This window comes from Sphaerodactylus townsendi, linkage group LG06 (genome assembly GCF_021028975.2).
Source record: "Sphaerodactylus townsendi isolate TG3544 linkage group LG06, MPM_Stown_v2.3, whole genome shotgun sequence".
In the NCBI taxonomy this organism is placed as follows: Eukaryota; Metazoa; Chordata; class Lepidosauria; order Squamata; family Sphaerodactylidae; genus Sphaerodactylus; species Sphaerodactylus townsendi.
In genome coordinates, this window is record NC_059430.1 from 116,336,943 (window position 1) to 116,456,097 (window position 119,155).

At 43.7% G+C, this 119,155-nt stretch overlaps 3 protein-coding genes across 3 annotated transcripts; all 3 read right to left on the minus strand.

Moving 5' to 3' along the window:
- Positions 1–41,394: 41,394 nt before the first annotated feature.
- On the minus strand, positions 41,395–61,993 carry LOC125434694 (IgGFc-binding protein-like). Its single transcript, XM_048500268.1, has 11 exons — positions 61,946–61,993; positions 57,455–57,632; positions 54,936–56,174; positions 52,432–53,045; positions 50,739–51,303; positions 49,536–50,131; positions 48,834–49,404; positions 46,791–46,990; positions 44,596–44,979; positions 43,524–43,810; positions 41,395–43,054 (listed from the first exon to the last, which is right to left on the minus strand). Coding segments are annotated over exons 2-11 (4,509 nt in total). The 5' UTR covers positions 57,507–57,632; positions 61,946–61,993; the 3' UTR covers positions 41,395–43,053.
- A 13,334-nt stretch (positions 61,994–75,327) lies between these two features.
- LOC125434695 (IgGFc-binding protein-like) lies at positions 75,328–81,730 on the minus strand. Its single transcript, XM_048500269.1, has 6 exons — positions 81,159–81,730; positions 80,455–81,025; positions 78,646–78,845; positions 77,670–78,038; positions 76,082–76,371; positions 75,328–75,585 (listed from the first exon to the last, which is right to left on the minus strand). Coding segments are annotated over exons 1-6 (1,491 nt in total). The 5' UTR covers positions 81,219–81,730; the 3' UTR covers positions 75,328–75,584.
- A 444-nt stretch (positions 81,731–82,174) lies between these two features.
- On the minus strand, positions 82,175–95,383 carry LOC125435449 (IgGFc-binding protein-like). Its single transcript, XM_048501649.1, has 6 exons — positions 95,344–95,383; positions 92,919–93,111; positions 88,457–89,695; positions 86,244–86,506; positions 82,620–83,184; positions 82,175–82,320 (listed from the first exon to the last, which is right to left on the minus strand). Exons 2-6 carry the CDS (start codon positions 92,968–92,970, stop codon positions 82,175–82,177), a joined length of 2,265 nt encoding a protein of 754 aa, XP_048357606.1. The 5' UTR covers positions 92,971–93,111; positions 95,344–95,383.
- Between the last annotated feature and the right edge of the window lie 23,772 nt (positions 95,384–119,155).

The following is a 119,155-nucleotide window of genomic DNA, read 5'->3' on the forward strand; positions in this document are numbered from 1 at the left end:
TTTAAGTGAGTTAACTTAGCTGAAGGAATGTCCTATAGTTACAGAAGGACCATGTATATATTTTAGTATTTAGTATTTTAGTACCAGTGTCTATAATTGTGAGCAATAATGGGCAAATTTTGTATGCTGATTTTGTATGTTTATTTTATGCCAATAAAGGCTTGTGACTGACAATAATTCTTAATTATTATTGCTAATCAGTTCCACACTTTTCTCTTGTTATTTTTTCCCCTTAATCTTATATTCCCCACTGACTTCTTCAGGACTCGTGGCCTTCAAGGCTAAGCAGAGTTTCATCCAAAACTCTGAAATTCAAAACAAGCAAAAGCCCTTGTTTTTGGCAACGGTCACAATTATAGAGAGGGCTGGATCTGAGGATGGGAAGAGTTATAATATCTTTCTAACAAATCATCCAACTTCTGTTGACAAAGTACAGCACGGGTTTGGAATTGTGATTTAGAACGGGTGGTGATGAAGCGTGTCATGAAGCCATAGACGTATGGCAACCTGTCAGGCAACAGATTTGCCACTGCTTATCTCTGCGTAGCAACCCTGGCTTTCTTTGGTGAGTGGGACTAACCCTATTTAGCCTTTGAGATCCGATGAGATAGGATTGAATTAGCATTGGGCTTCTGAATTCTCAAAAGGGAGATGAAGTCCTCGCTAATTTCCTGCCCTCCCGTATCATTGAACGCTCACTTGGTTCCCGAAGAAAGGAGAAAATTGCACTTACCTGCCTGAGATCACCTGCCTAGTTCAGTACCTAGAGTAGCTAGCTTTTATAATAGTTTACTCTGTCATTCCAGCGAGGGTGGCAGGAAAAAAGACAGCATTTTTGCACAATGCAATGATCAGGAACAGCTGATAACATGTAGCTGTTTCCATTTTAATAAAAGCCATATCTTTCGACAAACCCTACAAAATATATATGCACATCACAGCATGATTATGTGTAAATAGCTATAATATAAAGTTCTTGATGAGGATGTGGAAATGAGGGCAGAGGGCAGGGCGGCAAGCAGGAGCAGAGATAATTTTCAAACATGAGTCAGAGGATGGTTTTTATATTGGAGTCCTGTGTTCTGCAAAGCACTGCCTGGTTCCATTGCACAAGACCACTGCGGAATGCTTGTGTTTCCAGAGGAGCAGTGGCAAGTTATGCCAATCACGTCTCTGAAGACATGTTGCTGCTATTCATCCTCATGGTAACTAAAACAGGAGTGTAGATCTGAAGTGGGGCTTAAAAAGGACTTACCTTTTATGGGTTTACTGCATTTCAGAGGCTGCAAAGTGCTGATTAGAGCCAGTTTGGGGTAGTGGTTAAGAGGCGTGGACTGTAATCTATAGAACTGGATTTGTTTCCCTGCTTTTCCACATGAAGCGGGGACCTTGGAGTCAGTCTCTCAGAACACTCTCAGCTCATGAGGAGCCAGGCAATGAAAAAACCACCTTGGAATGTCTCTTGCCTTGAAAATCCTAAAGGGTCCCCATAAGTCAACTGTAACTTACTAACACTTTACACACACACACACACACACACAAAAGAGCTGATAGCAATGAACCCTTTTTGTGAGCCCCTTTGAGTTCATTCTTTTAGATGAAAAAACTTAATGGACATCTCAAACTTCACCATTTGAGTTTGGACCATTAGTCCTCTGGACATAATATCAAATGACTTGTAGAGTTGTTACCTTTCCTGTTGGGGTCTTCAGTTTTCTTGGAATTACAGTTTATCTCCAGATTTAACAGAGGTCAGTACCTCTGGAGGAAATGACAGCTTCAGATTGTGGACTTTATGCCATCACATTTTTGCTGACCTCACCCCCATACTCCCCAAACACCACTTTTCCTAATCTGTTCCTGAAATCTCCAGGAATTTCCCCACCCAGATTTGGCAACCCAAAGTGACTGGCTGGAGCAATCTGTAAGACAAAATGTCCAGCCTGCAAGCCAAAGAGAAGATGGCATCACTTTCCTCTCCCCATCTTGTATGAGGAAGTCCTTTTGCGACTCACTCACCACAGTTTAGGATTTTTAGCTTCTCAAATAACTGTAATCTGAAAATTCGGCTGTCATCTGAAAATTCGGCTGTTTCACCATTTGCCCTGGCTCCACACTACAATAACCCCCACATTATTAAAAATAGCACAGATTGAAACCACAGAAGACTCCACTGATAATGCCCTTGCATTGTGAAAACTGTCCGTTTGCTCCTGCCCTCCACTTTTTCATCCAGCTCTCAGCCTCTCACGTGTCTCTTGTTTTTGGACTATGGAAGGAGACATTTTAATTTTGTCAAACACCTTTTGAAAATTCAGCTGTATCATATATAGCAGGTAACGCAATCTCCATGATTTTTCATCCAAAATTTTAAAGAATGACTTATGAGGGGAGATTGCTTTTTAGAAGCTGTGCCCACCCTTCTTCACAGCTAGGCTTTTTCTACATTTTTTGATATTCTGGCCTTATTATTACACATGACACAGAATATAGTTTGAGATACCTGCAGTTTCCTAATTTTTTTTTAAAAAAATTACATTTTTCCAGTGAGCAAACTGAATTTTGTTTTTATTTCATTGTATGGTTTTATTAATACACCTTAAAAAGGAAGATTACAATTACAGTTCATCAATACCGTACAATTACAATTAATTAATAACTTATCAAACCTCAAAATATAACTTCATATCTATCTATCTATCTATCTATCTATCTATCTATCTATCTATCTATCTATCTATCTATCTATCTATCTATCTATCTATCTATCTATCTATCTATCTATCTATCTATCTATCTATCTATCTATCTATCTATCTATCTATCTATCGAGATAGAGAGATAGAGAGATATGAAGCAGTGGCATAGTGGTTAAGAGCAGGTGTACTCTAATCTGGAGGAACTGGGTTTGATTCCCTGCTCTGCCGCTTGAGCTGTGGAGGCTTATCTGGGGAATTCAGATTAGCCTGTACACTCCCAACACATGCTAGCTGGGTGACCTTAGGCTAGTCACAGCTTCTCGGAGCTCTCTCAGCCCCACCCAACTGTAACGACCCAAAGGACCCCCAGAATATTATTTATATATATTTCTGCTTTAAAATCATATTGGCAAAAGCCAGTTGCCAAAAGCACTCCTATGTGGGTGTAGGAGGTAGCAGCATGTCAACAGGTCAAAACTACTTTAACAAAAGCTAAGATAATGAGTTACCCCAGCATAACCTGGAGGTCTCATTTGAGTAACTAGAATGCTTGATTACCTCACCTTGCAAAGATACTGTTAAGACAAAGAATATGGAAAGCCAACTTGCTATCAGATTCTGCATTTCCCTATCTGTTCTGGGAAACCAAGTTAGCAACAAAGGGTTGCTTCTCTGCATTTCCTTCCCTTTGTCATGACTCTCCTAAATCACTCACCTTATCCTGATCTAATTGTCTCAGCTAAATCTGAATATCCTGGGCAGTAACTCTCAAGAGTTAACCTGCATGGAAGTCTTTCAGCATTTCCTCGTTTAGCTTAACAAAGCAATTTTGGCCCCGTTGTCACGGGCTTAGCAGTAGACAAGCTGACTAATTACCTCAGCACCCCCAAACACAGCATGGGAAGTTCCAGAGAAAACTCACTTGTTCCCGCCTCTTCCTGGGCAAAAGAGTATAAAAGGTCAGTTCACCCCAACACATGTGCTCTTACTAGCCTGTACCTCCCTTGGTTTGGTCAGTTTGAGACACGATATCATCCTTCGCCTGGATTCAGATGCTGGTCATTTGAAATCCTTGCCTTCTACAAGATCTTCTTCAGCTGAATTTAGGTAACGTATTACCCCCCAAAAAAACCCCTCCCTCTCTATCTCCAATCTATATTTTAACACCTTTCTATATCTCAGGAACTTGAATGTATGTGCCCTTGTGTCTTACTGTGTGTGTGTATTTTTAAACAAATTTATATAAAGCTTTTAAATTCAATTTGGACTCTTGCATTACTCTGTGGAATATCCATTGTCAGAATTCCTTCCCCGTATCATACAGTCTAAAAGATCTCCTCCTGGCCCCTCTCGCTGCCAACGTGAGAGCTCATTCCCCTTTCCTACTTATAAAATCCTATGTTTGCTGTTATACTTTTAGCAGCTGGTGGAGAATCCCTTTAATAAAACCCTTACTCCTGTTAAGGCCATAACACACCTCACAGGGTGTTTGTTGTGAGGGTGGAAGGGAAAGGAGTTTGTAAGCCCCTTTGAGTCTCCTACAGGAGAGAAAGGGGGGATATAAATCCAACTCTTCTTCTTCTTTATATACACAAAGTAATTCAGATTCATTTGTTACACACATAAATTTCCCACCAAACCGTCGAGAGATAACTTTCAAAATTTATCCCACTTACTCTTAAGTTTAATAACTGAAAAGAGATTACTTTGCCACATACAGATGTTTCTTATATAGTTCAATCATAACAATATTAATTTTTCTCCATCTTATCTGTAGTTTCTCTCTTCTCTCCTCCTTGAAGCTTATCACCATTAATTTATTCTTATATATATATTCAAGATAGCTTGTTAACTGTGTCTATTCATCCTTAAACTTGGATAACATTCTCCCATTAATAATTTTCGTTAATTTTGCCATTTGGGCAAACTCAGCTATTTTCATATGCCATTCCCTGATAGTTGATAATTCACATGATTTCCATTTTCATGCCCAAACAATTCTAGCAGCTGTTGATAAATACTAGAAGACTTTAACAACTGTTTTCTTCATTTTCTTGTCTATGAAACACCACAAATATAATTTAGGCTTAAATTATATTTTCAATTTAAACATTTTTTGAATTTCATTATGCACACTTTGCCAGAATGTTTTTGCTTATTTACACAACCACCACACATGATATACAGTTACCTTTTCTTTCTTACACTTCTAACATTTATTTGAAAGTCTCCTTATTTTTGACAATTTGTGTGGGGTCATGCACCATCTATAATACATTCTATAGATAATTTATCCAAGATTGTAATTAGCTGTGAACTTTACTTCTCTTTTCCCCATGTATTGCCAATGTTCTAATGCTATATTCTAACTTAAACTCACTGCCCATTTTATCACGAGCTCTTTAACTGTCTCCATTTCTGTATCTAAGTTCAACATCAACTCATAGTTTTTACTTGTTAGGCAATTTTTTTTGCATAATTGTTTTTCAAATGTTGTTGAATAAACTGAATTTTGTGATGCTAGATCGGTTTATATCTCTGTAGGTTTCTCTATGGCACAATCTTCACAGGTGTCTGTGAGGAGGGGGATTTGCACAGAACTTGCCCCCAAAATGCTGCTAACCCGCTTTAATGGTCAGAACCTGGGTTTGATGAAACTCACCAATTCTGTGAGTTTTTCATTAAACCCAGGTTGCAAACGCTTCCTGCTTGCCTGTGCCGACTACGGTAAGCAAGAGCATTCAATCCCCATCCCTCCACCATTATGGTGGATTCCCCAGGCAGCCACCATTAGAGGGGATACTCTAATAGGTGGATATCAAGCCATGCAGTTAGGTGGGGGTGGGATATTTGGGTGGGGGTGGAGTCTCAGGTGTGGTGGATTCTCTGGGAGTGGATTCTCTGGTGGGGGGGAATCTCAGCTGCATGGTTTTCACAGAAACACAGTGTTTCTGTGTGAACCATGCTGCCTTTTGCCTCTGGGATCCCAACGATCTTGGTGGGCTTCTGTAGCTGTCGTGCAAATGACGGCAGCACAGCAGAAACAGGTTTCATGAACCCGTTGCTGCCTGTGAGGAAGGGGCCTTTGGTCAACAATAGCTCAGTTAGGCTGCAATACTTTTCTGAGAAGTACTGCCATTGAATGAAATGGGATTTACCTCTGAGTAGACCCACTTAGGCATTCTTCCATAAATGTGTGCTACATTAACTAACCAGGAACGAGATTAAAGTGTAGGTTGAGACCCTAATGGTGATTTGAACCCTGTGGGCAGGGCAACTTTGTCCTTCGCTTCCAGCTTTGAGTCAAGCAAGCCATTTCAAATTGTTCTCTGTGTTCAGTTTCGCTAGAAACAATATAGGTACACCAGATCAAATTCTGTTCCCTGCCAAATTCAACAGTAAAACCATTTGCATTTATAAGTATCTTTCTCTTAGCACTGAATAAACACACATGGAAATTATCACTCCAGTTGTTTAGAAAAATACACACAGACTATTTGCAAAAGGTTTTCTTTTTGATTGCAAAGGGTGTCAGCAGCAATAAAAATCTCACATGGTGTATAGCATTGTTAGGTTGCACAAATGGTCAGGGTTTACCAAAGCATTAGATAAGAAAAGGTGAATGTCTCCCTTAGCATTATCAACGCAAGTGGATAGATCAGGGGTCTGCAACCTGCGGCTCTCCAGATGTTCATAGACTACAAATCCCATCAGCCCCTGCCGATTGACCATGCTGGCAGGGGCTGATGGGAATTGTAGTCCATGGACATCTGGAGAGCCGCAGGTTGCAGACCCCTGGGATAGATAAAGTGCTGATCTACGGCTCAGTAAAATGCCATTGATGGTCCTGGCTTGTTAAAGTGTCATGGCCGTTCTCTGTGCAAACACTGATATAGTTCCCAGTTGCATTCAAGAAAGAAACATCATGGACACGCTTTGACATTTGTGTGACCTGTTGCCAGACTGATCAGTGGTGGACCAAGGGACCTGGTTTTTAATAAACAACAGTGGCACCTCTATCACCTCAGCCAAACCTTGGGTGCTTGCCAGCACAGTGCCTCAAGATGGGGGAATCTATTTTGGACTTTGGCTCAATGTACCTACAAGGAAAAAGAACTTTATCTGGACTTGTCTCCCTCCTACAGCTTAACTTCTTGCATAATGTTCTCTGGCGACACTTCCTGACAAGATTAAGTCTACACAAAAGACTGTACTCAGGTGAAGGCAATACATGTATTAATATGCTTACCATGCCCTGTATTGTAGTAACTCAGTGGTTCTCAACCTTCCTAATGCCGCAGCCCTTTAGTACAGTTCCTCACGTTGTGGTGACCCCCAATCCTAACATTTATCCATTTTACAGATGGAGAACACTGATGCAGAGAGTCTTAGGTGACCCCTGTGAAAGGGTTGTTTGACCCCCAAAGAGGTCCCGACCCCCAGGTTGAAAACCACTGTGCTAACTACTGTTTCTTTCTCTGAGTAAAACCTTGCATGACCACATCACTTTGCAATGTCATTGTTTCACAGTTGTAAACTTTTCAGCTAACTTGCCTGGACACTTCAGGCTGATGTCTCAATCCATTAAACTAACGGTCTAGCCATTAAAGTTTATGTCTGTCTCTTGTCCTTCCCAGGAAGAGCAGGAAATCCCTTTGTCTAGGGCAGGGGTAGGGAACCTGCGGCTCTCCAGATGTTCAGGAACTACAATTCCCATCAGCCTCTGTCAGCAAGGCCAATTGGCCATGCTGGTAGGGGCTGATGGGAATTGTAGTTCCTGAACATCTGGAGAGCCGCAGGTTCCCTACCCCTGGTCTAGGGAGATTTAGGATCACTCTGCATAACCCTATGAAGAAGCCGACTTCTTCCCAATAGACAGTGTTCAGTCTCTCTGGACATCTCTCTATCTGTGACACTGTTCCACAGTACTGTTTCTTACAGAGCTAAGTGCGGGTTGCACAGTTCTGTTCCTTGGACCATTCCATTCCTAGATCAGGTGACTATAACCTTTATTGCCCCTCCCAATTTATTCCTTATCTATTCCACATCTATCCCCTCACAACTGTCTAATATCCTAGGACCGTGCATGTGTTCTGCTGTTCTATTGTGTGCCTGTGTGCCCCCATTTTTATCCCTTAATAAAAATTGTTAAATTGCGACCCACTCTCCTGTGTGTTTCTATATAAAAGCTCACTCTCGTATAAATAGGTGGTCAAGATGCCGTGTTGCCTGGCCTTTTGCATTGCCAAGAGTCTGCTCCAGCTAATTTCCCCACACGAAAAGGGAGAGGCTTCCCACCACTTCGAGTAACAGACCTTTTTCCTAGAGCATCCAGCATATAATTCAAGCTCTCTGTTTTCTCTTCTGTACAGGTGGACAATACACTTCTGAAGTATACAGATGTCCGGCTGACAAGAACTTAGAGAGACTGACGTAGGGGCAGTCATTTAGTCCAGAATGCAAATATGCATTTATGGGTGTGTGAGAGGTGGAGGAATTTTTATGAGACCTGCGGAATCGCGTAGTTAACCAGCTGTTCAGGAAAGTTGTCTTAATGAGCTGTGTATTGCTATGCCTGAAATAAATGCCCATCCATGGACTTCCTGATAAGGAAGGCTTTGTTCTCCTGTGGGAATTGCATGCAGACAGAAAATGTTTTTCTGAAGTCTGTAAGAGGCTGTAGCAGGGGCTCATTGGTAGATCATCTGGTGGGCATGTGTAACCCCTAACTGTGGGTTTTGTGGGGCAGAACTTGGAATGAGTTTGCAACAACAAATTTTAAAAAACAAAATGGTTTACTTTCTTAACATAGAACATCAACATTTAACATCACATTTCATGTGTCCTGTTCAGGTTGCATTTTCAAGTCCTTATATTTACAGTCTACTGATATTGCCAAGTCCAATTCTTCTTTGCCAGAGGGTTGGCTGCTGAAGACTCCAAGGGCTTGAGGAACAGGATTCAACACGATGAAGGTTTCCAGGAGAACTCTCACCCATTACAAACATAAAAAGAAACCCTGAAACAATAAACTCCAACATTTACAACATAGCAAAAATAAACAACTACCTTCCTAGTAGTTCCCAACAACATTGCAGTTACCTTAACAAGGTGTTAAGGGCTTATACAAATCAAGGTCCGAGTCTGGTAGCCTTGTCTCCTCCAAACTACATGAGCTCCGCAGTCTCTTGCTGCTTTGAGTCTCCACCCCTTACTGGGTCAACCCATTCTGAGCATGGGGGTTACACATGCAGAAGATCCTGGCTTCAATCTCTGGTCTTTCTAGTCAAAAGAATCAGGAAGGAGGTGATGCAAAGGATCTCTTTCTGAGACCACGGAGAGCTGTTGCAGTTGTAGTAGTAGCAGCCACAGAAGGCCATTGCTTTCACATGCTGCATGTGAGCTCCCAAAGGCACCTGGTGGGCCACTGCAAGTAGCAGAGTGCTGGACTAGATGGACTCTGGTCTGATCCAGCAGGTTCTTTCTTGTGTTCTTGTATGTTCTAGTATATTGGACTGATCTTGATAGACTAGTGAGGTCTATTTGGATATGAGATATGAGGTGGTTTCTTCAGCTAAAAAATGCGTAAATCTTTCAATAGTGTTAGAAAGAGAGGCTATCAGCCCAATGTGTTGGGAGGACCAGCTCTTGGGACCGGCCTGGTGACTACACTGGTGGATTCAACCTCCCTTGGGCACTTACCTTGGCAGTGGGCTGATCCCACAAGTGTGCTGCCATCGCTGCCACTCCCTGGCAATGGGAACACAGTGTAGAACACCGCGGCAGCATCCTGCATAGCAGGACTGGCCGGGGGCATGGCCAGAGAAGGGCTGGCTTTAGTTGGATCCCTCCAGACCATTCGCTGCCCTACACCAGCAGTGAACAATTCAGACTTAAGCCACTAGAAATGGTGGGTTAAGTCTGAAAAACTCCATAGAGGCTACTGGATGGCAGGGAGGCCTCTTTCCTTTACAGGGCTTCCCATGCCATCAGGAAGCTTATGTGGGAGTGATGGGGCACCCATGGCTGTGGGGCCATAGCTGTGCAGCCTCCTTGTGCATTGGGCTGCCTGAATGCTTCAGATAAAGAAATTTAACCCTTTCCATAGAAAACAACTTAGCACTGGCCATTCTTATATAGCAACTCAGATCCACCTTTCCATTGGGGAGCTCATGATGGAGAAATGTCAGTATTTTCTCCATCTTGGTGGATGCCCCCCCCCCCCCCCGCCAAATTAGTGAAAAGTTTGGTTTCATGGGCGGTCTTGTTTCTTGTTCTCAGGATGGCTGGTTTCTTGATTGGCTTTCTTCCTGCATGCTGACCCTTTAACCCGCCTTCTTCTTCTGGAGCAGCAGTGGCATAGTGGTTAAGACCAGGTGCATTCGAATCTGGAGGAACCGGGTTTGATTCTTCCGGGGGGAAGAATTAGAACTAATAAAAGGAAACACTTCTTCACGCAACGTGTGATTGGTGTTTGGAATATGCTGCCACACGAGGTGGTGATGGCCACTAACCTGGATAGCTTTAAAAGGGGCTTGGACAGATTTATGGAGGAGAAGTCAATTTATGGCTACCAATCTTGATCCTCTTTGATCTGAGATTGCAAATGCCTTAACAGTCCAGGTGCTCGGGAGCAACAGCCGCAGAAGGCCATTGCGTTCACATCCTACATGTGAACTCCCAAAGGCACCTGGTGGGCCACTGCGAGTAGCAGAGAGCTGGACTAGATGGACTCTGGTCTGATCCAGCTGGCTTGTTCTTATGTTCTTATGTTCTTATGATTCCCCGCTCTGCCGCTTTAGCTGTGGAGGCTTATCTGGGGAATTCAGATTAGCCTGTGCACTCCAACACATGCCAGCTGGGTGACCTAGGGCTAGTCACAGCTTTCCAGAGCTCTCTCAGCCCCACCCACCTCACAGGGTGTTTGTTATGAGGGGGGAAGGGAAGGAGATTGTAAGCCCTTTTGAGTCTCCTACAGGAGAGAAAGAGGGGATATACATCCAAACTCTTCTTCTTCTATGTCAAACAAAACTTATTTTATATTTGTTTGTTTTTATGAAACACTCACCGGTAATAAACATAGTGTAGTTTGTCGGTCAAAATGGAGAGGTACAACAATGCAGAAATTCCTAGTGTTTGGGCAGTCCCATCCAAATGGCTGGGTGCCCATATGTGCACTGCAGCCATGCTGCCCACCATTTCTTGGAGGACTTTCTGGTGGCATGGAGAGCCAAGGAGGCAAAACCACCCCTCTCCCGCTGTTGGAAAGCCTTTCATAGGATTCCCAAAAAGGCAACTCTGGATCTGGTACTGCCAGTTTGTAGTATAATGTGCTCTTGTGTATTCCCTCGGCACAGACCCGTCGCAAATCCTGGCTTACAAATGAATGTGCTTGTGTGAGACACATTTCCCTCATGCATAGAATGTAAAGTTGCTCTTAGCCTCAGTGAGTGTCTGGCTGTTTCCACCCGGCACAATCATACTGGGTTACAATCAGCATCTTACAATCTGGGTCTGTTTTATCCTGGTTTCTCGCTTCGCATGGCTGCCCATTTTGTGAAGTTATCCAGTGAAGACCAGGAGAAAATACTCCAATTTCTTTCACAGGAGCCCAGGTCTTTTGTATTTACATTGCAAGCATATCCATGCATGCCTGGTGTCCCGCGTTCTGATTGGCTGCTGTTTTTGAGTGACAGCTTGAATGAATGTCAAGCGGGAGATCAGGGGGGTAGGGGGCAGGGTGGGAAGATCAGGCGGCTGGGCAGGAAAAATAAACTGGTTCTGCTCCCATGGTGTTTGCATGGTAACAGGCTCACCCCGGGATTTTTGAAAAGAATCACCAGGCAAACCCACTTTAGGACCAGGAACTTCTGAGCCAGACTGGGATATTTCCCTTGCTCAATCCAGGATATTTGGACCGTACGAAATGGCCTCTGGCAGCCACTTCAAAAATCGTGTTTGTTCCCTTTGACCTCAAGGGCAGAGTACAACCCGAGCACATGTCTGTTCCTTGAAACAGTCTCGATTTAGGGCCTTCCCATTTCAACACTGCTGTGCCAGTAGGGATGGTAGACTCCAGGTGGGACTTAGGGATCCCCTGGAATTACAGCTCATCTAGAGATTAGATCAGTTCCCCTAGAGAAGGTAAACTCTACGGCATTGTACCATCCTGAGTCTGTCTTCCCCAGACTCTGTCACCAACTCTATCTCACCCGGTTCCCTGTGAGTGGGTAGGGGGCACCTGGCAGCCCCATCTGCTGGCCTCTTCACCTTCCCTCATCTCCTCCCTATCAGCAGAGTTTAAAGCGGAGTCACTCTGGTAAGATGAGAAGGTTTATAGTCTTCTTGCACTCACTGCAAACTTCTAGCACTATTGGAAAAGAATACTCTCCACACAAGATGTTCTTTCCATAGAAATGTTTTACTTTAGCAGTAGCAAGGTTACACAAGTCTATGCAATACGAGACTATAAAACTATACAGAACTCTTCAGTAAGAACAAAGTTCAACACACACTGAACTTAACTCTCAGTTTGAACTTAGCATATACAATACATTGTTTATACATCCAACTGGATACTCCCTCCCCCCCCCCCGCCCCAGCAACAGCCTCTCATTGGTCTAGAGAGTCACAGTTGAACTCACCAATCATGTTAAAGGTTAACTGTTGCTACTTCTTGCCCCTAGACCAGGGGTAGGGAACCTTTAACACTCAAAGAGCCATTTGGACCCGTTTTCCACGGGAAAAGAAAACACTTGGAGCCACAAATAATTTTTGACATTTAAAATAAAGATAACACTATATATATAGGGTTTTTTAACCTTTTACTCAGCTCATTCTGAGAAGCGTATGGATGCGCCTGCCCTGCTGCCTGCAGGGCAGGCAAGGATGTAGCCAGTGGCTCGGCCTTGCCGGCCTCCAGGAAAGCACCCACCCTGCTCCAATGGAGCGGGCGAGAGGGGAAGCCCGTGGCACGGCCCAGCCGACCATGGGCAGTTGGTGTGCCCGCCCTGCTTCCTGCAGGGCGGGCAAGGATGGGGCCGGCGGCTCGGCTTGTGGAGCCACAGTGCAAGGGCAGAAGAGCCGCATGCGGCTCTCGAGCCGCAGGTTCCCTACCCCTGCCCTAGACTGACTGTCTCCGGCCTTTGAGTTGGGCAAACTTCTGCTGGCTAGAAGATGATCCTTTGGTGAACCTTTACTCTCTTTTTTTATATCATGACACCCCCACTCTCATGGCAGGTACATGGAAGATGGATGAGAAAGACGGTTGAAGGGATTTTTGGAGTAAGTGGCCAGTCAGCTTTCAGCTCCCTGGTTATTGGGGCCCTCTGAACGGATAATCACGGACTCTCATCTGGGTCTCCAATAGCAAGGAGCAAATTTCAAAAGCCAGGATGTAATTTGAAAGCCAGTAGTTCCTGATTGTGTGTTTTCTGGTACTGATTAAAAGGAAACTCTAGTATTTTGTTCAGCTGGAATGTTATCAGGTTACATTGACATTTGGAGGCCTCGCCCCTCAACCCAACCCAATTATTGCTCAACTATCACACAAATACTTCTGCAAGTACATGAGTTCTGTATGGAAGGTACTTCTGTTTATGGCGCGTTCTTCATGGATATTGACAGAAGCCGTGCTGACGAGGGCACTTGGGTGAGGGAAGCTCTGCCCTTGTTCCTTCACCCAAGTGACCTTGCCAGATGGTTCGGGTGAGAGGCTGATCTCAGCTAAGAATTCTGCAGTCTGTGATTGTTTTAAGGGCAGAACGAGTTGTTATCTCAGCAAACACACACTTCCAAATCTGGGGGCCAGGCGGTGGTGGGATTCAGCAGGTCCGCACCACTTCGGCAGAACCGGTTGTTAAAATGGGGCTTGTCATCAACTGTCAAATTATTTGAATCCCAGCACCGGAACTGGTTGTTAAATTGTTTGAATCCCACCACTGGGGCCAGGATAGTTTTTGAAAGGGGAGGAGTAGGGACCAGCTGATACAGGGGCTTAAACTTTTCATGTCCACTGATTTTAACCTGAAGATTTCATACCCACCAATTTTAACCTGCATCGTCATCTCTGAGTGCTCCCTGAGTGCTTTATTTCTCATTTTAGAGTTCAGCAATTGGGGGGGAAAAACTTGAAATTATGGCCAAACTAGAAGAAGAAGAAGAAGAAGAGTTTGGATTTATATCCCCCCTTTCTCTCCTGTAGGAGACTCAAAGGGGCTTACAAACTCCTTGCCCTTCCCCACTCACAACAAACACCCTGTGAGGTGGGTGGGGCTGAGAGAGCTCCGAGAAGCTGTGACTAGCCCAAGGTCACCCAGAATGCATGTGTGGGAGTGCACAGGCTAATCTGAATTCCCCAGATAAGCCTCCACAACTCAAGCGGCAGAGCTGGGAATCAAACCCGGTTCCTCCAGATCACAGTGCACCTGCTCTTAGCCACTGCTCTTAGCCACTACGCCACTGCTGCTCCCCATCATATTTATCCTGGGTCCTCTCACAAGTTCAAGTCTACACATTTAGGCATGTTAGATACGTGCTGTTTCTGTCACACCTTTTGCAGACACCTTTTGCAAATGAGCATGGGTTGGCCTTTGATTCTGCTGAGTTTTCAACAAAATAATCTCCAGGGCATCTTATGGTTCCCTGAAGCCAAGGGTGGGTTAGGAGGGAAAAACAGCTCCAGTAAAGGCCCAGCTCAGATTCACCCTGGTGCCAATCTCCACCCATTTTATTTGAAGGAAATTTGGGATTACCGCTTGGGGAGAAATATGCAAGTTTTGAGAGGAAACAAAATTTTAGCGGGACCAACAAAAGTTCTCATGGATTTCAATACATCCCTACCCTAGGGTTGCCAACTTCCAGGGGGCACCTGCAGATCTTCCACTAATACAAATGGCCAAGGTCAAGTTCCCCAGGAGAAAATGGCTGCTTTGGAGGGTCGGCTGCTGAGGTCACTCCCCCTACCCCAGCCCCACCCACCCCAGGCTCCGCCCTCAAAATCTCCAGATATTTTCAAGCCCAGAGCTGGAAACTACCCTCCCCTCCCTTCCACTTTCCCCTATGATGTAGTACCAGATACCAATAGCTCCCCCCATGATGGGAGTACACTTTTTGAAGGTCAAACATATGCATACATCTTACCTGAATATTTAGGCATATCTATCCATTGCTGATATAAGCCCCCTACTTGGATAAACCGAACAGGTCAACTGTTCACGGAATCTACTTGGTGGGATTTTGTGTCTCCATGGGATATTTGGAACCCCACGTTGTGTCCCTTACAGTGTTCTTTCCTTGGAGCCTCTTCACCAGTAATGGTTTATTATCAGATTCCCATGTAATTCTCCTAGAATGTAACAAAGAATAACGTTCTGCATTTGTTTATTGCCACAATTCTCATAGCTCTTAAGAACAAGCCCCCTCCCATTCCAAACAATCATGTGCAGAAAGAGTTGACTTCAGGAAAGTGTGACTTCATCAAGGCAACTGAGCAGCCCAATCCACAAGCTCCCTTGCCACTGTGCCACTTCCAGAGGGCTTTCAGGTGGCATGGGCAAGAAGCAAAAACAACTCCGGCTTCCTGAAATACCTCCATAGGGATAAACGGAGTTAACCTTTTGGGTGGCATAAGTCAGAGGTCCTGGCTTGAAAGCCCGGGCAGAAGCCAATTACAGTTGGCTCCACTCCTGGGGAATACCCTGGCCCACCCCTCCATCCCCGGGGAATACCCTAGCCTACCCCTGGACTGGCATCCACTCAGGTGCTAGCATAGCTCTGTGGCAACGCCCACTTCTGAATTTCATCACTGTGGAGCTCTAGTGCACCTGGACACTGGCATCCTTTCCCTCTCTCCCTGCAGGGTGCCCCTTTCAAAAGTGCAGGAGGGCCAATGTGTGGCGCAGCCCCGCACCTCGTCCAAGAGGTGACCCCCCCTCCCTCTGGATTAAGCTGCAAATATCTTCTGCGGAAAATGGAACTGATACTTCTTTGAATTTGAACAGTTTCCTCACGGAATTATATTGTTTCTACTCATTATAGCCAGCAGAGTATGGCACATTTTTTTGTTTTTGGAAAGGGGCTCAATAAAGTATGAAATCAAGCCCAAAAAGTATGAAATCAAGCCAAAATGATGTCACTCTGGAAAAATTTTGTAAACAAGGTCTGGTGATTTTTCAGTGAAGGTGGGGGGAGTTCCATTGTTTTATTGGTAATCAAAGTATGTTTGATGGTTGACTGAACCTCATTGAACACAACACCAGAGAACACTTAACATTGTGGTTGAGAGTTTAATCGTGAACAGTTGTTGAGCAATACCGGGGGGGGGGGGGGGCATGATGTCTCAGTTTTTAGGTACCACTGGAAGAGAAACAGTGAAGAAACAATTATGGGGTGATATGTTCCCAAGCAAGACCCTTCCCGGAACCATCCCCACATCTTTGTAGAATTAGGTTTAAAGCCTAATTGCTTAGCTTATGGGTATTCAGATATGCTCTCTGAATCTGTTTATTCTTTCCAAAGAATTCTCATCAGTGTCCTGCTGTCTATCTAAAGCAATTCTACTGCCTACATTGTTCCATGTTCTCCCTATCACAATGGCTGTGTCAAAGAACAATTCACCTGCCAGAGAAATCTTTGGTCTAGCAAACACGAATGACCTCAGCTATGTTTTCTTCCAACTCAGGGGTAGGGAACCTTTAACACTCAAAGAGCCATTTGGACCCATTTTCCATGGGAAAAGAAAACACTTGGAGCCGTAAATAATTTTTGACATTTAAAATAAAGATAACACTGTATATATTGGGTTTTCTTACCTTTTACTCCGCTCATTCTGAGAAGCGCATGGATGCATCCGCCCTGCTGTGTGCAGGGTGAGCAAGGATGGGGCCAGCGGCTCGGCCTCACCGCTCCAACGGGGCGGGTGAGAGGGGAAGCCGGGCAATTGGTGCACCCACCCTGCTGCCTGCAGGGTGGGCAAGGATGAAGCCAGCGGCTCGGCCTTGCTAGCCACCGGGAAAGCACCCACCCTACTCGAACAGGGCGGGCGAGAGGGGAAGCCCACGGCGCGGCCCAGCTGGCCGCAGGCAATTGGTGCGCTTGCCCTGCTGCCTGCAGGGCGGGCAAGGATGGGGCTGGCGGCTCGGCTCGTGGAGCCGCAGTGCAAGGGCAGAAGAGCCGCATGCGGCTCTCAAGCCGCAGGTTCCCTACCCCTGTTCTAACTTCTCCGTCAGAGAGCCGCAGCTGGTCACTGAAATTCCTGCTGAAGTTTCCAGATGTGGAAAACTTAGCATTGCAGTGGCATCCTGTTTATTTTCAGATACCTCATGCTATCTTGGAAGTAGGGCTTCTACCTACCGGGTAGGATGTAGAGCTCTCTTGAACTTACAATTCACCTTCAGGCATCAGAGGCCTGTTTTCCTGAAGGACATGGTAACTACATAGAGCAGATTCTATGGTAGCAGTTCCCAATCTTTTTTGAGCCTATGAGCACATCTGTAATTCTGACATGGTATGGTGCCACAATTCTGACATGGCAGCTGCCACAAAATGGCTGCTGCAATAGTAGTCACAAGAGGTAGAGCCAGCCACAAAATTATGGTCATGCCTTCACTTTGGTAACACAGTGCAGATCCTTGTGGTGGCAGAGCAGTATTTTGAAAAAATCTGCACAGCCAATCAGAACTCAGGCTGTCAGTCAGAAATCTTGCTGGACAAAAGCCTTACATCGTCCCACCCACCTCCTAAAAACACTTGGCAGGCTTCAGAAAAGGGGACCCCTGTTTTATGGCATCACATCCTCTCTGTGCCTCCTTATCTCCACGAACTCTGCCTTCCCCAGGCACTGTCTCAAATCTCCAGGAATTTCCCAAACCAGAGGTGGCAATCCTATCTACCTCAGCAAGACCAAGGAGATGAGGAGGACAAAGTGAGTGTTATGCAAGTGTATAGGTCTAGAGGAGATAATGAAACAAATGCAGAGAATTTCCACAGATCGCAGAAGCGGTAGTGGAGAGACAGTTATGTGTGTCTTGGAGTCTGGATTAGGTTTGCGACTGCTGAAATTCTGTACAGAGTGGCATCTACTGGTTGGATTAGATACTGGCCCTTTCCTCACAAACCACGTTAAAATGTTCTGAGGCAGGAAATAAAACGTTTCCTCCATGGAGTTCCGCATTGTTTCCCCCTTATGTCCCAAAAACATTTTATTTCCAGCCCCAAAATGTTTTAAATGAAAGATTCTTTAGCCTGAAACATTTTCAAAATGTTTTGATTCGTGCAGTTCATTTACTACATTTTCCATGCCTCTGGGCCCTCCCTGAACTTCCCCCTCAGCACCATATTAACACATCACTGAGCTCACTCTGTTCCCCCTTGCCTGTTTATTTTAATCATTTCTCTGTTTTTTTTATGGGGGGGGGAGTAAAATCTTCAAAGAATTGATTACATGAGCTATATATGAGCTATAGAGAAGCATTGGGGCATCAATTCAACAAATAACTTAAACAAAAAGGGGGGAACCCTCATAGCAGCCCTAAATAGTTTTGAGGGGGTAAGTGTGGATAAAAATCTTGGTAAAGGGGGAGATTGAAAACATGTTAGAAACTTTCTAGGGCCGTTTCCGCACGAACGCTGGGACCGTCCGCATGGACGGTCCTAGAAAGAACCGGGCAGCTGGCGCCGTGGAGCACTGGCGCCCGGCCAACCCGGCGTGTCCCCGGCCCTCCGGCACATCGCCGAGGCCTGGGGACATGCCCCCTGGCCCTGCGCGCCTGCTCCAGCGGCACAGGGCGGGGGGGCGTGTCCCCAGACCTCGGCGACGCGCCGGAGGGCTGGGGACAAGGTAAGTACAGGGAGGGAGTGGGGGAGGGAAGCGCCGGGAAGCCGCTGCCATTCGCATGGCAGCGGCTTCCAGCCGGCATTTCCTCAATAAGTGCGCTTCGAAGCGCACTGGGAAAACGCCGGCGTCGGGACAGGCGGCCGGCGCGAGGGCGGCGCGGCTGCAACGCAGCTGCGCCCCCTGTGTGAACGGTGGCCTGGGGACGGCGTTTTTGCAGTCCCCAGGCCGCCGTTTAGGGCCCGTGCGGAAAGGGCCTAGGTGATTTATGTGGAAAGGGCCATTGACTAAGTTTGGCCTCTCTCTCTCTCTCTCTCTCTCTCTCTCTCTCTCTCTCTCTCTCTCTCTCTCTCTCTCTCTAAATAATATTGCTGTCACCTTTTTTCTGCCTCAAATAAATCCTGCCTCACAGAGGTGCAACTATACAGAACATAAACACCATATAAGTTGTAACCACTAATAAACTATTTAAAACCCAGTGAACCCACAACAACCACCTAACACATATTATGTCTTAAAGTTAGTTACCTGAAAGACTTCTCGGACTAGATGCAGACTGTACAAATTAATTAAAAAGGTCAACCCTTTAATAGAAAGGGTTGGGTACATAGAAATGTTTTAGGCTGGTGCCTAAAAAAATAGTAGGGTAGGTGCCAGTTGAGCCTCAAGGGAAAGGGCATTCCACAGTCAAGGTGCCACCACAGAAAAAGCTCTGTTTCTCGGAGCTGCCTGCCTTTCCTCTGAAGGGGCATGGAGAGTGGGTTATGTTAGGAAGATCTCATACCTTCCCAGCACAAAACGGATTGCACAGATTCTTCAACAGAGAGTTGATTGCTGTGTTCGGGTCCTTGCGGCAACTCTGGCCTTTGCCCTCTATGTGCCATATTAGCAATGGGATCATGACCTAGGTGGGAAAGAGAAACTTGGTTTAAAAGGGAGATGCATGTTGTGCCACAGGAATGGGGGGAAAAGTAAGTAAATATTGGCATTCCGGATTTATGGTGAGGTTAGAACTAAGATTGACTGGTTTTATTTTAGATTGGCATGAAAGCAAATCAAGGAAGAAGCTGGAGAGTTTTGTGTGAAGCATTGTTTAAATATTGACTTATACACTAGCAGCTGACATAGAGATAAAGCCAAATATTATTTTCTGAAGAAATGAAATAACAAACAAGCACGCTGAGGCAGCAGAGGCAAATGATTAAAAATTAACGAGATCCTCAAATATAAAAGTTTAGAAGGTTAGATTATTGTCATACTTCAGTCGTTAACAAATGTGCAGGTTAATAAATACTCCTTTATTTTTCTCACAACAATGGGAATAAGAACATACGAACAAGCCAGCTGGATCAGACCAGAGTCCATCTAGTCCAGCTCTCTGCTACTCGCAGTGGCCCACCAGGTGCCTTTGGGAGCTCACATGCAGGATGTGAAAGCAATGGCCTTCTGCGGCTGTTGCTCCCGAGCACCTGGACTGTTAAGGCATTTGCAATCTCAGATCAAAGAGGATCAAGATTGGTAGTCATAAATCGACTTCTCCACCATAAATCTGTCCAAGCCCTTTTTAAAGCTATCCAGGTGAGTGGCCATCACCACCTCCTGTGGCAGCATATTCCAAACACCAATCACACGTTGCGTGAAGAAGTGTTCCTTTTATTAGTCCTAATTCTAACCCCCAGCATTTTCAATGGATGCCCCCTGGTTTCAATGGATGCCCCCTGGAATGAAGGTGCACATCCCGTAAGATATTTGAATATACAAGATGCAGGTGGACAATTTAAAGAGGAAGCAGCTTACTAGTACTCTTTAAAAAATAGTTTATTGTTAACAGTCTTGCTGTGGCCTTGCAAATTAGGACCATAGCTTCTTTCATGGTCAGTCCATCTCATATTTGGTCTTCTTTTCCTGTCTTCAACATTTCCTAGCAGTACTATCGTTTCCAGTGAGTCTCGTCTTTTCCTAATGTGACCCGAGTACAATAGCCTCAGTGTAGTCATTTTAGCTTGTAGGGAAAGTTCAGGCTTGATTTGATCTAGAACTCACTTATTTGGGTTTGTTTGGGGGTGGTCCACAGTATCTGTAAATATCTCCTCCCTCAACACATTTCAAATGAATCAACTTCCTTCCTGTCAGTTATTTCCATGCACAAATTAAACCACACTGGTATTTTTTGAATCAAACAATATAATCCAGGATACTCTGACTTGGATTTAGGGGTGATGGGAAGTGCTGCCAAGTCACGGCTGAGTTATAGTGTCCCAAGGCAAGAGATATTCAGGGATTGCTTGCCGTTGCCTGCCTCTACGTGATAACCCTGGACTTCCTCGGTGAGCTCCCATCCAATTACTAACCAGGGCCAACTCTGCTTAGCAGCCGAAATCTGCCAAGATTGGCTTAGTTTGCATTTAAAAATATCCCAAACAGCCATAAGCACTGTATTTTGAAGATTTTAACTACCAAGCAGCTGTGTTGTGCTCTTTAAAGGATTTATAAGAACAATTGTGTCTCATATTTCAAGCACAGGAAGAATTAATTTGCCCTCACTGGGCCTCCCTAATATGTTTTTTATTGAAAATACAGGCAGAGTGGTATTAGATACAGTAAAAATATCAGAAACACACATCACAAACCTGATGTCATAATATTGACACAGACATCTATAAACGCAAATATCATTTCCAGTTTAACCTTCTCCTCTGGTTTTACTGTTTTCCAGTACACAATAAAAGTTCTCTGTCTTTGAATAAAGGCTGCCTGCATGAATTTTCTGTCTATACATTGCAATCTTGTCCTTCTAGATGATGAACTAATATTTCCCAATACAGCTTTCTACTGAGTCTTCTATTACCAAAATTTTGCCAAACACCCCCCTCCAAATCTAGACGCTCAGAATGTTGTTAATGATTTGGTCAGCTTTCAGTCCCGTTGCTTAAAGAGGCGGTGCCAACCCATTCGTTTCAGAGATAAGAATCCCTAAGAAGAAGTTGGAAGACATCTGCGCAGTCTCATGCTCGCCAGTTCTCCATGTGTTGAACTTTAACTGCCAAAGATGACAATCACTTTATCAGAGTTTATAACAAGCTGATCTTTCCCCCAGTCACTCACCAACAGCATTTTTCATAGTCCAGCGGCAGCATAACAGGGGATAGGCAAAGTTGTCATCCCTGATTTCTCAGATGTCATGTATGTAAAGCTGTGAAACTACTGTAATGCTTTATTCCATGGTAAACACTAGCCCGAACTCTCATTAGAAGCTGAAATGACTAAATGGAGGTTATGGCTTAGAGCAGTGGTGGGATTCAAATAATTTAACAACTGGTTCCGGTGCTGGGATTCAAATAATTTAACATTTGGTGGATTACAAGCACCATTTTAACAATTGGTTCTGCCGAAGTGGTGCGAACCTGCTGAATCCCACCACTGGTTCAGAGGTATTCTCAGGATCCCAGCTTGCTTAGGTGTTGCACTGAAGATATGATTTTTGGTACTTCCTTGGGGTCTCATTCACTGCTACCTGCGCCTTTTTTGCTACCTGGGACTGTGTGTCTTATTATGGGTCTACTTCAAGCAAGGTTGTCCACTTCTTGGCTGATATTTTGTGTTATACTATGTCTCCCAGACATATGGCAACTATTGACCTATAAGTTGTTACCTTGAGAAGGTTGAAATGACCCAATCACATGAGCTCAAATTGTGGGCCTTTCCAATGAAATCCCCAAAATCTCTAGGAATTTCCCAACCCAGAGAAGATGCTGATTCCATACAACAACATTGTGTGGCTGTCTGTGCCTCCTGCAACAGCCATTTTCTAGCAGCCATTTTGTGACTGTGCCCATAACATTGCCAATTTCCATGTGGTGGCTGGAGATCTCCAGAGATTACAACAGGATTCAATTCCCCTGAAGAAAATGGCTGCTTTGGAAGGTGGACTCTATGACATTTTACCCACTGAAGTCCCTCCCTTACTCAAACTTACACTTCCCACCTTCCATCCTGAAAATCTCTGGGAATTTCTCAACCCAGAGCTGGCAACCCTACCTATTATACTGTGTCAGAATTACAAAGGTGCCCATGGGCTCAAAAAGGCTGAGGCCTCCACAGGGATGGAGCGAGGGGGAACTGCGCCAGGGACACACATGCACCTTGCACCCCACCGCGGTGCCACCCGCCCTGCCCTGGAACACCCCCGGAATGCCCGGAATGCCCCAGCCACACCCCTGCCGTGACGTGCACCTGGAGCATCGGACCCCATGTCCCATTGGTGCTATGCTACTGGGATTCCTAGTCTGGCTAAACAGGAGCCCAGCACCAGGACACTGTCACAGAGTGACAACGTCATTAAGAAGAGATCTTTCGAATAGAAAGAGATTATTGCTTAAAATTTAAAAAGGTGGTCTCTGTCACCGATAGCCCCAGCATTACCAGCCTCAAGAATGTCTAAATGAGAGCAGCTAGCCTTGGCTGGCCAAAAGGCCGTAATAATAAATATCTATATCTAGAGCAGCTAGCCTTGTGCCCAGGGGGAAAGCTGCTGCCATTGTCACCACAGGCTTGGGGTACAGACCCAGAGGCAAATGAGCCAAGCCGACAAAAGAATAAAATTAAAGAAATAATTTTATTCAACCCAACAAGGGCTTCCGCTAGAATCAGGGAATCACACCCAGTTGAGCAAAACCAGGGGCTTATAATCGGTACAAGCCAGAGTATATATATAAAAAAGAAAAGACCAATTGGTTCAGATAGAACTCTGTCATAATTAAGTCATCAATAAGTCAATATGCCAAGAGGTGGGTCTTAATGTTCTCAAAACATGCCGAGACTTAGCTTCGTTGTTTGACCCGATTCAGCATATTTCACACCATTGACATCTTGTTCTTTGGATGTTTCTACTTTCTTATCTGAACGTGCCTTTATGGCCCTGACTTAAACTAAACAAAAGGAGCTAAATATTGGCATTTTTCTGGGGAATTTCAGAATCTTGGAACCAGGGGAAGGCTTGTTTCTAGGCAAAGACAGGAGTTTTTCTCTTTATCATTAAGATGCCTGCATTCCAAGGCATGATTTAGAACAAAAGGGGTCTCTTGATGACACTATGAATTTCATTAGGCCAAATGCTAATAGACTAGGTCAGAGTGCCTAAGTGGCCCCTCGCCCAGCAGCTTATGGCTGGGATGTCCAGACACCTGGGATGTCCGGACACCTGGGATGTCCAGACACCTGGGTTTGTCCGGACACCTGGGATGTCCAGACACCTGGGATGTCCGGACACCTGGGTTTGTCTGGACACCTGGGTTTGTCTGGACACCTATTTTTGTCTGGACACCTGGGATGTCCGGAAACCTGGATGGTTTGTCCGGACACCTGGGATGTCCGGACACCTGGGATGTCTGGACACCTGGGATGTCCGGACACCTGGGATGTCCAGACACCTGGAATGTCCGGACACCTGGAAGGTTTGTCCAGACACCTGGGATGTCCAGACACCTGGGTTTGTCCGGACACCTGGGATGTCCAGACACCTGGGATGTCCGGACACCTGGGTTTGTCTGGACACCTGGGTTTGTCTGGACACCTATTTTTGTCTGGACACCTGGGATGTCCGGAAACCTGGATGGTTTGTCCGGACACCTGGGATGTCCGGACACCTGGGATGTCTGGACACCTGGGATGTCCGGACACCTGGGATGTCCAGACACCTGGAATGTCCGGACACCTGGAAGGTTTGTCCGGACACCTGGGATGTCCAGACACCTGGGATGTCCAGACACCTGGAAGGTTTGTCCGGACACCTGGGATGGCTGGTCACCTGGGATGTCTGGACACCTGGGTTTGTCTGGACACCTGGGATGTCTGGACACCTGGGTTTGTCTGGACACCTGGTATGTCCGGACCCTGGGAAGGTTTGTCCAGACACCTGTGTTTGTCTGGACACCTGTGTTTGTCTGGACACCTGTGTTTGTCTGGACACCTTTGCATCAGGGAACTCCCCTTTAGAATGGAAAATCATGGGGAAACCCCACTGCAAAGCAAATGTCAGGTCTATGATTTATTTAATGACAGACTCTGGATTTTATTAATTAGAAACGTTCATTGGAATGAACATGGAAGTTATGGCTTTTGTAAAGCCAGTTTTAATCTATATATTTAAATACCTATTGGTTTATTATCTCTGCTGTCTACTCTCTCCCCTGCCCCCAACTACGTAAAGCAAAAACAGGAAAAGTGAAGGAAAGTGAAAGTCCATTCACAAGGTCTAGGGAAAGATATGGAGTCATTTGGCCACCCCTCCCAGTATGAAGACCAGAGATGCCGCTGTTATTTATAGTTGCAAGCAGTGGTGGGATCCAAAAATTTTAGTAACAGGTTCCCATGGTGGTGGGATTCAAACTGTGGCGTAGCACCAATGGGGCTGGGCGGGGCACGCCGGGGGCGTGGCAGGGCATTCCGGGGGCGGGGCATTTCTGGGCAGGGCTGTCGCAAGGACACAGCCACTGCGTCGGTCCTTGGGCAGGAAACGAATGCATGCAGGCACAGGCTGCCACGCACGCAGGTGCACCTCCTGCTAGACTGCTTCAAGTTCTGCGTGCTACTGCTGAGAGGAGGGGCGTAACTAAGGCAAAAATCACGTGGCAAAATCACCCATTAGTAACCCCCTCTCGGCACACACAAATAATTAGTAACCTACTCTCGGGAACCTGTGAGAACCTGCTGGATCCCACCTCTGGTTGCAAGTATAGAGATAAAGAAGTAATGAATGGCAAGATTCAGCCCCCCCAAAAGGCCCCAGACACTACGACATTAAATGCACACTGACATTTTTGGTTTTTTTAAGGGCCCCTCCCACCTGGTCTATGAGGGTATGTTTTATAGAATGTTTGGATCTGTTTAGGGGTATGGATGTTATTATAGTCTATTTATTAAAGTTGGGGGTCCAATTAGTCTAGGTAATTAGGTATTCAGCCGCTCTGAAAGCAGTGAGCACAGAATAGCCCGTTGTAGCTTAAAACTGTAGATTTCCAAGGTAAGAAAGAGGTGGGCTGGATGGTTGAGTGAAGTTTATTATTATTGGATAGTAACTGTACCCTGGGTGCAGAGTTGACTGATTTGTTCAGAGGGTTTGTGTGTGAAGGGAAGAGGGAAGAGGGGAAAGAGGATGAATGAGATTCTGTGAAAAGTGAAGAAATCTATGTTCTTTGTGTGGAAATGATTAGCTGAAGTGGCCAGAAGAAATTAAGCCATTGTGGCTAGGTCTGTTTAAGAAACTCTAGAGAAAGAAGAAGAGTTACCTTGACTTGAAACCACTATGCTTGAAACCGCTACACTGAATCCATTATCGGTTATTACTTTTAAATAAACTCTATTTATGTTTATATAAAAACTGATCTCTCCTTGTTTCTCCCATGTACTGACCATTCTTTTATTCTACTGAAAATAACATAACCTATCCTGTTTTTAGCTTCAGCTAAGATGTTTAAGGCAGGAGCCCTTTGTGACAGCAAAAAAAATAATTAAGAGATGCTAAGGAAGCCCAGGAGGTAACAGAACACACATCGTCTCAGAACACTAAAGAGAGATGCCATTATAGGTGTTACATAAAGGGGTCACAGAAAAGGATAGGACAGTGGTGGCGAACCTTTGGCACTCCAGATGTTGTGGACTACAATTCCCATCAGCCCCTGCCAGCATGGCCAATTGGCAGGGGCTGATGGGAATTGTAGTACATAACATCTGGAGTGCCAAAGGTTCGCCACCATGGGGATAGGATGTTACAGAAAGAGAAAAATAATTTATAAATAGTTGAGAAGAGAAACAAAAGAAAGAGAGAAAATGACAGCGTTTCTGGGAGTTACTGAAGACTCACTAATTGAAAAGTGTGCAGAGCTTGTGAATCCCCCATGAGGGAAAATCTGTAGAAATGCGGGGAGTGTCTCTAATTCAGCACCAGACATTGGGGATCAGTAAAGAAGGAGCTAACAAGTTCAGGAGTATTTTCTACATCCCCAGAGTACACAGAGGTTCTAAAGCAGCAGATAAAAAAAGAGGCAAGAGAAACTTAGACGTGAGGAAATAAGAATTAGAGCTGAAGAAAAGAAATCAGAGTTTGAGAAGGAGCTGCAGATACAAATAGAAATTAAGAGACTTCAGTAAATGGAAAATTAGAGCTGAGGCAGAGAAATTAAATTTTAAAAGAGATAAGCTGGCATATGAGGACAAATCAAAACAGAAGGTCTAAACCCCCGACTGATAATGCCTAAGGATTTTATGTCATGTGTGGGAGGGGAAGATTCCCCTTGCTCAGGTCTTGCAAACTGAGCCCATGGGTTCCTTCAATCCATCTCATGTTGGGTTTTCCTCTTTTCCTGATGCCTTCAGTCTTTCCAAACATTGCCTTTTCTAGTGAATCTTGTCTTCTCATGATATGACCAAAGTATGGCTGATTCTGCATGGGACAATTAAAACGGGTTGAGGCCCTTTTTAAAAGTGTTGGGCGGCGGCGGGGGGGGGGGGAGGGGTGTTCCCACAGAACTCACCCCCCAAATGCTGCTAACCTGCTTTAGTGGCCAGAACCCAGGTTTAATGAAAATCGCTAATTCTGCGACTTTTCACCTTACACCTGGGTTGCAAACGCTTCCTGCTTGCCTGTGCAAACTGCAGCAAACAGGAGCGTTCATTCCCCATCCCCTTCCATCCACCATTATGGTGGGTTCCCCAAGCAGCCGCCATTACAGGGGAGTCTCTAATAGGCCATGCAGTTAGGTGGGGGGGGATTCTCAGGTGGGGGTGCAGGTAGGTGGGGGGATTCTCATGGGGGTGGATTCATGGGTGGGATAGCAATCTCAGCTGTGTGGATCCCATGCAAACACAGTGTTTCTGTGTGAACGAGGCTGCCTTCTGTCTCCAGGATCACAGAGATTCCAGCTGGTCCCTGTGGCTGCCATGCAAACAGCAGCAGAGGCAGCAGAAATGGGTTCCATGAACCCGTTGCTGACCATGCAGAATCAGCCTATGATAGCTTGGGTTGATATGCAGTGGAGACAGTTACAAACCACTTTGGGGTCACCATAAATCTGTTGCAATTTGAAGGGACTGAATTATTATTGTCTTAAATGATCTTTTAAAATGCTGGGGTTTCAAAGAAGGCTTAATGTGATTAATAGGGATTTATGTGCCATTTAGTATTATATTAAACTCTGAGGCACTGTTTGATTAAACTTTTTGGGGGGAGGCAGGCCTGTTGCAACATCAGTGCTTGCACAACTCCACTTAAAATGGGAGCAATTTTAAGGAACTATATACTCATTTAGAGAAGTTTATGGTGTGATTGTGACATTCGTATGTGCAGTATACTTTGGGGAAATTTCAGTTTTCAGGTCAAGAAGTTGCAGCAATATTTGGATAGGGCAATTTATCATGAAGAGTCTAGAAAGCAAAACTTTGCATGGACTTACTTCAAATGCACAAAATTCAAATCTCAATATATGCACTCAGTACACGCACCCCAGTTTTTTAAATGCAGCTAAAACCTGCTGCCCAGCATTTATGTCCCTGTGGCGCCTTAGAAGTTGGAGTTCCTTCCTTGTGGTTTGTCCCATTATCTCTATCTGGATGCTAGATCTAGAGTCATTTGCTGTAGCCAGCATGATGTGGTGGGTAAGAGCAGTGGATTCTAATCTGGAGAACCGGGTTTGATTCCCCACTCTTTTACATGAAGTCTACTGGGTAACCTTGGGCTAGTCACAGTTCTCTCAGAACTCTCTCAGCCCCACCTAACTCACAGGGCATCTGCTGTGGGGAGAGGAAGGGAAGGAGTTTGTAAGCTGTTTTAAGACTCCTTACAGTTGAGAAAAGGAGGGTATAAATCCAAACTCTTCTTGCTTTTCTTATTGTGGTAGTCTGAGCTAGCCTTGACTTGGGTTCAGTGGCAGAAATTTTTTTTCCCTTTTAATGGAGATTAGACCTTCCCATCACCTGCATGTATTTATAAGCTATGGTAACTGAAATAGCAGAAGTCCCCAACATGGTACCTGGCAACATGTTTGGGACATGGCCAAGTGGAGTATTTGCTCAGTAGGGCTACCGCTTAACCGTGCCAGATCAGATTGTCAGAATGGCTGTGTGACATTCCTTCAGCAGTCATTGCAATCACAACATAAGGCTATTAATTAGCTTACCGAAGATAAACAGTGTGAATGCAAGAAATTATGGCATCATTTTCAACAGAACCTAGGCCTGAAATATTGACAAATTACTGTTACTGTTACACATAACTTCACTGCCTGACATTTTGTGGTTGTACTCACCAACCTGCGATAGAATTCCAAAGATACCTGTAGTCTCAGAAGGATTGGGGACTTCAGTGATATAGTATGTCTGATCGCCAGAGTGGTATTTGAATGACCATGACTCTATGGTTGAGCATCTGCTTTGCACAATGGAGGTTCCAGGTTCAATCCCTGGCATCTCCAGTAAAAAAGATCAGGCAGAAGGTGATGTGAAAGACATACACCTGATACTGCTGGTCCAAGGAGACAAAACTGTCCTTGATGGATCAATGTCCGGATGTAATATTAGCAGCTTCATTTGGTCAGGGTGTATGAGCCACCTTTGACTTTGCCACAATTAAGGATCTTCCAGTTCTTCTGGATTACTGTTTTGTACAGTATATGGGTCTGCTCTTGAAGGTATCTCAGAAACTTCAGTTGGTGCATAATATAGCAGCTGGCCTTTTGAAAGGGTTTTCATGTTTCAAACACATATTGCTAGTTTTAAAGCTGCTCCATTGACAGCCAGCAATGTCCTGGGTCCTTACCTTTCTTCTCTGTCTACCTACATTCTCGGATGTGATTGACCCTTATTTGTACCCACTCACCAACTTAGGTCATTTATGTTTCTCCTGATAATTCCATCTATGGACTATGACTGACTTCAATAAAGGCTTGGTCCTTTACTATGATGGCCCCTATAATATGGAAACAGCTTGCTGGAGTAGTCCAAACTGCTTCTTTCCTCTTGGTTATAAAGGCATCTGAAGAACATTTGCTTGAAAGTGCCAATCAAACCATTTCTAATTCTTGTCTGGTTGTTGTTGTTGTTTTATTTTTGGCTGTAATGTGACATTTTCATTTTATCATTGATCTACTGTAAGTGGGAAACGAACCACATATCCATAGGAATCCCTCCGAAGAATCGCATTTACCCAGATTGTAAATACAGCTAAGATGGCATGTTTGCATCTCCATCAGGTCTGGTAGCTGGTCCCTTACCTGCCTCATGCTGACCTGACCACAGTGATCCATGCAACAGTCGCCTCTGAGTTGGGCTACTGTAACTTTCTCTGTGCAGCGTTGCCCTTGAAGTTGCTCTGGAAATTGCAACTGGTCCAGAATGCGATGGTGTGGATCCTTGCAGGGATCCCATGGACAACAAATATACAACCTGTGATCTGTCAGCTGAACTGACTCCAGACTGAGTACAGGATCAAGTTCAAAGTTTTGGTACTGACCTTTAAAGCCCTAAACAGTCTGGGAGCTTTGTATCTGCAGGACTGCCTCTTCCTGTATACCCCCCAGAAAGCTTTATGCTCTTTGGGAAATAACTTGCTGGTGGTCCCTCATCACAGAACTATCTGGCTGTCTTCAACCAGGGCTAGGACCTTTTTGGCTTTGGCCCCTGCCTGGTGGAACTCTCTATCTAATGAGACTCATGTCCTGTGGGAGGTCACTGAGGTTATTACTAGTTATGAAATTTGAATGCCATCTGTTGAAGTGAAATTGTATTTTTAAATTTATATATCTTTTTATACTGTAATGTATGCAGTTGAAAGATGTCCTGAGCACAGCAAAGCTGGGGGAGGATGTGGTATAAACTGAACTTTAAAAAACCAAATAAATAGCTAAAATAAAATCTATCGGAGGGGTAAATGGGATGCTAGAATCACCATGAGGTGAAAGGAATGTCAGGCAAAGATTTGGATTCTTATGGGAGTTTTACAGAAAGTAAAATGAGAGAGGTGAACTGTGGCCAGGAATCCAAATGCAAATCATGCATGAATTTATGGTGGCATTATTAATCAACTTGTCAATTTGATAACAACTGCATAGTTTCATGTATTCAAATAAGGTCTCCTGTACTAACTCTTAATTGACCTCTTGCTGTGCATTTTGACATAGTTTAATTTTAAAAGGCAGTGGAGTGCTGAGAAAGGGTCAGAAAAAAAGATTATTTGCTTACTCAACAACACAGACTAGCATGGCTACTGCAGTATAAGCTACTTTTAGAGTCATTTGCTGCTAACCTGTGTGCAAATTCTAATATGATGTTGCTGGCCCTTTTGTTGAAGGTCATCCTGCAATTAATAGGAATCCCTAAAGCTGACTAAATTCAACAAATAGGTCACCCCCAGGTTGCTGATTGCAACATCAGCAATTTTGCAATTCAGTTTTTAAAAGTTCCGGCACAATATTTAGAGAATTCTTTCAGACATGATGATTCAACTGTTGGAACATCCTGCCAATGCCTTTTGTTCAGATGGGTTATGCAGCTTTGGGTGGTCTACAATATTTGTTTAAGAGGGTTTTTTCTATGTTAGGGCATTTTTGTTATGAGATTTGAGATTCACAACCCCAAGAATTGGATGCTGGAGCAAATCAATCCATGAGCTGTAGAGGTATTACAACAGTTCTAGAGAGAGAGCAGCAGAATAAAGTCTAACCCAGGCCGTTTCTGCACAGCCACGATTGGGGTTGGGTCGGCGTATACGACGCTGACCCAACCCCCCTGGGACCGTTCGCGTGAACGGTCCCAGAAACAGCTGGGAAGACGGCGCCGTGGAGCACCGTTGCCTGGTCGACCTGTCGTGTCTGTGACCGTCTGGCACATCGCCGAGGCCTGGGGACATGACCCCCTGCCCTGCACGACTGCTCCGGCATCCAGGGCAGGGGGGCGTGTCCCCAGGCCTCAGCGATGTGCTGGATGGCCACAGACACGGTAGGTGGACAATGACAAGGGGGGAGGGAGGGCGTCTTCGAGCTGCTGCCGTTCGCACGGCAGTGGCTCGAAGTCGCCGATTTCCGAAAACCTCACTGGGGAAGTGAGGTTCGAGGAGGAGAAAACCTGACCAGCCGCCACCGCATCAGAGGCTGAGCGTGGGTGGCGTAGGCTCGCGAAAAGCGTTTTTGCCCGAATCCCCCCAGGGTGCTGTATTTGGCCCATGCGGAAAGGGCCCCTGTTTCTTTAATTTCCTGAAAGCAGAAAGAGAGCAGATATGGAGGTGGAGCTGAAGTGTCAAACTAGGGATTGGGAGACCTGGGTTTGAACCCCCACTCAGCAGCAGAGTGGTCTTTGGCTTGTCACTTTCTCAGCCTAACCTACCTCACAGATTTGTTTTTGCAAGAATAGAGTGGAGGAAGGGAGAACAAGGTTCTTTGGGACAAAGTGACCAAGAACAGATTCACATGATGCTGCAGCACTAATCTATCTTTTTTGTCAAGATTTAAAATTATTACCGTATATACTCAAGTATAAGTCAACCCAAATATAAGTCGAGGCACCTAATTTTGCCACAAAAAAACCTGGGAAAACTTATTGACTTGAGTATAAGTCTAGGGTGGGAAATGCAGCAGCTACTGGTAAATTTCAAAAATAAAAATAGATACCAATAAAATTACATTAATTGAGGCATGAGTAGGTTAAATGTTTTTGAATATTTATTTCAAAGAAAAACAGTAAACTAGATCTGTAAGTGGAAAAGAGGGTCAACAAGAACAATATGGTCTCAACAATAACTTTAAAAGTACAAAAACCTTAGCTCAATCAGCAACCAAGCTAAAACAAGAGTTAAAATCCTTCAGAACTGGATTCCTCATCATCATCTGTATGTCCAAATGTAACCCAACTTAGATTTTAAGAGGGATGTTATCAGAAATGGAAAAAGAGTTCAAGTCTCTGACAGTGTGATCCCACCTTGTGATCCTTAACATTCACCAGACTTACAACAAAAGAAACTTTTAATCTGTTTTCTGTTTCATAAATAATAGTGTGCAGTATAACAATGAAATATGGCAAACCAATACAGAGACAATAATCAACATATAATAGTTCTGGCCTGCTATGCAAAACAGACTAGCAGGGTCTCAGTCCTGTATACAGGCTCCAGGCCTCTTAACTGAACTCTGTGAAATTGACTGGCTCCAGCTACAGGCAGCACCCATTATAACATTTTATAACAGGAAACCAAAATATAAACTAATAGTCAATCAATATAAACACAATATCCCCTTCTCAACAATTAATACAAACATTCTCATACCTGAAATACAGGCCTTTTAACATCTGAGGGAATGGAGCCTTTACTTCCTTATATGGAAAATCAGAGCTCTTTAGCTCCCTCTAATTGACCCTGGGTTACACAAACAGAGCTTACATACAGTTACCGTATATACTGGCATATAAATCGACCCGAATATAAGTTGAGGGAGTCTTTTTCAGCATTTAAAATGTGCTGAAAATGTCGACTTATACACGAGTATATATGGTAATACTAAATAATTGTTAATACTAAGTTAGCCTGGCTACCTCATTCATTCCACCTTTTCTGCATGGATTTGAGAGCTGCACAAATTGTCCTCTTCGACCTTCATTTTTACTCTGCCTTTTCAGGAAATGTTTTCTGTTATTGCACTGAAATCCATTAGATTAATTGAAGATTTGCCAAAGATTTTTTAAAAAGTGTCCCTGATTAATTAGGAAGATTTTTTTTAAAAAAAACCCTTTAGTTATCTCATTCCTAGAAGAGACATTCCTCTTCTCTCACACAGGAAGGAATACCTCTTTTGAAATATTACCTGCTGTGAAGCATACAAGCATCATCTTTTTTTAAAAAAGGGAGGGGGGAGAAAAAAGAACTCCCACCCCATCACAGCTATACTTTCATATTCAGATATCTGCATATTTAAATGAGTAAGTAAATTAGTGGAAATGATCTATTATAGTGATGAACATTCATAAATTATCAAAAGATGTCTTTAAGTGGGCAACGCAGAGAGATTTTTCAAGCACTTTTAATTAATTAAAAGCCAATTTGTAGGAGTAGATTATTTATTTTCTAGTGAAAATCACAGCACAGCAACTCGTTGATCACATAATGTTAATACCAATCACTAACTTCAGTCCTAAACGGACTTTTATCCTTCCAGACCACTGCTTTCAGTGAGTTTATATGAACAGTCTGGCGAACTCTAGACAGTACGGGACATATGCCTGTGTCTTGAGAAGCCCCATACTTGAATGGAAAATATGAGAATCCATGCCCATTTTCAAGTCTGTGAAGCTTCGAAGACACATCCTCTAAAAGAAAAAAGGGAACGATCCAGCATGCGGGACTGAGTGCACCCATGATTGGGCTCTCTTCCCTACACTCCCACCTTGTTTCCCTAGATCTTCTGACCTTGGGAAGCAAAGGGGAGGGGAAGAACGCCTGATTAAGGAGAAGCGGGGGACGATCTTGCATGCCGGCCTGCTCAACCCGGCATTCAAGATGGCGTGTGATCTCCCTGTGCCTCTTCTGTCCCAGTCTGAAAGGGCTCAGAGAGGAGAGTGACTGAGGTTCTTTCCTTCCCCAACCCCCCTCCTCATGGTCTACCCCCAAATCTCCAGTATTTTCCCACTCTGAAGTTGTCAACCGTAGGAGGTTTACAGCTGAGTCTCAGATGTTCCCCCCCTTCCCTCTTTTATTGTCCCACCCTCTCTGCATGGTCAGACCTTGAGAATGGAGTGCTTTTCTAGCAAGTTCTGCTGTTGAAGGTCAATGGCTCAGTGCCAGGCGAAGAGTTGCAGCACTAAAGCTTATTGATATATAAGCTGATATAAGCAAAAATGAATATGCTAATCTTGAAATGCAGATGGTTAAACATTCAAAAGTATGTTTTCACTGCTGAAAAGACTGTGTAATGATACACTTATTTATGTCATTAGGTGTTTCGGTCGCCCTCCCTCAGGAGTCATACAACATTCAATATAAACTTGATAAAATCAAGACAAATACATTCCCAACAAATCTGGCACCATAAAATCAGTTTGAGGGAGGGTAGCTAAAAACTATTATTTGTTAAATTATTATTAAACTGGAGGTTAACTGGAAAGAGGGCAAGGGAAAGGGGGGACAAAAAAGGAAAGTGAGAAAGGAAGGGGTAAATGGGGATTTTTGGAATTTTGTACCAGTTTAAATATTTGAGAAATTCTTTCTTTTCTTTTTTTAACCCTCATATTATGTGAGAAGACAGGAGAAGCTGAAAACTCAAACCATCAAAAGTTCTGCTCCGTAGTTGGGAAGTTTCACTGAGCAGTGGGGGAGAATTGGAGGGAACATTGCCTGTAATCCCCCAGAATTTAAGCATTTATACATCTACTAATAGGAAAGTGTAATGCAGAGTGTAAAGGGAGGTGAACTACCAGTAGTTGCATCCTACTGCTTCCTCAGCCTTAGGCCTGGCAGAATAGCTACATTGCCTCAAGCATAGACCTGGCGGAATAGCTCCATACCAAATTTTGCAGGGCCCAAGTCTCACTTCATAGAGCATTCCACCAGGATGGGGCTAGAGCTGAAAAAGCCCTGACCTTGGTTGAGGATGGCTGGACAGCTTTTGGGCCAGGAACCACCAGTAAGTTACTCGCCAAGTGTAAAGCTCTTTGAGGAATCATTTGGGACAGTAGTCTTGGAAATATGAAGTCGCCTCCTCCCCCAGAGACTCCTGCTTACTTATATTTAACAAATGCATATGAATCTTTAGACCACTGCTGCTTCTCTTCTGTTTAAGGCCGTTTCCGCATGGAGGCGGAAGGGGTCGGGTCGGCGCAATCCGCATGGCGACCGACCCCTCTGGATTTCAGCTAATGGACGCGGTCCCAGAAGCGGCATGGTAGCGGCTTGGCCGCCAGAGCTGCGCCCGTCATCAAAGCGGCTAACTCTGTCCTGCGGCCCTCCGACGCGTCGCGCCCGAGGCAAGGGGACATGACCCCTGCCCGCAATGGAGCGACAGCTCCAGGAGTAAAGCGGAGGACAAAGGGGTGGCCGAGGAAGGTGCCTGGAAGCGGCTCCAAACCCCGGTGAAGCATTTTTCAACAACCTAAACGCGGCGAGTGAGGTCGAGCGCCCGGCCGGCAGCAGTCCGAGGCGGATCTTGGCCTTGGCCCGGCGGCGCAGCAGCTGCGGCCTAATGCGGAGAATGGCTTCCTGGGGATGAATTGATTGTTTTTTCCCGTCCCCAGGAAGCCATTCTTACTGCCACATCGCCGGGAAAGGGCATAAGAAAGAAGTTGTCAGGTCCCACAGCCTTGGTTTCTATATTAGTAAAGTGTGCAGACTGCATGCCACCAGCAGCCTTCCACTTTTACAGGGAACAACAGGTTGCTTAGCTGTAGCTGTTCTTCGAACGGTTGCTGGGATAGTCAAACTCATGGACTTTGTGCCTGATTCAGTCACAATTTGGAAACTTCTGGAACTAGGATGTAGGTGGGAAAATCTCCTTCCTCCAGGTGCATTGGCTAAGATCACACATGTGGTTCAAGATTTCTGGTGTATGTCTGCCTTTCCTTTGGGGCTAATTTCCGTGGTTAAACATTGGCCTGCCACAAAAAGTCAGGACTGCAGAAATAAAATTCTGGAGAACAGATTTTCCCATTTAAAGCCTAGCTCTAAAAGATTCAGAATTGTGGTTCTGAGCAGATGTACCAGGCAATATTTATCTGTATCACCCTCACAGACCACAAACAAGTTATATATTGTGGACAGCCTTGAAAACTCGAATTCACTCCTCTGGGCTATAAAACTTCTTAGGCCTTAAGCCAGGAAGATGCACCTTTCTAGGTTAAAAAAAAATCTTGTCAGGCTGTGTGAGACATAATAAAATGTTGCTTTTTCAATAGTATGATACATATTCAACTGTAATCAATTTTATATAAAACTGAGAGTGATTGGAAGCCATATTGCTGAACTTTGGCTAAACTAGAAAGTGCTGTTACCCCTGCTTGAACAGCTGTCTGGCCCAGTGCCCAGTCCACTCATAATTAGATCACACCTAATTAAATAAGGGGATGACATGTTCAAATAAAGATATATTGGGTAGACATTGAAATTCATATTATATATATATATATATCACTGAATTGATATTAAAAACATTATGCTATGTCTGTTAAAAGTTTAAATGATGTTGAACATGTAGAGGAAATGTAATTGGTGTAGAGCATGTTAGCAAAATGTCAAGTTGAGGATGAACAATGTATGACCTGATAACCCATAAATGAGGGCATCTGTACCTAAAAGGCCCCATTGTAACCTATTTGTGGAGTTTATGTACTAAAAACCCCTATTATGTCCATTTCAGATAATGAGCAAATACAAGAAAGGAGAATATAAATCAAACTGTATGACATGCATATACCCATGTTCATGAGCTATGTCAACTCTGACCAATGAGGAGAAAGGGGAGGACATGATAAAAATGTATAAAACATCTCTACCTCCTCATAGTAGGTGTGCTCCACTAGTGTGGACACCCATTTTACAAAATGTATTTCTGTAACTAATAAAACTTTGCCACTTCAGCAACTTTGGTCCATATGCCATTAAGGTCCATATGCCATTAAGGGTTGAATTGAATGGAATTGAAGCACCCAGGTTTCTTACAGTCTGTAAAAGCCACAAGACTTCTGCTTCTGCTAAGTGGTTGCTGTCCGAGGGTGGATGTTTTTTGTGCAAGTTCCTTTACCAATAATACACACTGCTCAATTGCTGGGGTAATAAATTGGCCATAGCCATTTTATTGAGCAGAAGCGTGAGGCTAAGCATGGGTCTGGGTCTGGTCATACGGGTGACGTGCGACAGCTCAACAGGGCGGATGCCTCGTCCCGAGCTTCATTCTATTGTGGGGCTCTGCCGGGCTGACGCTCCTGGCCAGAGATGTTCTCCTTCGGCCGGGTTCGACAGGAGCGGTCGCCTCTTGCCGCTGTTGCCGTTCCCAAGGGGAAGGCGTAGCTCCCTAGCTCCCTTCCCCTTCCCTTCCAGAGCCATACCCATGTGCCAAACCGCCAATCATCAGGGCTATGACAAAATAATCATGCATTAACATAAAAATTTAGGGAGAGGTGGGTGGGCAAATCGTAAGCCAACGAGCACATGGCCCGGGACAAAGGAGGGGAAGCCGCTTTAAAGTCTCACTCGCCCCTCCTTTCCTCTGGTGGCGCGCTAGTACTTCTCTAGCATGGCTCCTTCTCCCTTCCGCCCCTCCTTTAATGGGGGGATCACTGGCCTCGCTGCTCCCCATCCCCAGCAGCAATCACGCCTCGTGGTGATTCACAAGCGTCTATCAAAACATCCCCTTTGGAAGCTGCACAGGACTCCTGTCTTGTTTTAGATGGAATAATGTAGTCTCCTTGTCATGTACCTATAATGAAATCTCCTCTGGCAGCAAGCCATCAGAAGACTTCTGCTTGTTTTCTTTTAAGCAAGCGCAGATCAAGCACCAAGTCGCTGCAAGAACAGCACTTTCTAATCTAAACACAAAATAAATCTCATCAGGGTTAAAGCCCAAACAGGCCTCTTGCTTCTGTTGTCAGTGCCTTGTCTTATGAAGCATTTCCCTCATTACTGAGGAGAAAATAGTCCGCAGGCACTTTTTATTCGCTCCAGGCATAGCTGCTCCATTTTTTCCACTGGGAAAAATGAAAATGTCCCCAGAATTTTTAATACTGTACATTTTGTGAGGAAAAAAAAGCCTTGTCCTAAGAAGGAGGAAAAATTTTACTCCCTCATCACATTTTCTTTGGAGAATGCGCTCTTTTTTTCTGTTGGGATTGCAGACGAATGGAACTTATGTCCTCAAAGAGAGTCTAGTGGTTTGTAAGGCAACAAAGTACATGCAGGATGGATTTTAAAACCGATAGTCTGCTTTACTTTCTGTCAGTCATATTCTTAAATCAGAGAGGTCTTCTTTGGGGCTGGGGAATCCCACTACGTTATCTTTGCCACAACACAATTGTAGCAGATGCTGTTACCAATCCCAGAGACAACTGAGGTGACGTTTTCTGCAGACTTCTAACTGACATTTTTACCTCAGCCTGTCTGTGGCGAATGCAGACATTTCAGCCTTGAGGGGGGATTTTGCTCTCCTCAAAATACTTGTATGCCATCTTTGCTGCCACAGAGATAAAAGCAGCTTAGTAGGAGATTTGGTTGGGATTTAAGAACATTCCCCGAGAAATGATCTCAGCAGATGCAGCTGGTGGAGCTCATACACAAAATGGCGGGAAGAGACATAGTAATATTTATTAAAACAGCCCAAGGTCAGCAAATAGGGAGAGAAGTCCTAATGTGTATTGTGGGCACCACTGAGAGCCCCAGCTTTGGTTTCTGAGCAGACTCAATTCAACACCTCCACAACTCCGTTGCCCCAATTCTTCAGAGAGGCCAGGAACTTAACTAATTTTGCCATCCCTGTTGGGGGCATATCTTATGCTGTCTAACTTTAGAGGAGGCAAAAGAGGGTGGCAGCAAAACAAAGATGGGGAAGAGGCAGAGAAGGGCATCAGCAGGAAATGTGCTGCTAGGATATGGGCTGTGAGAAGAGGCTCAGTGTGAGTCACCTCAGGGTGATGCCACCTGTGCTCCATTGCGCTGAGGCAATCCCTGGAAATGAGGGAAGTGGTCCCCTCAATGTCTGAGGAGAATAGGTGTAGATCCATTGCTTTCCTGGCTGACAGGAGGTTATTTTGAACAGGGAAAATCTGCTGACATGCTTGGTGTGTCAACATTTTCTTTGCATTCTGTTTTTACTTTATATACACTGGTGGGAAAGTTCTACCTATTATTAACAAAACGCTCAAAGAGAAGTGATTTGGTGTATATGTGTGTCTAACTAAATTGTAAAAAGCCACTGACACCTGTTTTTCCATTAGAATAATGAACGAAGTCCTCAGGGTGTCTCAAGTGCAGTACTTTGACTCAGGGAAAACTTCACTTCAGGTAGTATTCCCTCATGAAGGTGTTTTTTTTTGTGTACTTGAAAAGGAGCAGCAGTGGCGTAGGAGGTTAAGAGCTCGTGTATCTAATCTGGAGGAACCGGGTTTGATTCCCAGCTCTGCCACCTGAACTGTGGAGGCTGATCTGGGGAATTCAGATTAGCCTGTACACTCCCACACACGCCAGCTGGGTGACCTTGGACTAGTCACAGCTTCTCGGAGCTCTCTCAGCCCCACCTACCTCACAGGGTGTTTGTTGTGAGGGGGGAAGGGCAAGGAGATTGTAAGCCCCTTTGAGTCTCCTGCAGGAGAGAAAGGGGGGATATAAATCCAAACTCTTCTTCTTCTTCTTCCCTTTTTCATTGGAATACTTGAAAAGTCCTCAGACTTTTCATTGGAATACTTGCTATACATGATAAAAGCCTTATCATAAGAATCATCTCTGTCACTACCAAAACATTGCTACCCCACAAAATGTCCTCATCAAAAAACCTGAATTCTCTCAATTTTTTTGCCCAGGTGTTTGAGTTAGAGTATGGTTTAAGACATCAGTTTGGAAAGGCCAGGTCGACACCCCCCCCCCCCGAGGTGGGATCCAGGAGGTTCTCACAGGTTCCCGAGAGTAGGTTACTAATTAATTGTGTGTGCCGAGAGGGGGTTACTAATTGGTGATTCTGCCACGTGATTTTTGCCTTAGTTATGCCCCTCCTCTCAGCAGTAGCGTGCAGAACTTGAAGAAGTCTAGCAGGAGGTGCACCGGCGTGAGCCTGCGCCTGCGTGCATTCGTTTCCTGCCCAAGGACCGGCACAGCGGCTGCGTCCTTGCCACAGCCCCGCCCAAGAATGCCCCGCCCCTGGAATGCCCAGCCACGCCCCCAGAATGCCCCGCCCAGCCCCATTGGTGCTACAACACAGTTTGAATCCCACCACCTTGGGAACCTGTTGCTAAAATTTTTGGATCCCACCACTGCCCCCACCCCATGCCACTGCACCCTCCCACTGTCTAATGTATACGCAAAATGTGCGTCAGTGGGAGGGGCAGATCTAACTCTGCAGGCAGGGACTTGAAAAACAGGGAAAGTTTCCCTGTCGAGTCGTGAGGGGGAGAGTCCAGGTCAACGCAGCCACGCACGTGTAAACAGATGGCTGGATGGACAGAGCCGGGGGCACCAGGGGAAGCCTGGTCTACCACCCTCAACAGGGGCTTTTAAAAACCCAAGGGGAAGGGGGGGGAGCCCACTCCTTCATTCACATGGGATAAAACCCAGTGTTTAAAGCTCCACAACACTCCTTTGTCTTTCCTATTCAACTCCCCACTGCAAAAAAGACCCCCTTGTCAGCCTTTTGGTACTGCAAGACCTCTTCTTGGTTCATAAAGACTAAAACCTTGTGAGCATTGAATGCATCACAAAGCTAATGGTACTTTCACGAGAGAAATCTAGCTACTGACCTGGATGAGGTCTGAGTCATGGCTCAAAAGCATCTAGGATGGTAGCACAGAAACCTCAAAAGGATGTCATGAGGATAAAATGAAGGAAAGGAGAGCAATATAATGGAAAGAGGCTTTATTAATATTCAAATGTATGCAGATTTAGTTGTGGCTCAGTGGTAGAGTATCTGCTTGGAATGTTGAAGGTTTAGATATAATGAGACGTTCCTTTGTGCATCTGATTGGAAGATCTGAACTAAACAATTTCTAAAGACTTTGCCTCTGAAAACTTTAAAAGCAGAATTCTCCAGGTTTGATCTATTGAAGGGTGATTATCAGCCTTTAATTATGATAATCCAAAATAGTAAGAGGTAGAGTTTGGTTCTTTGATACGTAACCAGCAAACCAGAGAACCTGTACAAACCTTTACCTTTTATTGAGATAAGAAGTTGTTTTCTTTATTGAGCAAAACAAAGACAAAATACAGACATGCAAAAATACAGACATGCAAAACCCCACAGTTTACTGTGAAGATAAATGCTAAAATTATCAGTATTCTTAGCATTGCTTAATCATATTATAGCGGGTAATGGTTTAAAAATCAAATCAGGTTGAAGCTTTTAAGAATGATCAAAAAGCCGAAGTTGCCCACCAAAAATGATATCATAGCTATGGCTGCACTGGTGCAGTCTCCGGCATTCTCGTTAAAAGATTCAGGTAGTAAGTAATGTAAAAGACCTCTCCCTGATACCCTGGAGAACTGCTGCAGCGTCTATGTAGACCAGGGTTTGTCTACCAGGGTTCTATGGCCCCTTCTGCACACGCAAAATAATGCGTTTTTAAACCACTTTCACAACTGTTTGAAAGTGGATTTTGCTATTCTGCACAGCTGCTGCGGGATCCAACCTCTTCTCCACACCAGCATAAGCTGCTTCTCTTGCATTGTAAGATAAACATTCGCTTCCTGCATCAGCTTGTAGCTCACAGCCCTGGACTGTATGTGACCCTGGAGCTTCCCTACCAAAGAGTTATTATTATTTTTGTTTGTGCTGTAAGTCTGTCTCCCTGGACCGTGCTGTCCGGCTGGGCGTCTGTCATTCTTTGCCACTTCAGTGGTGCCTTTAGTGCCTAATAAATAAATATTCGGCACAACTTCAAAGAGCACTGAAAGCACTTTGAAAGTGCATTATTCTGCATGTGTGGAATGACCCAATGCTAGGGTTTCAGGAGAGGTCACTAAAAGGTACTTGGGAGCAGTGGGGGGATTCAAATAATTTAACAACTGGTTCCAGTGGTGGGATTCAAATAATTTAACAACTGGTTGTATAAAAGCACCATTTTAACAACTGGTTCTGCCGAAGTGGTGTGAACCTGCTGAATCCCACCATTGCCTGGGAGGTTGTGTTTTATTTTAAAATTATTTCAAATTTGGGCCATGCGTTGTCACAGGGATAAGTAGAGATCAGACAAAAATCTAGTTACAACTTTTTATGAGATCTCTGTAGTGCGCTGGCAGGACTGTGTTTATGTGGTTGAATCCATTCTTAATTTTTGATGCGAGATAGTGGAGTCTGTTGACAACAGGTGATGTCGCAGGTCAAATTAAACAAGTTCATTCATGCATTTCACCCTGCCCTTTTTGCAATAATTGCAGGAAAATATTACATTTTTTGCCAAGTTACAGCTCTATTAATATAGATATAAAAATCATGTCTACTGCTTATCCAAACAGTGTGCTTAAAGGGAGCAGGGCATTATATCTGTTCAAAAACAAAACTCGTTGGAAATCTGACGGAGACAACAAATGCAAAAGGATAAAAGAGTTGTCAGCTGCTTCTATCAAATATTTGCTGATCAGAGTCTTCTGTTGTTATATCCTGTAAGATGATGCTGTCGTGATGATCTGGAATTTTCTGAAACAGTGTGCTGTCTGACAAAGTTATGAATTCCATTGGAAGGTTACCGGTTAGCTACAGGAAGAAAGGGTGATGGCGGATCCTTTTCACTTTAGTCTGTCAGGAACGTTTTCCATCTCTCATCGAATACAATGATAACAACCCTAAAAATAAAGGATATAGTCCTAGGGGAAGGAAGAATACCGCAGTTATTTCATAGGTTCAAAGTGATGGCTTTACTACAATCCCCATGGCAGTGCTGAAGGCACCAGGGGTCATTCTAGGCTTCAGAAACTTTAGAGAACACGAAGGGATGCAAGTTCTTCATTATATAGTGTCCTCTTGACTGTGCTAACAGAAGATATTTCATAGGTCCTATGCTCCTGTGGCCTAAAGCAGATATTTCTGGATATAATGATGCCTTCACTACAATCTACTCTGAAGACATGTAGATCCATGGAAGTATTGAGGCACCTGGGACTATTCTAGGTTGCAGAAATCTCAGAGCTCGTGGAGGGATGAGTGTTCGTCATTATACAGTTAGCTCTGAACTCTGCTAACATTAGATGCCACACAGTATTTCCAGATGAACGCAAAGATGCAAGTCAATGTTTTGCTTTCACAAAAAGAGGCTTTGTGTGTTGAGTCACTTACTAATGAGAGAAGTCTTTTGCCTTCCAAGCACGGAGGACCTCGGCAACATTCTTCTTCACCTCTCCGTTGGGTGCCTTCAGGTCATCAGCAGAGTCTCCATTGAAGTTTCCGCACGGGGCACATAATTTCCCTGCCAGGTCCTCCTTGACTCTGACTGTCAACCCTCCATCATGGTGGAGATGAACTTGCATTTGGGAGGCCTGATCAATCAAGATGTCACTACGAATAATGCTCACAGTTATGGCTTTGGAGATCTTGTATGGCAGTTTCACTAAGCGCCCGTTTACCTGGAACATAAGGAGATCATGTCAGGGGATGTGGACTTGAACAAACAACCAGCAGGAACTGCATGATTGTATTGTATTGTATTGTATTGTATTGTATTGTATTGTATTGTATTGTATTGTATCACATGGAAGAATAAATGGCTGTCAAAATAGGGGAAATACTGGAGTCTGCTATGCATAAACTTGAAATTGCATATACCGGTATGTGGACCACTTAATGCTAATCTTTAACACTGATGGGGTTGTAGAATTATTAATTCTTTATGTAGGTTAACTGGACTTATGTTCTCCATGGTCTTCAGTTCTCTATGTGGTAGCTTCTAACCTATGGAATGTACTGCCTGAAGACAGACTCTCATCACTTCGGATTTTTGGAGCCCAGGTCGGGAGTGCTGGGAAGTAGTATGCTGTAGTAGTGTCAGAACTAGGAGATTAGAGAGCCAGGAGATGTTCCTCTGGCAGGCTCCTTCTTCCATTGCTTGGCAGGGGAAAAATAAGGGGAAAGTTGCTATTGCATCAACAGTGTGATAACATACCTGGGGTGAACCCAAAAGTGACACCCTACCCCTATACATTTCAATGGGAACTCTGGGTTTACTACAGAAGTTCAGCTAAAAATAATTACATCCTTCTGAGCCCACTAATTTCAGCTCTGAAATGACGCAAAAGAATTTGTTCGCGACCAGCTGTTTAAAAGGATTATAAGGGCAGTTTCAAAGGAGCCCATATTGTCCAAGAAAACCAAGAGCTCACCCATGGCATATTTCTGCTTTTAGATTTCTTACCCATGTTCCTTTGTTCCTTTTCAGGATGATAGATGCCTCTTTGAAGTGGACGTAGACAGCCTTCCCAGCTATTACACTCTCCTCCTCCTCTTCCTCTTCAATATGCACTGACACCCTGAACCAGGACAACGAGCCTTCATCACAAACAGAGATTACATCATAGACTCCACTGCAGCTGTACTGAGCGGAGGCGCCATCAAAAGAGGTGAGCTGGGCTCCTGGGGTAAGTGTGCATTGGCCCTCTCGCGCCACACAGCCCCACACGCCATCCTTAAGTGCACAGGACCGTTTGGCAGGGCAGCTGGTTTCTTCACAGGTGAATTGGCTGGAGGCACTGCAGGTACACTTCTCTGTACAGTTTCTTGAGAAGAGGCTCTCTCCTGCCTGTTGGGAAACAGGGAAACAGAATGGACCTTCCAATGACTGCTGTTTCCTTAAATTATAATGTAGTTTTTGAAATAATTATGTTGTGCCTTTACATCTACAAGGATCCATGCTCTGGCTTACACTGAATCAAGATGTACTTTAAAAAAAATTAGACAAAGCAAAATGTTGGTGAACTGACAAACTAAACAATAAGCAAGATTTTTTAAAAATCAAAGCCAGCCTAACTTCAGTTGCCTCCAAAGCAATGTGAAAAGAAAATGGTCTTGACTTGTTTACTGAAATTTAAGGAGTGAACATGAATTTCTCCAGAGAGGGAGTTCCATGGGTGGGGAAATTTCTGGGTGGTGGAGTTTGGGGAGGAGAACAGAAGGGAATACAGTCATCCATCCTCCAGATCAGCCTTTTTCTTCAAGGGAACTGATCTCTATCATCTGGAGATCAGTAGGTATTCTTGGAGATCTTCAGGCCCTACCAGGAGGTGAACCATCTTACTGGGAAGAGTGACTTTTTCCTGGACCCTGCCTCTATTCCAAAGCCCCTCATCTTTTCCATGTGCCTTGAGAAACTTCTGGTCATTCTGATGGGGGCTGTGGCTGCCAAAGCCCCTCTCTGTCCACCTATAATATAGTTGGAAGGACAGGGAAGCAGTATGGACGATCCAATGACTGCTGTTTCTTTAAATTATAAAGTAGTTTTTGAAATAACTATGTTGTGGCTTTCAATGTACAAGGATCCATTGAAACAATATATATATTGTTTCTAAACACTAGGCAAGTTTCTAAACACTAGGCAAACTAAACACTAGACAAGCTTTTTAAAAAAATGACAAAAAATCAAATTCAGTTATAGGTCGATGTTCCACTGGCGATTAATTCTGGGATAGTCACCCAAAATATCCAGGTTTCCTCACGATCTCCCCACTGCCGAACTACAGAACACAGATCAGTCCTGTTTCTGGTGCTCCACCCCCCCACCCCCCACCCCCCACCCCCCATCACCTGCATGTATATGCACCTTTTTTGGGGGGGAAACACACTCCAATGGGAGCTAATAGGAGATGGGGGCTACACATTTGAGGGTCTATAACTTTTGCCCACATGAACCAAACTTCACCAAACCTGGGTGGTATCATCAGAAGGGTCTCCTAAAGTTACTCTGAAGAATTTCCGGTTGCTCCCTAAGCTTAACAAGGAATTGCACCCAAGTGACAGCAGGCACCACCCTCCTCCCAAAGGGGTTTGCCTGACAAGCGCCTTCAGTCTAGTAAAACTCTGTAGGCTGCAGTGAGGATGTTGGAACCTGGATGAAAAGGTGCTGATTCTTTTGAAACTTGGTTGTATCTAGATTCAATTTTCAGTGGGAATTCGGCCATAGATTGGGAAGTTCCTTGGGAGGTGGGGTTTGGGGAACAGAATAAAAGGGTATACAGTCATCCACCCTCCAGATCAGCCTTTTTCCTCAGGGGAACTGATCTCTATCATCTGGAGATCAGTAGATATTCTGGGAGATCTCCAGGCCCTACCAGGAGGTTAGCAATGTGTTGGGACGAATGGGTTTTTCCTGGACCGTGCCTCTATTCCAAACCTCCTCACCTTTCCACTGTGCCTTGAGAACTTTCTGGTCATTCAGGTGGGGGCTGCAGCTGCCCAAAATGCTCTCTGTCCACTTGATTAGCTAATGCCATTGCTTGCTTAATTTGGACTGCTAATGGAACAGGTGCCAAAATTGTAATATGTCTGATCGGCCAGCTGTGGCAGCCGGGTCTCTAAGCCAAAAATGGACAACAGGATCAGAATACAGAGACTGACCTTGAAGTAGAGTCCGTTGTACACACAGCCACATCTATTCAAAGGCACACATGTGTCCCCATCAAACACAAAGCCCTCATTACACTGGCAGCCTTCAAAGCATTTCTTTGTGCACTGGGCCACAGTAGACAAGCTGGCACAGGTGGAATCGCAAGTTGAAGTGCACGTCTCGTAATGGCTGTTGGCTGGACAGGTAAAGGCTGCAGGAAAAGAGAACAGTGGAGCACTTACAAATTAGATAATTTGTTATAATGTAAAAAGAGGGGAAAAATCAACAGGGATAACATCTGGAGAAATTTGAATGATACCCTAATTGACTTCCATTCAGATGCACAACACTGACAACATTCCAATCAGATGCACGTGTACAGGGTTTTTTTCCCTCCCATTCACCAACCCTCTCTTTGCCTGGAGAAATAAACCAATTGGCAAGGTGGCAAAAATAAGGCACATTTAGCCTGATTGGTTCATGACTGAATTTCAGAAATAATTTCATTTTTATTAGTTGGTGTGTTTATGTGGGTGAATTCCTTTAAAATCACAGTGGAATTATGGTAACTCCCAGCAAGGAGCTTTCAAGGCAAGTAAGGAACATTTGCCATTGCTTTCCTCTGCAGAGTCTTCCTTGGTGGTCCCCCTCCCAAGGACTGATCATACTTAACTTCCCAGATCTGACCAGTGAGCACTGGCTGTGCAGAGAAGGGCAACAAGGATGATTGAAGGATTGGAGCACCTTCCTTATGAGGAGAGGCTGCAGCGTTTGGGACTCTTTAGTTTGGAGAGGAGATGTCTGAGGGGGGATATGATTGAAGTCTATAAAATTATGCATGGGGTAGAAAATGTTGACAGAGAGAAATTTTTCTCTCTTTCTCACAATACTAGAACCAGGGGGCATTCATTGAAAATGCGGGGGGGAAGAATTAGGACTAATAAAAGGAAACACTTCTTCACGCAACGTGTGATTGGTGTTTGGAATATGCTGCCACAGGAGGGGGTGATGGCCACTAACCTAAAGGGGCTTGGACAGATTTATGGAGAAGTCAATCTATGGCTACCAATCTTGATCCTCTTTGATCTCAGATTGCAAATGCCTTAGCAGACCAGGTGCTCAGGAGCAGCAGCAGCAGCAGAAGGCCATTGCTTTCACATCCTGCATGTGAGCTCCCAAAGGCACCTGGTGGGCCACTGCGAGTACCAGAATGCTGGACTAGATGGACTCTGGTCTGATCCAGCAGGCTAGTTCTTATGTTCTTATGTTCTTATGCTACATTCCTTTCATGGATTAGTTTTTATACTGATATTAAAGAATGGGTCAGGTAGTATTTTGATGAGTAAATATCCAAATCCACACCCATGGCCAACAGTAAAGCTGAAGAAACTGGGGGTAACAGTATGGGCTTGAAGAAACAATGGATAGAGAAGATAAATAAGTTCAAGAAAAAGGGTAGAAAGCACAAAGCAGTGGCTTAGGAGGTTAAGAGCTTGTGTATCTAATCTGGAGGCCCGGGTTTGATTCTCCGCTCTGCCGCCTGAGCTGTGGAGGCTTATCTGGGGAATTCAGATTAGCCTGTGCACTCCCACACATGCCAGCTGGGTGACCTTGGGCTAGTGACAGCTTCTTGGAGCTCTCTCAGCCCCACCTACCTCACAGGGTGTTTGTTGTGAGGGGGGAAGGGCAAGGAGATTGTAAGCCCCTTTGAGTCTCCTACAGGAGAGAAAGGGGGATATAAATCCAAACTCCTCTTCTTCTTCTAATAAAGATGAGGGAAAGTCAAGCTCTCAATGTACATCTCAGCAGAGTCAAGTAGAGGAGTTTCCAAATTTTTGACATGCCAAGCCCAAAAGGTTTGCCATCACCCGTCTAGACCCTGGGAAGGCTGCAGTAACGTTACAAATTTCATGGAAAGCAAACCGTTGCATCAGCTGTTACCACATTATTGTAACCTGGCATACCATGAATGGTTATTTCAAATTGCTTTTTTAAAAACTTGGGTAGTCTCCCTTGATAAAATTGGGAAAGGGAATGCCTTTTTGCAAACTTACGACAGAAGGTGTCTGTTCTCCAGCTATCAACTTTGGCGCCAGCTGCTTGGCATGCAGTGACGTAGGCACGGATGCTTCGACATAGAGATTCTCGATTTCCATTGGCCACGCACAAGTCATGTAGGCAGTGCTGAAAGTACCGAGTGGGGCTCTCCACTGGATGACAGTCTCTGAAGGGGCCTGACTTGGACAGAATGATACCACAGGAGCCTCCGGACTTGTACGGTGCTGTCTTGACAGCATCACAGGTAGGACATTTCTCTCCACAGTCATCAGAGCATCTGACACCATCTAGAGGGACCTTCCAAGAGACCCCAAACTCAACCATACTTTCAGCAATTCTTCCATCAGGGAGCATGAAATCGTCACTCTGGTCTCCATTGAAGTTACCAGCCAGACCACACATCTGTCCTTGGTAGGTGCTGGGGACAGACACGCGCACGTAAGAGAGAGTGTCATAAAGGACTGTGAAGCCGAAAGAGGACTGGATGACGATATTACTCCCTTCCTGAGTAATCCAGAGTTTCCCACCATCCTTATTCATTGGCAGTGTGTGCAACTCACCATCCACCTGCATCAACACCAATAAATATCAATAGGGGTTAGTTCCGATCTCATAGAGAATGCTTTGAACACATGGTACATTTTTTTTCATAGAAGATCTACAGATATGTAGCAGATGAACACAAACAAGGAACATACCATCACTTTCCACTGTATTCCTCTTTGAAGGACAACAGTGTACCCATGAATGGAAACCATGACCATCCTTATGAGAACTTCTGGGCTGTCATTGGACTTCTCATTCTCCACCAATACCGAGAAGCTCTGAAGCTGAGGATCCTCACTACACACTTTGGTTAAAGTGTAAGTGCAAGAGCCGTGGAAATCAAAACTTCGTCCATCAAAGGAAATATAATGAGGGTCACCAGATGCTACACATGTCCCGTATCCCATTGGGTGGCAGCCTTGGATGCCATTTTCCACCCTGCATTCTTCGTGTGATGCACAAGAGAACCGTTCACACTCAACAGTTCCAAGGTTTGTGCAGTGACACTTTTCTTGGCAGTACAAGTCAGGGTAGAAATCCTCTCCCCTCTTGTAGTATGTGCCACGGTGCACACAGCCACACTCTGCAAGGGGGACACACTGATCCCCACTGAGGACGAATCCAGAGTCACAAAAACATCCTTCCGTGCAACGAGACTCACAGGTTGCTTGATTAAAAAGGCTGTTGCAAGTTTCTGGGCAGCCGTTTCCACATTGTTCATAATGGGAATTACGTGGACAGGGAAGACCTGGAAGGAGAGAAGAAGGAGAATTCTGCTGATCTTGGGAACATCAGAGTACTTGTTACATAACACAGTCTTTCCAGGTTGATACATGTGATCAGCCATTCATTATTTTAATATACCAATACTGACTGTAAGATTGCACCAATTTCTACAAATTTCTACTGTCTTGGCAGATCCTCCCCAGTAGGCTGCTCCTGAGGTCTAGTTTCTCTTTCTCTAGAAGAGAGAGAATCAGGAACTGGAAGAGACTTGAAAAACTATTTCAAGTAGGATAGTTTATATTTAGCCTCAATACTTCCTGTCACTTCTTTTGGCGAACAAGAGACCTGCAGGAATTGCAGGAGAGGCAAATGGGCATCTGCAAAAGGAAAGGAAAATGGTGAAAATCACACCTCCTCTTCCATTGGCAGAATTTTTAGTCTGTATCGCACCCAACGTTTTTAACTTCGTTGTAAGCTGACCACAAGACTTTATTGTTAACAGGAGGCCAAGCTAAACAGTTTATAATCAATAAACGGGAATACTTGTCACATACATTTTACCTTTTTAAAATAATAGATTTGATTGGGCTCTTTTCCAACACAGTTTGTTATGAAAAGGTAACACTTACTACAGAAGGAAGCCGATCTCCATTGCCCAACCTGGGTGCCTTGAGCTTGGCAGGCTGTTGCGTAGGCACTGATAGCGCTACAGAGAGTGTCATGGTGACCCTTGTACAGACAGGTGTCAAAGACGCAGTCATCAAAGGAGGACACTGGGTCAACGGCTTCATGGCACTGCCTGAATGGACCATCGTTTTGAATGAGGATCCCACAATACTCGTTACTCTTATAGGTTTGTTTCTCTGTCTCCTTGCACACTTGGCAGTTATCGTGGCATCCTGCTGAGCACCCTGGGACATCCTTCACTTTCCAGCTATCTGCAAATTGGATTTCATCGACTGTCTGAGTTCCATCCTTCATGGTGAAGTCATCTTGGGGATCCTGATTGGCGTTGCCACAGAGTCCACAGATAGCATTGGCATAAGTGCTAGGTATGATGACTCTGGCATAGCTGTACCAGTCGAAGCTGACTCTCAGGTCAAAGTCAGTTTTGATGAAGCCATGGACTCCACTAGCGTAGACCTTCAACTTATTTTCATAGGAGAAGGGCAAGTCCACGAAGACTCCGTTAACCTAGGAGACAACCAGAAGAAATCATCCAAGTTTTTTGTTTAGTAGGTTTTATAACTATAACTATAACTATAACTAATAACTATAACTAACTATAACTATAACTATATATATAAATAATATAAAAATAATGCCTGGATGACTGAGACTAGCCTGATTTCCTCAGATCTCAAAATGTAATCAGGATTGGTACTGATGAGAGACTGTCGAAAAAGTCTATGGTTATTGCACAGAGACAGACAATGACACACCACCTCTGAACATCACTTGCCTTGAAAGCCCTATGGAGTTGTGATAAGTCAGCAAAGTCTTGGTGGCAAAACACACACAAGGTTCCAAGTTGTCATTCTGACCCAGAAAGCTATTAATGTTTTTAGAACCTGTGTAGAAACTGCAACTCACAACACTCCCTTTTCTTTCAGAGCTGAGCAGACTGATGACATGCTATTGTCTCTCAAAAGCAAAAACTATAGGTTCTGATGTCTTAATTGTTGGGTGTATTGGTTAAAATAGCACGGTTTGCCCAGTCATGGAAGCGTGATATTGAGTACCATAAAAATCAGTCCTCCCAAGAAGTAAATTGCAAAAAAAAAAAAAAAAGAAAACTTACATTTTTTAAGTTGGATTCTGTTCACATTCTTGTTGCAGTTGAAAGAGAGATAGAAATCCTAATTCAAAGAATGTATTTTTCTATACAAGTAGCCAGCAATTCTGGCACCATGTGAGTGCAAGTATGGAATATTTATTTCTACAGGAAATGTTTGTGAATATAACAGTCTCATAGTTAACAGATGCTTAACTAAGCTTGTTAGAAGATCTATTAGTAGTCTAAAATGAAGTGTGTAGAAGAAAGGATTACCATCAAAATAGCTACCAGTGTTTTTTCCTCAAAAATTGATCTCGGTGTAGGAGAAAGAACATGTGTTTTTTTAACCTAAGAAAGATGGTGCTACTTTTCTAAGTAAAACTATCAGTTGTTCCCTGATCTTTGTAAATACTTTAGAAAATGTGTTAGGCAGGCCTCTTCTTTTGTTTGGGAACTACAGTCATTGGCAAATGTGAACTTACTTACATGCACACAAATGTAATTTTTTTAAATTCCCAAATTTTGTCGTAGCCCAACATTTGTACCTGAATCTTTTGTGGATATTCTTGGCTCAGGCTGATGGTCATATTGTAGACCTCCAGAGTCACCACTTTGGTGAAGGATACCACCTTGCTGCCTCTGTTGTTGTTCTGCACCGTGACCAAAAATGGAGTGAGGGCAGGGTCTTTGGAGCAGACGCCTGCCATCTGATAAATGCAGGTTCCCATGAAATCAAATTTCCTTCCATCAAAGGAGGTATAGTGTGGATCCCCACTTCCTATGCAGGTAAAGTGGGTGAGGGCTCGACAGTCCCGGACCCCTTTGACCAAGGTGCACTTCTGGTTGCCCTTGCAGGAAGACTTAAGGCACACGGCCTTGCCGAGCCTTGGGTCACACTTGCAGCGAGAATGACAGTCCTCATCTGCCCAGAACACCTCCTCTGCCCTGTAGGTGATGCCATTGTGGGTGCAGCTGCAGGTTTCCATTGGGACGCACTGGTCAGCTTCTCGGACATAGCCCTCATTGCACTGGCAGATTTCCACACAGGTGTCCTCACATGTGAGGGGAGCAGCCCGATTAGAGCAGGTAGCCGGACAACCATTTCCACACTTCTCATAGTGGCTGTTCTCGGGGCAGGGTCCGAGGGTTGATTTGGGCCCTGAATGAAACAATAAGCAAAACAACCCAGGTTAATTCTCAAATATTTAAGCCTTTCAAGATACCTTCATACCCAAGTTAAATTCTTATCTGAAACAGTAATTTGCAATTTATTATTCAAAAGCACATAGGGTGAAATCCAAATCAGTGTCTATGCCATTCTAAGTCCATCCATGCCAAAAGGTTACATCTTGTCTAAATGTTTGATGTGGACAATGGTGTATGTGTGGGGGGGAGGGATTCCACTTAATTCCACCTTCCTACTTCTCATGATTCCCCCCCCCCCCCCCGGAGCACCACAGGGGCATTTCTGGTTGCAGTGGAAGAGGAAAAGTAAGAAAAGTCACCCTTCTGAAAATGGAAAGCTGACCGTCTGCTGAAATCACAGATAAGATCCAAGCTAACAGTATTAGAAGGGTTTACTGTGTTTAGGACTGCATTGTTAAGGTCTCCTTTCCTTGCTGTGCTGTTTATCTATGGGTTTGCTGAATAAGTAGATGGGATGTAAACCATTTTGAATTTTATAACAGCAGAAAGTTGGGATAGCCATAGGGGTGGGTGGGTGTATAAAACATAAAAAGCCCCCAAAAACTCTTGCTTGTGTTACTGGAAAATATTTTTTTCCCCCAATCAATGGTCTGTAGAGAAAAACTGAAATCCATCCCAAAGCTTAACATTGCATCAAAATCTACCATTTACACTCTAAGGCCCTTTCCGCACGGGCGTTGTATGGCACCCTGGGGACGGCAAAAACGCCGTCCCCAGGGAGCCATTCGCACAGGGGGCGCAGCTGCTGCACAGCCGCGCCGCTCTTGCGCCACCCGACTGGCGCCAAGCCGGCGTTTCCAGAGTGCGCTTGGAAGCGCACTTTCCTGGAAACGCCGGCTGGGAGCTACTGTCGTGCGAACGGCAGCGGCTTCCAGGCACTCCCTCCCGCCACTCCCTCCCTTCACTTACCTGGTCTCCGGCCCTCTGGCGCATCGCCGGGGCCTGGACACACGCCCCCCTGCTCTGCGACGCTGAAGCAGGCGCGCAGGGCAGGGGAGGCGTGTCCCCAGGCCCCGGCGACGCGCCGGAGGGCCGGAGACCAGGTAAGTCCACCGGACCATGTGGACGGTCCCAGCGGCGTCGGGTCGGCGTCGACTACGCCGACCCGGCCGCTTCCGCCTCCGTGCGGAAGCGGCCTAAAGCCAAATAAAATCCAAGTGCTTTAGTTCCAGAGTCAAAATCTGGATTGTGAAACAAAAAAATTCCTGTGTTTTGGTAGGTTTGATTTCTTGTGCCGGTAGGTTTCTTTTCAGAGGGATGGGATGTAAATGATACAGCAACCTTGCTAAAGCTAAGCAGTTATGGATCTAGTCAGTGCCTGCCCATGGTAGAAGCCACCTTCAATTCCACAGTGGAAGAAAGACGGGATACAGTTACTGCTAATTAAAAAAGAACTTAAAACTAAAGCATCAAATAGTAAATTCCAAATATTTTGAGTTCAAATTCTAAATCAGGATTCTAAAATGTAGACTTCCTTAAGAGTTTCTTGTCAATTACTTGGCCATAACATCTAGCTTCCTACAGCTTAACTATATTTAACACTTAAGAGTATGCTATGCGTTACTCTAGCCCAAGTCAGTGGGAATCAGCTGGAGTAACTACACAGAATTACATTGTCAGACAGTCGTTGGTTTCCATTTCACCTTCCTGCAAAGGAAGGATAGCTTTTTAAATGTGAAACTCATCCACAGCCTCACAAATGAAGAGGCACAGTGGAGAAGTAAAACCATTCATCTAGTACCTTTTTGTCCCCCAACAAGGCCATAATTCCTCTTAGATGATAGTAACATTATGTGCAAGTGCTGGGAACAAAGATAACAGTCTGTCTGTACCAATTCATTACCTAATGAGGGAAGAGCTGGTGGTGCGAAACCATAGCCATCGAACTGTTTGCTACCAAAAACCAAGACGCCAAAGGGAGTTTCCGGATGCTCCAGGATTAGCGACTGGGCTCCTGCTTCCATGTTGTATGTACCCCATGAATAGAGTGTGCCAGGAACTTCTTTCCATTGAATGCCACTGATAGACTGCTTATCTCTAGTAATGCTTCCTCTTTTTGACCTTTTCGCTATGAGAACAGCGTAGTTCTTGAACTCTCTTATCCCATCGATGTGGTAAGATTTGCCATAGTTGGTCAGGGCAGGGATGTTGATGAGAAATGGATCGACGATCTTTTTTCCCGACTTCAACCCAGTGAAGAAGAAAAGGACCTGGATTCCAGCATCAGCAGAGATGTAGCGTGCCTGAGGGAAACTGATATCAAGCTGCACGACTTCCCCAGCCACCATGTCCTGAATTATTTTTTCAGTCCCCTGTTGATATTCGATACGAGTATTTTGGCTGGCTGCCACATATGCAATGTCTGCATTGGTTTGGAAGAAGACAGGGGGGACAATGAATGCAGTGCCCCAACCAGAGACAGGCAGAAGCTGTTCAACAACATGATCACAGTAGGCATTCTTTTCAACGCAGACGTGCCCACTTAAGACTGCCACAGGATTCTCCGACTGTATCCTAGTCCCAGACAAATCGCCTAAGCTTTGAAGCTGGATTATCTGTTGAGCCTGGAGGGAAACACGGAGTACGTTCCCCGCATGATGTGACTGTCCGTTGAAGGTAACATCTGCTTTTAAATGAATATCAACTCTTGTAGGAACTTTCCAGCCTATGATTGCAAATTCTCTGAGGTAACTTGTTGATTGCCTCCCAGATGGGGTGACCACATAATATTCTGTGCCAAGCTCCTGGGCTGGGTACACCGTCATGGCTCCCACAGAATGTAACTTCCTGTATACTAAGACAACGGAAATGTCATTTTCTGCTTGAATCAGAATGGAGCGATCGGATGTGTTGGTGCCTATCACTTCTGCAGATTCTGGGATCTCCACAGGCAACATTTCCCCCTTTGTGAGTGAGTAACTTTTCTGGTTTGGAGATGTGTTCATTTTCACTTGGACTGTGGTGGAATCATGGAAACCTGTGATGAACAGCTGGACGCTTGACCTAGTGGAATATTGTGAATCATAACTTTGCATGAGAGCAGTGATGAATTCCCGGCCGTAGAATTGCGCTGTGCAATGACCTGAGGAGACGACAATAAAGAGAGAGAAGATTGGTAGAATATTGACTGGCTAAAGAATCTTAACCAAATACGAAGTTAAAGACAGAGATAGAACTTGGGTGCTATGTGGTTTCCGGGCTGTATGGCCGTGTTCTAGCAGCATTCTCTCCTGACGTTTCGCCTGCATCTGTGGCTGGCATCTTCAGAGGATCTGAAACGTCAGGAGAGAATGCTGCTAGAACACGGCCATACAGCCCGGAAACCACACAGCACCCAAGTGATTCCAGCCGTGAAAGCCTTCAACAAGAGATAGAACTACTGTCCATCCCCCTGGGCATGGGCGGGGAGGGTCATCCTAACAGGAAGGAGCTTGTATAGAATGGAAGTGTGTGCTCCAGGCAATATTTTCCTTTTGAACAAGTTTGTCATCTTATGAAACTGGGCTTTTCTCGGGTGTCTGGGCTTCTCAGGGACAGCAAGGGGAAATGAAATGTTAGAATCATGGAGCAAATGTTTTACATGCCAACTCAGAAGAAAGTCCCATGTTATTTTTACTTCCATGATGGAGGGAAGAAGGAGTGGTATAGTCTGATCTCATCAGATCTCAGACCCTAAACATAAGGAGGGTTGGTACTTCAGTGGGAGACAACCAAGGATGGTTCTACAGAGGAAAGCAATGGCAAATCATCTGAACTTCGTTGCCTTGAAAGCCCCTTCCTGTGGTCACCGTGCATGACTTGAGACTTAACAGCACGTTATGCATGTGCATACTTAGAGGAGAGCGTCCTCAGGATTGCAGTCGCTATCCCTCCCCACCCTTTGCAAAGAAGCTAAAGAACTATTACTCAATGTTTGTGAAATGCTAGCCAAGATTAAAGGAAGGCTTTATATTCAACTCCAAGTAGAATGATTGCAGAGGAGGAGCGTTGCTGCATGTATCCAATTTCAACGACATCAAATGGAAAAAAAGTAAAGCTCGTTCATTTCTTTCAAAATTCTATTTCCTCATTGTGTCACAAAGAAATATCTTTCTTTGGTCCTTGCAGTGAATTATATGCATTAACTTCCTTACAAATTCATCTACAATACAAATAACTGGTTTATTTCTTTCAAGGCAGAAATAATATAATGCAACGATATTTGTTCAAAGCTACATAATATTTTAAAGGATGTAGCTCATGTTAAGTGAACATGGGGGTTTACTTTTAGGGCAGTGTGGGAAATAGGGTCAGTATGAAAACACACGCTCACTAGATCTCTGTCTGGATAGTGAAAGAGGAGCTGAAGAGCCATTCACTCACCACTCAGCAGCACCAAACCACTCAAGAGGAGCTGGAACGTCATCATTGCCATGGCCACAAAACATGAAGTTGAGGAAGCCAAGGTGAGAAGCAGGATGAACCTGGAAGCCAATGGCCCTTTGAAGATCCCAAAATGTATTCCAGCGTAGGTGATCCAGAGCTCACATCATCAGAGGCACTGGAGTACAAATGCATCAAGTTGATTTAATGACACAACAACAACATCATTCTAAACTCACTGGAAATGAATGCAGTGCAGTTATATTGAAAGGAAATTCATAGGTTGTGAGCATGCAGGAAATCAGTATAAATTGACAAACAGTCTTATAAGCATAGAACAAAAGCCTTTACAACAACTGGAGAGGTAAGCTAATACCACAGAGGGTGTGTACAATTGATCTGGCTTGCTCAGTCAAAATCATAATCTTTATTGGTTGAACGGACAAAAAAGAAAGTACAATGAAGTGATCTAGACCCCCAAGGGGTGCAAATAATCAAACTAGCTTCTTCAGTAACTTTCTATATAATATTAGGTAGTCAGAACGAGACAACCAGTATATTCAATCCCGTTTCCCAGGAAGTGGTTATTCTGCTGCTGCCTCAGTCTTTAGGAACTGTGAGATATCACATGCCATTACAGATAAAATGTAAAATACACATCAAATAAGTAGTAGCTTATCTTATAAATATATAAATAGTTGTGTACAAGTCCAATAAAATATTATGAATACAGATGTGTAATAAATATTGCATTTTAAAATATTGATATAAAAAGGTGCATTAACATATAAACAAATATTGTAAAAACTTCTATTAAAAACCAAACATTGTAAATACTCGCATCATGAAAGTCGAATTGTGCATATATTGTCCTTCCTTAAGGTTAGCTGTACTGCAGCAATTAGGCACTAAAAGGTCACCTGGGTGTTGCTATATAGATAGTAAGCATAAGCATAAGCATAAGCATTTTTATTGTCATTGTGCACGCACAACGAAATTTACAGCAGCATTCCTCGATGCACACAATTTCAGACTCATACCCCATCCTCACTTTTCCCTTCCTCCACCCATCCCTACACAGCCCCAAACACATCAACATCAACCACGAGAAGCATGCTTAAGAGTTTAGCATAGCCACAGCTCTACCAGAGTAGAAGCTGTCTCTAAAGCCTCTTTGTCCCTAGTTTTTGATAGGGACCTGTATGCGTCATGCCGGGATGGTAACAGTTCAAAAAAGAGAGTGTGCACTGGATGAGACAATGAGTCTCTCAGAATATTTTGGAGAAACTTTTGAGGCTTCCCAGGAATTTGTAGGAGATTCTTCCAAGGAGGGGAGAGGGCAGCCGATAATCCTCTGTGCAGTAGTGATCACCCTTTGGAGTGCCTTCCTATCTGCCACTGTGCAACTGGAGAACCATACACAGATGCAGTACGTTAAGACACTCCTATAGCACAGTGGTAAAAGGACACCAGGCATGTATGGAAAAAAATTCAATTGCACTTTTCTAGTTTTATTTTCTGGATCCTGACATAATTTATATATAATTTCTCCATAATGAATTATAAAAAAACCTGTGAAACTCCATATTCCCATTTAATCCTAAAGGCTGAACTGTATTTAACCTGAAAATCCATGCTTTCTAGTGTCTGTTTTCTTGTATAAATTTATTTCATATTTGTGCAAACTGCAAAATTTGATGTAATTCTCTGTGTGGTTATTTTGAATAAAATGAACCACCTAGGGTGCACCTAATTATTTATTTTTAATTTTAGATCTATGTCCCCCAAAATATGCGTTTTGACTGATCTTTGGCACATTCCTATGTAAATTTTTGAACAAGGGCATAAAATAGCACTGGAGTGTGAATGCGTCAGTGATTTAAAGGCACAGCAGAAAGGGAGGGTAGGTGGGATGCTACAAGGAGATTCTGTTTCAAGACATCTTAACATTTGTACAAGCCCCTGGGATTCTCCTAATGTACTGTCTGTTAAGGATATTTCTGCCTTTGACTTGGGACAGGTCTTTTCACCTTGGGGGCAGTGACAGGAAATTTGGATCCACCGTCTGTAGGGTACACCCTATAAATGTGCAAAATCAATATCTGCCAGTATTTGTGCATTCTCTATTGTGTCCCCGACTTTATTAAATGAGGAGACTAGGAAGTTTATCACTCTCCTCGTTTTCTACACACTACGGAAAACAGTTATTCAGGAGGGCTTTTTGACACAGTTAATCGGGCAGTATGGTAATGAAATGGTTCAGAATGATGCTTTAGTAGAGAGTTAGGGATTGTGGTGTATACTACAACTATTCAACTGATAGTAGGACTCTGACAACATGACTTAGAATATCTATCAAAATAAATAAAAACTTTTTTGCAGTAATTATAGTCATATGATGTAACTTCTGCATTCGGTCACGTTTAAATGCTTATGCTCTGTTTCAGATCTCTGCAGTCAACCCCCTGTTGCTTTGCTTAGTGAATACCTCAGCCTGTTGATTACATTGACTTCCACTGTGTAATCTGCCTTGAGTATCCAGTGAGTAAAGCAGACTTCAAATAACATAAATAAATCCATTATTTTTAAAAGGTGGCCGTGATCCTTTGAAATGAAATAGGGAAATGCATGTCATGGACCAAGTGAACAGACTCATCAAGGTCATGTTAGGTCTGATAAAAACCTCTCAAAGCAGCATTTTGGGAGGCTTCAAATTAGATTAAGCAGCTCCATCCCTGTATTGTCCAGAGCCTAAAGGCCAGACTTCCCCCTGCTGTGAAAAGAGACCAGCCACCCCCTGATAATTCTCAAGCGAGCTTTGCTCTCTTTGTATAAGGGAAGAAACAGTCAATGGTTTCTAGGGGGTGGGACTTTGCAAATTGACATTCCAGGATTTTGTATCCTTGCAAAGGTTAGTTTGGCCAGATGCAAGCAAGACACCTGTGATTGTGTAAGGCAGCTGCTTTACAAGCAGTAAGTCCAGTGGTGGGATTCAAATAATTTAACAACTAGTTGTTTACAAGCACCATTTTAACTACCGGTTCTGCTGAAGTGGTGCGGACTGGCTGAATCCCACCACTGAGTAAGTTCAAGGTTGGAATCCTGGCATCTCATGTTAAAAAGGATCCAGGAGGCAGTGCTATGAACACTCTTGGCCTAAGTCCCTGGAGAGCTGCTGCCAGTCACAGTTGGCAATGCTGACCTTAATAAATCAGTTGGAGGAAGTTTTCTGTGTTTAATTAATAAAAAAAGCAAAGCTTGTCTAGAACAGTTTCTACAGTTAACTTTATATGATTCTCCCCCCCCCCCCAAAAAAAAACCCCAAAACCAAAACAAAACAAATTGGTGTGCTGCTTTTTCTGGACAAATATGCACCAATCATAAAATCACAAAACATACAATTAATGCAGACAACAGCATAACCAGAGGTGGGATCCAGCAGGTTCTCACAGGTTCCCAAGAATAGGTTACTAATTATTTGTGTGTGCCGAGAGGGGGTTACTAATTGGTGATTTTGCCACGTGATTTTTGCCTTAGTTATGCCCCTCCTCTCGGCAGTAGCGTGCAGAACTTGATGCACCAGCGTGCGTGGCAGCTTACGCCTGCGTGCATTCGTTTCCCGCCCAAGGACTGGCGCAGCGGCTACGTCCTTGCCACAGCCCCGCCCAGGAATGCCCCGCCACCAGAATGCCTGCCACGCCCCTGTCATGCCCTGCCCAGCCCCATTGGCGCTACGCCAATGAATCCCACCACCATGGGAACCTGTCACTAAAATTTTTGGATCCCACCACTAAGCATAACTGTCTTATAATGGTAATGTTTTACTGTTTTTTTTAATTATGGTTCATGTTGTGGTTGTTCCCTGCTCTGAGCTCTTATGCAGAGAACAAGGTATCAATATGAAAATAAAATAAAAAATAATAAAAAATAATAAAATCACAAACACTGCTGCTACACTGCTGACATTGCAATCTTATGCAAACGTACTCTACAACCTTCAAAATCAGTGGGCATGCATTGGAGTAACTCTGCCTTGAATTGCACTGTTCCAGTATATTTGTTTGGAAAATCTGCATTGAAAAAGCAAGACTGGAGTCCAGTAGTACCTTAGAGACTTGTCTGAAAAAAGAGTCTCAATTTTGTTGGTCTCTCAGTGCTATTGAACCCAGTGCTCTTCTTCTGCAGCCAAGATTGCTACTGGCCTGACACTGCATTAAAAATGAGATGAGAAAAAAAAGGAGACGTTATGATCATTGCAAAGCAAAAGGGACAGAAATCTGATTTGAAAAATTAGCAGGATTGGTTTCCCCTGCAGGAAATATTTCCAGGATCTCTGCTTCTGCTGATTACATGGACTACTGTTAGTTGGCACCAATGGTAGCTAAGATTAGGGAGATCCGTGCTGAGGTCAGGTGAAGTGCGGCCTGACTTTACATCAGCAGAGATAGCTGAAAAGCATCAGAAGACAAAAATACAGTGCAAGTTTCTTACCTTTGGTAGCAGAGTCTCAGTTTGACAAAGGGAAGAAACGTTCTACCCACTCTCCTTATCTCTCTCTGCTCTTCTTTCCCTTTTTATAGAGGAAAAAAGCCTAGTTCCACAGAATAGATGGGGAAGTTGTGTTAACCCACAAGGTTATCAAAGCAGCAAACTTCATCCAAGGGTCAGAAGATAGGAACCCAGCCCTGGACTCATAGTCCCTAGAGAAATGCCAGGATTTAGTTAGTTCCTAGAGCCTGTAGGGAATGGTCTTTGACAGGCCCCAATGCTGTCTTTGCTAAGCTAAGATCCAAGAATATTTGTATGTCTGAGGAGGTCCAGAGAACTTTGTACAATTTTAACTAATGAATCAGAGCTGGAGGTCTCAGAGATCTGTTGAGTGACCACCTGTTACCAGTACATAACAGTGTTCTTACACAGGATCCAGTGAGGCATTTAATCATTCAAGGATTCTTTAAAATAACCTTGCTAGATAAGAGAACCTGCTCAGACATCCTGTATACATTGAAAATTGTAAATTCAGAAAATAGGCAGTAAAGATGAGGCAATGTTCTGCAGCAATAGTTTTACCATTTAAGAACCAAACTATGACAGACCTTGGATCAACAGATCAACCAAGAACCAGTATAAGGAAGCCCATTTGCATTACTGGAAATATACAATTTAATCTAAACACTGATTAAGTTGATTCATACATAATTACGTACAAGTCTTTGCTGTGTAGGGGAGGCCAGTGTTCGCCGCAGCAAGATTTCTTGTATGGATGTATTTTCTCAAGTCCCACTTTCACTTTCTACTTTGTTTGCAGCAAGCAAAACCACTTATAGCATGATTTAAATCTTGCTTCGCCACCAGAATGGGACGGATTTGCCTATGGGCACAGCTTTGCCCCAGTGTGATAGTCTGCCATTTCTGAACCATCTCCCTCGGCAGCGACTCTGAGCACTATTTCACCCAAATGTGTACAGCAATGGATTAATAATGGATTTCCTTTCTTTTTATTTTTTGGGTGCTCAGGGCAGATAGCTAGACAGATACAAACCTTTGGATGTGGATGGGACGTATTGCTTTGCTCCCATTTTGGATATCACAGCATTAAGGGAGGGGTGCATGCTTCACGTTTACATGTGTCATGGTTTCAAAGCCCTAAACTTTTTTTCCACGCTAGAGAAATGGGAGGGGGAAGTCCTGCTTGGGCTTCTGTGGTTGAGGTGGATTCTCCAATCAGAAGCGTTCTTTCAGCAGAGGGCAGGAGCAGGCAGAAGGGGGACTGTGATGATGAAACAGCCAATCAGACCGCAGGAAAAATGAGATTTTGCACCTGCGCAGCTCCATTTGCATTGTAAAAAGAAAAGTAGGTTCATGTGAAGAGGTAGAAAGAAAACAGATTGTTTCCTTCATGGAAAATGAGCACACATGCGAAGGACAAAAATGGAATGAAATAGACCCGGATTTAAAAATAATGGATGTAATCAATTACTATTATGCTGTGCAGAATCGACCTATGACAGAACTTAAAGCTACAGATCAACTAAGAACTAGTATAAGAAAGCCAGTAAGCATTACTGGAAATATACAACTTAACTTAAACAATAATTAAGATACTGATTAATACAAAATGTTTCCACAGCCCAAACAGCAGTCATTGTGAGTCCTTTGTTTAGGAAGTAGCACACACAAGATGACTTAAGGGAACCTCCATATCCATAAGCTCAGAATCTTTGAATACCGGTCCTGGGAGCCAACAAAAGAGGCGGCCTTGGCATCCATACTCTGTTTATTAGTCCTCCAAGACAACATGGTGGCCACCATGTTTTAGCGTATCGAGTGACGGAGGAAGCTTTTGGAAATAGCCGGATAGTCAAGGAAAAGTGGACATTACAACAGGAAGCGGGGGGAAGTAGGTGCAAGACTGTCCTATTACATTCATGGGAACGAAGCAGGAAGAAAAGTCTTGCCACAAGGAGATGCTGAAATTTCCATTATGACCATGCTGAGGTCACAGTTATGTGTTGTGTGGTCTGCCTGCCTTTAGCCTTTCCATCATGGTGTGTTTTCACTCACTTAAATTTTAGCATCCGGAATGTCCCAGACTAGTACTGAGCTTCTCAGAATTTAACAGCTAAGCAGCTCACCATAAATCAGTTACAGTTTGGCAGCACGTAATTATTGGAAAATTGTTGGAAAAATTGTTTCACAGAAGGTTGATTCGGATTAACAGGGATTTTGTGCCTTTTACTATTATGCTCAACTCTGGAGCACTGTCTGTTTGGTGGGACTTCTAATTTATTAATGTATTTATTGGATTTATAGTGGCAGGTCTTTTGCAACTTGAGGGTTTGTGCAATTCATTCTAAAATGGGATGCAGCAGTTTTAAGGAACTATATCCTCATTTTGCAGAAGTTTGTGATGTTTTGGTGATTGTGACATTGGTATGTGCAGTATACTTTGGGGGAACTTCATCTTTCAGGTCATAAGAACACAAGAACATAAGAACTAGCCTGCTGGATCAGACCAGAGTCCATCCAGTCCAGCACTCTGCTACTCGCAGTGGCCCACCAGGTGCCTTTGGGAGCTCACATGCAGGATGTGAAAGCAATGGCCTTCTGCTGCTGCTGCTCCCGAGCACCTGGTCTGCTAAGGCATTTGCAATCTCAGATCAAGGAGGATCAAGATTGGTAGCCATAGATGGACTTCTCCTCCATAAATCTGTCCAAGCCCTTTTTAAAGCTATCCAGGTTAGTGGCCATCACCACCTTCTGTGGCAGCATATTCCAAACACCAATCACACGTTGCATGAAGAAGTGTTTCCTTTTATTAGTCCTAATTCTTCCCCCCAGCATTTTCAATGAATGCCCCCTGGTTCTAGTATTGTGAGAAAAGGTCATGGGGTTGCAGCAGTATTTGGAATGTATGATGTATTATGAAGAGACTAGCCAGGAAAACATTGGATGTACTTAGGTCAAATAACATGAAGTGCAAACCTTCCCCTCTCACTCCATGCACTCTGATTTTTTTTCAATATATTTATGAATCTGTTGCCCAGTACCCATGTCCCTGCAGAGCCCTAGAATATAAAGGAACTTTGTTATGGTTTATCCCATTGTATCTATCAAGATACGAGTTCTAAATTTCTTGTGCTATTCTGAGCCAGCCTTGACCTGGGTTTGGTGGCAGAGGAAATTGTTTTTCTTGTAGCTGTCATCCATATGGTCTCATTATTCACACTTTCTGCTATGAAAAGCCAAGTAAAGCCATGCTCGATGCCTAATTTGTGGTGGTTTAATTTGTGTTTTTTAGGGCAGGATGTCTTCATTTTGCTCTATGTTAATTTTTATCTAATTTGCTTTTCTTGCTGTGTTTTCGCCTTCATCTTTTTTGTTAACCTTCATATTCTACACATTCTTAATTAAATGAAAGAATGTTACAGCCTTTGGCCATATGCAATGTACTTTTTAATACTACTATTTACCCGGGACAGTTTCCATCAAAAGTAGGAAGCCAGCTAGGGAAGCGGTAGGCCCGTTAGATGACAAAGGAACAAAAAGTGTGCTAAAGGATGACAGGGAGATTGCAGAGAAGCTGAATGAAGTCTATGCATCTGTCTTCACCAAAGAGGAGAGGAAAATTCCTGCACCTGAACCAAGCTTCTTAGGAGGCGACTCCGAGGAACTAGCGAAGATAGTGGTAGACAAGGAAGAAGTTCTGGCAGCCATTGATAAATTAAATGCTACCAAATCCCCTGGCACAGATTGCATTCACCCAAGAGTTTTTAAAGAGCTCAAGCATGAAATTGCTGATCTTCTCATTTTAATATGCAACTTATGAAATCAGCCTCCATCCCTGAAGACTGGAAGATGGCCAATGTCACACCAATCTTTAAGAAAGGATCTAGGGAGGACCTAGGAAATTACAGGCCAGTCAGTTTGACATCTGTTCCTGGTAAATTAATAGAATCTATCATTAAAGATAAAATTATAAAACATGTAGAAAAGTAAGACCTGCTGAGGAAGAGTCAGCATGGCTTTTGCAGAGGCAAGTCCTGCCTTACAAACTTACTAGAGTTCTTTGAGGGTGTAAACAGGCATGTGGATAAGGGGGAACCAGTGAACATTGTCTACTTGGATTTCCAAAAGGCTTTTGACAAAGTTCCTTACCAGAGACTATTGAGAAAATATCAAGGAATAAGAGAAGTCCTCTTATGCTGGATTAAAAACTGATGGGGAAACAGGAAGCAAAGGTTGGGTGTAAATGGGAAGTTCTCTCAATGGAGAGATGTAGGGAGCCGTGTTCCCCAAGGATCCATTTTGGGACCAGTGTTCTCTTTCACTTATTCATAAGCGACCTAGAAGTAGGGGTGGGTAGCCTGGTGGCCAAGTTTGCGGATGATACCAAATTATGTAGGGTGGAGAGAACCACAAAGGATTATGAAGAGCTCCAAGCGGACCTTTATAAATTAGGTGAGTGGGCTAAAAAATGGCAAATGCAGTTCAATGCAGCAAAATGTAAAGTGATGCACATAGGGGCAAAAAATCCAAACTTCACATACACACTACAGGGGTCAGTGCTATCAGTCACAGACCAGGAAAGGGATTTAGGCGTCTTAGTTGATAGTTCTCTGGGGATGTCAGCTCAATGCATGAGAGCTGTGAAAAAGGCAAACTCTATGCTGTGGATAATTAGGAAAGGAATTGATAATAAAGCTGCAAAGATTGTCATGTCTTATATAAAGCAGTGGTGCAACCACACTTGGAGTACTGTGTTCAGTTCTGGTTGCCACATCTCAAAAAGGATATAGAAGAGACAGAAAAAGTGCAGAGAAGGGCAATGAGGACAGGGGCGTAACGAGGCAAACTGTAGCCCTGGGCAAAACCTGAGTTGGATGCCCCCCCCCCCCGCCATGGGCGGCCACTCCACCACGACCAAAAAATTTTTTGCACCAGGAAATTGGTGCCTGCAGGAGGTGCATTTTTAGACATATCAGCACCACAATTTCAGGCTATCATCAGGAGACTGTCCTTATGCTACCCCCCAGGTTTGGTGAGGTTTGGTTCAAGGAGTCCAAAGTTATGGACTCCCAAAGGGGGTGCCCCATCCCCCATTGTTTCCAATGGGAGCTAATAAGAGATGGGGGCTACAGTTTTGAGGGTCCATAGCTTTGGCCCCCCTAAACCAACTGCACCAAACCTGGGAGGTATCATAAGTGCAGTCTCCTGATGATACCCTGAAAGTTTTGAGACTGTGCCTTCAGAAATGTACCCCCCCCCCCCCCCCAGCCTGCAACCCCCATTGAATGCAATACAGAAAACTCAATGCAGAACAAAGATTCTTGGCCAAATTTCTGGGATGTTCCTGCAGGGGGCGCATTTTTGTATGTATCGGCAACAAAATGTCAGGGTATCATCTAGAGACTGTCCTGATGGGACCCCCCAAGTTTGGTGCAGTTTGGTTTAAGGAGTCCAAAATTATGGACCCTCAAAACTGTAGCCCCCATCTCCTATTAGCTCCCATTGGAAACAATGGGGGATGGGGCACCCCCTTTGAGAGTCCATAACTTTGGATTTCCTGAACCAAACCTCACCAAACTTGGGGCATAGCATAAGGACAGTCTCCTGATAATACGCTGAAATTTTGGTGCCACTAGCCTAAAAACGGTGCCCCCTGTAGGCCAAAGATGGAAAACCACTAAAAATACCCAAAACCTTAACCTGCATTTTGATGCCCCCCACAAAGTGGTGCCCTGGGCAGCTGCCCACCTTGCCCAATGGGCATTACGCCCCTGAATGAGGATAACTGAGGGACTGGAGCACCTTTCTTATGAGGAGAGGCTGCAGCGTTTGGGACTCTTAATTTGGAGTGGAGACATCTGAGGGGGATATGGTTGAGGTCTATAAAATTATGCATGGGGTAGAAAATGTTGACAGAGAGAATTTTTTCTCTCTTTCTCACAATACTAGAACCAGGGGGGATACATTGAAAATGCTGGGGGGAAGAATTAGGACTAATAAAAGGAAACACTTCTTCATGCAACGTGTGATTGGTGTTTGGAATATGCTGCCACAGGAAGTGGTGATGGCCACTTACCTGGATAGCTTTAAAAGGGGCTTGGACAGATTTATGGAGGAGAAGTCGATCTATGGCTGCCAATCTTGATCCTCCTTGATCTGAGATTGCAAATGCCGTAGCAGACCAGGTGCTCAGGAGCAGCAGCAGCAGCAGCAAAAGGCCATTGCTTTCACATCCTTCACGTGAGCTCCCAAAGACATCTGGTGGGCCACTGCAGGTAGCAGAGTGCTGGACTGGATGGACTCTTGTCTGATCCATCAGGCTGTTTCTTATGTTCTTATTTCCTAGTATCAGTTCAGTGCCCATATTTTGCCTTTCGGGAGGACTAATTCTAGTACTGGCATACTACATTGGCAGTTCTTTTGACCTCAGCTCCCTTCTCCAGTTTTCTGTGAGCGGTTCAAGATGCATTCTCAGCTAGAGCACATTCCTGTCGATACATATGCCTGAACACTAAGAAACCAGTGTGCATGCTATAATTTCATTTTCTGATCACACTTCAAAGTTACAACCAAGTAGAGGGAACTGAAACTGCCTTGGTTAGCCTGAAGAGGAACTTGGGAGATGTGACTCAAAACAGTTGTGGAATCTGTAATATAGCATGTCTTATAGATTCTGTAGTATTTTAATGGCTGTGACTATGGGCTTTCCCCACTACAGAAGGAGCTAAGGTCGACTTGGTTCCCTTCAGTGGAGAGCGATTCCAGGCTGTCCCCACAGCAACTGAGTTGGCCCCCTGGAACTGAGCTAAGTGGGCGGGATCATCTTGGTGCCTGTTTCGCTCCTCGATCGTGATTGGCACTTGTGTTATGGCAGGAAACGGGAGCGTTCTTTTTTTTTACAGTTTTTACACTTTACACTTTACAGTTACATGTGCTTTCTGCCCGCCACAACTTTCCCGTTCTGTGCATGCCACAAAAGCGGCTCGTGATTGGTTGAATGGATGAGGTATTGTTTCAATGCTTCCCCACTTCGAAGCTTCGAAGCGGTATTGACCTTGTTCCGGCAGAAAAGTGTAGTTCATAACTGTGACAAGGATGTCGCAGTTCTGCCGGGGGGGGGGGCGGGGCGGAGACAAAACAATGTTGAGCTCAGTGGCAGTGGAGATTCACTGAGGTGAACCTAGGTAGAAACCAGTTCAACTCTGTCAGTGGGGAAAGCCCCTATGTGGTAGAGCATCTGCTTTGCCCACTGGAGGTATCAGTTTCAGTCCCTGGCATTTCCATTTGAAATTGTGTCGCCAGCTCCATGTTTGGACATATCTGGAGATGTTGGGGATGGATAGAGCTTACCACGTTAAAAAAAATCTTCTGAGTGTAAAATCCACAAGACTTCTGTTTCTGCTAAGTGGGTGAAAACATCATCCTTGGAAGCTGCACAGGACTCCTGTCTTGTTTTAGATGGAATAATATCTTATTAGTCTTTAGGGCACCACTATAGTCACTCTATCTTTTGCGTATGATGAAACCTCCTCTGGCATCAGGCTGTCAGAAAATCTCAGGCATACAGTCATTACAGGAAGAGCACTTTTAAATTACAAAATCAACCTCAAGAGTGTTAAAACCACAACAGGCCTCCTGTTTCGGTTGTCCCTGCGTGCTGCAAGAGGATGACTGGTAATTTTCGATTCTGCTTCTCTAAGAAGGAAGAAAGAAAGAAAGAAAGAAAGAAAGAAAGAAAGAAAGAAAGAAAGAAAGAAAGAAAGAAAAATAGATGAAACCTTCAGTTTGCTTAAGCACAGGCCAAATAAACAGGTGCAGGACATTGTGTAAATCGGGTTTTTCGGGAGGAATTCGCACAGGTCCCATTCCCAAAACGAGTTTGGCCTATTTATTCCCCTCAACCCCAGGATTTTCGAAAACCGCTAAACCAGCACAATCCCATCTTGGCTGTTCTCTGACACGAGCACAAAAGGCAGGAGATGGTATATATCCCTCCCTTCCACCTGTTCCCTTTAGGTTCCATGACATCCACTGACAGGGAGAATCTGCCCATCCGCCATTTTGTGCAGGTCCCCCAGCATGAAGGTCACACCTTAGTTCCAGGCTTTCTTAATAGAAAGAGGCTTTATTCATACTCAAGAGCATGCAGATTTAATTTTGGCTCAGAGTTAAGAAGCAAGCCTTTATTGGCATAGACAACAGTACAAGTAATTAAAAAAAAACAGATTAAAAAGCATATACAATACAGGTCGAAGGAAATCTACTGGCGTCTGGTAATTTCCAGGAGAAAGTCTGCCACTATCGTACAGAGAGAAGGATCAGGGTTGTCCAACAAGTAGTGTAATCTAATTAAATCGGGGAGATGGGGTAAATGTAAAGGAGTAAGATTCACATACTGGGATCTGATTTCCTCGAATCTGAGACAGGGTAGTAATTGGTGGGCCAGAGATTCAACTGAGCCGTCGTTACATGGGCACAATCTTGCTTATTAAATCTTTCTTGCTTATTAAATCTGCCATGTAACAAGGCAGAAGACATAACATTAAACCTGACGAGCATTATGGCTCTCCTTTGAACAGGGTTTATTAAGCAATACAGGTATTGTGCCAAGTGGCCCCGTTCAAATGGGAGAGAAAAATACAGGGGGGAGCACGTTTCTTAGGCTGCTACAAGGTGAGTTGGGAGGGTAGAGAACTCTCTATCCAATATGTTGACCTTGTATATTTCCTATAAGCTTCTTGAATAGGACAAGGGGTATAAAGTGAATCCACTTGGACAATGTCCAATAGAGGCCATTTTTCTTCAATTATGGAAAACCAGGGGTTGGAATGGGTGTCAGAGAGCAGACGGTGGACCAGGGAATTACAGTCTGAGAGAAAGTGAATTCGCAGCCAGAATCTAAAAGTCCTCAGCCAAGTGGCTGATTCCAAGGAGTTTTGACTTAACTCCAGACAAAGAGCTGCATAGGGCACTCAATTTGAGAGTCCAGTTATCTTGTGAAAAAAATTGGATTGAAGAAAATTCAAGGAGTGGTTAATAGCTTGAATCCAGATTGGGACTCCGTAAAGCAATCTTGAGGCGGCTTTGGCATTGAAAAATTTGAGGGCAGGAGGGATAAAGGAATGTCCACTGCTGTAAAAGAAATGTAGTAATGCTGACATACTGTTAGATGTAGCTAGGAGAGCGGCCTTCCTCTGGGTTGCCCATGAAAGGTTAAAGGAGAATAAGAAGGCCCAAGGTATTTTATAGCACTTTAACTCTGTTCTAATTTGGGTGCTTTTCATTGCCCATGTGAGCTTCTTAAAGGGTGCCTAGAGGTTAAGACCAATACCTTGGTTTGTTCATAATTAAATTAATATCATCAGTCTGTTGGATTCACAGTGAGTCCACACAGCGCTTCATTAAGCCGCCTGAGAGCCAACTCTGGATCGAGAGAGAAAAGGACAGCGTTATCTGCTTAGCGCAGAATTGATACATGGGCTGTTCCCAGTTTTTGGGCATGCGCTGTTCTCACTGCCTTGAGAAAGTAGGGGAGGTCACTTTAAGAAAAAAGGTTGAAAAGAGTGGGATTGCCAGAACGCGAGCCTCTGTTTGACCCCTTTGAGAATTGGAATACATACATCTGTCAAAAGGCCTCTCATGGAAAACACTTGATCCGGCAACTGGGTATTTGTGTGCAGTTGCCTAATTAAGAACAAGAGTCTGGAAGCGCCAATGTTGAGGGGGCAACCAGTTTTGCCTTCAGAGAAGTTCTCTCGGCACAGAGTCCAAAAGGCAGCCTTTAAAATCAATAATAAAGACAGCTGCAAGTGAGAGTTTGTTATCTGCATTGATTGAGTATTTACTGGCTAGAGTGTAATGGCCAGCACCAGGAGCGTGGGTCCAGAGGAGATTTCCCCTTGCGAAAGCCTTATTTGTTCGGCCCCCCCACTGCACCAGAGTGGGAAAGCCACAACTTCAAAGAAGTTTCTTCAGTAGCAATTTAAGCATAAATCTTCCCTATCACTGAGAGGAGGCTGATGGGGCGGAAGTTGGCAGCGGGCTCTGAAGTGACTTCCTTTTTTATGGATGGGAAACACAGTCGCAGACAGCCAAGTCTTGGGTGGTAGGATACCTGAGTTGTTTACTTGGGTAAAAGAGTGGCCAGGATAGAGAGCCCCACCAGAGATCAAGTATGAAATTTCCAGAATCTCTGGAATTATGAGAATCAGGAATGGCCAGGGGCTTCCCTTCCTTTGAGGAGTCCTCCTAACTGCTCAACTACTTCTTTGAGATGAGACAAAGAGGCCAACTTGGAAAATCTAAAGGGATAGGTGAAAAGGAGGAATCCATTGCCTTAAAAATATCATCATTAAAAAAGTTTGCTAAAATAGATCATGCCAAATATCAGGAGATAATATAGGGAGGGTAGGGGGGGCTTTGCTTCAGTTAAAAAATTATTCAGGACAACCCAGAGTAGAAAACTGGGAATTGTTTAGGGAAGTTACCTGCAGAGTGGGAGTATGTTCCCATTGAGTGATGAGACATGTTCCATGTATGGTTCTTCCTAATTAGCTGGCTTCAATGAAGTTGTTTTCTACAATTTATTAGCAGGACCGAGGAGGTCCTGGTCTCCTGAAGCCCTAAAGTTCGATATAAGGAGCAAATTTGTGACTATTGTGCTCCATGCACTCCTATCAAACCAAGGTGTTCTCTCTTTCTGTTTTTGCTGGGAGTTCCCCACGTTGGACGTCGAAGAAGACCAAATCCACAATTTGTTTTAAGAAGATCTTCGAACCTGGTAATAGTCTCCTGGGGGGGAATCTGCAGGCGAGGATACAACCAGAGGATTTGAGGCTACAAAGTTATGCAAAGCTAGGAAATGAGGTATTAAGTTTTGGATTTGGCTAAGGCCAGTTTGGGTGTCAAAACCTAGTCTGCTTGAGGCCAAACCAGTTCAAGTGGGCGTTCATTTTGAGTGAGTGAGGGAAGCTGCATGTCTTCACTAAACTTGATGTGATAAAACAAGTCTAAGGGGAAGGTGATCACCCAGCAGAAGATCTCCAATCTGGAAGGATAAAACAGATGATCTCAACTCTGGGGAAATGAGGAGATAGTCAATGACACTGCAGCCATGAGGAGAAACAAAGGTATAATCTTGAGCGTGGGCATAGCACTTTAAGCCGTTAAGCCAAAGTTTGTTGTGCTTGATGGCCAAATGAGTGAGTTTCCTACCAGCAGCATTGGAGTGAGTATCCTTGGAGTCACGAAGGGCAGGAAGTAAGAGTGAGTGGTAGGGTTCATCATCAAAACCTTCCTGCTCAAGAAGGGAAGCTAAATTTGCACCTACTCTTGCGTTAGTCCCCCATTAGAACAATCTCAGAGGAGGGATGACTACATCTCTCCACTGTGAGAAGCTCCTCAATATAGGTGGATAGGTTGTCCCAAATTTTACACAAGGTAGCTTTCTGAAGACCAGGAGGAACATAAATATTTGGCTCAGAGTTGAGAATCTGCTTGGTATGTAGAAAATCTGGGCATAATGAGAGATGCTCTCGTGTATCCAATTCAAGGATCTGAACTGAACAATTTCCCAACACTCTGCCTCAAATGTATAGCAGAGTGTTCTCCAGATTTGATCTATTAAAGGTGGAAGATCAGCAGGAATGGTATAGCGGTTAAGAGTGATGAACTCTGATCTGGAGGACCGGGTTCACTTCCCCACAATTCCATATAAAGCCTGCTGGTGTGACCTTGGACCAATCATAGTTCTCTCAGAACTCTCTCAGTCCACACACACGTAGGCAATGGCAAACCACCTCTAAACATTCCTTGCCTTGCAAATCCATTGGGGTCACCTTTAGTCAGCTGTAACTTGAGAACACACATACATCAGCTTTTACTTGTATAATCCAAAAGAGTAAAGGGGTGAGTTTGGTTTTTAAAAATATAACCAGCAAAACAGAGAACTTGTAGAAGCATTATCTTTTATTGAAATATGACATAATTCTCTTTATTGAGCAAGACAGAAAAAAATACAGGCATGTAAAAGCTCTTGATAGATATAAAAATCATGTCTATTGTCTATTGTTTATAGAAATACAAACATTGGCCAATTATGCACAAGGTGTTTGCTGTGTGATGGGGATAATATCGATCGTAGCATGATTTCTTATGCAAATGTATTTCTTTGAGCCCTGCTTTCACTTTCCATTCTCTCTGCAGCAAGCAACCCCACTTCTAGAGTGATTTTTAATTGCTTCATAGCCAAAGTGGGCAGATTTGCCAATGAGCTTTGCTCCAGACATCTTCTCTCTGCTTATGGCCACTTTACTTAGCTCCACCCTTCCCACTCTGCACACCTTCTCCCTTACCCCACTTCAATGTTACCAGCTTTTTCCTGCTTCTCTAAATGTTCACATTGAGATACTGATATCTTGATAGAACAATATTAGAGAGCTGGCTTTTCCAAGGAAAAGTACAAGCACAGTCTCTTTTTAGTTCCATCCTACTTCCCTTACTCTACTTTAAAGCTTTATTTCAAACAAGCCTCACTCTTCTCCAGCAGTGGCAGCAGCAGCAGGAAGTATCTGTTTGTGTGTACGTGTGTGTGGGTGGGTGGAGAGGAGAAGAGAATATCAGCTCTAAGACATGGTCCCCTTCTTCAGCAGTATGTGGTCTGGGGAATTGCTTTGCCTCTTTCATGTGGGGGTGGGATTATTTGGGGAAGGGCTACAATGGCAATATAACTGCAATAACAGAAATATCCATATCATAGTAATTTAAAAGCTTTTACAAAGCCATCAATTATTGGAGTTCTGGAAGACATGGCATCTCTTGTTAGCTCCCAGCTGCACTCACAGAAGGGTTCATACTCTAGCCTCCTCACCCATATTGAGGACCTTTAATTTGACAAGTGGGCAGGTTTGGGTTTATTTATTATTATCCACTAGCTCTGGTAACATTCAGGATCAGTGAGTGTAGGCATACCATTTTGACAGAACAGACAGCACTCTTCAATCATGCCCCCCCTTTAAAAGTTTCATACTTTTGTTTTCTCCTGTTTAAGATTTTCTTTTGGATCTGCAGTAGGGTTTTTTAACTACTGAAGTTCTTTTTAAAACAGACAATTTTACTAAGAAACAAAATAGAGTAGCCCTTTTGGGGGGTTGTTTGTTGTTTGAATTCTTGGTGTGATTTGTGGACACTTGAAAGATCTGAAGGACTAATTTAAAAATCTTCTGTTTGCAATGTGTTTTGTCTTTTGGATTGGAGTTACTTTAATTTTACCTGGACTGGACAGTTACGACGCTCTATGCCAGTGGTGGCGAACCTTTGGCACTCCATAACATCTGGAGTTCCAAAGGTTCACCACCACGGCTCTATGCCTTCCAAAATCTGTTGATTTGGAAAATACAAAACCTATGGACTTAAATACATTACAGATTGACAAGTACTTAATTGGAACAATAAAAGCAAAAGATCGTTGGAGGTACGACAAAGTTTTGAGTTCCATCGGAAGGTTACAGATTAGCTGCCTGAGGAAAGGGTGACGTTGGATCCTTTTCACTTCAGTTCTACCGGGGCATATTCCATCTCTCATTGCATACAATGGTAGACACCCGCAAAAAGGGGATATTGTCCTAGAGGAAGGAAAAATACAGCATTTATTTCACAGGTCCAATTCTCCTCTGATGTATAGCAGATACTGCTCAATATGGTGATGGCTTTACTACAATCCCAATGGCATTGGCAGCACTGAAAGTACGTGGGGTCATTCTAAACTGCAGACTTTTGAAAAAGCATGTTCTTGGTTATACAGTGTGCTCTTGACTGTACTATCATTGGGTGCTATACAATACTAGCAGTTATTTCATAGGTTCAATGTTCCTGTGACCTAAAGCTGATATTTCTGGATACAGCGATGACAACTGCAACCTGCTCTGAAGAGATGTAAACTCGTGGAATTGTTGAGATACCTGGAGCTATTCTCAGCTGCAGAAATTTCAGAGCTCACAAAGCGGTGCATATACGTCATTCTACAGTTTGTTCTGAACTTTGCTAACATTAGATGCCACACAACAAATACAAATCAATGCTGCCTTCATACAAAGAGGCTGTGTCTCTTGAGCTACTTACTAATAAGAGATGTCTTTTGCCTTCCAATCATGAAGGGTATCAGCAACAGTCTCCTTCACCTCTCCATTGGGTGTCTTCGGGTCATCGGCAGAGTCTCCATTGAAGTTTCCACAGGGGGCACATAATTTCCCTGCCAGGTCCTCCTTGACTCTGACTGTCAACCCTCCATTGTGGTGGAGGTGAACTTGCATCTGAGGCGCCTGGCTGATCAAGATGCCATCTTGAGCACTGCTCACAGATACAGCTTTGGAGATGCTGTGTGGAAGTTTCCCTAACTTGCGTCCATTTACCTGGAACATAGGAAGATAATGGCAGGGAAGATGTGGGCTTGAACGAATGTCTAGAAGCAGCAAGAAATATATGATACCACATGGAAGAGCCAACTGCTGTCAAATTAAAGGTAATTTTGGAGTTTGCTATGCATGAACTTGAAATTGCATGTATGTGGACCACTTAATGCTAATCATTAAAACCAGCGGGGTTGTAGGATTATTAATTCTTTCCATAGGTTAATTGGATGCATGCTCATTGTGGTCCTCAGGTCTCCCAGTGGTAGTTCCTCAGTTATAAAATGGACTCTGTAAAGATAAAATCCCTTCACTTCTGATTTTTGAGGCACCTGTAGGGAAAGTTGAGAAGTAATGTAATATAGTGGGGTGCTGTGTGGTTTCCGGGCTGTATGGCTGTGTACTAGCAGCATTCTCTTCTGACGTTTCGCCTGCATCTGTGGCTGGCATCTTCAGAGGATCTGAAAAAGGACCAGAGGATCTGAAGATGCCAGCCAAAGATGCAGGCAAAACATCAGGAGAGAATGCTGCTAGAACATGGCCATACAGCCCAGAAACCACACAGCACCACAGTGATTCCAGCCATGAAAGCCTTCGACAACACAATGTAATATAGTGATCATTTCAGAACTGGGAAACTGGAGTACAGATAAGACTGCCAGGAGATGTCCTGCTGGCAGCCCCTAACCTTCCCCCACCCCAACTGCTTGGTAGGGGAAAAATAAGGCAAACTGGTTGTTGCATCTACAGCACGATTTCATATCTCGGATGAATCCAGAAGTGACATCGAGCCTCTCTAGATTTCAATCGAAATGGATGTGATCCATTGCTGTCCTAATTCCCAGCTAAGTGATACATGAATGGGGGTTTAATTGCTATATCTCCAGCATTCTGATGGATTGAATTGCTATTGTGGCCTAGTGCTATAGTCAAAAGCAGAGAAGGAACACACCATAAAAAGAGGTGGGTACAAAAAGCATGGTCCCTTCAGAAATGCGCTAGATAGTTTAAACACCAGATCACAGTGATTCAGAAGCACAAAGAAAAGCTGGAAAAGTGAGAAAGTTTTTTATAAAGACTGCCTGAGCCCCACGTTGCAGACAAAACACAACTGGCTTTGAAAAGGTTAAAAAAATCCTTTCACAGCTGGAAACCAAAACGGTTGTGACTTAAACATCACAAAAAAATCTGTTAGCAACCAGCTGTTCAAAAGGATTATAAAGGTTGTTTGAAAGGATCCCATATTGCTCATGAAAACCCAGAACTTTCCCTTGGTCTCCTTCTGCTGAATGCTGTCTTACCCATATGTCTCTGTTCTTTTTGACAATGACGGAAGCCTCTCTGAAGTAGATGTAGACAGCCTTCCCAGTTATTAAATTCTCCTCATCCTCTTCAATACGCACTGATACTCTGAACCAGGACGGGGAGCCTTCATCACAAACAGAGACCACATCATAGACTCCGCTGCAGCTGTATTGAGCGGAGGCGCCATCAAAAGAGGTGAGCTGGGCTCCTGGGGTGAGTGTGCATTGGCCCTCTCGTGCCACACAGCCCCACACACCATCCTTAAGTTCACAGCTATGGCAGCTGGTTTCTTCACAGGTGAATTGGCTGGAGGCAGTGCAGGTACATTTCTGTGTACAGTTCCTTGAGAAGAGGCTCTCTCCTGCCTGTTGGGAAACAGGGAAACAGAATGGACCTTCCAATGATTGCTGTTTCTTTACATTATAATGTAGTTTTTGGAATAATTATGTTGTGCCTTTCCATCTACAAGGATCCATGCTCTGGCTCACACTGAATCAAGATATACTTTGAAAAAAATTAGACAAAGCAAGATGTTGGTGAACTGACCAACTAAACAGTAAGCAAGATTTTAAAAAAAATCAAAGCCAGCCTAACTAACTACCTCTGAAGCAATGTGAAAAGAAAATGGTCTTGACTTGTTTGCTGAAATTTAAGGAGTGAACATGAATTTCCCCAGAGAGGGATATCCCACAGGTGGGGAAATTCCTGGGGGGTGGGATGTGGGGAGGAGAACAGAAGCGTATACAGTCATCCACCCTCCAGATCAGCCTTTTTTTCTTCAGGGGAACTGATAATTATTATCTGAAGATCAGTAGGGATTTTGGGAGATCTCCAGGCCCTATCAGGAGGTGAACCATCTTACTGGGAAGAATGGGTTTTCCCTGGACCCTGCCTCTATTCCAAACCCCCTCACCTTTCCCCTGTGCCTTGAGAGCCAAAACTGGACAACAGAACCAGAACACAGAGACTGACCTTGAAATAGAGTCCATTGTGCACACAGCCACATCTGTTCAAACGTACACATGTGTCCCCATCAAACGCATAGCCTTCATTACACTGGCAGCCTTCAAAGCACTTCCTTGTGCACCGGGCCACAGTGGACAAGCTGGCACAGGTGGAATCGCAAGTTGAAGTGCATGTCTCGTAATGGCTGTTGGCTGGACAGGTAAGGGCTGCAGAGAAATGAAACAGAGTAGCATTTACCATATTTTTTATATTATTCAGAGAGAAAAACAATTCAACAGGGACAAAGTCATGAAAAATGTGAATTGTACCCTAATTGACTTGTGTGACAAATGCATTTATCCTGCATTCAGGTTACAGGGTGGAGCCGCCCCTGAAAGAGTTAAGCCCTGGCCAGCCCTGATTGGCCAGAGAAAAAACACAGATACTATAAATACTGTCAGCGAGATTGCTGAAAGGTTCTTGAATCTTGGTTCTTTCTTTGAGTCTTTTGACTTTTTGGCTCTGACTGAGCTTTTGTGCCTTCGGGTGCTTTTTTGTAGCAGCGTGAGGAGAATCCACCAGATCTCTCATGGCTGTTGTTAGATAATAGCTGAGGAAGCTATTGAGTCAACTAAAACCTGGGTTTGGAGGCGAGTGTCCGCCCTCAGGTGTTTTGTTTTCGAGGGAAACCTCTAATAGTCTATAGGTCTGTCCTCCAACACATTTAGCACCAGTCTTGGGAGGCCCAGTTCCTGTGGCAGAGAAGCCAGATTTTGGGAGTGTGGGAGAGGGAGGCTGTTATGCCTGAATCCCACTGGGCGTAGACTGGGTGTTTTATTTTGTGGTGAGGTGCAGCGGACTGAAGTTTTTATTTTTATGAGGGAGTGTGAAACCTCCAAAGAAACATCTTTGTGGAACATCTTTGTCTAAAGTGAAAAATCTTAAGTAAAGTGACACCTGCGAGTGTTCATACATTTTAGTAACTGAAGTGAAGTGCCTGCAACCATTAAGCTTTAAGAAACAATCTTTATCTGCAACCGTTAAAACAAACTGACTCTGCAACCGTTAAGCTTAAGCAAACTTTCTCTGAAACCAACAAGCGTAAAACCTCTCAAAGTTACCTGAGAAGCCTTTGTGAAGCCAGAAATAAAAGTTTTAAGTTTTTGTTCTGTCAAAACCTGTTCCAGTCTTCATTTATTTTCCTGTCTGTGTCTGTGTGTTCCCCAAACAAAAAGGGAGGTGGTGACCGTTTAAAATCAGTATTGAGTGGGCTATATATATAGAAAGAAAATTTATTTTTGGTGGCAGCGAAAAGAATATTTTTGGTGGCAGCGCAGAAAAGAATATATAAGCCCCTTCGTTTACAACTTGCATTAGAGTAGCCATGGTTTGGGCAACCAGGACCATCGCTTATATAGAGCCCTTTGGGGGAGGGCGGTTTATAAATACAATTAATAATAATAATAATAATAATAATAATAATAATAATAATAATAATAATAATAATAATAATAATAATAATAATAATAATAATAGATTCAAACGAACTTTCCACAAACCACTGGAATTTTCAATGACTGGGAGAAATGTTGTGCACAGAAATGCCAATTGGACTGCTCCTGTGCAATCAGGAAATCAGCCAACTTTTATGGTTGGACAACATTCCTCTCAGATGACCATGTACAGATCTGGTTCTTGTGGGTTTTCTAGGGTGTGTGACTGTGATCTGAAAAGCTCAGAACAGATAGTTGATTCCAGCCGTGAAAGCCTATTTTTTTGACTTGGATAATCTCCCTTGATAAAACTGGAAAAAGGAATGCCTTTTTGCAAACTTACGACAGAAAGTGTCTGTTCTCCAGCTATCAACTTTGGCGCCAGCTGCTTGGCATGCAGTGACATAGGCACGGATGCTTCGACATAGAGATTCTCGATTTCCATTGGCCACACACAAGTCATGTAGGCAGTGCTGAAAGTACTGAGTGGGGCTCTCCAATGGATGACAGTCTCTGAAGGGGCCTGTCTTAGACAGAATGATACCACAGGAGCGTTTGGACATGTATGGTGCTGTCTTGACAGCATCACAGGTAGGACATTTCTCTCCACAGTCATCAGAGCATCTGACAGCATCTACAGGGACCTTCCAAGAGGCCCCAAACTCAACCATACTTTCAGCAACTCTTCCATCAGGGAGCATGAAATCATCACTCTGGTCTCCATTGAAGTTACCAGCCAGACCACACATCTGCCCTTGGTAGGTGCTGGGGACAGACACGCGGACGTAAGAGAGAGTGTCATAAAGGACTGTGAAGCCGAAGGAGGACTGGATAACGATATTACTCCCTTCCTGAGTAATCCAGAGTTTCCCACCATCCTTATTCATTGGCAGTGTGTGCAGCTCATCATCCACCTGCATCAACACCGATAAATATCAATAGGGGTTAGTTCTGAACTCACACATAGAGAATGCTTTGAACACATGGTATATTTTTTCATAAAAGATCTACAGATACGTAGCAGATGAGCACAAACAAAGAACATACCATCACTTTCCACTGTATTCCGCTTTGAAGGACAACGGTGTACCCATGAATGGAAACCATGATTGTCTTTATGAGAACTACTGGGCTGTCATTAGACTTCTCATTCTCCACCAATACTGAGAAGCTCTGTAGCTGAGGATCCTCACTGCACACTTTAATTAAGGTGTAAGTGCAGGAGCCACGGAAATCGAAACTTTGTCCATCAAAGGAAATGTAATGAGAGTCACCACACGCTACACATGTTCCGTATCCCACTGGGTGGCAGCCTTGGATGCCATTTTCCACCCTGCATTCTTCATGTGATCCACAGGAGAACCGTTCACACTCAACAGCTCCAAGGTTTGTGCAGTGACACTTTTCTTGGCAGGATGAGTCAGGGTAGAAATCCTCTCCCCTCTTGTAGTATGTGCCATGGTGCACACAGCCACACTCTGCAAGGGGGACACACTGATCCCCACTGAGGATGAATCCAGAGTCACAAAAACATCCTTCCGTGCAACGAGACTCACAGGTTGCTTGATTAAAAAGGCTGTTGCAAGTTTCTGGGCAGCCATTTCCACATTGTTCATAATGGGAATTACGTGGACAGGGAAGACCTGGAAGGAGAGAAGAAGGAGAATTCTGCTGGTCTTGGGAATATCAGAGTGCTTGTTACACAACACAGTCTTTCCAGATTGATACATGTGATCAACCATTCATTATTTTAATATACAAACACTATCTGCCACAGGAGGTGGTGATGGCCACTAACCTGGATAGCTTTAAAAGGGGCTTGGATAGATTTATGGAGGAGAAGTCGATTTATGGCTACCAATCTTGATCCTGTTTGATCTGAGATTGCAAATGCCTTAACAGACCAGGTGATTGGGAGCAACAGCTGCAGAAGGCCATTGCTTTCACATCCTGCATGTGAGCTCCCAAAGGCACCTGGTGGGCCACTGCGAGTAGCAGAGAGCTGGACTAGATGGACTCTGGTCTGATCCAGCTGGCTTGTTCTTATGTTCTTATCTGTAAGATTACGCCAGTTTCTCCCAGATCCTCCCCATCCGGCTGTTCCTGAGGCCTGCTCTCTCTTTCTCTAGATGAGACACAGTCAGGAACTGGGAGAGACCTGAAAAACTATTTCGAGTTGAATAGTTTATGTTTAACCTTATTGCTTCTCCTGGGAGACAAGAGACACTCAAGAATTGCAGTAGAGGTAAATGGGGCATCTGCAACAGGAAGGGAAAAGGGTGAAAATCACAACTTCCCTTCCATAAGCAGAATTTTCGGTCTGAATCACACCAATGTTTTTTACTTTTTTCTAAGCTGCCCCAAGACTATACTGTTAGCAGAAGGACAGGCTAAACATTATACAATCAATAAGCTGGAATACTTGTCACATACATTTCACCTTTTTAAAATAATAGGTTGTATTGGGCTCTTTTCCACCACAGTTTGTAATGAGAAGGTAACACTTACTGCAGAAGGAAGCTGATCTCCATTGCCCAACCTGGATGCCTTGAGCTTGGCAGGCTGTTGCATAGGCACTGATAGCGCTACAGAGAGTGTCATGGTGACCCTTGTACAGACAGGTGTCAAAGACACAGTCATCAAAGAAGGACACTGGATCAGTGGCTTCATGGCACTGCCTGAATGGACCATCGTTTCGAATGAGGACCCCACAATACTTGTTGCTCTTATAAGTTTGTTTCTCTGTCTCCTTGCACACTTGGCAGTTATCGTGACATCCTGCTGAGCACCCTGGGACATCCTTCACTTTCCAGCTATCTGCAAATTGGATTTCATCAGCTGCCTGAGTTCCATCCTTCATGGTGAAGTCATCTTTGGGTTCCTGATTGGCGTTGCCACAGAGTCCACAGACAGCATTGGCATAAGTTCTAGGTATAATGACTGTGGCATAGCTGTTCCAGTTGAAGCTGACTCTCAAATCAAAGTCAGTTTTGATGAAGCCATGGACTCCACTAGCGTAGACCTTCAACTTATTTTCATAGGAGAAGGGCAAGTCCACAAAGACACCGTTAACCTAGGAGACAACCAGAAGAAATCATCAAAGGTTTTTATTTAGTAGATTTCATATATCTATACGTCTGTATCTATATAATGACGTGGATGACCGAGGCTAGCCTGATCTCCTCAGATCTCAAAATGTAATCAGGATTGGAACTGGTTTGTAGTTGGATGAGAGACTGCCATGGAAGTCTACGGTTGTTGCACAGAGATGGAAAGTGACACACTACCTCTGAACATCATTTGCCTTGAAAACCCTATGGAGTTGTCATAAGTCAGCAATGTCTTGGTGGCAACACACACACACACACACACACACACACACACGGGTTTTATGTACACAGTATTATCTTGACAAACATGACTGGAGGATGGGGCAAGCAAAAAGTGTCTTGGCAGATTGGCTATTAACTTGCAAACCTACCCGATTATGAACAAAGCATGGGACTTTGCAAACTTTAATACCTGATAGGTGCTACTGTGTTTATGATCTTTCGACAAACCTGCTCATCTGTCTGCTATCTACTGTCTATAATGGACAGTTTTCCCATCTCTAGGCCTTATGCAAGGTCTGCCCCCTCTTACTTTTCCCTTGGCTTCTCCTGGTTTAATTTTCCACTCAGACCTGTGTTGCCTGAATGGTGGCATTTTTGTGAACGATCTCAGGTCCCTGATTTGCAGTCCATGCCCATGCTGTCCCACCTATTTTCAGAGCACTATCTTCTAGCTCACCTGCCTAGTGTTGGGATAAGTGCTCCTGGTAGTTGGAGATCATCCCTATTTGCAGTTAGCAGAGAAACGCGAATTGGCTAGAGACATAGCTTAAAGAAGCCTTACACACCATTAATGAAAATTAGCGATGGATCCCAATGTGTGGCAAGCTTACACAAAAGAAAGTCAAAGTCAGTTGTAGTTTCTAATCTAATAAAAGGAGTATTTATTAGTGAACTCCATTCTGGATAGAAAGATGGAGAGATAGGTTCACTATGCTATCCTAATCTAGCTGGATGGAGGCGGATCCATCGGGGACACATCCTCTCCCTAGGCATGGTAGGAATAAGAAGAGTAGTGTTGAGGAGGAAGCCGGAAGGAAGTCCCTGAGAGTATCAGTCTAACATCAAAGGGATAGAACCAGCATGATAGAGTAAAGGTGTCAAATCCCTAGGTCCCTATCTAGCCACTGCCTATCTATAGTAAAAAAAAAACCCTCTGTAGATTGAGGAAGGAAACAGTGTAACAGTGTAAAGTCCTTCACTTCCAACACCTAGGACTGCTGCCTTCCTGTGTTTTCCTCTAAAAGACCTTCAGCCATCTCCAGACCAAGATTTTTTAAATCTGTCACCCCATCTTGCTTCACTTCCCTGATTCTTTGATGCTTTTCCTCATGCCCCCTTTCCTCAGGTTCCTGCGGCTGCAGAGCAGCACTTAGTCTACTTCATTCAGTTTCATTTCCTCTGTGCCCCTTACTGCTCAATTGTTCTGCCTCCCAGGAGACCTTCCAAGTTGTCATTCTGACCCAGAAAGCTATTAATGTTCTTGGAACCTGTGTAGAAACTGCAACTCACAACACTCCTTGTTCTTTCAATGCTGAGCAGACTGATGACATCCTATTGTCTCTCAGAAGCAAAAACTGCAGGTTCTGATGTCTTAACTGTTGGGTGTATTGGTTAAAATAGCAGAGTTTGCTCAGTCATGGAAGCGTGATATTGAGTGCCATAAAAATCAGTCCTCCTAAGAAGTGAACTTCGGGACCGTCTTACCCCATATGTCCCTCTGCTTGCTGGTTGTCCCTAGCCCCTCGATGATGCGGTTGGCCTCTGCCCGGGCCAGGGCCTTTACAGCCCTGGCCCCTGCCTGGTGGAACACTTTACCACCAGCTATCCGGGCCCTGCGGGATCTTGGAGAGTTCCACAGGGCCTGTAAGACCGAATTATTCCACCGGGCATTTGGAGGGGCCGACCGCTGATGTGCGCCCTCCTCCTCCCCCCTTTTACACTCTGGGCAGGGTGGGTTTATTACGTTTTATGAAGTTTCTGTTGGATGCCGCTGTAATTTTGTTCAATCCGCTGTTTTAAATGGGGTTTTAATGTTATTGTTTTGTTATTATCGTGTTGTTCACTGCCCAGAGCCCTTCGGGGGAGGGGCGGTATATAAAATTGATTATAAATAAATAAAAATTAATAAAGGTAGAGCTTACTTTTATTCAAGTCGATTCTGTTCACATTCTTGTTGCAGTTGAAAGAGAGATAGAAATCCTAAGATAAAGAATACATTTCTCTATACAAGTAGCCAGCTATTCCGGCATCATGTGAGTGCAAGTATGGAATATTTACTTCCACAGGAGAGACCTGTAGAAACACGTCTGACTACATGCAGATCAATGTGGAAAGTGAGACATAGCCAATGGCTACTGAGAGAGATGAGGTCAGAGGGCAGTTCCCAGGTACAGACGAAGAGTGGACATCCCACCAAAAGATAACACTTAAAGAGATATAGCAGCCTCCAGTGTCCAGGCATGCTGAGTTGCTCTCATTCCAACATTAATGCTCTGAAAATTGGAATGTTTGTGAATATAACTGTCTCAGATGCTTAACTATGGCCCCTTCCACACATGCAGAATAATGCACTTTCAAACTGCTTTCAATGCCTTTTGAAGCTGTGTGGAATAGCAAAATCCACTTGCAAACAGTTGTGAAAGTGGATTGAAAACATATTATTCTGCGTGTGTGGCAGGAGCCTATGTTAAGTTCGTTAGAAGATCTCTATCAATAGCATTCTAAAATGAAGTGTGTAGAAGAAAGGATGACCATCAAAATAGCTACCAGTGTTTTTTCCTCAAAGATTGATCCTGTTGTAGGAGAAAGAACACGTGGTTTTTTTAACATAAGATGGTGCAACTTTTTAAATTATAACTATCAGTTGTTCCCTGATCTGTGTAAATACTTTAAAAATGTGTTAGGCAGGCCTCTTCTTTTGTTTGGGAAATACAGTCATTGGCAAATATGAACTTACTTAAATGCAAACAAACCTAATTTTTTAACAATCCCAAATTTTGTCGTAGCCCAACATTTGTACCTGAATCTTGTGTGGATATTCTTGGCTCAGGCTGATGGTCATATTGTAGACCTCCAGAGTCACCACTTTGGTAAAGGATACCGCCTTGCTGCCTCGGTTGTTATTCTGCACCGTGACCAAAAACGGAGTGAGGGCAGGGTCTTTGGAGCAGACGCCCGCCATCTGATAAATGCAGGTTCCCATGAAATCAAATTTCCTTCCATCAAAGGAGGTATAGTGTGGATCCCCAGTTCCTATGCAGGTGAGGGGTCTTGATTTGGGTGCTGGATGAAACAAAAAGCAAAACAGCCTAGATAAATTCTCAAATATTTAAGCCTTTCAAGATACCTTCATACCCATGTTAAATGCTTATCTGGAGCAGTAATTTACATTTTATTGTTCAAAATCACATAGGGTGAAATCCAAATCAGTGCCTATGCCGTTCAAAGTCAACCAAAGCCAAAAGGTTACATCATGTCTAAATGTTCCATATTGACAATGGAGGGGGGGGGGGGCTTCCACTAATTCCTCCTTCCTACTTAGAACATAAGAAGAACATAAGAACTGGCCTGCTGGATCAGACCAGAGTCCATCTAGTCCAGCACTCTGCTACTCACAGTGGCCCACCAAATGCCTTTGGGAGCTCACATGCAGGAGGTGAAAGCAATGGCCTTCTGCTGCTGCTGCTCTTGAGCACCTGGTCTGCTAAGGCATTTGCAATCTGAGATCAAGGAAAATCAAGACTGGTAGCCATAGATCGACTTCTCCTCCATAAATCTGTCCAAGTCCCTTTTAAAGCTATCCAAGTTAGTGGCCATCACTACCTCCTGTGGCAGCATATTCCAAACACCAATCGCACGTTGTTTGAAGAAGTGTTTTCTTTTATTAGTCCTAATTCTTCCCCCCAGCATTTTCAATGAATGCCTCCTGGTTCTCACGATCCCCCCCAAAATATTTCTGGAGTTTCCCTAATGCCCTGGAGCATTGGGCGTTTCTGGCTGCAGTGAAAGGGAGAAAGGAAAGAAAGTCACATGTCTACAAATTGAAAGCTGGCCATCTGCTGAAATTACAGATAAGGTCCAAGCTCATGGTCTTAGAAGGGTTGACTATATTTAGGACTGCACAGTTAGGGTTTCCTTTCCTCACTTAGCTCTTTATCGATGCGTCTGCTGATTAGTAGATGGGAGGCAAATCATTCTGAGTTATATAATAGAAGAAAGTTGTGTTAGAAATGTAGCTCATTTTTTGCAAAAAAAAAAAAAGAAAATTAAGAAGGCCCCAAAACCTCCTGCCTCTTTAATTTGAAAATAGTTTTCCCCAAATTAATGTTCTGAAGGGAAAAGATAAAATCCATCCCAATGTTTTAACATTGCATCAAAATCTATACACTCAAAGGTCAAGTAAAATCCAAATTCTTTAGTTCCAGAGTCAAAATCTGGATTCTTAAAACACAGATTTCCTGTGTTTTGGTAGGTTCGATTTCTTGTGGCAATAGGTTTCTTTTCAAGTTAATTTCTACCCAGAGGGATCAGCTGGAAAGTACATGATACAGTAACCTTGCAAAAGCTGGGAAGGTATGGGTCTAGTCAGTGCCTGCCCAGGGTAGAAGCCACAAAATTCCACATTGGTAGAAAGATGGGATACAGTTATTACTAATTTAAAAAGAACTTAAAACTAAAACATCAAATAGTAAATTCGAAATATTTTGAGTTCAAATTCTAAATCAGGATTCTAAAATGTAGACTTCCTTAAGAGTTTCTTGTCAATGACTTGGCCATAACTCTATATTTAACACTTAAGAGTATGCTATGTGTAACTAAGGCCCCTTCCGCACATGCAAAATAATGTGTTTTCAAACCACTTTCACAACTGTTTGCAAGTAAATTTTGCAATTCCGCACAGCTTCAAAGCACTGAAAGCAGTTTGAAAGTGCATTATTTTGCATGTGTGGAATGAGCCAAAGTCAGTGGGAATCAGCTGGAGTAACTACACAGAATTACATTGTCAGACAGTCGTTGGTTTCCATTTCACCTTCCCACAAAGGAAGAATAGCTTTTATAACCCCAAATACATCCACAGCCTCACAAATGAAGAAGTATACTGAGTTACAACCATTCATCTAGTGCCTTTTTGTTCCCCCACAAGGCCATAATACCCTTTAGATGGTGGAAACATTATGCGCAAGTGCTGGGAACAAGGATAACCGTCTGTTTGTACCAAATAGCATTCATTACCAAATGAGGGAAGAGCTGGTGGGGCGAAACCGTAGCCATTAGAATCTCCGCCACCGAAAACCAAGACACCAAAGGGAGTTTCCGGATGCTCCAGGGATAGCGACTGGTTTCCTGCTTCCAAGTTGTATGTGCCCCATGAATAGAGTGTGCCAGGAACGTCTTCCCATTGAATGCCATGGATAGGCTGCTTATCTTTAGTAATGCTTCCTCTTTTTGACCTTTTCGCTATGAGAATGGCACTGTTCTCTAAGTCTCTTATCCCATTGATGTGGTAAGACTTGCCATAGTTGGCCAGGGCAGGGATGTTGATGAGAAATGGATCAACAGTCTTTTCTTTCGACTTAAACCCAGTGAAGAAGAAAAGGACCTGGATTCCAGCATCAGCAGAGATGTAATATGCCTGAGGGTAACTGATATCAAGCTGCATGACTTCCCCAGCCACCATGTTCTGAATTTTTTTTTCAGTCCCATGTTGGTAGTCAACGCGAGTATTTTGGCTGGCCGCCACATATACAATGTCTGCATTGGTTTGGAAGAAGACAGGGGGGACAATGAATGCAGTGCCCCAACCAGAGACAGGCAGAAGCTGTTCAACAACATGATCACAGTTGGTATTTTTATAAACACAGGCATGCCCACTTAAGACTGCCACAGGATTCTCTGACTGTATCCTAGTCCCAGAAAAATCGCCTAAGCTTTGAAGTTGGATTATCTGTTGAGCCTGGAGGGAAACACGGAGTATGCTCCCTGCACGATGTGACTGTCCGTTGAAGGTAACATCTGCTTTTAAATGAATATCAACGGTTGTAGGGACTTTCCAGCCTATGACTGCAAATTCTCTGAGGTAACTTGTTGATTGTCTCCCAGATGGGGTTACCACGTAATATTCTGTGCCAAGCTCTGGGACTGGGTACACTGTCATGATGTCCATAGTAGCTGACTTCCTGTATACTAAAACAACAGAAATGTCATTTTCTGCTTGAATCAGAATGGAGTGATCAGATGTGTTGGTGCCTATCACTTCTGCAGATTCTGGGATCTCCACAGGCAACATCTCCCCCTTTGTGAGTGAGTAACTTTTCTGGAATGGAGATTTGTTCATTTTCACTTGGACTCTGGTGGAATCATGGTAACCTGTGATGAACAACTGAATGCTTGTCGTAATGGGAGTTTTTGAAATAAAATTTTGCATGACAGAAGTGATGAATTCTCGGCCGTAGAATTGTGCCCTGCAATCACCTGGAGAAAAATAAAAAGAGAAAAGATTGGAAGAATATGGACTGGCTAAATGTCAGGAAGGGCAGCGGCCTTTCCTGGCATCCACCAACATGGTGCCGCATGGCGATGATGAGTTTCACACCTGGGTGGAGGAGTACCATATCCGCTGTATGGGGTTTGACCTATGCCAGTGGTGGCGAATCTATGGCACTCTAAGGCAAATCTATGGCACTCCAATTGGCCATGCTGGCAGGGGCTGATGGGAATTGTAGTCCATGAACATCTGGAGTGCCATAGGTTCGTCACCATGGATCTATGAAGTGTAACCAGCTTTCTGACATGTTAATGGACCTACTCGCTGTTTGATCTGTTTCTATATGCTTACAAATGTTGATAACTAGGCTCCCCCTGCCTGAGGCTCGGGAGGGGGAAGGAGGAAGGAGAGGGATTCATCAGGAGCTATCTCTGCTTTGGGCTTGGGATGCCTGTTTTCAAAAACATTCTTGTTCTCACTCTACTTTCATAAAATTCTCTGGGAAATAGGGAGGAGGAATTTGGGGAGTCAAAACGGGGAGAAAAATGGATTAAGAACCAGGCCCAGCAGAACTGGCTTCCTGCGTGTAGGGAATTTGTTGCCTACTCAATAAAGACTACTGATCCTGTATCCAGAGTGGGCTTATTGATTATTGGTCCAAGACCTAACAGTAAAGAAGCATAACCAAATATGAAAAAGACAGAGATCGCACTACTGTCCATTCCCTTGGGCATTGGGGTGGGGGTGGGGGTGTTATCCTAATCCTAGCAGAAAGGAGTTTGTATAGAATGGAAGTGTGTATCGCAGGCAATATCATCCTCTTGCAAAGGTCTGTGGAATACCCAGCTTGCTCAAGTCACTAATTTATCCTCCATCCTGTTTCAAGAGCTATGTTACCTCATGCAGACTTTTGTGCCCATCCAGATCACGCTCACATTGGTCCCATTAAAATATGTTCATTATGTTGTCTCACCCAGGCCTTTTGTGCCTATGGCCATTTGTCTCACAATAGCCTACTCAATAGCCTACTTTTCTTCCATTTTTCCTGCTGATGTCTGTCCGAGTGAGATTTAAACTTCAAGCCAGTGAGATTTGAACTTCTTCCAAAGCAAATTTGGAGTGGTCAGACCACCATCTACCCTGAGGAACTTCTTTTTCCTAAAAGAAGGACCCCCATGCCCAGCAGATGGTTCCTCAGTTCTCTGGTCCGAATCTCAGCTGTTCAGAACTCTGGTTTCCTTCTGAGAACTCCTGCTACACTCTGCAGGCTATTTCTCCTTGCTTTGCTGGCTCTTTGCTTTGCTCCTTGGATCTCTGTGGCATCTAATCCTGGACCTCTCCTCATGTCAAGTTTCCCTGTTTCCTCCCTTCTGCCTTTTATAAGTGTGCTCTCCCATTGCTGTGTGTATGTGCCTGTGTGATTACTTAGTACCGGTAAATTAATTATCTGGTGCCTAGTGTAGGTTCTTCACATTTTGATTTCTTTTTTATTTCATTTTGTACACAATACAGTTGTGTGTGTGTGTGTGTTTACTAGCGCTCTCTCTGTCTCTTTCACTCTCTTCATACTTTATTTTGAGGCAGCACTACTAAGATCCATCCAGCTGTGCAGAAGACACAATGTCTCGCATTATTCCTTTCTGGAATCCTTTTAACTTCTCTAGGTCCACTTTCGGTCACTGAACAGGCTAGCACCAACACCCTCTTCAAGTACAGGATATAATGTATAATGTGCCATTGAGTCAAAGTCAAGTCATAGTTGGGCGCCATCTGTGCATGCATCTGTGCATGTATTTTTATCTGTAATTTCTGGAATTGCTGCTATAATGTGTTTTAATGAATTTTAATGTTTTATCATTATATTGTATTTATGAGACCTTATATTGTATTTGTTTTATGTCTCATTGTACACCACCCAGAGCCCTTCGGGGGTTGGGCAGTCTATTAAGCCGAATTAACAACAACAACAACAACAACAACAACAACAACAACAACAACAACAACAACAACAGTGACCCCACACACGTGCTTTCCAAGCAAAAAAGATGAACAGAGGTGGTTTACCATTTCATTTCTCTACATAACAACCCCAGTCTTTCTTGCGGGTCTCAAGTAGACAACACTGCTTAGTTTTCCATGCTTTGATGAGACTGAGATTGGGTTCTTCTGGGCAGTTTGGGCTTCTCAGGGACAGCAAAGGGAAAGGCAGCAGAAAGTCCCATGCTATTTTTACTTGCATGAAAGAGGGAAGAAGGCATGGTATAGTCTGATCTCAGCAGATCTCAAAAATTAAACATAAGCAGGGTTGGTACTTCAGTGGGAGACAACCAAGGACGGTTCTGCAGATGACGCAATGGCAAATCCTCTGAACTTCTCCCTTGCATTGAAAGCCCCCTTCTGCGGTCACGTGCAACTTAACAGCATGTTATGGAAGTGCGTACTTAGAGGAGAGTGTCCTCAGGGGTGTACCCTCAATCCCTCTCCTTCCCACCCTTTGCAAAGAAGCAATCAGCATTACTGGGCAGGCAGCCCTCACTTGATAAAGCCAGCTCCTTGTTTAAGTATCCATGCAATCCCAAGTACAGTTACACATTTCCAAGTCCATTGAAGCGGGTGTGTTTAGAAAGGTGTAACTCTGCTTAGGACTGTGTAGATCAGGTGACTCTAGTGGCTGTGATGAAACGTAAGATCATTAAACAGTGAAAGCTGTTAGGGGTAAAAAGGCCTTCATGCTGAAGAACTATTACCCAATGTTTGTGAAATGCTAGCCAAGGTTAAATGAAGACATTATATTCAGCTTCTAGTAGAATAATTGAGGAGGAGGAGTGTTGCTGCATGTATCCAATTTCAACGACATCAGAAAGGGGAAAAATCCAGCTAGTTTGTTTCTTTCAAAATCCCATTTCCTCATTGTGTCATGAGGAAATATCTTTCTTTGGTCCTTGCAGTAAACTGTATGCATTAACTTTTTTGCAAATTCATCTAGAATACAAATGATTGGGTTGTTTTATTATTTCTTTCAAGACAATAATAATGTAATCCAAAGATATTTCTTCAAAGCTGTATCATTTTTAAAAGGAGGGAACTCATGTTGAGTGAACACAGGGATTTACCTTTCGGGCATGTGGGAAATATGGGCAGCATCAAGCCACAAGCTTCCTGGATCCCTGTCTGGAGAGTGTAAGAGGAGCTGAAGAGCCATTTACTCACCACTCAGCAGCACCAAACCAGTCAAGAGGAGCAGGAACCTCAGCATCGCCATGGCCGCAGAACATGAAGTTGAGGAAGCCAAGGTGAGAAGCAGGATGAACCTGGAAGTCCTTTGAAGATGCCCACAATTTGTTCCAGCCTAGGTGATCCAGAACTTACATCATCAGAGGCACTGGAGTGTAAATGCATCAAACTGATATAAAGGCACAGCAGAAAGAGAGGGTAGGATGCTACAAGGAGAGTCTGTTTCAAACCTTCTTAAAATTCACACAAGCCCCTGGAATCCCCCTGACTTGCTTTCTGTTAAAGATATTTCTGCCTTTGACAGGAGACAGCTCTTCTCACCATTGGGACGGTGACAGGAAATCTGGATCCACTGTCTGTAGGGTATACCCTACAAATGTGCAAAATCAATAACTGCCAGTATTTGTGCATTCTATTGTGTCCCCAACTTTATTAAATGGCCTGCTTGGGGAGATGAAGTTTCTTGCTCTCCTGGTTTTCTACACACTACGGAAAATAGGTATTCGTGGGGGGGGGGGGGTACACTGCTTTGGTAAAGGTTTATTGTGGACTATACTACAACTACTCAATTGATTGTAGGACTCTGAAGAGGTGACATAGAATAATCTAAAGAAATAAATAAAATCTGTACGATCTTTTGCAGTAATTATCATCATACCGGTATGATGTGACTTCTGCATTGTTTAACATGCCATGTTTATATGCTTATGCTCTGTTTTGGATTTCCGCAGTCAAACCCCTGTTGCCTTGCTTAATGGATACCTCAGCCTGTTGATTACATTGACTTCCACTGCGTAATCTGCCTTGAGTATCCAGTGAGTAAAGCAGACGTCAAGTAAGAAAAATAAATTCATTCTTTTTTAAAAGGTGGCAGTGATCCTTTGAAATTGAAAAGGGAAATGAATGTCATGGACCGATTGAACAGACTCATCAAGGTCATGTTAGATCTGATAAAAAACCTCTCATAGCAGCATTTTTTTTGGAGGCTTCAAATTAGATTAAGCGGCTCCATCCCGGTTTTGTCCAGAGCCTAAAGGCCAGGCTTCTCTGCCCTGTGAAAAGAGACCAGCCATCCCCTGGGGAGTTGCTGCCAGTCAGAGGCCCCATCCGCACATGCAGAATAAAGCACTTTCAGTCCATTGTCACAATTGTTTGTAAGTGGATTTTGCTATTTCACACGATAAAATCCAGTTGCAAAGTACACTGAAAGTAGATTGAAAGTGCATTATTGTGCATGTTTGGAAGGAACCAGAGTTGGCAATGCTGACCTTAATAGATCAGTTGGAGGAAGCTTTGTGAGTTTAATTAATAAAAAAACAAAGCTTGTCTAGAACAGTTTCCACAGCTAATTTTATATGATCTCCCTATTCCACCCCCCCCCCCCCCAAAGGTGGTGTGCTGCTTTTTCTGGACAAATATACACCAGTTGTAAAGTCACAAAATGTACAATTAATGCTGACAACAGCATAATAAAATCACAAACACTGCTCCTACACTGATGACATTGCAATCTTATGCAAACTTAAGTTACTGTGCAACTGGTTGTGGTGGGTTTTCTGGGCTGTGTGGCCGTGGTCTGGTAGATCTTGTTCCTAACGTTTTGCCTGCATCTGTGGCTGGCATCTTCAGAGGTGTATCACAGAGGGAAGTCTGTTACACACTGTGTCCAGTGTGAAGGGAATGTTTTAGTGGGGTTATATTGTCCATGTCCCAGGACACAGTGTGTAACAGACTTCTCACTGAACACATTGTGTAACAGACTTCCCTCTGTGATACACCTCTGAAGATGCCAGCCGCAGATGCAGGCAAAACGTTAGGAACAAGATCTACCAGACCACAGCCACACAACCCAGAAAACCCACCACAACCAGTTGAACATTTGTGAAAAGCTTTGACAATACATTACTCTACAACCTTCAAAATCAGTGGGCTTAGACTGGAGTAACTCTGCCTTGAATTGCACTGTTCCAGTATATTTGTTTGGAAAATCTGCATTGAAAAAGCAAGGCTGGAGTCCAGTAGCACCTTAGAGACTTATCTGAAAAGGGACTCTCATTGAAGTTCTACTGAACCCAGTGCTCTTCCATTGCAGCCAAGATTGCTACCTGCCTGACACTGCATTAAAAAGGAGGAGATGAGGAAAAAGTGGAGACATTATCATCATTGCAAAGCAAAAGGGAAAGAAAACTGATCTGAAGAATTAGTAAGATTGGTTTCCCCTGCAGGAAATATTTCCAGGATCTCTGCTTCTGCTCATTAAACGGGCTACTGTTAGTTGGCACCAACGGTTGCTAAGATTAGGGAGATCGGTGCTGAGGTCAGGTGAGGTACGGCCTGGCTGTAGATCAGCAGAGATAGCTGAACAGCATCAGAAGACAAAAATCCAGTGCAAATCTCCTACCTTTGGTAGCAGAGTCTCAGTTTGACAAAGAAACGTTCTACCCACTCTCCTTATCTCTCTCTGCTCTTCTTTCCCTTTTTATAGAAAAAAGAAGCCAAGCCTTAGTTCCACAGAACTCACGGGGAAGTAGCGTCAACCCACAAGCCACAGAGGTTATCGAAGCAGCAAACCTCACTCAAGGAATAGAAATAGAAATCCAGCCCTGGACTCATTGTCCCAAGAGAAATACCAGGATTAGGTTAGTTCAGTGGTAGGATTCAAATAATTTAATAACCGGTTCTGGTGGTGGGATTCAAATCATTTATCAACTGGTTGTTTACAAGCACCATTTTAACAACAGATTCTGCCGAAGTGGTGCGAGCCTGCTGAATCTCACCACTGTGTTAGTTCCTAGAGTCTGTAGGGAATGGTCCTTGACAGGCCCCAATGCTGTCTTTGCTAAGCTCAGATCCAAGAATATTTGTATCTCTGAGGAGGTCCAGAGAACTTTCTACAATTGTAATTAATGAATCAGAGCTGGATGTCACAGGGATCAGTACAGTGACCACCTGTTACCAGTACATAACAGGATCCAATGAAGCATTTAGCCATTCAATGATTCTTTAAAATGACCTTGCTAGATATGAGAACCTGCTCAGACATCCTGTATACATTGAAAATTGTAAATTCAGAAAATAGGCAGTAAAGATGAGGCAATAAAATGTTCTGCAGCAGTAGTCAGCAACCTTTTACCATTTAAGAGCCAAGCTATGACAGAACTTGGAGCAACTAATCAACAACTATAAGGAAGCTCATTTGCATTGCTGGAAATATACAACTTAATCTAAACACTGATTAAGTTATTGATTCATACACAAGGGCCGATTACACACAAGTCTTTGCTGTGTAGTGGAGGCCAGTGTTCGCTGCAGCAAGATTTCTTGTATGGCTGCATTTTCTGAAGTCCCACTTTCACTTTCTACTTTGTTTGCAGCAAACAATAACACTTATAGCATGATTTAAATCTTGCTTCACCACCAGAACGGGACAGATTTTCTCTTGGGCACAGCTTTGCCTCGGTGTGATAGATCACCATTTTAGAAACATTCCCCAAGCATATTTTCTCCCCCCTGGCAGCGACTGTGAGTGCCAAATGTGTACAGGAATGGATTCATAAATGGATTCCCTTTTAAAAATTTGTTGGGTGCTCACAGCATATAGCTAGCCAAATGCACACCTTTGGATGTGGATGGGACGTATTGCTTTGCTCCCAGTTTGGACAGATTTTATTATTTTGTATATCACAATGTTAAGGGGTTTTTTTTGCATGCTTCATGTTTATTTGTGTCATGGTTTCAAAGCCCTAAACTTTTTTTAATGGAGAAATGGGAGGGGGAGGTCCTGCTTGGGCTCCCTGGGTTGCAATAGATTCTCCAATCAGAAGCGTTCCCTCAGCAGAAGGCAGGAGCAGGCAGAAGGGGGACTGTGGTGATGGAACAGCCAATCAGACTGCAGGAAAAACAGGATATTTGCGCCTGCACAGCTCCATTTGCATTGTGAAAAAAAGAGGGTTTGCGTGAAGGGACAGAAAGAAAACAGATTGTTTCCTTCATGGAAAATGAGCACCCATGTGAAAGACAAAAATGGAATAAAATAGACCTGGATTGAAAAATAATGGACGTAATCTAGTATTATTATGCTGCGCAGAATCGACCTATGACAGAACTTAAAGCAACAGATCAACTAAAAACTAGTATAAGAAAGCCAATATGCATTATTGGAAATGTACAACTTAAACAATGATTTAGATATTGATTAATACAAAATGTGTCCACAGCCCAAACAGCAGCCATTGTGAGTCCTTTGTTTAGGAAGAAGCACACACAACATGGCTAAAGGGAACCTCCATATCCAAAAGCTGAAAATCTTTGAATACCAGTCCCGGGAGCCAAAAACAGAGGCATCCATACCCTGATTATTAGTCCTTCAAGACAACATGATGCCCACCATGTAAAATAGGATGGTGGGCTGGATAGATCACTGGTCAGATCCAGTAGGGGGTTTCTTACATTCTTATGCCCACAGGTATCTGTCACGTCTACAACCTCATTCAATGACGGATTCTGATTTTGTCACTCAGAAATCTTTATGGAAATTAATAGCACACACCTGGCTTTGCTAAAGTCAGTTCTAACCCTTCACACACTTACCCTCTGCTTTATCTCCTCCAAAGCCAACACCCCCTCCTTTCCCATTGCCATGAAATGCAAACGTAGGAAAGTGAAAGTCCATCCTCATGGCCGTTGAAGAGATAGGAAGCAATCTGCCCCCCCCCACCCTTCCTGGGAAGGCGCCAGAGATGCTTCTAGTTTACATACATACATACATACATACATACATACATACATACATACATACATACATAAGCCTTTATTGGCATAGTCAGAAGTGAATACATAAATCAGAAACAAACACATAATTACATGATAGATAAAAACGGCAAAAGGCCCCACAGGGACCATAACAAGTACGTTCCACTGAGAACTCTCAACTATCTCCACAATGAAATTGGCGACCTCTTCACAAAGACCAAGGTCCGAATTATTTAATGATAGAGATAACCTAGTCAGATCAGGCAGCCCAGATTGGAAGAAAAAATGTAAGTTGGTATATTTAGATCTGATGTTATTAAATCTGGTGCAGTTCAAGAGTTGGTGGGTCAGAGTTTCAACCACATTGAGTTTGCAACTGCATAGCCTTGCAGATTTTTCTAAATTACTGAACCTACCCATTAATAGGGCAGAGGACATAATGTTAAATCACGCAATGGTAAGGGCTCTCCTTGTGCATGGGTTGGTTAAAGTATGGAGGTCATACGTCTCTGCTCAAATTGAATTAGGAGTTGTGTTGGAGAGCAGGTTCGCTTGGCTGCTAGATGTAAATTTGCAAATTCTAGATCTAAAAGCCAATCTCTAAGCCTATTGTACATTTCTGAACAGGACATTAGGTAGAGTGATTCAGTAGGCAGGCCGATGGAAATAATCTTTCTCTCAATTAGAGAGAACTAAGGGTTAGCCTGCGTGTCCTGTAATGTCAATGAGATAAGGGAGCGTTCGGATGGCTTCTAGTTAACTATGTTTGCTAGCCTGAGAAAAGGTGAGAAGGAAAGAAAGACCCGTTAACCTGAGAAGGGTCTGTATAGGAGGAAGGGGTGCAGACATTAAGCAAACATAGCCATTCTGACAGTATCATGCAAGAGGACTGTAGTTGCTGTGGGAGAGCAGTGTGCCCAAATTGATGCTCTTCAGAAAATGCCAAACAAGTACATTGGGTTAGTGTATTGTGTGGCAAAGAAAGCTTTCAGAAATAGCAGGACAGTCAAGGAAAAGTGAACATCACAACAGGAAGCAGTGGGCGGGGAGTAGGCGCAGGACTGTCCAGTCCCATCAGTGGGAATGAAGCAGAAGGAAAGTCCTGCCACAGGGAGATGCTGAAATTACCACTAAGACCATGCTGAGGGCACAGTTATGTGTTGTGTGGTCTGCCTGACTTAAGCCTTTTAATCATGGTGCGTTTGCACTTGCTTAAATTTTAGCAGCTGGAATGTCCCAGACTAGCACCGAAGTTCTCAGAATTTAACATCTAAGCAAAGTTAGCCATGGTTACTACTTGGGAGGGAGGCCTGGGGTGCTATGCAGAAGAATGGCAAACTATCTGGGCTCATATGTTACCTAGAAAACCCCATGAGGGCTCACCATAAATCAGTTGCAATTTGGCAGCACATAATTATTCTTTACTCAAAGGATCATGAAAAATTGTGGGTGTTTCACAGAAAGTTGATTATGACTAATGGGGATTTTGTGCCTTTTACTATTACACTCAACTCTGTCTTTTTGGTGGGACTTTTTGATGGTCTGTTGCAACTTAAGGGTTTGTGCAATTCACCCTAAAATGGGATGCAGCGGTTTTAGGGAACTATATCCTCATTTGCAGAAGTTTATGTTGTTTTGGTGATTGTGACATTCGTATGTGCAGTATATTTCGAAGGAATTTCATTTTTCAGATAATGGGGTCGCAGCAGTATTTGGAATGTGTGATGTATTATGAAGAGACTAGTCAGGAAAACATTGGATGTACTTAGGTCAAATACATGAAATTCAAATCTCACCCTTCCCATTCCGTGCACCCTGATTTTAAAATATATATATATACCTAAGAACCATGTCCCTGTGGAGCTCTTGAATGTAAAGGAACTTCCTTACGGTTTGTCCCATTGTCTCTATCTGGATGCTAGATCTAAACTCCTGTGGTATTCTAAGCCAGCCTTGAAACAATGAAAATGAACAAAGTTTGGCTACCAGTACTTACAAACACTAGAATCAAGACAATGGTTAGTGAACCCCACCCAGGGGGGTCTCCAGGCAGGAAGCAACCAAAGGGATTAAAATGCCGGGCGGCTGCTGTGCAGATGCCCTTGCTAGCTGATCATGCAACTTCATTGTTACTTACATATGCTAAAATGGGTGGATACAACACATTGGCTACAAGGGAGTAATAGAAGGGATATCTAGAGACCCACGGTTATTATAGTCTGGCAGTTGTCTAAGAATAATTGAATTATTTATTGTAAACAAGAACTTGCATTATGATGAATTTGCATAAGCACTGAAGAAGATTCACTGCTCGAAAATGCACTCTCAGCGCGCAGGCATTCTGCTGCTGTTATAATTTTGTACTGCCAGAACAGTATTGGTGAGCGGATTGCTCCTCTGCAACACCATTTTCCACTTATATCTTGTTCTCCATTGACTTACCTGTATGACATTGAAGCAATTGTGGACCCACCACATCCTTTGATATTACTTACCTGCACGGAATAGTCACTATTGTAGAACTTTATGGATTTATGAATGGACTATTTCCATAAGAACATAAGAACATAAGAACTAGCCTGCTGGATCAGACCAGAGTCCATCTAGTCCAGCATTCTGCTACTCGCAGTGGCCCACCAGGTGCCTTGGGGAGCTCACATGCAGAATGTGAAAGCAATGGCCTTCTGCTGCTGCTGCTCCATGATGTACATTTGATACTCTGCTATTATTCACAATTTGCACTTTATTAATATAGTCATTCGCATAGAATTTCACTAAAATAACATCTAATAACATATTCTCCTTATCGTTTGGCGAGTTATTGGGTTTCGGCCAATCCTGTTGTTTTTGCTATATCTTACATCTCACCTTTTGTGTATTTTCTCTGGATACAACACATGCAAATCACACTTGTTAATTGCACGCTTTACACTTGTTAACCAATGCAAATGGTTCGTTCTCCCACCCTGGACATTCCATAGGTATATATACTCCACTTGCTTTACTACCATTAGATCCTCTGAAGGTGCCAGCCACAGACACAGGTGAAACAATCAGGAGAAAATGCTACTGGAACACGGCCATACAGTCCAGAAACCCCACAACATTCCAATGTAACAGCCTTTGGCCATATGCAATAAACTTTTTATTTCTACTATTTACCAGGGACAATTGCCATTTTCTGGTGCCAGTTTTGTGCCCCTATTTTGCCTTTGGGGATGATTAATTCTAGTACTGGTATACTACACTGGCTGTCCTTTTGACCTCAGTTCCCTTCTCCTGCTTTCCGTGAGCAGTGAGCATTCTCAGCTAGGGCACATTGCTATCAGTATACCTGCCAGAACACTAAGAAATGAGTGCACATCCTGTAATTTCATTTACTGACCACACTTGAACTCTTCAAAGTTGCAACACACTAAAGGGAACTGAAACTGTGTTAGCCTGAAGAGGAATTAGGGAAAGGTAACCCTGGCATTTGATACCATCGGCCATGGTGTCATTTTGAATGTGTTAGTTGAGGTTCGTAGCAAGGGCATGACATTCCAGTGACTCCAGTCCTGTCTGGCCAACCTGTATCAAAAAGGTTTGATTCTGTCTCCTGTGCTGTTTATCATCTACCTAAAGCTACTAGGACAGGTTTTCTGGAGATCTGGAGTTGTATCATCAGTGTTTGGGTGAGTCAGGTGAAATGGTAGATGATTTAAACCAGTGTCTGGAGGTAGTTATGGGCTGATGAAAGCCAATAAACTGATGTTCAGTCTAGAAATACAGCCAATCTGAACACAATACTGATGACTCTGTATAAAGTGGCTTCATGTGTTTATGAACCATGATACAGCAGGAGTTTCCCACGTGGCACCTGCATGAATTCTGTGCATCTGTCTTCACCCAAGAGGAGGTGAGGAAAATTCCTGAACCAAGCTTCTTAAGAGGCGAATCCGATGAACTGGTGAAGATAGTGGTAGACAAGAAAGAAGTTCTGGCAGCCATTGATAAACTAAATGCTACCAAATCCCCTGGCCCAGATTGCATTCACCCAAGAGTTCTTAAAGAGCTCAAGCATGAAATTGCTGATCTTCTCACTTTAATATGCAATTTATCCCTGAAATCAGCCTCCATCCCTGAAGACTGGAAGATGGCCAATATCACTCTAATCTTTAAGAAAGGATCTACGGGGGACCCAGGAAATTACAGGCCAGTCAGTTTGACATCTGTTCCTGGTAAATTAGTAGAATCTATAATTAAAGATAAAATTATAAAACATGTAGAAAAGCAAGACCTGCTGAGGAAGAGTCAGCATGGCTTTTGCAGAGGCAAGTCCTGTCTTACGAACTTACTAGAGTTCTTTGAGGGTGTACAGGCATGTGGATAAGGGGGAACCAGTGGACACTGTCTACTTGGATTTCCACAAGGCTTTTGACAAAGTTCCTCACCAGAGACTATTGGGAAAACTCAGCAATCAAGGAATAAGAGGGGAAGTCCTCCTATGCTGGATTAAAAACTGATTGAGAAACAGGAAGCAAAGAGTGGGTGTAAATGGGAAGTTCTCACAATGGAGCGATGTAGAGAGTGGTGTCCCCCAAGGATCCGTTTTGGGACCAGTGCTCTTTAACCTATTCATAAATGACATGGAAGTAGGGGTGGGTAGCGTGGTGGCCAAGTTTGCAGATGATACCAAATTATGTAGGGTGGTGAGAGCCACAAAGGATTGCGAAGAGCTCCAAGCGGACCTTGATAAATTAGGTGAGTGGGCTAAGAAATGGCAAATGCAGTTCAATGTAGCAAAATGTAAAGTGATGCACATAGGGGCAAAAAATCCAAACTTCACATACACGCTGCAGGGGTCAGTGCTATCAGTCACAGACCAGGAAAGGGATTTCGGTGTCTTAGTTGATGGTTTCATGGGAATGTCAACTCAATGCATGGCAGCTGTGAAAAAGGCAAATTCTATGCTGGGGATAATCAGGAAAGGAGTTGATAATAAAACTGCAAAGATTGTCATGCCCTTATATTAAGCCGTGGTGCGACCGCACTTGGAGTACTGTGTTCAGTTCTGGTCACCACATCTCAAAAAGGATATCGAAGAGATAGAAAAAGTGCAGAGAAGGGCAACGAGGATGATTGAGGGACTGGAGCACCTTCCTTACGAGGAGAGGCTGAAGTGTTTGGAACTCTTTAGTTTGCAGAGGAGACGTCTGAGGGGGGATATGATTGAAGTCTATAAAATTATGCATGGGGTAGAAAATGTTGACAGAGAGAAATTTTTCTCTCTTTCTCACAATACTAGAACCAGGAGGCATTCATTGAAAATGCTGGGGGGAAGAATTAGGATTAATGAAAGGAAACATTTTTTCACGCAACGTGTGATTGGTGTTTGGAATATGCTGCCACAGGAGGTGGTGATGGCCACTAACCTGGATAGCTTTAAAAAGGACTTGGACAGATTTACGGAGGAGAAGTCGATCTATGGCTACCAATCCTGATCCTTCTTGATCTGAGATTGCAAATGCCTTAGCAGACCAGGTGCTCAGGAGCAGCAGCAGCAGAAGGCCATTGCTTTCACCTCCTGCATGTGAGCTCCCAAAGGCACCTGGTGGGCCACTTCGAGTAGCAGAGTGCTGGAGTGGATGGACTCTCGTTTGTTCCAGCAGGCTTGTTCTTATGTTCTTATGTTCTTATGGGCCAAGTGTTTATAGAAAATGGGCATGGCTCAGTGGAACTTTTGCCCAGCAGTTCTTATGTTTGGCCACTGGAGATCAGATTGAATGTGTGGGTTCAAAAGCACATTGTTTCAGCAGCCACTGCCACCACAACACAACAATATTAATTGTGTTATTGAAAGTCAGTAGTCACCAGCCATCAAACCTATCAGTGTTTATGGTTGCCTGTTAGGAAAGCATCTTTGGTTGTTAGCAGAGACATATCTAGGGAAAATGTAGCCTGGTGCAAAATCTGAGTTTTCCACCCCTGCCCCCTGGTATGGGCGGACACCCTCCCTCACCATGACGGAACAACTTTTTTTGCACCAGGTCTTGCATTCAGTGTAGGGACCTGGGGGGGGAGGAGGGGTAGGGGTGATTTTCAGCCTCCATGTGACTAAATGGCTGCAGCCTGGGGACATTTGACCACATGTGTTCCCTAGGCATTATGTCCCTGGCTGTTAGTTACAGCAGGAGTCTTCTTCAACCTGTGGTTTTCAGTACAGGACCAAATGTGACTCTTTAGATAATAAAATCTAATATTTAAGATTAAGGTCTATTGGAGGGAAGATGGATGCTAGAATCACCAAGCGTTAAAGGGAATGGCAGGCAAAGTTCTTGTCTGCCATCAAGTCGCAACTAGGCTTGGTCAATACACTAGAAATTCAATAAAATTCGGATTCGGATTTATTCAAGCATAAAATTATCTGTATGCTTGAATAAGACAAATAACATATTCGGACATACCCGAATATTCAGGTATTCAGGAAAAAGTCGGGTCTGTCTGATTTTTTGTATTTGTTGTGTTTTGGCCTGCAGGGGGCGCATTTTTAAAGCTAGCAGCACCAAAGTTTCAGGGTATCATTCCGAGTCTATTCTGATGGTGTCTCCCAGGTTTGGTGAAGTTTGGTTTAGGGGGCCCAAAGTTATGAACCCCCAAAAGGGGTGCCCCATCCCCCATTGTTTCCAATGGGAGTTAACCGGAGATGGGGGCTACCCCTTTGAAGGTCCATAACTTTGGCCCCCCAGAACCAAACTTGGAAGCCTGCAGTTTGAAGCTTGATTCAAGCCTCTCTGAGGCCAGGATCAGACTGAGCACTGGGGGCCAACTAATTCCAGCTTTATACTGTTGGCTCTGTCCCCAAGCTCCTCTCCTGACAAAACAGAGGCATTTTCTACATTCTGTTTTTCTTCCATTCGAAGTTCCTGTTTTACTCCCTCTAGTTGTCCATTGATATAGCATGAGAGTAAATCTAGCTTTTTTTCTCTCTGCTGATTTAAGCGGTAGCTTTTTGCTCTTGATAAAATTAGACGTGATATTGAACTGTCCACTACAGGGGAAAAAACACATGCAGAACTTAAAAACACACAGGAGAGACAGGAACATGGAATGTTGGAAAGCCGCCCTAGACAGTAGTTTCTATGAGTTTTTTTTTCCCAGTGCACTCCAAAATTTATGTATTTTTCTGTTGAAATACTTGAAAAAAATCCTCAGGCTTTTCAAACTCAGCATTTTGAGTGCGGAAGAACCTTGAATTAGAAATAAATTTTCTCTTTACAAAAGAGAAATATTTCACAGGAGCTTTTACTTTAAAATGCTCCCACAAGGGCCATCCGTTTTTCTTGTGCAATATGAAATCTTTTCCATGCTGTACATTTGGAATGCAAAAAGCTTTCTCTTAAACCACTTCCCTCAATACCAATTGCAATATTATTCAGCCTACACCACAAAACGTCTCCATCAAAAAAACCAAATGCTATCCATTTTAAGCTCATTTGTGTGATGGATTAAGGTTTAAGCCACCACAGGATCTCTGCTTCTTTTACGCCGATGAATAAGAACTGGAGCAGGCGGCTTGGTAATGGTCGGGTAGTGTCTTTCCTGTTTGCAGGCAGCAGGTGCGCAGCCTTTTGCTACTGCTGGGTTCATAGGCCGTTTCCGCACGGGCGGTGCTGAAGAACTGGGGACAACAAAAACGCCGTCTGAGGCCGTAATTAACACAGAAACAGCTGCAAGCGCAGCAGCATATAGCCGCCATTTCACCGATCTGTCCCCACGCCGGCATTTTCCCAAAGCGCTGGGAAGCGCTCTTGTTGGGGAAATGCCGGGGCAGCGGCTTCCCGGCGCTTTCCCCCCACCCCCTTGCTTCCCTTACCTGCTCTCCGGCCCTCCGGCGCATCACCGGGGCCTGGGGACACGCCCCCTGCTCTGCAACCCAGAAGCAGGCGCGCAGGGCAGGGGAGGCGTGTCCCCAGGAACTGACGGCCCGCCGGCGGGAGGAAACGGAAGTAAGACAATAGCGGTGGCGCCCAGCGGCACCATCTCCCTAATGGTGTTCTTTCTGGGATACATCCGTGCGGGCCGGTCCAAGCGTCGTCCAGTCGGCGTCGAGTACGCCGACCCGGCCCCACTCGCATTGATGCCCGAGCTGAATATGAAGATAAGAAATTTATCAATATTCCAACACATCCTGGAGCTTACGCTTTGCTTTCATGGGGTAGCTTTGGGGCTGCTGCCCTGTAAATGTTGCTCTCTGAGGGGTCTTCTGTGCATTGCTATAGATTGGTTCAGAAGCATTTGAAGCTGGGGTGGTGGCACTTTGGCCCCTTCCACACAGCAAATGTATAACAGGTTGCAGTCAGGATAAAGGAACTTGTCTTCCTGTTTTTGCGTTCACATGCATGCAGCAATTGAAGCCCACGGAAACAATCCAGGTTGCTGTCATGCCTTCACATGGAGACAGGTCTATTTTTTAATTACTTCCCACACATGGATAGCTACGCAGGCATGCATGCATGAACCCCCACAGCCATGCCAGTATCCCACGATATGACCATCTGCACCTGCATAGCTACGCAGAAGCAAGCTGCATTTTTTTTAAAAAGGAAAAGGGAGGCAAATAAAGCATTTCCTGCACTTTCACTTGCAAGCGGCTGCAACCAGGATTTTTTAAAAATACTCACTTATTTAGCAATTTTTAAAAAGTGGTTTGGGGAAAATAGCATGAGGCAGGCTCATTTGGGGGGCAGGAGCTGTACGAAGTCCCTCCCCTAAAAACGGGGTTTTTAACATCCTACACCCATGTTGATTGGCCTGTGTGTAAGGGGCCAAAACCTCCTTCCTCCAGGCACAGAAACCTCCTCCCTGGCCAGGATGGCATACAGCTCATGGAAAGAAGTCTGGCCTCACACAGGTTAGTCTTTTCTGTTTCGTTCCCTTTGGTAGGGAATTAAATTCAACTGAGCCTATTCCTATGTTTGCTTGCTTACCAAAATTGTTAGGGTTAGTTCTGGCACTTGGATGAAACAGATGTTCTTTCACTGAGCCAGGGTCCCAGTAGAGGTGATGAATACTATAGAATTCCAAGGCAATTCTATCGAAAGCCCACTTGAGATCATTTTTTTGGCATCTGAGCTGGCTAGTCTGCTTGTCTTTCTTCTATCATTGTGACACACACACCCTCCTACAAGAAGTTGCATAGTGTATTTGTAAGATGCCAAAAGCAGTGTACTGATAGACCCATTCAGTGAGTAGCTGGAGGAATGCTATTTGGACAAGTGAAGAGGGGTACTGGTTCCTGGGGCTACAAAACTGGTTGATGCCTTAGCCCATATGACTCAACGTGTATTAACAAAGTTGGATCTGGCATTCGCTTTTCATCCTGTTCAATGCTGGTGATGCATTTAAACTGCCTGCTTCCACAAGTCCATCCCAGAACATAATCCATAGGGCATAATACTGTATTCTTAGAGAACAGATGAGGGACTTGAAAATGTGAACAGTTCACATTTTCCAGTCCCTCTGATTGATAAACAAACATGGATGCCTCCATCATAATGAGTTTATCAGAAGTACTTGCACAAGGGTGATAATGTTGTGCTATGGTTTAAAAGACTACAGATGGTAATTTTCTAAGCATTACATTTCTAGGCAATATCTATGTGGCTTTATCCCTTGCTGACTAGCCTCGGAGGTATTCTGGGCCACTTTTGTATCACAACGAATCATGTAGCCATGTAACCCTGGTGCTTGTGTGATCAGTCAATTTTCTTTTTCTGTTACGCTAACAGATGACTGAGCAATTTGTTACTCTTCACACTTTTACCACTGATCACAAAATAACCACTGAAACTGAAGTGACAGTGGGTGATATGAATGTCTGGATCTGTGACAGACTGCAAGGAAATGTGATTTTTTAAAAAGTTCAGTTTTGTCTAAAACAACTTACTATTTACAATCAGAATGAAGCAAAAAAACCTAAGAACAGGGGAGCTATTTGGCTGCAGCATCCTGCACTCTGATTGGCCAAGTAACTGTATGATGCATGGGTGGAGGAGGCTGACTTCATGTCAGAAGAATCTGTGATGCTTTTTGGTCTTGAGCATTCCTGCTGTTAAGTGCTGTCTACCTTAACTGTATGTGTAAAACTCAACAACTCTGAGGGAAGTAGTGAATCAAACCATGGAACTGCTACTAACGCACGCCTGAGTGATGGGTAAAAGCAAATATATACACAGACAGAGTATACTGGCGGAAGGGTTTATTGGAGGGCCATATGTAGGACCATAATAAATCAGGATTGGAATATCTGCTAGTGAGAGAAGAATCCCTGTTTATCAGGGGGTCTGGAGTATTGGAATTTGCTTTTGTTTACCTCAGCAGAGAGTTTTTGTTTTATTTTGAGGGATTTTCTGTGTGGGCTGTGTGAGGGTGCTGTGTATAAGTACCAAGCGAGTGTTAGAACCCTGTATGTTAAGAAGGCAATAGCCAGTACCATCTGTAAAGTTAAAGGAACTGTACAATCTGAGAGACATCTAAGATACTTTAACATCTAAACTGAACTGAAACTGAACAATTTTGTTAAATGCTTTGCTGAGAAACACAACTCTGAACCTCTGTGCCCACCTCTTGGGTACAGTGTATATATATATTTATCCTGCTTCTTGCCTTATTTGCCACACCGAAATCCATCTCCAAGTTGTTATCCCTCCCTTCACCATCTCCTCTGTTGATAAATATTTAAGATGTTTAAGCTTAAATCTGCCTTCATTCTGTTGATCTCCAAAGCTGAACATGATTGGCACTTGGATGGGAGACTTCCAAGGAAAATCCTGCAGAGGAAGGCAGTGGTCGGTCACTTTGCTTCTCTCTTGTCTTGAAAGCCTCGTGCTGAACTCTCCATTCAACTTTATGGCACCTACATATATACATAGCAGTGAAGTGTAATGTGAAATACATGAAAGCACAGGCCCTGCCCAGTGGTTTTAAAATCTATGTAGACCAAGGTAACTTTGGTAGAGACTCCTGGGATCTTAAATTTAACCCTGCAGGGAAACCCCTGTTAAAATTAAATTTAGCAAATAAATGAATTGTTAGAAATGGATATCATATGATTTATAACTGGGTGCCTGTACATGTGTAAATTCCAGAGAAGTCAGCATAATAAATTATTTTCTAACCTTGGAAGGAGTACTGCAGTCTATCAAAAAAAATTATGTAAGGGATTTCTTGAGAAGGGTTCTTTTTCCTTTGTGCTTGTAGTACTCCAGTTATTACATAGAACAAATCACTCTGGTCTTGTACGATGTGATACTTAATTAAAACTCAGAATATGGACACAAGAGATAGAAATGACAATCACAGAATTGGGCACCCACCCAAACTTCAGCAAAGTTGGTCTTGTGAGGATTGTCACTAGCAGCCGAGTGGCAAATTTGGTGCCCCTACCCAGAGCAAGACATCCACTGGAGCTTTCACCAATAAAATCTCCAGCACAGTGCAATTGAAGCAGAACAGAAAGCCCCATGTAATTCTGAGGTGGTTTTAAGGTAGAGGCACCAAACGTGCAGGGCAACTTTGGGAAATTCTCCTGATGAGTGATTGTGATGGGCTTTCTGGGCTGCGTGGCTGTGGTTCACCATTCTGCATTTACCAGCACTGCTGCTGCTACAGGGAATATAAATTTGAATCACTCCCTGGACTGAAAATCCATACCCACAATTCAATACAATCAACCACACCTTTGCATAGCAGTTCCACTCAAACACTTACTGATTGGTTCACCACTCTAGGGCATGGACAACATATACCCCACTAAAACATTCCCTTCTCACTGGACACAGTGTGTAACAGACTTCCCTCTGTGATACACCTCTGAAGATGCCAGCCACAGATGCAGGCGAAATGTTAGAAACAAGATCTACCAGACTACGGCCATGCAGCCTGGAAAACCCACCTCAACCAGTTGAATCCAGCCATGAAAGCCTTTGACAATACAACAGCTGATGAGAGCAACCAATTTTGGTGAAATTTGGTTCATGGAGTACTTTGAGGACCATAGCACTGGACCTCATCAACCAAACTGCACCAAACCTGGGTCCTCTTAAAAAGAAGGTCTCCTAATGCCACCATGAAAGTTTGGTGTTTCTAACTTGAAAATTATGCTTCCTGCATACACACTTAGAAATTCCCCATTGACTATGGAGCCAGATCAGTTTAATAGGATAAGCTGGAGGGTTACTGGGGCTGTCTGTAGGGGGTGCATTGTTCAGGATAGAGGCAACAAACATTTTGGGTGGCTTCAGGAGACACTCCTGATAACAGCACCTAGGTTTGGTGAAGTTTGGTTCAGAGGGGCCAGTGCTATGAGCCATCAAAGGGGTAGCCCCATCTCCCATTAGAAACCACTGGAAACAGTGGGAGATGAAGGCACCCCCTTTGATGGCCCATAGCACTGGACCTGATGAACCAAACTTCATCAAACTTGGGTGGTCTCATTTGGAGAGTCTCACAAAGCCACCTTGTATGCTTGGTGCTGCTACCTTGAAAATTGCTCCCTCTACAGGTGGAAAACCACAAAAATGCAAAAAAAATCCCCATAGGCTAAAATGGGTCCGATTTTTTTTCCCAGGAAACCTGAACATTTTTGGGTTTCCTGAATCAGACATTCAGGTTTTTCAGGTTTCCTTATAATTTCAAAGCCTGAATTACTTACTTACTTACTTACTTACTTACTTACTTACTTACTTACTTACTTACTTACTTACTTACTTACTTACTTACTTACTTACTTACTTACTTACTTACTTACGCTCATGTTGAGTCTGAATTCTGCATCTAGGCTCTCATGTACTGGCTCTTGGTTGGTCTCTTGCTCTGAATTTTGATGAGGCCTAATTTGAAAGGTTGCAGACCTTTGAGAAAGGGTCAGAAAAAGGTAATTTGCTTACTCAACAACCCACAAATGATATTTATATGTGACTCTTGGAACCATTTGCGGCTAAGGTTTCACCTTACGTATGCACAAATTCCAATAAGATGTTGTCTGGCCTTCCGTTTACAGTCATAATATAATTCATAGGAATTCATGCATTTTAGTATATTTAGAATCATGTTCAACCCCAGAATTTTGATTGCAACATCAGTGTTGGTGTAATTCATTTTTAAAAGCTCTGACCCTGTATTTAGAGAATTCATTTGAAAAAGATAAATAATCTTTTGGAAAACACCACCAATGCCTTTTGTTCCTTCGTGTTATACAACTCTGGAGGAACTACAATATTCATTTGAGAAGGTTTTCAGTGTTGAAATGTTTATTATGAGATTAGAGATTCACAACCCTAAGACTGTGCTTGGAGCACAAATCAACACTTGAGCAGTAGAGACACCCCAGCAAGTTGTAGAAAGAGACCAGCAGAGTGAAGACTTTATTTCCATTTCTTCAGTCTCTTTGAAGCAGAAAAAGGGGTTGGAGAATCAAAAGAGGAACTGGGAAAGCTGAGCCACTGGGTAATTTTGGGCCAGTCTCTGGCCCCTTCTGCACATGCAGAATACTGCACTTTCAATGCACTTTCAATGCACTTTGCAGCTGGATTTTTTTCTGTGTGGAATAGCAAAATACACTTGCAAACAGTTGTGAAAGTGGATCGAAAGTGCATTATTCTACATGTGTGGAAGGGGCCTATCTCTCTCAGCCTAACCTACTTCATAGGTTTGTTGTAGTTTTGAGGATAAAGTAGAGAACAGAAAATGATGCTGTGAGCCATTTTGGGTCTCTGTTTAGGAGAGGACTGTGGCAGGAAAGCCTAGATAAATAAATTAGTTGCACAGTTGCTTCAAAGCAAAGCCATCGATTACCACCAAGCTTACTCCCGAGTAACACACGCCTAGTTTTTCTTAACTAAAACCTCAGTATTCAGGTTAAATTGCAGTGTTGGCACTTTGCAATAAATAAGTGGGTTTTGGGTTGCAATTTGGGCACTCGGTCTCGAAAAGGTTCGCCATCACTGCCCTAGAATTACAACTGATCTTCAGACTAAAGAGATCAGCTGCCGTGGAGATAATAGATGCAGCTTCTATGTCATTATATCCTGCTGAGTTCCCGCTTCTCTCCAAACCCTGCCTTCACCAGACATCCTCCCAAATGTTCAGGAATTTCCCATCTCAGAACTGGCAACTATACATACTCTGCTCCCTTCACTGTAGATGGAATTGTTAGGAGATAGGACCAGTAATTAGAGGAAAGGACAGGTGGGCATTATGAGAGAGAGTGCTGCCACGAGTGGATGGGGAAAAGTTGGCATCATTGTATGTCCCATGAAAACTCTGCTCAAGGGCCTATAAAAACCTTCAGCTGCTCTGAGCCTGGGTAATTTTTGTGGCTGGCAACGGCTGATGTTCAATTAAGTTAAAGTACCAAGGTAATTAGCATACCAGGCTGTGAGAAAATGAAATGGAAGAACTACTTCCTGGCAGATGTCCACAGGTATAACAAGGATGAGTAATTCACGGAATTGTGAGTTTTGTTTCCTGTAAACTATTTATTCAGCCCTTTTGTACATAATCCCTGTATTGAATGTTTTGCTGATAACTCGCTGGCAGAACTGGGACTAATCCCATTGTCACCGTCTACCAACCTGGCAAGAAAAAAACTTGGATAGTCCAATCTGTCAATGCAGGTTCTGTCCTATGAGTGGGAAAGAAAATGTGTGTGGAAGAGAAGACATCGGCAGCTGAATGTTGTCACGTCCTGCAAAAGGGAGGGGGGGGGAAGTCTCTGAAACACTCAATTCTGAAGAAAAGAAAGACAACTGGGAACTGTTTGATTACTCAATTCCAGCCAGGCTGCAAGGTCAGAAGTAGAAGACCTTTCCAATCATTTATAGCACAGGTGTCAAACTCACGGCCCTCCAGATGTTTTGGACTACAGTTCCCATCATCCCCTGCCAGCATCATGCTGGCAGGGGATGATGGGAACTGTAGTCCAAAACATCTGGAGGGCCACGAGTTTGACACCTGTGATTTATAGGAAGCTTGTATGCGAAGGGTTATTAGCTTTTCTAGGCCTAAGACTAATAAATCTCCAATCGTAGAAGGACATCTTTTAACAGATCTACAAAGTAAGTGGACAGATTTCCCCTACACAGACTTTCAGAGAGTCCAGACAATTGTAGATTGTTTCACCTACTGAAACCTTCTTCATCAGCAATTCCAGCTTTTAAGGCTCTCCTCTCTGCCTGGTGTTATTGTACCGTAGATTGTCAATTCTCATTATGTTGTGTCAGCATTAGAGATTCAGCTTTCAATTATCTCCATTTTCTTGTTGGTGTGCTTTCTCAGCTGCTGTTTTTTTAAAAAAAAATATTTAAAAGATGAGCTTAAATAACATACTAATGCCGTATATATGATGAAGATAAAAAGGGAAAACATCCAAATAGTCTACTCTTATAACAGAACATATAGACCTGAATTCAGCAACAACAAAGAGAACACAGAGACACTGCAGGGGCAAATCTTTGCACAGTATAAGGAGTGAAATTAGGGCTCATAAGCTATGCAATTCATTAATATGAAGATAATTTATCACATAGTGGTGCCAATGTAAGGAAGGCATAAACTGTTACCTCCCTCAGCTGATGTTTTAAGGACCCATCTGCCAACCAGCAGAGCATTTTTGAGAAGCACATGCATATTTATCTATCGACCGACCGACCGACCGACCGACCGACCGACCGACCGACAGTGGAACCTCAGTTTTCATTGGTAATCCATCCGAAAAGAATTGATGAAAACCGAAACCGATGGAAACTGCGGCAAACTTTTCCATAGGAATCAATGTCAATCCAATTAATCTGTTCTAGGCACTCCAAAAAACATACCAAAAACACAATTTTGGGTGAATAAACATAGTGTTTAATGTTGAAACAGTAACAAACAATAACACTAGGGACCAGCTTCAGAGCTATGGTGGACCAATGTCGCACCAGAAAGCTGGTCCAAAGGGGTCTGTTTCTAGACGCCTCTTTAAGATTTGTCTGAAATGGGGGGCCAAGAGACATTGTCATTACTAAACAAGTTGTACCAGTGACATGGCCTGCAACAGCTTTGTCCCAAGTGGATTTTTTCCTCCACAAACCCCTTGCACCTTACTGCAAATCGATGAAAACGAGACAAATTTTTCACTGAAAAATCCTCTCTCTCTCTCTCTACCCCTCTCTCTCTACCTATCCCTTTCTCTCTCTCTCTCTCTCTCTCTCTCATCTATCTATCTATCTATCTATCTATCTATCTATCTATCTATCTATCTATCTATCTATCTATCTATCTATCTATCTATCTATCTATCTATCTATCATCTATCTCTATCTGTCTGTGTGTCTGTGTGTCTGTCTGTCTGTCTGTCTGTCTATCATCTATCATCTATCATCTATCATCTATCATCTCTCTCTCTCTCTCTCTCTCTCTCTCTCATCTATCTGTATATGTGTATGTATTTGTGTGTGTACACACACACACACACATATCTGTACACACAGGTATACACACACGTATGTATGTATGTATGTATGTATGTATGTATGTATGTATGTATGTATGTATGTATGTATGTATGTATGTATGTATGTATGTATGTATGTATACCTGAAGTGTGGCCCCAATTTGTGAATATCTACCTGAAGTGTGGCCCCAATTTGTGAATATCTACCTGAAGTATGACCTCAATTTGTGAATATCTAAATCTGTGAGATCAGGGCAACACTTATCCAAAGCAAATATTTATGAAAACTTAGTGGACCCCTGGGTTTGCAGAAAAATCTGAAATGTTAACAAAATACATTAGGAGTTTTAAATTATCTCCAAATTATATAAAGATAATGCACTTACAGTTGAAAGCTAGAAAGAGGCTGGTAACATCTACTGCTGTGGCTGTAATAGTGGTGCGGGGAGCTGCTCTGGGCCCAGCTGTGTTTGCAGACACCAGGAATGGCTCTGATCTCAGCTGCAACAATGACAGATGCAAGAAGCCACTCTGGACTCAGCACATCTCCCAGACACTGCTGCTGGCAGAGGCGTAGCTGGGCCAAACTGTGCCCAGTGTGCATTCTAATTTTCCACCCCCGTGGTGCCCCCCCTTGGCGCCCCCCCACAGCACCCCCGCTTTCCCCCTTCCCACACTTACCTTAGCTCCTTTCCTTTTTCAGAACTTTTTCAGGCTGCAAAAGGCCTGTTCTCAGTAAAAACTGCCTGATGGGAACTATACTTCCCAGGAGACCTTGTGAGCCCCAAGGTCTCCTGGGAACTGTATTTCCTCAGGCCGTTTGGCAATACCTCATGTCTGTTACCTTTTAGAATGAAAAGAAGAAAATAATCAACCGGAAACAGAAAACTAAAGAAATGTTAATCTTACACTTAGTTCATATTGTTGGCCTAGTGCTCATAATGTTGCTACTGATTTCGTCAAGGAACACTGAAAGACTAACAGGTCCCCCTGAAGAAGCCTGTAGGTGAAATATGTTGGGAATTTGTGCCAGAATAATAATATAAAGAAATATTCACTTTACTTGCACCATTAGTCCTGGCCTTATTCTTATCAGGATCTGGTGTGGCCTTTTTGTTTGCACCAGACCAGTGTTTCCCAACCTTTTCGACGTCACGGTACCCTTGACCTCGCTCTTCATATCTCAGGGTACCCTTGAGGTTCATTTGAATTTTTTTTGCACTTTTTAAGGTTTTTTCTATTTTTGGCCTGTAGGTGGGGGGAGTGGCAAGCAGGGGGAGGAGAGGGAAAGCAGCGTTGACAGCCGCATTGTTTGTTTGCCTAAATTCGGCATGGATGGGGGGGATTTAAAGGGAGAGCTCCCTTTAAATCTACCCCCCCAATCCACGCCGAATTTAGGCAAATAAAACAATGCTGTTTTTCAATGTTGTTTAAAGGGAGCACATGAGGCTTCCACCCCCCCCCCCCTTCAAAATCTATTTGATTCCAGGGGGGGCAGGCGGTAGCATTGTCATGGTACTTCCGGAACGTGCTCATGGTACCCCAGGGTGCCACAGAACCCTGGTTGGGAATCACTGCACCAGACACATTGGGATGGAGCCCTGTGGCACTGTCAATGCCTTCAGGACTCATGCTGGACCCTTGACAGAAACAGCTTGCCCTGTATGCCAGACGAAGTAGTCTGTACACCCAGGACTGTCTAGCCAAACCTACCTATTCACACATTTTATCTGTTGCCATGGGTTCTTAGTAGTGGCTCCCCTTCCCAAAATGCTTGCCAGTATGAAATTGAATGAAACCCAGACCTTAAGAACCTGGATTTCTTGTTGTCTGTTGAAGGTTCTTCCCATACCAGGCCATGCATGTACAGGAATTAGGATTGCCAAATCTGGCTTGGGAAATGCCTGCAGATTTGAGGGCAGTGCCTGGGGAAGGCAGAGTTTGGGAAAGGGAAGGACCTTCTTGAAAATGTGATGTCACTCTAGGGACTCTGTTTCTACTGGACTCTATGGTGTACCATAAAGTCCACACTCTGAAGCTGCCGTTTCCTCCAAGGGAGCTGTTCTCTGTAGTCTGGAGATCAGTTTTAATTCCAGGAGAACTCCAGGCCCCACCTACAGCATGGTAAGCCTAGATGATATTCTGTGGTCCTGTGTGCTCATGGCATGAAGGGGACTGTACCTATTCCCAGTAGCGTATCTAGTGGGGGACAGTGGGGTCTCGAGTCCCAGGTGCCACTTCTGGAGGGCACATTTTGCAGCTGCGCCGCCCACCCAACTGCACTTCACTAGCAATCTCCACATGGAAATTGCAAACAGGGGCTTCAACTGTACCCTGCCCAGCAGGGGTTGGCACAACTATGGGGGGGCCACACTTGCTCTGGGCATCATTTTTGGTAGATACACCCCTGCCTATTCCAGGCTTCTTCATTTCCTGATGTGCTGGGGCTCACTGAACCTCCAAACCTTGGATGTCATAGGTGAGGACATCTCAGCTCAGTTTGGGATAAAGACATACCTGTCACCCAACAGGAATTAGGAAAATGTAAGTCAATATTAACACACTAGCTTAAAGCTGAGCTAGAGATAAGGTGATTGATTTTTAGGGTGTTATTCTGGCTTTGCAAGAAGGCAAAACAAGGAATGAGCTGCAGATCAAACTGTAGATGTTTGGGTGAGAGCAAATACTTCAATATTGACCAGTGATAAGTAAACATGATATGTGAGCCATCTCTGTCCTGCGACACAAAGAAATAAATCTTTTTTTCTATTGTAAAGAAAATTTATTTGTTCTGGGAAACAGATCCAGATAATGAAAAATCAAAGAGCTGATAGAAGAAAATCTCAGATATTGAAAGCTACCAAGTGAAGGCTGAAAGAACTGTAACTCTTCAACTTCTTATTAACAAACGTGTAGATCAGGGGTCTGCAACCTGCGGCTCTCCAGATGTTCATGGACTACAAATCCCATCAGCCCCTGCCAGCATGACCAATTGGCCATGTTGGCAGGGGCTGATGGGAATTGTAGTCCATGAACAACTAGAGAGCCGTAGGTTGCAGAGCCCTGGTGTAGATTAATACATATTGCAATAGAATGTGCATTGGCGCATACTAAAACGCTAATAATATCTTGATGCTACTAACATTTTAACATTTATGCTTCTCCCTTTGCTTCATTCATTGTTTCAAAATATCTGGGTGAATGTATTGATATATGCACCTGCACATTATAAGATGCTGAAACATGAACCTGTCTCATGCTGGGCTAGACTCTTGGTCCATCAAAGTCAAGTGTTACCTACTCTACCTGGCAGCAGCTTCCCGGAGGGCACATTTTGCAGCTGCTTTCCCATCACCTCCTACCTGATCCTTTTAAATGCTGCGGGTTCAACCTTGCACCTTCTGCATGCCAAGAAGATGCTCCATCGTCGGCCCCAGCCCCTCCTTAAAAGCTAGCATTTAATCATGCTAATATTTAATGACACTTTTATTGCATATATGTGGGTGCTACAAACAGAATAAGCTAATACTGATGCTTTGACGTTCAGAAATATGGCTTCGCTATTGGAAATCATGAGTGCTGATAACACAGAAGTCTGTACTAATCTGAATAATTGATAACTTTGAAAAAGTATTATGTAAGAACACAGGAGCAGCTAGGCTGAAGCAGACTGGCAATCCAATGGTTCAGCATCCGGTTTCGCATGGTGGCCAACCAGATGCCCACGGAAGGACTAGAACCTGGGCACGGATGCCATGGCCGTTCTGGTGTTGCCCCTCACCATTGCTATTCAGCTCCAAAGCTTCCTGGGTGGCCTAAAGTTGGCAACTCCAGCTTAGAAAATTCCTAGAGTGGAGTGTGGAGAGAGGAAAATTCAGCAGGAAGTAATGTCATAGAATTTGCCCTTCAAATACACCATTTCCTCCCGTGGAGCTGGTCTCTGTACTCTGGAGATCAATTGTAATTCCAGAAAAACTCCAGGTCCCATCAAGACATTGGTAGTCCTCTGCCTGATATACCTCAAAGAATCTGTCAGAAAGAGCCACTTGTACCTCCTGCAGCTTCTTGATAAAACAGTGGGATATAAAAGGTGATAGAATTTACATGCATTGCTGTGTCATGTGTTGCTGTTTTGTATTCTCTCTTTTTTTGCTGATGATCTAACGTGGTTAATAATTGTTGCAATATAGGGATATTTGTCATGTTAGCTAGCACGAGGAGTCCATTAACTATATCTTAAGCAGCCTTGAGGTCTTTTGTTAACCTTCCAAAATGCATAAGCAAAAATATTAAGCATGGTGAGGGCCATCTTGCATGTTGGCCCGTTGCAATGCCCTTCCATCAGCCGTATCAACAGGGAGATTCACTAAAACCCCTTACCGCCAAAGGCTATGCATATGCAATGGGAACTGTGTTGACTCTATAGACCATATTTTACTTTATTGTCCACTTTACACAGGACCCAGAGGCAAATATTTGTCACCCCTGCTACTCAAAAAAGAGTATGCATCTGACTTGCAAAAGATTACCTTTCTGTTGGACAGCTCCTGTAGTGATGCAAACGATGCAGTCACCAAATTTTTGGATTTGTATATAAAACAGCGCTTTAGGAGCAAATCCTGAACATCAGCCTTCTCTACCTGTACATTTATTTTAGCTTCCCTCTACTTGGTTAAGTGGATCTGTGTATATAATGTTGTTATGCCAATAAAGGTTCTTTGTTTGAATTGAATTGCATGGGCTGATTTGCCCCCGAGAATGTACCCCAAAAAACTTCTGCAACCGAAAGAGTGCTGTGCAGTCAAGTCAACCTGGCAAGCTGGCTTTCCATGTTGAAAACCACCAACTGAACACAGCCTATCAGCAATCCATCCTGCCGAAGAGCAAATACCATTGTAGGTCAATTAAACATCAAATGTCACCCGCCACCGAGGGCTTTGGATTGGGCCACCTGTGAACACACAGGGACAAAGCTGCATCATCT

Excerpts from the sequence above, each read along its gene's own strand:
- LOC125434695 (XM_048500269.1), bottom strand. The coding sequence starts at position 81,218 with ATGGTTTCCATTCATGGGTACACCGTTGTCCTTCAAAGCGGAATACAG. Across the intron at positions 78,846-80,454 it reads GAGAACAGACACTTTCTGTC|CCCTTACCTGTCCAGCCAAC; the intron begins GTAAGTTTGCAA and ends ATTTCTCTGCAG. Across the intron at positions 78,039-78,645 it reads ACAATGGACTCTATTTCAAG|GCAGGAGAGAGCCTCTTCTC; the intron begins GTCAGTCTCTGT and ends GTTTCCCAACAG.
- LOC125435449 (XM_048501649.1), bottom strand. The coding sequence starts at position 92,970 with ATGGCGATGCTGAGGTTCCTGCTCCTCTTGACTGGTTTGGTGCTGCTG. Across the intron at positions 83,185-86,243 it reads AATATCCACACAAGATTCAG|GTTAACGGTGTCTTTGTGGA; the intron begins GTACAAATGTTG and ends GTTGTCTCCTAG. Across the intron at positions 82,321-82,619 it reads GAGATCAGCTTCCTTCTGCA|GAGAAGCAATAAGGTTAAAC; the intron begins GTAAGTGTTACC and ends CTTGTCTCCCAG.
- LOC125434694 (XM_048500268.1), bottom strand. The coding sequence starts at position 57,506 with ATGGCAATGATGACGTTCCAGCTCCTCTTGAGTGGTTTGGTGCTGCTG. Across the intron at positions 53,046-54,935 it reads ACCAGCTCTTCCCTCATTAG|GGCCCAAATCAACCCTCGGA; the intron begins GTAATGAATTGG and ends TGTTTCATTCAG. Across the intron at positions 49,405-49,535 it reads GAATACAGTGGAAAGTGATG|GTGGATGGTGAGTTGCACAC; the intron begins GTATGTTCCTTG and ends GTGTTGATGCAG.